Below are 143,335 nucleotides of genomic sequence, written 5' to 3' on the forward strand. Positions count from 1 at the left end.
AATAAATGAGTTCACCGATGAACTGATGTATCCAGGGGGCCTGGGGCCTTTCTGTGTGGAGTTTCTCCCCGTGTCTCTGCATACTCCAGCTTTCTCCTAAAGACATGTAAAGTGTCTTTAGGACACCGTAAGTGGTGATCCTAAATTGGCCGTAGGTGTGAATGCGAGTGGTTGTCCAGCTCTCTGTATCAGCCCTGCGACAGATTAGTGACCTGACGAGTGGAAGAAAATGCGTGGATGCTAATCAGTGAATGTCTCCCTGTGTCTGTTGGTACAAGGTTAAAGAAATTTAGCATTTTGAGAAATGTTTTGTTTTCATTTTTTTTCTTGGTGAGATTAATAGTACTCTCAAGCTAAGTAGTCTGAACCAACAGTTTGAAACAGCAAGTAACTGCTGACGCTGACCTCTGCTAGGGGCTCCTGGTAACAGCAGGACTGAAGGTTATGACTGGTCTGATTTAGAAACTATAATGTGCCATTGTAACACTTTGATGTGGATCAGAGAAATACTGCAAGCAGGTGTTGGTTCCACCTGCTGCTTCCAAAGTTTATCCTAAACTCTGCAGTAAGCTCGTTTAATGCCATATTTGGCTATCTGAATTCTTTTCTTTTTTTATGTATATATATATATATATATATATATATATATATAGTATGTGGCTTCTTTTTATATCTGAAATCTGAGTATGAACACAACAACACATAAAGTGTATACCACTATGCAAACACAAAACACTACGCTGGAATAAATATCCCACAATGCAATGCAAAAAATGACGCAAATGAAAGACTATGACAAAGGCAGCTCAGCTTTAACCAGTGACTCTTAGGTTTGAATGTAAGAAAAGTTTTTAAAAGCAGTGTATCTGAGAAGATAGTATACTTTATTTGCACAAACGTATGCTGGGATTTAGTGCATATATTGAGCATATAGTACATAATATGGGATTTAGGACACATTGTGTGTCTATAGTATAGCATGTGAGAAAGAGAGCACTTTACCTTTAAAGTTATTTTGTATTCACTGACAGTTACTTGCTGTTGTGACATTGTTTGTTAAATTAAAGCTTTTTCCACTTAATTCTTGACTGACTTGCATTTAAGACTGCACAAATAGTATAGGACCTTTACAGAAGATTTCTATTGATCTGTGATAGCTTTTTGCTAAAAGTCACTAAAATAAAAGTTTTACATGAATTACTGTTGGCACTGGCCTTGCCACTTGGTATGATAAACCATACGATAGCAAAGGGAGGCAGAATGGATTAGTAGAAAAAGTGATGAGAGTGTTGATGGAGCAAAAAAAAGACAAAGAGATTTGGAGATTTGTAGAAAAGAGGATGAATTTATTGCTCTTTAGAGAAGCGTATTTAGAGGAGACGCGAGGAGGAGGAAGGTGGTTGGGGTGGAGGAGAGGGAAATCAGACAGGTTGGACTATGAGAGCACACACAGACGCACTCTGTTTAATGTCTCGCTGACATTTCTGCTCTCCATCTCCTCCCCACCGACCCTCTCTCACTGGAAACGAATGGGCAGAGAGGAAAAGCCAGGGGAAAGAGAGAGGAAAAAGAGGACAGATGAGAGTCTGGGAGGAGATTCAACACTCTGCCTGCACTTCACTCAAGGTCACAAGCCCCAGACAAAGTCAAGGGTCAGGGTTCATGGGAGGGCCAGCCAATCAGGAGGTGGGCAAATCTGAGTGAGATCAGGTTTCTCTGCCCAGGAGTCCCCCTGATGGTTCTGCCCAGACCCGGGGTGACTCGTTGGATCATCTTGTGCTTCTCAGTCTTTTCCATTCATTGCCTTTTTGTCTTTTTGATAACGCTGTTTGTCTTTGGACTTGATTCTTGTTAAGACATATGACAAAGACAATGCATTGTAATGTGAAAAAAATAATGTATACAGGGGAGTGTAGGGGCTACCTTATGGTTGACTCCCCGAGTCCTTGAGTAAATTCCTTCTGGATTGCATCACTCCATTAACCCAAGCAGTCAGCGCTTCATGTATACGCATGTGTGTGTGTGTGTATGTGCATCACTGAGGCTTTCATTCACTGTCACTGCTCTGTGTCTGGTGCTCATTTCATTGCTTTAAACCAAACCATCTGTGTATTCAGTGGGTGGAATATTCTCCACACATATTGCTGCCTAAACACCTCCCATCCACCGACCCGGTGCTAAATGGCGGTGTCCATATCAACAGATGAAAGATGTTAGCTACCAGCTTCCATGCTGACCTCATATTTATATATTAACTGTCAGCTGCTTTGCTTTTGTGCACCGCTCAAATTTAAAACCTGCTTTTCAGCTGGGCCTGATATATCAAAAATGCACCAGAACTAACAAAAATCATCCTCTCTGTCCTTTATTGCCCCTTTACCAGTTGATAGTGCATGTCCCCACTCTTAGCGTACTGCTGTTTAGACAGTCCCTCAGAGATCTGACGGAGGCAGCTGGCTAGAGTCGTGGAGTGCGGTGCAGTGAGCAGCAGGGACAACAGGCAGCAGTATGCGGACTCCTGGCCAGGCCTGAAAACACTTCACTAACCTGATCAGCACCAAGACAAATAGAGAGGTGATTGCTTCCCCGTGGCCCATCTGGCTTCTCTTAAGGGAACTGGATGGGGGTGAGGGGGGGAATGGTGGCAGGCATGTGTGCACGCGTTCTCTTAAGACTGCCACTTTACATAGGGTATTTCAAACACACCACTGACTTGCCGACCAATTACAGCCGATCGGTGCTGTCGGTCTAACTGCTTTCAGCCGTCAATAAAAACATTTTGCTTGGGACAGCTCGAGCCTCTCTGGACTGCAGCCCGGCCCAAACAAACAGCTCACACGGAGTTCTGACTTTCCAAAACGGAAGCAGCAGAATTCTAGCACCGAGGAATAAAGTTCTGTGTAATTTAACAACGGAAATTAAGGGTAAGTTTAGTCCTGGAGAAGGAGGGGGGAGCAAGCTCACCAAGTAGGTGTGGGTGGCTCAGTATTAAAGAAGGGGATGTTTGAAGCCTCTGTAGGCAAGTGGATTCCTTCAGTCCTCATAGCAGAGAGAAGTGCAAGGGGACCTCCTCGGTTTTCAGGGCACAGACTGAAACTGAACTGATGAAGTGAAATGCTTCAACCTTAAAGCTATCGCTGGGTCAAAGTTGGAGCAAGACGCTCAGCTCCACGACTGCCTGCTGTCCATATCCCCACCTCCTGGCCACCCAGAGAACAACAGGCAGATAAACTCTGAGGTCCTCGATAGTTCCACGACATCAACTAAAACACATGTTTATTCTAATAAAAGTCACTTTTTGTATCCGCTCAGCCATGCATCTGCCTCTCACTTTCACTGTCTCTGTTCTCCGTCTTCTCCTTTCTGTTTCTTTCTTTCAAAGCTAATAGTAAACAGAGATGCTGGGGGCTTGGAGCTGTCCAAACAGCAGGACAATAATAACTGTTTGTTGTCACCACGGATACATACTTTCATTACTGCCAACACACACTAGAGCATCTGGCTTCTGTTAACTGTAACCCAGCTTCTCACAAACATTTGATGTGTGTGTGTGTGTGTGTGTGTGTGTGTGTGTGTGTGTGTGTGTGTGTGTGTGTGTGTGTGTGTGTGTGTGTGTGTGTGTGTGTGTGTGCGCACAGTGGACACAGTTATCTCCAATTTAAATAGATTGCCAGACTCTCAAATCGTCATCCCCTTCAATACACCCACACACACCCACACCCACACACACACTCAGGTTTCTAGATGATAATGAATGGACATATATCCTATATGAGAGAGGGGAACCCTCGAGTTGTTGCCACCTGCAAATTACAACGCAGCACTCAGTGAGTTAATATTGTGTTCTCTCAGCTCAGTTTGTGTGCCTGTGCAGGCACATGCATTTGCGCATGCGTGTGAGTGAGTTTGTGTATGCACACGCGTGTACAAGGGCTGAGGAATGCCCTTCCCGGTTAGAGAGTGGGGGCCCAAGCTGGGGGCTTTAGAGAGGAGCCCAGAGTGTGTGTGTGCATGTGTGTGTGTGTGTGTGTGTGTGTGTGTGTGTTTGAGTTCAGTGGGAGCTTAGCAAGGGGCCCTGTGTTTTGTTCTGTTCCACATCAATGGGACGTCAAGCCGGGTTTGGGCCTGACAGCACCCGGATTAAAGGTTTTCTACCAGACACTCTCTACCCCTCCCCCGACACACACACATACATGCACGCGCGCGCGCACACAAACACACAATGGGCTGAAAAGAACACAGTCTTAACTCTTGGAGTACTAAATTGTAATTTGCAGGCGGCTACAGCCAGCAGGACAAGCCCTCCCATTAATGAGGAAAGGGGTTAAGAAATGCGTGTGCCTGTGTGTGTGTGTGTGTGTGTGTGTGTGTGTGTGTGTGTGTGTGTGTGTGTGTGTGTGTGTGTGTGTGTGTGTGTGTGTGTGTGTGTTCTGCAACAAATGGGCATAAGGAAAACTAAAAACATCACTACACTAAAAAAATAAAATAAAATCTCCAGATTTACCTTAAACTGTTAATAACTTCGTAGTTTACTTTGATCCAGAACCTGCTCGGCTATTCACAATTTTCTCTAGGATGCCAAACAACTAAATTTGTCATCATTTAATTACAGCCATTAAGTCCTATCAAGAATATTTCATCATTTCTTTTTTTATTCATACAGAAACTGATGTTGGGGGAGGCAGATGATGCCTTCACAGACCTTCAAATCAGTTAAAATATAGAAAAACTGCATAGAAGGAAACAGAAGGCAGGTGTACAAGAAAAAAAAATGTAAGAATGATGCATGTAAGTACACACAGAGGCCAGGCCAACACAAGGACAAATTACAAAACTGGCACTGAAAAGAAAAGCAAATACAGCCCAACACTTTAAAGCCAGTGTTCCTGTTCTAGGTCTGGTCACCTTCATCAGTGGCTCTGCAAACAAACAATCACCGAAGATACAATTTCAAAGACGCGGTGAGTAAATACACATGCACGCACACACACACAGACACACGGATAAACTGCACACACACACATACACAAATGCGCGCACTCAATTTTGCACAAGATGAATCTATTCAGTGTCTGCCGAGGTCGTAGAGCAAACAATGATGCTTCAGCTATTCAGAGCTGTGATCATGAAGAATGCAACATCTCCACTTAAACATAGTAATATCCATTCTATTGAAATTAAATTTGAAAACTGAATGTAACATGCTGACACTGACCTGAAAGACAAGTTCATAAATTCATAATTTGTCAGATTTTTAAAGAAATATTAGTCTAAAGGTTCTTTTTTTTCCTGCCTGAAAACCAATTAAATGCTGTTTAGTTTTAGAAATAAAAAATCAGAGGTTAAATCAAAGGGTTTTTGCTTCATTATGCTAATATCTATTTACATGTTAGATAGACACTGGCTGTACACATTTGGACACAAAATGGTATTTGGTGCAACTTTCTCAGCTCTAATGGGGGCGGTGAGATGGAGAGTCGAAAAAGAGGAGTAAAGACAAGCAAGGGTAAGAAGCTGTAGCTAGTGCTTTTTCTTTTTGGCCCCTCTGGCTTTGAACATCCAGCGGTTCATGCCTCCACCGGACATTCAGCTGACAATAAACACCTTTGATGCTGACTGCTGTTGGGCTGTAAAGTTCCTACTAAACCCCTACGGTCTGGGTGTTGGGGAACACATCCAAGCCGACCGCCTCAGATCCCCCATGACTTAATTAGTGCTCTCTGATTCTCCGCATTAGTTTACTGTATAGGAACAACTTTTATCCTTAACTGTAATCAGCTTGCCCAGAAGAATAGAACACAATAAGAAGCCTGTTTGAAGTTTTCTTTGTGTTATCTCTAGCACTTCAACAAAAGCCCAGTGCAGCTTGCCGAGAGTATAATCTTGGGCCAGTAGGCAGCCCAGTTGTTGAAAACCTGCACTGTTGCACATGCCACCTGCAGTTCCTTTTCCCCAGACTAAGCTTGGAAAAGCAATTGTTTTTATTATGCCTTAATCATAAAACGAGTGTTCTCAAGCTCAGGGGCTGATTAGTTCCTAAAGGATGTGTTTTTTTGTGGATAGGTAATCATAGCCCATTACACACACACACACACACAGACAAAAATCGATTTTCTTAAATTATTTAAGAACTCAAGCAGCCTGCCTACCAGTCTCATGAAAGTTTCCTCCCCTGATTAAAGGAATTATTCCTAAAGTGAATAAATTCAGCCATTTATTACCATTTGCCCTCCTCGTCCACTGAAGAAAGATTTTTTTTTTTTGTGATGAATTCTTGAGGTGTCATTAATATGCATAATCAAGCAAAGCTGGACATTAGTCTAGCCTTTTAGGTCTATTATCAAGAGATGACCATGACAGACTGCAGTGCTATAATATAATATTATAAAATATTCTGCTCCCACTGATGATCAAGGTGACCGCTAATTTGATGGCAGTCCTCTTCATCTGTCCTAGCCAGTACAATTATGACATTTGCTTGGAGTGTCTGAATGTAAAATTATTTATTCCATGTGAAAAGGGCAATAACTCAGTCTTTTTACACTGACGACCTTTCTGAAAAATAAGCTGGTGGTTTTTGCGCAGAGAGAAATCTCTCTTCTTCTTTTTTTTATTACAGATTGCACAACCTGTTAATGAGAAATCAGATTCTGTTTTGTTTTGGGGGTTTTAAATTAAGAATCTATGAGATTTATCCTTTAGGTTGTTTTTTCCCTGCATCCTCCAAATACAATAACTCCAGCACCAGTGTGGCAAGTCAGCCAAAGTTAGTGATGGTGTCTTTATTCTAAAATGGTTCTTTTATCGGGCTGTCCCTCTACCCATGTGGGCTAATGATAGCCTCGATTTATGGTACAACTGCGCCATCTAGTGTCAAAAAACGAATTTTTATACTTTCCTTTTTTATTAGACCTACAACAATGATGAGCAACTGCTTTATGGCTTGTTTGGAGATGACAGCCTTTCTTAATTTTCTACAGTAAACACTGTCAATCAATGGAAGGAAGCAATTAGTTGTTGTTTTTTGTACAGGAACCAGCAACAATCAAACAGTCTGTGGAAAACATGCAAAAATGTTTATACACCGATCAGGCGTAATATTAAGACCACCTGCCTAACACTGGGCTGGTCCCCCTATTGCTGTCAAAACAGCTCTGACCCATCAAGGCATGGACTCTGCTAGACCGCTGAAGGTGTCCTGTGGTGTCTGGCACAAAGATGTTAGCAGCAGATCCTTTAATTCCTGTAAGTTGCTGTTCCTGTAAGTGGAGCCTCCATGGATCGGATTTGTTTGTCCAGCTCATCCCACAGATGCTCGATTGGATCGAGATGTGGGGAAACTGGAGGCTGAGTCAACACCTCAAACTAATTGTTGTGTAGGCTACATACAATATAGCATTAAAGAAATATAAAACACAAAGAAATAAAGCAAAATGAAAACAAATGAGAACAACAACAAAAAAAAAAACAATCAGATGGCCCCTGTGAGCCAACATTTGACAACAGTGGGATGGAAAAACTAAACTTCCATTTAACAGAAAGAGTTCTTTGAGCTCAGATTGTCCCCAGTCTATGGGCAGCACACAGTACATCTGGAAATTAATTGTTCCACATTTTCTTATGTTATAGTCCTATTCAAAAAGGGAGTAAATTTATTTTTTCACCTCCAAAGCAGCTGAAGCACTTTTGGCAGCAATTACAACATCAAGTCTTTTTGAGTATGATGCTAAAGGCTTGGCACACTAGTTTTGGGCAGTTTCTCACAATCTTCTTTGCAGAATCTCTTGAGCTCCATCACGAATGATGAGGAACGTCTGTGCACATCCATTTTCAGATATGTCCACCACTCACGGATCTTCACAGAGTGGGCCTGAAGCTGCTCCTTTGTTATTTTGGCTTAGGGTCCTGCTGGAAGATGAACCGTCACCTCAGTCTGAGGTCCAGAGAGATCTGAAGCAGGATATCTTCATGGATGTCTCTTTATGTTGCTGCATTCATTGTTGCCTCAATCCTGACTAGTCTCAGTCCCAGTTCCTGCTGCTAAAAAAGATCCCCACATCATGATGTTGTCACCACCATGCTTAACTGTAGGGATGATATTAGGAAGGTTATGAACAGTGCCGCAGTGCAGTAGAAACTTTTCTGTACCCTTCCCTAGATCTGTGCCTTGATATAATTCCTTGGACTTCACAGCTTGGTTTGTACTGTGACATGATCGGTCAGCTTATATAAACAGGTGTATGCTTTTCCAAATCATGTTCAATCAACTGAATTTACCACAGGTGGACTCGAGTCAAGTTTTAGAAAAGTCTAGCAGATGATCAGTGGAAACAGATCAACTGAACACACCTGAACTAGCCTTTCAGTGTCCTGGCAACAGCAATGCTTTATTTCTGTGAAATATAACATGTACCCTGACTGGTCTGTGTCCATGCAGCCCCATACGTAACAAACTGAGACACAGTTTGAGGTTTTTTTTTTAATGCATTTACAAGAATTTCAAGCAAACTCTTTTGATTTAGTCACTACAGGGTTGTGTGTAGAATTTTGAGGTAAAAATTAATTTAATCCATCTTGAATCAGGCTGCAACATGACAAAATGTGGAACAAATGAAGCACTGTGGATACTTTCTGTTTAACAGCAGCAATTTTAACCCTCACAGGTGTAATATGGTGGAGAAAACCCCGAGGATGTTAGTGTTAAAATGATGGAGCCGGTCGTCCACAGACTTTGCTGTTATATTGGATATCATAGCAATGGCCTCCATAAATATAGTACTAGTGTGTTCATTGAAATGCGTCTTTTTGATAGTTTTCCATCTGGCTTGGGTGACTGAGGTGATCAGTTCATCAAAGAAAACACAAAAATGATTAGACAGGGCTTCATCCACCACAACATTAATAAAAATAATACTAAGGTCATCACCATGAAATTATCATAACTGAATCAAAAGTACGTTTTTACAAAAACCTGTCTACCAACAAAACCAAACAAAGTTTTCCCTGAAGGACACCTCCAACAGTCCAGGTTTAATTTACAGTCGTTGTCTTAAAGATCAAAGAGATGACACCACATTGTATTTTTTTCTCAGATTACCAAAAAGATGACAGGAACTAATGCAGGAACAAAAATCTTATTGGTTCTCCCACTAATTAATCTAATACTCTCAGATTTTAATACTTAAAATAGGTGATGTTTTAAAAAAAGAAAAAAGAAAAGAATAACAAACAATAAAAGTGTAGTTTTAGTGTATTGTAAAAGAGGCCAGTCTGTACTCAAATAGAAATCATATGATGCCATTTATATTTACTGCCTGAAATGTCCAGCATTGACAGCAGATCGTTTCTGTTGAAGTTTCTGTGGGTGTTATTACACCTTACATCTAACAGAGGGAGCCACTGTGCTCTGTTTGAGAATTTTCCACCGAATCACCAGGTATGTGCTATCATATGCTTGGACAACTAAATGCTGAGGGTGTGTGATTGTAACGAAGTAGCTGCAGACGACTGCGCTGCAGTCAGATTTACTCTATTTTATTTATTGGTACAGGCAGTAAATAAAAACACATCTTTATCTTTCTTATACGAATACTTAAACTATACCTATGGTAGGTTTACTAAATTAAGTTCTGGAGCTATCTAAAAAACAATCCTGATTTTACCATTAAAAGAAAAAAACAGATTTTGAACTGCATTAATTATGAATGCTTTGTGGATTTGATTGAGCAACATACTCTCTTTGTTCACCAGAGGCACTGAATATTTGAATGGAAGAAATTTTTTCTCAAGTCATAGCAGGAAGAACGGGACTAATTATGAAGATTAATTATGGCTTCACTTCCAAACTTTCTCCGAACTGTGGCTTACAGAGCATGAAAGTGATCGTTGCGCACAGACATATTCAGCCTTGAAAACATGGCAGCTAACACACGTTGTAAGTGGCAAACCCATAGTTGGATACCACGGGGTTGCATATGTCAGTTTTTTGCCACCACAAAACTCTCATTAAAGAAAGTGATTTGGTATGAATGCGTTTGTTTTATCATCTGAAAGTTGTTCATGTTGGATGAAAATTTTAGAATTAGGGCTATCTGGTGTTTCCAGAAGTGTTTTCAATATTGAACTTTAACTTTCCTAAATTGATATTAGGAAGATCTTTTGCACATTAATGAAAAATCACAACAAATAAAGATCAACACAGTGTCAACAGCAGTAAACCAAACCAAGACTGTTAGACTTGCACTAGCCCGTTTTCCTGTAAACCTGGTTCTGCCTGATTAACCAGCTCAGCTGACACTTAGGCAAAGACAGAACATTGGATTTAATTTATCCACTATTTTTCTAAGAAATGAGACTATGCACTATTCATTTGCCATGCATTACCCTGCTACATATTCATTCAGTGTCTTACAGATACCTGGAAGCTCTCCTGGAAAACCGGTCTCCTTTTGACTACTTTGTACTTTAAAAGTACAACAATGGTTTAGCAAATGGAGTCAAATTTAGATGCAACCTAACATTTGGACCTGTGGTGACGTCTATGGTGGAGTTGTTTAAATTGCAGATAAGAATCGACAGCTTGAAACATTTTGCGAAGCCATGCAAGATAAACTCAAAGAAAGGGCAGACGCTGTGTGGGCATGGGCTGCAATGTATGCAGTTGCTACAAAAACATGTGAAAACAGGGCACAAGAATCAGATATTTATATCTTCTTCTTTTTTTTTTTTTTTTGCACTACCTGAATTGCCCAGTACGTGTCCCAACAGCAGCAAAGAATGCTTCATATGAAGGCATGCAAAAACAAATTCCAAAACTTTAGGCAGACCGTTCCAGAAAAGAAGTGAGTCCCTCTGTGCTCTTGTGGAAGTTTACAGTTGCACACCCTGTACTACTAAAAACTGCAGACGAAAGGAGTTTTCCTTATCCCAGATATGCTCTCTTACTTGTTCCAAGGCGAACACTCTTTCTCTTTGTAGTTAAGATGTCCACTGGCATGCTTCTCCATCTTCTGGCGTAATATCCCCATCACTGAAAAGAGCTCTCCTAAAACCGTAAACTTTTCAAACAAAGGCTTTCTCCTTGACCTGTCTGTGGAGGAGATTTCACAGACTTCAGAGGTAATAATAGGTGAAAAAATTATTCTTTGGTGTCATGTTAGTTGTGAATTTTATACCTTTGCATTGTGGTATAACATAAAACACAACATTCAGATTTCGTATTGTACTTGTTAAATAAAATAATTCACAGTCAAAACATAATTTGCTTTCCTCGTGATAAAATATGCCATCGGTACAAGCGTGCTGACACCATCAAATGTATTCTAAGAATTAAGACTAAATCAACAAAGCAAATTATTAATTACAATAATTAGTTTTTAATCGCTTTTTGTTACAAAATGATCAAATTTAGTTACAGGTGATATTTCTCTTTTCATTTTTTATGCAGTATTCAAGGTGTCGTGCCAGGTTGCATCCATATCTCCAAAGTGAACAGCCTGTAGCATGTTAACCCTCCTGCTGTCTTGAAGATATTCTCATTTAATAATTTAATATTTAATAATAATTTGGGATGACACCAACTTATCTAGCTCTTCGCTTTTTTTTCTGTCATTCACTTTAAAGATGGGGGAGCGCTCTGTTCTGCACACATGGTGATGAACTTTGTGATTTGTGCCCATAGTTAAATATTCATTAGACAACTTCATTATCATAATCATGATAATCATTTAAGCTGTGTGGATTGGAGAGACTTGGGGGATAGTGTTTTGATGATTATGATGATGAACATAGAAGAACAAGTACAATATTCCAGTTTATAAAATTAATTATATTACGCATTTTTTTTTCACTATTGCAAAAGTCTTTTTCTCTGGTTTTAATGTGCACCAGTGTTTTGAAGGGTAATTTAAGATGGGCTCGTACTAAATGATTTGTGAGTTTGTCAAAACATTCTGTAATAGAGCTCAAGTGCACAGGCCATGAAATACCTTTTTTATGATAAATTTATGAGATAAGAAGCGGGATTAAAAATTCTGGCTGAAGCAGCTGGGATAGCGTTGGGGTCTGTTGTCAGCAAATCAAAAATATGTGAAGAACTTGCAAGTCTTCCCTATAATTAAATGATACTCCAGGGATGTGGAGGATTTACGGAATATAAAACAGAGCAGAACGCTTTTTCTGGATCCTAACTGGGGTGTTCAGAGACATGGGATGGATTCCTGGCTCAATAAGATGAAAATGTGAAATGATAAAGGCTGTGGAGTCATCTGCTTAATTTGACAAAACAAATAAATAAGTAAAAGATGGGGTAAATAACACAGTTGTTGCTGATTTGTCGGCTGCCCATCCATTATGTGACTCTCCCTTTCCACCACATCCCAAAGGTGCTCAGTTGTATTGAAATCTGGACACTGTGGAGGCTGTTTGTGCAAAATGAATGCATTGTCATATTAAGAATCTAGTCTGAAATGATATGAGCTGTGTGACATTGCATGTTATCCTACAGAAAGAAGCCACCAGAAGATGGGTACGAAAACAAAAGACATCATCAGCAATAATGCTCAGTTGGTGCCATGTAGTCCAAAATACTCCAAAAACATATCCCCCACAGTGACTCTACCATCTGAATTTTGCAGCAGAAATCAAGACTCATTAGACCAGAGAATGTTTCGCCAGTCTTCTATTGTCCTATTCTGGTGAGTGGGTGTGATTTTTAGCCCGTTTCCTGTTCTTAGCTGATGGAAGTGGCACCTGATGTGGTCTTCTGCTGCTGTAGCTATATCCTCTTCTGCATACCTCGGTTGTAACAACAGATTATTTGAGTTACTGTTGTCTAATACTCAGACAAGATCCCCGGCCCAACAACAGTCACTCCATATACAAAGTCACTTATATCACCTTTCTTCACTGATGCTCAGTTTGAACTTGGTGCATTGAGTTGCTGTCATGTGATTGGCTAAACAGCTACTTGCATTTGCAGTTGAGCAGTGTCTCTAATAAAGTGTCCACTTGTTATATCAACCCCCCAAAAAAAAAACAGACAACAAAAAAAGTTTGGGGCAACTGAGAAACTTTGAAAAAAAAAAAACTTTATTAATTTAACAAGCATACAAAACAACAAATCATTTTCTTCAAACTACCAATGCAGTTTCAGTGCAATTCCAAAATATACATTTTCAGCAGGGCATGTTAATCAAAGTTATTCACATCCAGACACAGCCATTTAAATAATTCTGTTGATTATCATTTAACAATTGTCCTAGCCAGAGGAAGCTCACGAGTAATACCTTCTTGAGGTAAAACTGCACACATTCAGTCTTTAAATGTACAAAACAAAGCACTACACAATTAAATATTAAATACATGAACAGAAACATAAGTACTACAGCACAATACAAAACAAGCAGTTGTAAACAAATTTTGTAAACAAAAAAACCAAAGTAAGTATGTGGTGATAGATATTTGGTTTGTGGATATAATAAATACCTAGCTGATGCACTGTATGGTATCCACACAGACAGTATTTGGTGTGAAAGTGTGACAGACTGTCAGTTATAATTTTTAAAAGGTGATAAATGTGGAAAACACGGAAAAAGTTTCCTCGTTTATGGGTGTATTTCCACAACTAAAGGCTATAGCATAGACAAACAGAGGCCAGTTAAACATTTAAAAAAGCTGCTTCCTTTCTTCTCCTCTTCCTTCACCTAAGAAGTGGGACATTCAACATTTGCGGGTTTTTTCCTTTTTTTTAAAAAAAATAAATAATGTTCACCGGCAACACAGGAAGTTGTCAATCATCCACAGAAACATTGTTACTTTAAGACAGGATCATAGTAATAGCAGGGCACAGCAGTGAAACAATAACAAGAGCTTAAGGATGGCACTGCGAAAATGATAGAGAAAAAGAGGCTTTGAGTTGAGTCTGTTGTGAATGGAGGATTTTGTAGCTTGCTGAGTAAATGGCCTGGTCACTCAGTGATGACAGGTTAATATACAGCAACAGCGCAGAGGTTACAGTTTAACAGAGGTTCGCTTCAGTAAGGCTAAAATATTCAATTTTGGGAGCTTTGTAGCACTGGTTTAAGCATCATTTCAAACAGCTCACGAAAAAAAGTCAAAGGCTTTTTTATAAACAGGCCCCACATGAAGTAATTATCTTTCTAGAGTAGGAGGTAACCTGTAAGTTAAACACTGATATGTCCCATGATTCTTTGGAGTTGACTTTTTCCATCTTCTCAGTTGCTACAGGTATGCTGCTACATAAAAAGTGAACAGTTGTGCAACAGAAACAGAGCTAGGACGCTCGCACCCATTTGAGCTCATGTTTTCACGATCTTGCTTAATGATCGGCATCTTTTTTTCTTTTTTTTTTAAATTGTCACAAACATAAGCGTTTGTTTATTTTGAGCTATTTATTCTTTGAGCTCTGGGCGAATACTCAACTCAGCGGCTCCACAGGCTTGTGTGAAAGCACAACCCATTCATAGGTTAGTAAGTTAGTATGGAACACTGCTACAGTCAGACTCAGCTGGGAGTTACACACTTAAATGCTGCTATCACAAGTGTAGCAAACACTATTTCAGCATCTCAAAATCCACCAATGACAGAAGAGCAGGTTGTAAGGTAACCTAAATTAAATATGCCCTTTACCAAGGAACATAAATAGATACATCACTCTGTAATTGTGCTATTTCTTCAATATGAGGGATTCAAAAAGAACTCAAAGTTTCAGTTAGCGCCTTTTCATTAATTTGACAGCATCTGAGCATTTTAGCTTTGTGCCTGAATGAGCACCCCGATAAGTTTTAAGCAAAAGTCGTGACAGCAATTTTTCCGGGTAGGAAAAAGTTTGTGTCACATTCGACATAGCGAAAATCTGAATGCATGCCTCTGCTGCAACTGTGACTTCAGTATCTCACAAGTTGATCCCAATAAGACAGAAATATTCTTGTATGATGCTTTTTTTGCCATTCTTAATTCATAAGAAAGCTCTTTTTTCTTTACGCATCAATAGCTGCTGCCAATAATTCGACATATCTCTCAAAATATTACAAACACACCTTGTCTCTTTGTCAGTCCCCTTAGTATATCTTAATAAAACCGTGAGGAACACGAACGTAAAAGTCACCCATGTCTGAAGAACAGAATGCTGTCACTTTAACGTTTTAATGTCCCATATCTGAAAAGGCCTCCAGAGATTAAAAGATTACCGTTAATAGAAGTTTTACTTATTACAGCACATTCAACGTAAAGATAAGTGCTATAAAAAAAGGATATAGGTAAATTCCAGACCTCCTACCCAGAAAAATCAGATTTTACATAAATGGTGTGAAAAAGCACAGCATTCACTGGTATGTACCATTAATTAATCACACCACACCCAACTTTTCATAAGGCTGATCAAAACAATGAGCTCTGAAAAGCAGAACACACTAGATTATGGAGTCTAGCTGTCTGTTATTTTCAATTTACTTCAGCTGCATGGTTTTTTTTTTGTTAAAATAATAGCACACAAATTTACAAAAATGAGAGAAATGAGAGAAATCTGTGAATGTGCGTGTCTGTGCTTTTAACAGTGAAAAGTGATCAGGAAAGGCATGGTCACAGGTTAAAGGGTAATTAAAACACTCAATTACGAGCACCAAAAGCTTCCCCTGTACCGCTCTCTTTGGGTTTAAACCTTCCAGTATTTACAGCCACACACCAAATCACTAATGTCAAGGCAGGTGTTCTCTGCCAGCTTTCAGTGGGAAAACACCTGCTGTGACACCACTACTTTTTTTTCCAGGTGGGGTCATAAGTGAACAATGGTTTAATCTTTCAGCCCACACAGAGTAGTACAGCAGGATTGCTGGTCCCATGTAACTGGGTGTTCATTTACCCTTTTGGTTCCTCTTCTTTTGTCTCATCCCAGCATGGATTATACACTTTTTTTTCTTTTTTTAAATCTCCACCTCTCAAAAGCTGGCACTCCAGGTCTCTCACATTGTCCATGTCCCACTCTACCTAATACACTCCTCCTCTGATGGGCTTTCTGATTCTTCATTCTCGCTGTCATCTAGCTCGGGAAGATCTCCCCAAAGGAGCAGATTAAGGCCTGCGGACACATGTGAAGGCGACTTATGAAGTCTTATGTACACATCTCGTGGACTATGCAATTGCATAGCATTTCTGTTTTATCAAAGGTGAGTTTATACTGACCCGTTGAATCCAGTCTGTTGAGAGTAGAAACTGCATCGCTATTGAACATCCAGAAGTGGCCGTTGTTACAGGAGAGCAGGCAGGGTTTGCAGGGGGCTACAACGTGATAGCCCACAACATTTCCACTAAAAGAGGGAGGGAGCGAGGATAAAGAAGAAACGTGAGTCAGCTATTTGCTGGGTGCATTTCTGAAAAGTGCCAACACTACTAGTGAGTTTCCATTATCTAACACATGTTTGTGTTTGCCCTGTGTACAATAACAAAAGCCCATGAACACAAATGAGACTCTATAAAGGTTCATTGTTTACTGTACTGTGCTGTGCTTTAAATATGATTTAAAATTAATATGTGCAGTCATAACTGGCAATGGCTTTAATATTTATTTAACTGACATTTTTAAGTAAAGAATATTTTCCAGTATTATTTGATCACTTGTGCTAAAGGAAATTGTAATGTCTCTTTTCAAGCACTACCTAATGTTTAGTGTAGCAACAGGCTCAAAAATAAGATAATCAGCATATAAACTTAAGGTTTCCAGGCGCGACAATGTGTACAGATATAGGTACATAAGAACCTACCTTTTTACTGTCCTTTTTATGAATATCAACAGATGATCTTTCCAAAGTAAACACTGGAAGGATAAAAGGGACTTATATAATATAATACATACCATTTGAGACATGCGATGTCTCTCAGTTTGCATTTACAGCTTTCAGTAGAGTAGCAGCTGGCCACAAAGTCAACAGTTCTGCGGGGAGGGTTCGTGCAAGGAGACACAAACATACCCATTAAAGGACAGACAACAGTCATTTTATATTGTCATACAACAAACCCTATTAATTATAACGGCAGCTTGGCCTGGGCATTGTGTATCTCCTCCCATCGGTTAAGCAGACATACATCACTTTGCCACAGGTTTGTGTAAAGTGCAACTTGCCTTGGAAACAGACATAAACAAAAACTAGCTGCACTGCTAAGAAAATTAGCGCTTACCTATTGGGAGGTATGTCAGTGGAAAACAGCTCGACCTCGGTGTCTGCAAGTAGCACTGCCTTCATACCTCTCGTGCAGAGCAGGCTGTCACAAAATATGCAGTTCACCTGGGTCACACACTTGTTTTTAAAATTAGCGTTTGAAGTAGACATTGTTGTTTTGCTAAATGCGGACTTCGTCTCTTTTCACGTTCTTTCTGCCTCCGGATAGCAAACGCAGAAAGGGGAAAAAGAACCAGACACTGATGATTCTCACTAACCGTTCACTTCGGTTTAATAAAGCTGTAAATTAACTTTGCAAGCGTCAGCTCTAGCTCCAATGTCCTTGTGCAAACGTTAGCCTTTCCCTAACGATAAAACGGAAGGCAGCTAACGTTAGCTTGTGAAACGAACATACGGAGGGATATATATTCTCGCGAAACCCGCTCTATGTGAATAAAACAAGCTGTACTGTTAATTAATCCACGGTATTGATGAACAACTGGCCTGTTTTCACGGCTTACTGGGCATCCATTCATGTACTTAACAGCTAACTAAATAGCTGTCAGCTTTGTTTACAACTTCCTGGTATTTAACGGGACTTCCTTAAACTATCTTTAAAAGACCCCATACGCTATTTTGATTGGATGTACACTTTATAGTAACCAACGCTATTGGTCAGATTCATTACGGATTCTGAATGCGATTGGGTAGAAATTCAAGTTGACGAACCCTGATTCAAAATTCTGAAAAAAGCTGATTGGTGGACTTGAATGTCGTTCACGTGTGACCGTTTGACCAATCGTGGTGGAGTGGTAGGTATGAGGCGGGGTAGTAGTTTAGTCAGTGTAAAAGAAAAAAAAAAGTTGACGTAGTAATAGGCTGGAGATGGAATGCATTTTATTATATTTATACAGTTATTCTGTTCTTATAAAGGCTGAATTTATGAATGAATGTATGTATGTATTCACAACTAGCGTGTTACCGTTTAAGGGTTAGAATTTATATCCATTTACGCTAATGTTCATAGTTAAATAAAGCACGAGGCTCTCTTACTTCAGTCCCATTTTCAGTGGTCTTCTCCTAAATAATGAGGTGTTCCTCTGCCAACACATTTAAACTAAGCTCACCTAGGCAAATAAATACCCGTCGGTCCTGTAGCATGCAAGCTAAAGGCTTGCTGTAGCAGATGTAGTTTTATCTACCCAAACGTGAATGTGTGCATCCATGCCTGTCCTGCGCACTGGGGGCTGACCAGCAGCCAGCCCCTCCATCTCTCCACTTGGTTTCCTCTTTCTCACTTCAGGAGGTGGGTGGTGGAAGAGAGGGCAGCACTTTAGTTTAGACAAGCACACGGGCAGCAGTGAGATCGAGATTCGCTCGGGGCGAGTAACAAAAGAAAAAACTTTCCGAAGTGCTGAGTAAGAAGTCAATCGGGTTTTGTTTTTCGTAAAGGGAATGATTCTCCTTTCTCATGAAGCTGTTGGCACCATTACCGGTCTTGAGGAGGCGGTGAGGCGCGGCGTCGGGAAGGAGCACACAGCAGCAGCAGCGCCAAACTCACAATGCGCCCTGAGTGAGCAGAGGCAGGGAGACAATACTGATCCACGGGAGCACTGAAGAGCTGTAAATATATCATTTTGGCTGTTTTGTTTCTTTTTTCCTTTTTTATAAAACCGGCTCCAGATTGACAATCCTTCCATCTACGGCTGATTTGTTGAATTATTAAGAGAAATTTGACTTCACTGCGAGGACAAGTGGTTGATCTCCAAACTCAGCCATGACGTCTCCAGCGAAATTCCGAAAGGACAAGGAGATCGTGGCCGAATATGAGACTCAAGTTAAAGGTAAAACTTTTCAAAGCCCCTCAGATGTTTTCATGCAGCACAACCCGGAAAGATTTAGCGTTAAATCTGTGCTTACTTTACTGCGTGCTGTGTTTTATCTGACTTGGCGTAATGCATCCCATTTTTTTCTGTTACCCTCACCTCTCCTATCCTACCCTATCCTATCAGGCGTAAAGGACAGACTTGCCTTTGCATTTCACCAACCATTCGAGAAGGTTGTCATTGTGCAGACGTGGCGGATCACTTTTTGTGTGTGTAAATAATAGCAATCATAAATGGTACATGATGATCAGCGTGCCCCCAAGCGTGTGATCGCTCTCCTTTAAGGCAACGCGCCGATGGCCAACAAAAGGCGAAAAGAAACGCTCACAAATCAGAGGTGTCGTCCAGATGTGGTCTCACCGCGGCCTCCTATCAAAGCATGCGTTAAGGTGATGTGTGTATGTTTGCGTAGAGGACCCACAGGGCTGAGGTTTCGACACTGCACAAGGCAGGGCGTTTTCTTTCCCCTTCTGTGTCTCCTGCGTGTCTGTGCTGCTGCTGTGCACCGGCACTGCTCGCTCATGCGTTAAACGCAGACTGCAATTAAATGATCGATTTGTGCCCTGGCTTGTTCATCGATCGCAGTTCATCGGTGCAGCTTCTGCTGGTGATCAAGGACACGAGAGGGGAAGCAGGGCTGTGAGAGCAGATTGTAGCTGTTAGGAAGGATCGTTTGAGTTGTTAACTAGTCGCTAGCTGATTGTTGTGTTTGTTGAGTTTTTTTCCTGTCATCAGGCAGTCACACTGGATCCAGATGTCACTCAGAGTGACAGTGTGTGCTTATCAGATCTTGGGGGGTGAGGGGTTGTGTGGTATATACTCGAGGCTGGAGAGGGAAGGAACAGGCTCAGAGGTACCAGGAAGGGAAGGAGAGTGGGTGTTACAGCATGTTTGCACTGTTGCTGCAGTGCCAGATGACTAGATAAGATGGGCCACTGCTTGGCTTATCCCCCAACACCACCACGACTGCTTGATTCTTATTTCCATTTCGAAAGAAGACACCAGCCTACTTCACGCCCTCGCCTCTTTACTGGCACCTCTCAGCACTCCTGTTCTCCAGAAGAAATTCCCCGTGGCATTCTTTGACAGAGCTTGCAAGTCAGTAAGAACCAAAATACTTTTGAAGCGTTATCGGAAATCACAAGGTTGTTAAACTGGAATTACTGGTGTCAATGCACATATGAGTGGCAAACACAAGGAAGAGCGCTCGTCAAGTGTCTCAGTGAGGTGTGGAGCAACGGAAAGCAGACAAAACGCAGCTTTGATGTCCCCGTTGGCATAGATTTAACAAGTTTATGGAACCTCAGGTTATTGAAGCTAGTCATCCATAAGCTGATGTTTATTTGAGGGGGAAACAAATGACTGACCAGTTGAACTGAGGTTTATTTTAGACCTCTCAAACCTTTCCTTTCAATATTCTTTATTTTATCTTTCTGACATTAAATCTGCAACAAATCCTGGCAGAAGTTTGGTTTGGCGATGCACTAAAACAGGTATTTCTGACAGTTAACCGCCTCTTCCTTCCTTACTTCATTTGAAAACTCTGGCTGGCACCACAGTGGCATTAGCGCCGTTGTCTCTGTGGCCTTTTAGACTGCTGTTTATGCCCAGCGGCACGTGTAAAGACTTTCTGTCTGTGCTGTTTTGTGGGCACTGTCTGCTGGGTTTGTCAGACTGTGGACTTAATGTTTGTCCATCGACCCTCTGCATTGATTCCTCCTGTCACTTACTTCACTGCTCCCCATCCCATCTAAATGAACTGATTTTAGGGCAAACCTGTACATCCTCATATTTATTTGAGGTGTGTAGAGATGCATCGAGATGCTGTCTCTGCTGTGACATTCCCAACAGCATGCCTTCACTACAGCCTGTCATTACCCTGTGTGCTGCTGCTAAAGACTCTCTTGTAGAAAGCGTCAAGCAGCTCTCACTCTTTTTCTCTCTGTGTTTGCTAACGCGTGTCTGTCTTGTTTCCCAAATCTTCGCTAGATCCGCTCTACAAATTTCAGTACTGCTAGCCAAGAAGGGCTCATGCGTACCTGCATGACTCTGCTATTATTAGGCAGAAGGGATAGACTTTACACGTCGCAGCCATGCACTGCAGCATCATGGGGAAAATGAATTTAAATCCTCCCCAGATGACATTCATGAAGCTCTGCAGCAAGAGAGGGAGAGGCATGAATGCTCACGCTCTCACTGATGAGTGTGCTTGACAGTGTTTGTCAAGCACACGGTGAATGGATTTCTGCTGATTATTCTGGCTTATTAGCTACTGTGAATTTGTGTTTGTGGTTTATTGTGTCTACAGACTGGTCTCACTTCTGCAGTATTGTCATACGTACATACAATGATCATCTGTACCATCATACTGTGTTCTAGCACAGTTGTTACTTGGTGGGAATAGTGACGGTATCCACGTGTTATGTAGTTTTAGTATTCCATGCAACATTAGGCAGTATTAGGCAGAAAAAGATGAAAAATCATCAAAAGCTCCGGTGAGATTTTGAGATTATTAGTCCCTTTTATATGGCTCAGTGTTTTAAAGCTTAAAATACACACAGTAACTGGTGACTGTTTGACTTTTACAGATGGAAAATACTTTTATTTGACATTATGATTCATAATGCTCTGTATTCTTTTGATCACCAAAAAATGATGCTGTGACTCGACAGGTACGGCGATGTCAGTGGACGTGGTCACCTCATCTGTTGACAGGGTACCTGAATAAGGTTTTAAATGCACACCAGCGCTCGAATGCTGTCATCTCTTTGTCTTTGTTATTTCACACAGACAGAGTCCTGATATTCTAATATTGGATTCTGGCTGATGAAAGGAATTTTCCTACTTGGTTTGGAAGAGGGTGTGTGTGTGTATATAAGTGCCTGAAGAGAGGCACACACACACACACACACACACACACACAGATGTGCTGAGAAGTAAAAGACAGACAGAAAGAGAATATTTGCAGAGGGATAGAGAGGTTATGACTTCAGAGTATTGAGTTTTTTGGGAACCAAATAAAAAAAGCTGTGACTATTCACCAGCACTTTAAGTAGATCTTTCTATTGTAATTTAAAAAATCCACACGTGTTTGCAGGCAGGTAAACGAGGGTTAGGGTGAAAGCCTGTAAATGTGTGTCGAACAAACACTACAGAGCAACTTCCTATATTCCAGTGGCAGCCTTTAATATCGGGAGCAAGAAATATTTTAGTGGAAAATTAAGGTGTGCCGAGTCTTTTAACAGATGTTTCATTTTTCAAATGCATTTTGGCTCAGCCCTTAAGCAGCTGCCGGTGTTTTACACATCTGGGAATGTTAATAACTATCTGCCTTTGTTGCCACTGATCAATTTTGATTGGCCGTGGTGTTTTTGTGGTCTGCTGAAAAAAATACAAAAAGGGTACGACGAGTGGCCATTCAATTTGACGTCGAACTGAATAACTGTTGTTGAGTTTTCGAGTAAATTCTGAGAGACCCATTTAAAGAAACAGTATCCTTACTTTACTTACTTACTTTTCCTAGCAGGCTAATAAGCTCAGTCATCTCTGCAAGTGTGATGTGTGTCTGTCTACGTGTACATATAAACTGCGTGTTTACGGCTGCCAGAGAAACGTATGATTTAGGATAAATGGCTGCTTTCACTAGCACACAATAGGAAAGGTGGTGACACAGCAAGAGGTTTTGTCTGCATGACTGTGGCTCTCTGTCTTTGTTTTATGTGAGGTTCTGTGCTTGGCCTGTATTTCTGTTTGCGACTCCATTGTTGTTGAGTGATGTTTATTTGAAGAGAAGGTGCAGGGACAGTGTGGAGATCTCTGTTTTGTCTTTATCCACGTTAAGGGGCAGAAGGAAAAGTGAAACGACACTTGAAACACTGACCCACTTTTGCAATGGCTTTCATATCAAGTGGTTTGTACTATGAACCAGGAATCAGGGTTAAGCTCTTAACTACTTCTTACTGACCAGTCAAGTTACTCGAAGGTCTTGCAAACCATAGTAAGACACTGTAGGCCTTTGAGCGAATGTCTCCACCGTTTGGCTGTACTGCAGGAACATCAGGTCTAGATTCTTAAATTGTATGAACTTGCTGGGAAGCCAACATTTCAAGCATTTAATTGTTCTATATGTGACATTTATTTTGTGGCATGGCAAGTGGAAAATGGAGAGTTCCAAGTTCTTTAGGCTACTGGACTTTTTAAAAGATAGTTAAAGCCTACTTATGGTTTTAAATAATGTTTTTTTTTCCTCAAATCTGTTATTTCAGTTGATAAACTGAGTCTGAAATGATCTTATGTGTCACAAGAACATGTCTGAGTATCACATCAGTTTAACAGTAAACAAAATTATAACCTGTTGCTTAATGACAGGAAGTGATAGCAATAATCTATTAATTCAGTCTGTGGTTTTTGTTGCTGTCTTCCTCATATTTGTTTAGGATTATAGTTTGCTCTTCTTTTGGCTCCTCATTCTGAATAGATTCTGAAAACCTGGGTTTACTCACTGACCTTATGACCAGTGTCATTTGACCACTTGGCGTGACTGTGGTTAAGTTTAGTTAAGTCAGATGGTGAAAAGATATCCTGGTTGTGTTGAACTTGTTTGTAGCACAGGGCCTGTTTGTGCGTGTGTGGTTGTGAGGACGAGGAAAAGCTTCATGTGTGTGATCTTTTTAACAACCTCTGGCTAATTAGAGCTTGACTGCATTGACTTAGTGGTGCAATTATCAACCGTGAGTCAATCGCACAAGTCTCTGCCATTATTTGGCGTATCCTGTGTCAGTGTTTGTGTGTGTGTGTTTATCTATCAGTGTGTGTTGGGGCAGAGGAGGGGGGTCTTGGATTTGAATGTTGTATTGTAAGCTGACTAAAAATGCTGACAGAGCTTAAAATAATCACTCAGGAAGGATGTTTGTGTGCAACTTAGGTTTCGGAGGCTGGGACACACAGGGATCATACAGGAGTGTGTGAAGCTTCCTGTTTGGACCCATAGCTTTGTGTTTGGACAAAGGAAACGAATGTCTTTTATGCACACACACACGCTGTGACCGTGATTCATGCTTGAGGGTCGTTTTCCCTGCAGTTACTGTATTTGCCTTTCATGATATAAAAGAACGGAGAGAAAGATTTTTTGAAACAAGTTTTTATATATATAAAAATCCTCAGTTCTCTTTGCAAAGTCACGATAGAACAATGTGTTCCAAACCAGGTGTCCCACTGTCCTTTCAGTTCTGTGTGTGTGTGGGACAGTGCGCAGTAGCAGTGGTCTTGTGCCATGTCAGCGGCAGACATAACGTGGCTGAAAAATCGCATTGATTTTCTGTTCCCGTTTGCTTGTCTGCTTCCCCATTCTTCACTATTCAGTATGACAATTTACTGTGAGGCTCCTGCGGCACCTGAGAGAAAACACACAGCATTAAATTGACTAACTCTGTAAGTGCTGATCTGGCCTCCTTCAGTGCAGATGCACACAAATGTAAACACAGCGCACTAGTAAGTGAGTGTGTTATTGAGATGTGGACAGAGATGTCTCACCGACGACACGGTCGATTGCTGAGAGATAAAAGAGGAATGTCTGTTTCTTAACTGGTGCAGGCGTACAACATACACCTAGTGTATCAGATCTAAGATGTGACAGCTCATTAATGTCTGTGACAGAGAGATGATGACATGTACGGTGCTGGAAAGTGAATGATAAACACAAGAAATAAAAGAACTGTTAGAGGGGCCAAGTGGGTAAGGACAGAGGTCATCTAGTTATCTAGATGACTGCTGTTCGCTAGTGCCAGATGTTCCAGATGCAAGGATTGGGCAACAGATGTTGTGTTTGCCCTGGTTGGCTACTCCCGACAGTTTGGCTGATACCCCGATACAAGGCCAACAGTGCTGAGGCATGCTGTGATTGGCTGAAATCTTCCCTCCCTCTTTTCAGGTGCCTCTGCTTTTTTTTTTTTTTTTGGAAGAGCTGCTTGTGTGTGTGAGTGTGTGTGTGTGTGTGTGTGTGTGTGTGTGTGTGTGTGTGTGTGTGTGTGTGTGTCCACGTGTGTGTGCATGTGTGTGTTTGGGTGCACCTGAACTTAATTTGTTTGCCTGGTCAATATGTTGCCTCGTTTGTGACATTTTGAAACATGTGGAAGCTATTTGTTCATGCAAAACACGTACACACACACACACACACACACACACACTCACTCACAGATGAAGCCTTGCAGACTTTGTTGTTACCTGCTGTAGATTTTTTTTTTGCATAATTTCAACTGTAGCATTCCACCCAGACAGTTGGTTTTTGTAAGCTGATGAAGCTGAACAGTGTTGTGGTGGAGAAGTTACTACTTGCCTATGTTTGTGCATGTGCAGGCAATATGTTTCAAATCTTTTTTGATATTGATCTGCTTTGTTTTTTTTTATTGCTGTATCATATATTTCCAAGAAACTCAACAGATAAACTTTCTGTAGATAAAATAAGCAGATGGAAGCGCTTGATTTTGGCTGATACTGAAATTACTAGATACGCAATCGGTGTCGAATCAACGTGCTTCATTACAAACCAGTAATGACACAAATCTGTCTTTTTTAACCAGAGATATGGAGGAGATGGTTACCTTAGAATAAAACAGCTGGCATATATCAGTTACAATAAAAGATTTCCGCAAATATCTGCTTCCTCTTTTCTACAGATGTGCTGCTGGTAGTGGTGCCTAAGCTGGAATAAGTTCCTAACATTTCTTTAAAAACAAAAAAAAAAACACAGTCATAAAAAGACATTATTTAAATAACTATTTCGCGATGAGCTTATTTGTACAGACCTGAAAAGGTGCAACGTCGCATAATCATTCCTCTGTAAACAATCTAACCCCTGAGGTATGTTAGCAATGATAAAGCTACAGGTACAATTCCACTTCGCAAAGCAAGAAAAGTTATATATCTTATCATTTGTCTTTTTTGTTTAATTTTATAAAAGAAAAAGAAAAAACAAGCTTCAGATAAGCAAGCTTTTCGTAACTAGAATGCCCAGGAAGGACTTTGATGAAGGAGATTCAGTAAACAGGAGCCAGAACAACATTTCATTTTGTAATTATTTTTCAACCAGGATGCAACATCTTGACATTCAAACAATGATTACTGTGGGTCAGAATGTTTGCTTGTATACACGCTCTGAAGCAAAAGGCTCTTTTCAGTATTTATCAGTTTGCTAAAGTTTTTTTTTATTATTTGGTCTCCATCCACCCATCTATCCATTTTCTTTCACTCAACCAATTCAAGGTCATGTAGAGGCTGATGCCTATAGGGTTATGCAGGGTATACCCTGGCCTTTTTGCAGGGTTTTTTGTCTCTAAATAATCAAAATCTAGAGGAAAAAGGCCAGAAATGTTCCCCAGAGCCCAAGTTACAATGAAATTGTTCATTTTTGCATAAAAGAACAAAATCGAGTCAAACCAATTTCTCGATTACAGATGTTTGTAGAATCACATCAGCCAGTGTGAATGTGCATGTTACCCAAGCACCGTTGAGGTATTGATCTCTGCTTGGGTGCCTCTTTGCAGGTTTACTTTCTTTATCTGCCACACATGGCACCAGCAGAGCAGTCAATAACAGCCCCCCCAACACACACACCTTTTTTTCCAAATCGTACTTCAATTGTACTTCCAGTTTTCACAAGTTTCACAAGACCACTGTGAAAACTACCAGTCCCAACTACCACGGCAAGGCTGGGATGGTCCATTTGGTAAAGTAAATCCGTTGGGCATCTAAAGTGTCACAAGACCACTGAGAAAACTACCAGTCCCAAAGGCAAATGTTTAGCCCCCCCTTTTTTTTATTATTTTGCTCTCTTTGCTCTTTCTCATGATGTTTGTCAGCAGTGATGAAATGTGATGCGCACACATTTTCAACACACCTCCTATGGCAGCTTAAACCTATAATCATCACTTTATGATTACAGCACACGGACTGTGCGTGCATGCATGAGCCTCACTACCGGACACTGACTCACAACCAGCTGAGAGAGCGAGAGAAAGAGAGAGAGGATGTGTGTGTGTGTGTGTGTGTGTGAGAGAACATCTTTAAGAACAGAGGGATCTATATAAAGCTGAGCACGCAAAAGACAAAGCCCGCTCATATCCTCTATAAAACAATCGATGGAGGGGGAAAGACATCCAGCCGTAAATAAATAGGAGGGAGGCAGAAAGAAAGGAGAGAAAACACAACAGTAGAAGGTTGGATAACACTCCCAAGGGATGCTAGAGGAAACAGGTTGTGTTTGAACAGCTCTCATACTGACCAGAGAGCAGGAGAAGAAAAAAGCAAGGGTTATAACCGTGGAGGGGGAAAAAAAAGGAGAATTAGGTGAAAGAAGAGGAGGAGGGATCTGCATGAGGAGGGCTGAATAGCAAAGGATTGTGAAGAAAAAAATGTGGGGGGAAAAAAAGTGAAGAAACCCCACTAGACTGTAAGATCCATCTGCTTACCTCAATAAGCGTGTGTGTCTAGTATGCACACTTATTAGCCTTTTCACTCCCCATCTCCGTATCTCTTCCCTCTCCTTCCCCCTCCATCAGCAGCTTTTCTCAGCACGTAGGCAGAGTTGGTTGCTAGGGTTACTGAATTGCCCCCATTTTTCTAGGTTTGTGAGGAGCTGAGGGAAAATGTGAAAGAATAATGTAGATTTGCCTAGCCTGTAGGGTCTGGTTAATCAGGTTACTCCTATACACATACACATACACACACCCTGGTTCCATTTTGAACCTTCAGACCTCAGTCCTTTCAGGGGTTTTTTTTTTCTCTTGCTTTGCATCCTTGTGCTTTGTGTCTTCTCTCTTCTGCTGCCTTTATTCCCTCTTTTCATTGCTCTCTTTCTCCATGGTGTTACTGCTGTTTCCTCATCTCCCTCTGGCTCCCTCTTCCCATCAGTTTTTTTTAAGCGGGGAAATTATTAAAGCCTGAGGTTGTGTTTTAAACCTGCATTAACATCAAACACTGTAAATCGGTAGTAGTAGTAATAGGGGGTGGATGAGTTTTGCAGGTACCAAGGAGAGAATTTCAGTATTGTGACAAGTGTCTGTGTGTTGGAACAGAGCAATCGCGGCACTTTGGCACTCGCCATTCGGGTTCACACCTCTCCTAATGCTGTTTTAATGAAGCCATTCATCACCTCTTCCCTCTGAAACTCCACACGCACACACGGACACGCTGATGCCCACACAAACATACACACACAGCCTCTTCCTCCCTCGTTTCTTCGGTATAACCGAGTGTGAGAACACAGAGTTCTTCCCCCTGCTATGTGAACCTGTTCTATTTTAGTTTTTCCCAGCGTCAGAGCTCCTCCGATGGAGATTAGTCCCCTCTTGTAGGCTTGTTTAAAGTGCTGATTCCTAGCTTTGGTTTAAATCTACTGTTGTGTGGGAATACTGCCGTTTTCTTTCCCACAGTCAATACATGCTTTTTTGCTGGCATCATGATAAAAAAAATGTTTAGGGGGTAGCTTGCTGCTCTGAAGAGGGAGCATCCCCTGCTCTCTGATCCTTAGAACACAAAAAGCCGTCCCTTTTTTCCCCTCATATTTAGGCCCTTTACCCCACACTCATACCATATGTACCACCTCTACAGGCAAACACTCACTTTACTTAAACAGTGTTTTGGCTGAATGGCTCGCATTTTGACCTTATCCAGAGGTTACATTGAGGTTAGCTGGTTTTTTAGGAGCAGGAAATAGATGTGTTGATTAAACTCTGCCTTAAACTTTTATAGCATCAATGCGCGGTAACTCATTACAGAGGGCTCTGCTTTGCAGCCAAGAAAACATGGCTGCATGTGAGTAGAAAGCAACCACAAAAGCTAAAGGCCCATTTGCTTTTTCTGCATGACACAGCGGGGGGTCGATCTCTCCCACAGTCATCCGACCAATCTGGGAATGTAGCTCTGGTGCCCTCCGGGTTTGGTTAACATGTGTGTCTAAAAATCACGTTCATATATTCTGATGTTTCTATAGCAAAACACTGTATGGGCAAAAAATACTGGACTCTTAATCTTTGGATTCAGGTGTTTTCAGTCCCGTTGACACAGGTGCATAAAAGCGCCCAGATATGCTGTCTGACTTTACACACAATTGTGAAAGAATGGGTTGTTGTAAAGAGTTCGTTGAATTGGAGCGTTGTTCTGTAATAGGATGCCACTATTGCAACAAGTCACTTCATGAAATTTCCTCCCTCCAGCTGTAAGTGGTGTTACTGCGAAGTGGAAGAGTTCAGGAACCCGTGTATGCCAGACAAACAAATGTAAACCTTTGACCAGTCAAGTTTTTGAATGTGGTCCAGCGTGGTTCAAACACACCTTCTAGGATGTGCATTGTTTATTCACTCTCCAGCCTTATATCAGATACACTTCTGGGGGTGTGGTTGTAGTAACACCTCTGATTGCTTACCTTGCAGAATGCATCTATATATTTGTGTTAGTAAGACGTGTCGGTGCTGGTGCCAGGCCTGGAGTGGATGATCCACCCTAAAATGTGGTTTACCTTGAGTACACGTTGTCTTACAGCTGTCAGAGGCAAGAGGCAGAAGCACATATACCATACCTAAGGTCTGATATTTATCTGAATGCAGGAGCTGTAGCTGACTGTTACTGAGCATGGCCAGAGGGCAATACTCTGTGTGTACCTGTAAGAAGAGCTTGCTTATATGTGCTCTTCACGTGTTTAAGTGTGGCTGGCTGTAGGCTGTGGAGTACAGTTGATACAGAAGATAATCGCATACACTGATTTGCCATTTGTATTGTTGACTTATGCAACCAGATGCTATTTAACACAAATGCCCTGCAATCATTTGACTGTGTAGCCACAGTCAGTTTTTTATTGATTCTGTGGTAGACGTGCGTTTGTTCAGGCTGGAGTTAGATGCTTTGCATGACGGGGCTTGGGGGAAATGCAGCGTGTTTTGATGTATGGCTGTGGGATTTGTTGAAAAACAATTTATGAACCATTATTTTTCCAAAACTGATTGTAGTTCATTTCCCACTCTTGTCAGACTAGATGTTATTCATATTTTAGTGCTGCTTTTTTCACTTTGTAAGTGGTTTAAACAGGGTGGTTTGAAGAATCCTGCATCATAGTACAGTCAGGCGTGTTTTGAAGCTGCAGTGATGCAACTGCAAATTATTGGCCAGAGGAAAAATATCTGGGCCTGGGTCTAATTTAAAGAAAAATCCCCCAAAAACATGCACATGAGTTAAAGCTAGTGGCTTTGCCCTATTTTTGTTTATTAAAGGAGAGGTATCCCCTCATGAAGAAAGTTGGAAGCAGCAGAATACTAAGTTAAAGTTTAAAGTGTAGGCGAGAACGTGACTTGGATATTTTTAGAGGAAGCGATGACTGTCATATTGTCATTGTACAAGCATCGTAGGTGGTTGAAGTATGATGTGGTGACCCCTTCAGTATGCGTTGCTGTATTCCTCTATTTAGCCCTGTGATTGATAGTGAAGTCTTCTTTGTTGGTGTAGCTCTCCTTGTGCACCAGGCTCATAGTAGTGTGTAAAGACCATGTGCTGGCCTATCACCGTGGGATACCCCTCTCAGATTACCGCCTTCACCCATCCCCTGACCCTCCCACTGCTGCTTCCTCCCTCTTCACATTCCGACTCAGCCCATGTGCTTCAAACAGAGTGGAAACGGGAACATCCCACCCCTCATACGTGTGCACACACACTCATTCCTATTGTGCAGTGGCGCATGCAGGACAGGGGTTGGAGTGGGTCTTCATATAACTTTCCATACAGATAATACACTGTGTGCACTATAATGGAAGTTGTTTTTCACATGTATTACAGCCCTGAACTTGTCTAGACAGCACCTGGTGAAGCTGTACGTAGGAATGCAAACATCAGAATCAATCAGGCTGGACGTTATTGGTCTGCACTGACAGCTCTCTAGTACAAAGAGTGCATCATGTCCGATTGAGCCCACGTGGGAGTAGAGCAGGTAACTGTCCTGAGAATTCACATGGTGTCATGTGTCCTGGCTCCTGTATCCTCTGCTTAGGTGTCACTCCTGACTAAATCCAAATGGAAGCAGTGAGGATCCAGAATACATGTAGAAGCTCTTGTGTTCTCCATCTGAGAGAGGGAGACTTCAGATAATGCCTGGACCTGGTTCTCCCGAGGTCTGTGATAATGGTTTATGTCTAAGAGACAGAAGTAGGAAGTCAGCTTCTGCTTGGATCTGTGCAAAACTGAAAATTGAGACCAGGAGGTTAAAAAACAACAACCCAAAAACCCAAACAAAACTCAGTAATGAAAAGCCCTGAAATTCTGGATGACAGAGATTTTGCCAAAGAAAACCTAAAGGCGAAGGGAAGATGAAGGATGTCCTTCAGCACAGAGAACCTTCCCATCAATCACTTCAGCACATTTGTGGCATAGCTGTTTGACACAAGCATGTTCTTGTGACCTCTATCCCTTTTCTCTTCTTTTTTTCCCTCAGTAACTTGCTTCACCCACATCTCTTTGTTTTCTTTCTGTCTGAGGGCAGTGTTGCGTGGTAAAGGTTGCTGTCCATAACACATATCTACACAGGCATTCTCTGTAATGTAAAGGCTGAAGTGGGAGGCAGGCAAGTGACTCAGTGTGAGTGGGGCTCTTGTCATGTGTCGCTGGTATTCCCTCCAAGGAATGTAGAGGAGAGTTTCCCAGCCTGGAATGGTGGATTCCTTCTTGCTGAGTCTGAGTATGAATGTGAACCAAGAGGAGTCACTGTGGTCGCGTCACTTTGCACATTTATTGTACCGTTAGCTTTATCATTTTTTTTAAAGATCCTGTCGATAAATTGTGGCATCCCAGAAAGTTTTATGCAGACGGATGTGCATTAAGACTTAAGCATGGTTAATTTGGCAATAACTTTTATTAACCTAGGTTCAAGAGTTCACTTGAAAATGTGCCACCTAGATTGGCTATTTTGAGTATCCAAACCAACAGCAAGTCACAACTATCACAAGTATTGTATTATACAACCCCAATTGCAAAAAAAAGTTGGTATGCAATGTAAAATGTAATTAAAAACACAATCCACTGATTGCAAATCTCTTAAACCTGTATTTTATTCATAAGAGAACAAATAAAACATATCTGAAGTCTAAACTGAGACATTTTACTATGCAATGAGAAATGCAAAGACTTTGAATGTGTCATTATCTACAGTACATACTCTCATCAAAAGATTCATAGAACATGAAGAAATCTCTGTGCAAATGGCAAAACTAAAAATCAAAATCAGACGAATGTGATCTTCGAGCTCTCAGGCCGCGCTGCATTAAAAACAGGCGTGAGTGATTGTAGCATAGAAATCACTGGAGGACCTCTAGATAAATCTAGTTCATGCAAAGAAGAAGCCCTGTGTGGTTGCTTTCCTATCTGGAAAGGCATCGTCAATGCTGAAAGACTTCTACAGGTTTTAGAGCAACGTGTGCTTCAATCCAGGGAAGAGCTTGCATATTTCAGCAAGACAATGCTAAACAGCAACTCAAGTGCTGAACTGAGCGGCCTGCAGTCAAACATTTCACTGAATGAAAACATTCAACACATCATGAAATGGAATCGACTACAAAGAAGACCAAGGACTTATTGAGCAGCTAGAATCGTATCATAGGATTCATTTTTATTTGTATTTTACTCAGTGTCCCACTCTATTTGAACTGGGGTTGAATTTGCGCTATATTTTTATGGGATTCATTGGTTTCTTTGTTTAATTCTAAAATAATATTGATACTAAAAACAAAAAGTAAAATAAAATCTGGACGTTAATGAGAAATGAACATGGCTGTATGGATAAACTCGACAGTGTTTCTCACCGTCTGTTCCTGATGCTGTACTTTTTAAAGACAGCTGAGAGTTATGTTAAATATACAAAAACTGTAGTTAATGAGCTATGACAGGCAACAGTATGTGGAAATCCAGTAAAACCAAGGAATAACAGGCGGGTACTAATTTTTTTGTGTGGTAAAGCCGCTATTGTATCACCACACAGCACGTTGACACTTACCACCCATTGTTCAGTGCCTTTGTTACCGAAAGCAGCCAGGAAGCCTTACAGTATGTGTGAGTCAGGTCCCTGGCTGTATCCCTCTCCATTGTGTCCTGCTTTGCTGGTGATGACAATGATAGCCACTGTCCTCTGATTGAAATACATCGTCGACATAGCTTACATAGCTACATGGTCCATATGCACGCAGTGCAGCTGGCCTCAGCGCAGCTTCTACAGCAGCGAGGCCATTTTGAATTCATGAATTATTTAGTTGTTTCTTGTGCAAGAGGGAGAATGTGTCTGATTTCTAAAAAGGAGGGGGGGGTAGAGGGCCTGTGATTCTCTCTCTCTTTTTTTCCTTTTTTGTGAAGGAGTAAGAAAAAGGGAGCTCTCCTCTGTAGTGAGGGAGGGAGGAGTGTGTGCCTGGTATCTGGGAGCTGAAGAGCCAGAACAGCAGGACTCCGTTAGATCAAACAGGCTTCCACTGCGGATAAGAAAGAGGACCTGGCAGGGAGACAGAAAAAACATGAGCAGGGAAGGGATAAAGCAAAGTAAGAAGACTGCTCTTTGTAGTATTTCAAGCTAATGAGAACTGCCAAATAATAAACGGTCCTAATGAGCATCTTATTTGCTTTGTGTGCCTTGTGGCTTACTCCTAATACTCTGTCTGAGTCCGCTATTGCAAGTTTAGAACAGGTGTTGACCACATTCCTGCCTCCGTTCTGCTGCAACCCTTGACCTTTTTGTTTTCCTGCCAGCCACAGACTGTCCCTGGGGATCTGCTCCCATCTCTGGAGCCCATCCGGTTGTCAAGCGTTAATGTCATGGTATCTTTTCCAGGTGACTCTATGTATATGAGCAGGCATGTTTATGGTACACTGGGAGATTACACTGTGAGAAAGTGCTCCTTCTTCTCATCCTTTAACTCATAGTCATCATCAATAATTTAGCTACACTTGCAGGACACAGCTCAGTGTTTTTGGTCTTAACCTTCCCTGTAGGTTCCCCTGTATTTATCTATGGCTTTTTAGACTATTGATGTACACCCATTTTGTTTCTTTCCAACCGCTCTCCCTACTCGATTTTGTCTTCAGAGTCTTGCTGTCAAGTTTCCACTAAAGCTCATAAGCTCATAAGTTTTCTTTTGCTCTTGTTGCTTTGTTTTAAAAAAAAAATATGTCAGAGATTTTATTCCATTCCCTCCCTTCTTTTCCCACCTCTGTGCTTTTCTTTTCTTTTTTTTAAATCTTGTCAAGGCAGTTTTTTTGGGGGGCCGGAGAAAAGTCTGTTAAGGGGAGCTAAGAGGAAAGGGTGTGGCCACCCACACTGCGGTACTCTATTGTGTTGCAGTGATTCCACCATGTCCTCTCTCTGATAAACACACATGACATCACGCACAAAATTGGACACACACTCAGTGCAGAGTCACTGACCTCGTGTTCCACTCTCCACTCACTCAAGAGGTATATTCTCTCTTGGTATCAGGGCTGTCCATTCCTGAGTACAGATAGCTTTGTTTTCTGTCATGTGTTTGAAACTCACTAGATAGCAGACTTCCAAAGTGTCAGAGGGCAGAAAGCATGAGAAAGTTGACCAGTAGCATTTAACCACAGGGCCGAAAACAACTGGCAGTTTAATCAAAAAATCTGACGCTTCCAGAAGTTTATCTCGTCACTGTCTCTCCTCCTCGGGTGAAGTCACCGCTCGGGGTCCGCTACCGAGAGGCAATCCTCTGCTCAGCGTCTTGCTCATGCACATTTCAGTGGACGTTTACTTGCTTTTATTGAGGATTCAGCACAGACATGAAGTTTAATCATTAAGGCTGTCTTCACACTAATAGCAAGTGTGTGGGTTGGGACATGTTATTGAAGGTACTGAGGGAAAATAGAACTTGGAAGTCCAGTTTTAATAATGCATCCATGAATCTGAAGCCTCATGAGAAGAGAAAACACTGCTCAGCAGGTTCTACTTATTTTGACCAGCAGTCCTTGATATGTATCAAGGTAGATATAATTTTCTCCTTTGTCTTTTTGGACCTGTAAGTTAGAATAGTCCATGATAATGTATGTAACTTTAAAAGAGTTTTCAATCCACAGCCTGTCCAGATAGGTAGGAGAAGACTAGCAGACCAGCAACACAACTGGCTCAAGACCTAGCATAGCAAATTAAGGAAATACAGCTAACACAAAGGCTACAGAGACTCATGTTTATACAGTCCCAGAATATTGCGTTTGATCCTAGTTATAGGTCAAATGGTTATTGGTTAAAAGGATCAAAAGCATGAACAGCAGTCTCCATCACACAGAAATCTACAGAAATCTGCCACTGTGACAGCAAACTACAAGTACACATGAAGACTGAAGTTGGATTGGACGATAAATGGTTTTTAACCTGCTGGCTCCCTGGTATCAAGTCTGTGTGATTGATTACTATTAGCATTGAGTGGATGTCATTACTATATGGGAGTACCAGTGTGTTGGTTTATTTAGGTATCTGACTACAAAGAGTGAAGGATTATGGGTACACAACCTGACGTACCAGATGTGCTTTGTGCAGACCGAGTACCAAATAGCCTGATGGGGGTGATGCTATGTGTGGGTTAAAAACTGGTCGGTTGAAATGTGGGCCAGAAAGCTAGCGACTGCAGAGTTCACCAGCTGTGGGGACAAATGCAAAAATACATCAAGGAACAAAGCAAAAGCTTGAAAAGGGCAGACGGTGGCTTTAATGAATACTTTTAATTGATTCTTTTTTCAACATAGTCAATTTTTTAAAAAAAAGTGAAGTGAAGTTCATCCAGCACGCCTGAGTCTTTCTTTAGCTGACTGTGCTGATGTTCTGACATTGAATTAGAGGGTGATATTTGAGATTCTGATTCGAGGTGCTATGTCATGTTTGCTAATCAAATAAGTATGCGTGAGAAAGTAAAAATAAGAGTGTGTTTTTGTGTGTTTGAGGAGCACAGAGGTTGTGACATGTATTAGCATATCCTCAGGCTTACCCTGCAGTGGTGTATAAACACATCCTCCAGGTATCATTTCTGTCAGACTTTATCTGAGAGAAGTGGTGAGTTATTTCTGAACCGTGTTTTCTTCAGAGGTACAGTGAAGATTTGCTTAAGGCTTACCTGAGTGTACAGTGAAAACATGCAGCCTGTAACACTAGCCTATACAATGTCTTTAGTCCTGAGAGTGAGACGGTATCGGAAGAATCAGGTCTGGAAATTGCCTGAAGTTGGACTTTCTTACTTTATTCACTCAGCAACAGAAAACATTAATTTGCTCGGCTGCAAGGAGGTTCCTTTTTTTTTTAGATCTTTATTTGGTATACACCCAATCAGGGATCTGCCATGTGCAAGAACGTCCTACTAGGTGTGCAAAAGTCTGCTTTGGTTTGATGCATTTGTGTATGAAAGGATGCCGTATCTTCATTATGAAGAAGTTCGAATGACAACCTGTCCTCTGCTTTTAATGACATTTGGCCAGCTGCAGACTGCCACAGAATATCAAATTTAGAAAGGTGTGAAAATAAACTATTTTTATACTGCTGGCCAGGTCAGGAAGTTCTTGCATGGTCGCTTGGTTTTTTTCTAGTTTTCCATCAGCATATTGTATTAGCATCTCTGCACCTCAAATCCTAAAAATAAAGTATGTACAGAGCTTGTAGAGTTCTAACAAGCTTGAAAAGTATTTGGTATGATCACCTTTATTCTTCAACACAGCTTGAACTCTCTTAGGCAGCTTTCTTTTCGTTTCTTTAAGTATTTTAAGTAGTGTTCAGGAATAATTATCCAGACTTGTTGAAGGACATTCAAAGCTCGTGTTTGGATGTTGGCTGCCTTTTGTTCTGTTCTCTGTGGAGATGATCCCACACTGCGGGGAGGCCAGTCCATAACTGATAGTGTTGCATTGGGTCTTTCTTTTACTAGGTATGTTTTTACTGTGTGTTTTTTCGATCACTGGTATGCTGAAAAATGAAGCTGTTGCCAATCAGATGCTTTCCAGATGTGTTGCATGCTGGATCAGAATTTGACCATACTTCTGTGTTTATAATTATGACTTTTAATTTTAACAATTCATTTTAAGAGCCCCAGCACTGCTGGCTGAAATTGACCCCCAACAGTGACGGGAGCTTTCAGATACTGTTCATCTGCTGTAGATTGTGTTTTAAGGTCAGTTGCTTTTTCAGTTTCTTCTTTGGTTTTGTGTTGTTTTGTTTCTCAGGGCAAACTGCACAGCATGCTAAAATGCTAAAAGCTCATACTATTTTATGCCTCTCAGACATATTTCAGCTCAAAAGTGTGAACTAATGATGTACATTTGTGGCAGCCTGCTAGTAGCAAATGGCTAAAGATACAATTTAAAATTGGTTCTGCGCTGCGTTGTCTGTTATGTGTAGGTACAACACTGGTTTATCGCTTAATTTAGATGATTCTTTTTTATGCTTAATGGTTCACAGGTCAATGTTGAGTTGATGAACTCACGAAAGAGAAACCTTCCTTTAAAAAAGGTGAGGACTGGACTGAACTATTGTGCAAGACCGCTTTTAAAAAGTTACAAGAAAATCTGGCTCCATGGACACAAAATATAAAGAAATGAGACTTTTTTATTGTCACTGTGCAGTTTCTCGCATAGCTAAATTGAGGGGTGGCTCAGGACTTTTGCACAGTACTGCTTGCAGTCTATGATTATTGTAATCTTGTTTCACTCTCATAGCACTCTCCTGAGCCTGCTGAAATGAATAACCTGACTTATGTGTTTTCTGTAATCTCATTTGCTGCTTTCCTTGGTAGGTCAAGAAGTCCAGGGAAAAATGAACAGACAGAGTGTGGACAACTGAACAATGACCTAGGCCTTTCTTTATTCCCCCTTTTTAAAAAGTATCTGTTTTCATGACATGGTTACTTGGATACATCAAATCTGATAACCCATGATCCGTGTCTCATGGGTCACTACGTGTACTTGTGGCTTTTCCTGCCCTGTTTCAGTCACTGCCTCAAATAGTTGATTTTGTCTTCAGGACACTGTGATTCCATCGCACTTGTAGTAGTAACGTTCAGTTAAAAAATAAACTGTACTGTAAAAAAGTGCATTTATTGGCCGTCTGTGAGAAGTCTCTTTTGTAAGCCTTCGTTGATGATTCGATAATCCAAACCAGTTGATGCTGCAAGCATCTCATTATGTCTGCACATGAAATAATTATGTTTAAAAAAAAAGGGGTGTAAATGTGATAGATGGAAGCCAAGTGTCTAAAATGAAAGCTGGTTAATTGCTTTCCCCCAAGTTACCCATCCTAATCGCAGACGTAGGACTGTTGTTGCACATTGATTGCTCGGGGTGTAAGAAAAACTTGTCCTCACTGTCTACTCTCTCGGTCCGCCCCAAGGGAGAAGAGTAACTGTTTTTTTTATCATGAAAATCAGTGGAAAGCCAGTTAAAGACCGAACAGTGCTGCAGGGAAAAAGAAGAAGAGGAGAAACAACAAAAAAATCCCCTGTGAAGTTTTTGTGCCGTTCCACAGAACTGCGTGTGGTGGTTTGTTGTGCTGAGGTGTGGAGTTGTTGTCTTTGCTGGTAGCCTCCTCTTGGAGCATGGCCCAGTTTCTATCGCTCTCTCTCTCTACTCCCAGTCCCTCTGCAGCAGTTAGACTCATGTCTGATTTCCATAATGTGTAAAAAGTGCATGCATGCACACTTGCACACAGCAGAGAAATACCATTGCACTAGTGGGTTGGAGAGATGCGTAGAGGTAGAGGCAAAAAGGCAGGTGACCGCATTAGCTGCACTGCAGTCTAATTGTGACATACGCTGTTTCCATCCTGTTGAACTTTAGCTTTCACAGCTTAATGTAAAACACACACAGAGGATGTTTTAATAATACACGCGTACATATGTGTTCTAAATACTTCTATCCCTCCAACCAGTGATTACTTTCCTTATCCGTTATTGTTTTAATCGGTAAAATGTGAAGAAAATAGTAGTAAGAACATCACTACATTTTTCCTAGAGTGTCATTTACCATCATTTTAGCAAAATATAAAAAACTAAAAAAAAAAAGAAGAAGAAGAAGCAGATTTTAAAAGCCGGAACAAATTGCATTTCCTTTCTCCATAAATAACACAGACAGTCAAAATATGCTGTTGTTTTTCTGTTGATAATCGAATTCATTATTAAACCGCTCTTCACAGCCGAGCGGTTGTTCTTCAGTGATTTTTTTTTTTTTTTTTATAATGGAAGAATAAAGATTCTTCCAGGAAAAAAATAGAATGCTGCAGAGATTTTTAAGTACATTTTCGCTCCCTTTTCAGCACCATGAGGCATGTGGCATCTTGTTTCATTATATTTAAGAGAAAGCAGACATCTCGGGAGCTGTTGTCTCCTTGACTGATATGTATGTATAAACAGCCTCCTGCTATCATAAGTTGGATATGCCGTTTAAAACACGGATAGATGGATAAGATTAAAAATATTTGAAAAAACGTCTATTTGATTTTCGGGGTGAGCTGTCTTTTTATATAAGGATTCATGTAGTTCTGCATTCCTTCATCTTGTGTATGTGCCCCTCCTGTTTCGGAGAGAGATGCAGCTGAAGGCTGTGGCGATTTGACCTAGAGTCGGATGCGCTGATAGCATCTCATGTTATCATCTGCTGCTCTGGGTTTCATCCTTTGTGTGATGGTCCCCTTTGCTCTTTTTCTCCTGGCCTCTGTGCCTTCCACTGGCGCTTGGATAAAGATCAGCAGCCATCAGCAGATACGGCCTTTAACTCATGTGTTGCTGCCCAGCCTCTGCTCTCAGCTCTCACTCCGTCCTATCTTGATCTCTATCATTTTTCCTTCAGCCATTTTCAACATGCCACTGATTTCTCGCGCAGTGTCGCGATAACACTTTGCTGCATAAGGACATCCATACGAGTCACTCACACGTGTTTAGTATCATGCAGCATTTCCTCGCTGAGAATATGCATGTGTGTTTTCCCTCTCCTGTGCGGCAAATGCTGTCATAGCTCTCTATTAAATGACAGAAAGGTTTCCATTACGCACTCTGTTGGGCTTCAAAGCCCTGATACTCCTCTCGGGGGGGCCTTTACGTGCACATGCCTACACAGCCCTCAAGGTCCCTGTGAATCATTAGTGATGACTGGGCTAATTCTTACTGAGGAGTGAAATAAAGATGAAGATGACTGCACGACTGATGACTGTTTAATCTAGAAGTAAGAAGTGATTACACGCTGCCACTCAATCACTGGGATTATGACGAGTTAACACGCTAATAAAGACGGGGAAGAACCTTTACCCGCCCAGCGATGCTTCCGCACATGAAAGACATCCTCTTCCCCATCCTTTGCTGTTTGAAACTAGCCTTGGATGATTGTGGTAATGCTTGTTGCTTTAAGAGAGTGTTGCCTGGAAATGTCGAGGCTGATTTAAGTTATTCCACGCACTGTCAGACAAGACCACTTGCACAGACAGACATACACTCAGTGGGCTTCTTCCCATGCTTGTGTTTTGGATTAGTCAAATCTCCTGACTGGCTGCTAAGCTGATTAACGTGGGGGGGCGCGTTATGCACTGGCCATTTTGAAACACTGGAAAGGGTGTGGACACACATGCACAGTGGGAGAGCTCAGCTTAATATTGCTGTTGGCTCGGGGTGATATGATATGCGTGCGTGTGTGGGTTTTTGTCTGATACCTGTCCATACCTCCTCAGACAGATGGCATAGAGCTCTATACTGTAATAGTTTGGATCCCTGTGGAGAGTGCATATATATATGTGTGTGTGTGTGTGTGTGTGTGTGTGTGTGTGTGTGCCTGCCAAAGCTGGAGAGTATATGAGATGGAAACAGAGGAAGAGAGAGAGAGACAGAGATGAGGCCTGTTGGAACAGACTGAGGCCCAGATGGCTGTGTCCAACAGAGACAGGAAATAGAGGTGACACCAGGTGGATGGTACCCTTCAGCATGAACAGCATCCACAAACACACATACACACAGAAAGGACACTGAAATTAGCCTTGAGGCCAAGAATTCAAGATGGTCAGTCTCAAATCTTGTGAGTTGCTAAATTATAGGATAACGTGTGATCTCATTTAGTGCCGCTCATCTTGGTTGGACCGAAAAGTTGATCACAGACTCTGGACATCTGATTGCTGATTAGGTTGTCTGTGAAGTCAGAGTCCAGTACCTACACTTCAATAGCATTTTAAGCTAAACTGGAAGATAATTGTTATTCACTTCTTTACCAGAAATGCTTCCCTCCAGTTCCCGCGTGTGGGGGACGTACCCCTCCCCCAGTGCCGTTCTCGACTGGGTTAGTGGAGCAGGTGGTGCCTGAAAGGGAGCGAAAGAAGCTAGTTAACTTTTGATAAGCAGCCTTTTTTATTATGCGTAGAAACCCCCAGCCCCCAGTCTTTAACCCCACATTCTGTCTGCCACCATACAAGCATACAAATGCTTGTGTGCTGTGCACGCGATGGCTGGAAAGAGATATGGGTGTCAGGAGAGATAAATGCTTTCTGATAAAGAAGTGGAACATACTCCTGGAAAGCATGGCTGCAAAAAGAAATAACGATCTGGTAAAAGAACAGACTCTGCAGGAACACTTAGAAACAAGCTGAGCGTTCTTCGGAGCTGAAACCGATAGTTGTAACCAGCTGGTTGACATGGGAGACTGACCCCCTCCAGTAACTTTGCGGACCCCTGACCCTTGACCTCTGCTCTTAGCTCACAGAGTGCAAGGAACCCTGACGGTAGCTCGCATGGCCACAAAAAATGTACTCGATCATAGAAATAACCTCTGTCTTTCCTACAGTTGGATATAAAGCATCCTACTGTCACGTAAAGGGTTAATGACTTCCTGATCTGACCACAGAGGTGTGGAGCAGTGCCGTGGAATTTACCCCTGCTGAGTACTAAACCCCCTGCAAAAACACCCCCCCCTTCCTCCTCGTCACCTCTTTTTCATGTTTCTCTCACACTGCCTCCCCCTCTCCCTGCTCCCTCGCAACCACCACCAAAGAGGGCATCATGGACAAAGAGTAACAGTTACCAAGCAAAACTCAGTGGGGATGACTAGTAGTTTCTTCAAAAGTGTTTTGTCTTATTTTAGCATTCGGTCACTTTGATACTTAAAAACTCCCATTTGATGTCTAATCTTCTGATGTAGTATATCTGGGTCATTGAGAGAAGCATGCTTTTCCCCTTTATTGCTGAGAGCTGAATGGGAAAGTTAATATAGGAAACCTAGAAGAAGTCACCGCATCAGCACACACATAATACATCATTTGCCCCCTTTGGGTCTTGTGTATAAATGAAGAGTAAGATTGCCTATTGATTAGTGAGTTTTAGGAGTGCTGATATACAAATCCTGTTAGCGCTCAGCCATGCCTTAGAGGCTGTTTCCTTGCTTTCAGGGTAGAGGCTTTATGAAAAGCGCCCTTAGATTTAATATAATGTTAAACTTTTTTTTTTTAATATTCTACTTTGCTACAGCGAGAGCAGAAGTAGAGTAGGTTGGTGGAGACGAAGAACGAAGAATGAAGAAATCCATTAAGTGTTTCTGGAGATCCAAAATACTTTCTTTACAATTGTGAAATAAATAAGGCCTCTCTGACTGCAGTGTTATAATTATCGCCTGGGTCGGAGTGACGTAAATTTGGTCATCAAAAGAGTCAGCAAGAGGCTCTGTGCAGATGTCACTCCGCTATAATGCGCCAACTATGCATATGTTCTCCAGACTTCAGATAAGCAATAAGCACAATATGAACAACTACTCCCCCACAGCTGTCCGGACGTGGGGCCAATCACTGCCTGAGTTTGTTGAAATGCAGACACACCTGCACTCGTGTTTTGGATATCTAAACGCTGACAAAGAAAATGATAACCCTGCCTGCCAAGCAATCAAGCTTTAATGCTGCTTTGCTATATGCAAGTGTGTGTGCGCGTGAGAAAGGTCAGGAGCTTGCATCCTCGCCTTCCCGAAAGTATCACTATATATTCACTAGCATTATGACGTTAGTTGAAAAGGGAAACTAATAAAGTACCATAGTGACACCAATAAACGTTGATGTTTTATGCCCTTTATTCGTTTATGCCCGACCATAGCCCAGCGCTTATTTCTCTCCGTGTTTCTCTGCCGTCTCACTCGCTGTCGGTCCCTCCTCTCCTCTGCTGAACAGTACATTTGCAGCGGTTTGGCTTCGGGATGGTTTTCCATGTCTACAAGTGGCTAAGCTTGTTAACTTGCCTTCTTAAGACGACACTACTTTTCCTAAAAGTTTTAGGGTCTGGGTGAGAGAGGAAATGCCTCTATAACTTTTAATGTATGCATGTGTGTGTGCGTGTGTGTGACAGAGAGTGAGACGCAGAGAGAAAGAGTGAGAGTGTGTGTGTTTGTTTTTGGAGTAAATGTCCAGACCCAAGAAAAAGGCATTGGCTGGAATCTTTCCATTCCTGCAATAGCTTTCCCTCCAACACTTACTGTACTGTAACTCTATCCTTTCCTCCCCTCTCCACAAGTGCGTGTGCATGTGTGTGTGTACGTACGTGTGTGTGTGCATGTGTATGTGTGTATATATACACTAAAGCAGTATTAGTTTGACATGTCTGGAACTAATAGAGTCCACCCTGCTGAAGAATCTTATTAGGAAATACTACCTGCAACTTGAAGCTTTAGTCTACCTACTCATTCAACGGCCTAAACATCATGTCTCTCTCTCACTCTCACTCACACACTTTTGACTGCCTTCAACCTGCAAGCCCCTGACCCATCGTCTCTCCCTCAGCCCATCTTCTCTCTTTGGTTCAGGGTTGGTGGGTTATACTGGTGAACTCCACAGCTGCCTGTTTTTCTTCGGGGCCTTTTAGTCTGAGAAAAACACACCAACTCACTGGCTTACATACACACACACACACACCTCAGTCCAACCCCTACACTCCCTCTTACACACACGTACACACACATATGCTTCCTGTAGTTGTTTTAGTATAACCCTCCCCTCTCGTGTTGCTCCCTGCTGGTAATGAACTGGTCCAGCTGACTTCCTGTCAACTCTGTCCTGTCTTCCTGTGTGTACGGGATGAATGGACATATTATTCACACTGACGCAGTGCCCGCCCTCTTACTCACCCTTTACACTACTTTGTGCTTTTTCGCCCCCCTCTCTCTTCTTTTCTCTCTGCTTCTTTCATTCTTGTGAGGACAATGGTATGAGCTCACAGTGGTACAACTCAAAACCACTACCACCCCCCTTCTGCTTCCCCTCCTCTTTTATAAGCTTCTCTGTAGCCTGTGCTGCAGTATCAGTCCCCAGAGCAACAAAGACCAGGCCTTACTGCATAAACACAGAGTGCATGCGTGCTTACGCGCACACACACAAACACAAACATAGCAAGAAGAATGGGTAATATTGTACTTTGCTGGGAGCTACATCTCCTAATGTTTGACTTGGATTTCTTAGTCCTAGTTAACTGTAATGTGTGAGTTTGTTCTTGTGTTCCTGCTGTGATTACTGATTACCTGGCCCACAGTTTGTAGGCCCAGAGCTTGCAGAGAGATAATCCTGATGTACACAGCCAGGTTTTCTACTCTATATTAACATATTTCTCACCTTGCATTATTTTGCTCCGACAAAATAATGTCACATAAATAATGTCTGCAGAGAAGGGAAATGGGAATTTCCATACTTGAGCACACATAGAACATGCTTACCAAAAGTAATAGGAGCCGTAAACCAGAACTTTACTGCACCCTGTAAATCAACACAACTGTGTGCACTGTCGTAGTTTGTCATTCCTCTGTTGTCTGTACTCTCTGTCACACTCCTTCTCCAGCCACTTCAAGCCTTGTCTCAAACACTCATCACATACTTGTAAACAGTTGTCATGCGCGTGTGTGTGTGTGTGTGTGTGTGTGTGTGTGTGTGTCTAGAATAATAATATAGTAACGGAGGGGGACAGAACTAGGGCGGGGCTTCCAGGAGCAGGCTGGAAAGCTGCTGTCAAAACAGCTCAAAGTGACAACTTGGACTCAGAGTGTCACATTGCTGTGTGTGTGAGTGTGTGTGTGTGCCCATAGCCCAGGGTGTTTTCAGGTATAATGAGTCCTTGTAGCATTATGTGTAGCTTCTGTATCTAGGCCAGTACACAATAGCATCCAGGGCAACCATCACTTTTGTCAGTTACAAAACAAAACAAAACAAAACGGCGTTAAGCTGGTGGGAAATTTGCTGCAGAATTAACTCTAAGCAAAGGAAATGATGGGGGAAAGCTATGTTTAGCCTTCACGCTGTGGTTGTCTATGTACCGTGAACTTCAGGTCGATGGTTGTAATGCCTTTTGCAGAATATTTATGCCTTTTTTTTCTACTTTAATTTCCTCCTCAGTGTCTATCCACACATTAATATGCAGCGACACGTCTGTCTCAGGTTGGAGTTGAGGCAACACAGACAAGCTGCCTGCACCCTTAGTCCAATGAAGTGCCACTGTTGTCAGAGTATTCTGTCTTCATCCATCATCTATTTTTGCCGTCTTCCTTTTTCTATGATGATGTGTCATAAGCTATGATGTACCATAGGGAGACGTGGGTGTAGGTGGAATAATCGAAATGGGAAAAAGACATTGAACTTCTCAGATTTCACTGCTAGTTTGTGAGCTCACTATTCTTCCAGGCATATGATTTGCCCTGATATCATTTATACACAACCTTCTAACTTACCCAAACACACCAACAAGTGGCTGCTACGTCTGGAGAGAGTCAAAGTGATGAATGAATAATAAAGACTGATCCCGAAAAAAGAAAAATGCAGTAGTGTGACTATATTCTATTGGGAGACAAATACACTATGTATGTTAATAGAAACCAAAGAGAGGATTAGCTGCTTCAAAGTTAGCAGACATCTCTTCCTTTTCCAAATTGATCCTGATTGTGATCGTAGTGTGGCCGGACGGGCGAACAGACTGAAAAGCGTATGGACGAGGCTCGTGCAAACAGAGCCAGACAGCCTTCAGCACTACAGACAGAGGAGGCGGAGGGGAGAGAGGGAAGAAAAACGGGGAGAAGAGCATCAGTAAAGTAGAATCCCAGAGCCTGATTACAAGACCTGCTCTCATCTGCCTGGAAAATGTGACTGGACTGTCTGGAGGGGGTGGAGGCGTCACATTCCAGTTCACATCCCACTTCACATCCCATTTCTTACTTGCTGGGGGATGATAGTCATTGCAGAGGGATGAAACCGAAGGGAAGACCTGTGCTGAATTTGACTCGCCGCCTCTCCTTTTTGTTGTAGCAAACTCCCTTTCACTAAGCAAACGGCTTCTTTTGGTCGTAACGGTATTTATATGGTTAAAGACGGAAATGCATAGTGGTGGCAAATCGAATGAGAAGACAACCCGCACGTTTTATCCCCTATAATCAGACATGCTGACATGGTTTGGGACCACTTGACCCTTTGTATTGACATATCTGAGTGATTACTTTATCCACTCGGCATGAGAGGTCAGTGACTGGTTTGACTGGTATGAAAATGCTCTCACTTACACGTAATGTTGTGCCCTATGAAGCTGAACACTGATGGGATATTTTCTATAGGCATATTTTACAGTGCCCCGCTCCCCCGATACAGAATGGCTTTATAACCCTGCAGTAGAGTTTCAGGGGCTTGGAGAATGAATATCAAAGCTCAATGAAGCAGGTCTGCTCACATGTGATGACACTTTATGGTGGATTTTTCCTTTAATTTGTCACCCATCTGTGCTTTTTACATCCCCTTAAGGAAATTGTGTCGAGCAGCCAGTACCAATAGGGTTTAGTGGGGAGAGCTCATGTAACGCAGCCATATATTTTATAAATGAAGCATGCCGTCAAACTCGCTCTTCATCCTAATGTAAATGTGAGGGGCCTGAGAGGGGTTTCAGGGCTCAGGTCACGGCCTCCTTATTAAATTAATTTCCCCCCCATTAAATCTGCTTTCTAAACATTTGGATCACATGGGACTTAGCTGTCGCTTTCTTTTTTTTTTAATTCCCTCCTGCACATATCCTCCACCCCTCAAGCTTTTTCCACGCTGATAACCATATGCTTTCTGTCACCTTCTTACGTTCCTTATGGATGGACAGGTTTGTTTTCGTTGGAGGTGTTGTGTGTTGCCGTCGTGGATGGGCTAATTACAAGGCCGCTATCTCAAGGTTTTGTGTCACAGCCTTAAGGGGCGGGACATTGACTCACTGTGGATCATTGACAACGGAGTGTGACGAGAAAATTGCACACAAACACGCACGTATGCAGCCGGCGAGACAAAAACACATGTTGTGGAAGCAAATGTTCACAGCAGGTCATTAGCACTGATACAGGCTCGGTGTGTGTGCATTTCTTCCCCCCCCCATCCACCCAGAGTGTCTTAAAACTCCCTAACTCTGGTTTTTTAATCAGTAAAGAACGACAGTGGCCGCTGGCTGGTGGCACAGTGTTTAGGTATGTGTTTATGAGACAGAGCGAGAGAGAGAGAGAGAGAAGTGGGAGGAGTGGGGCGCTCACAGACACATTTAGAGATCCCACTTCTCTTTGTGGTAATGAGAAACTGCACTCTCAGCTGTTAAACACAAAGGCAGCATCAACAGTCGCTGCTGGCTGGACAGGCAGCTGACTGCATGACTGCGCGTGTGTGTCTGCATGTGTGTGTCTGAGTGTGTGAATACTGTTGAAGGGAATCCATACATCACTGAAGCCAGGATGGAGACCAAAACCATCCGCTTTCTGTACAGCCAGCGTTGTAGAGGTATGACAGCTGTGGTAGATTAGCCATGATGACAATTAGAGAAATGCGTGTGTTGTTTCCTAACTCTTTTAAGGGATGCAGACTGTTCAGCATTGGCAGGAAGCTATGGGAGCATAGCATTAATCTGTCAGCTGTCAGGACTGATCCAGCTTATCACCTCTGTGTATGCGTATATATATGTGTGTGTCCTTGGCTGTGCAGAAGTGCTGCTGTGCATGATTTGTGTGTCCTGTTCTGTAGCTGCAATGGGCAGGATTCTCCAGAGAACTTTTTTGCGGCCTGTGATTGAATACGGTTACTGAATGTGCCTGCACTGAGTGCACTCTATTAATTTGAGGGCCAGACTGGAGAGCAGCATGGAGGAGCGATGAGGGTGCGGGGGGAGGAGGGAGGAGGCAGGAGGAAAATGAAAAGTGATAAGCTGGGATAAATGACTGCCTCTGGAGATCTGTGTGTGTGGAAGATGATATCTGATCCCACACTCACAGATGCACACTTGTAAATATGATGATGCACACACACACACACACACACACACGCTTAGCCGTCTGTGCATTGCGGACGGGTGGGAGGCGAATGGAGTTCAGCCAAGCCAACACGGTGCCAGGTGTTTTACTGGAACATCCAGTCATTCAGTCAGCTGTAAAGGGGTTGTTTTAACATCTTACGCATCGTTGTGAAATGTGTCTTAATGGTAGTGGTGTATAGCCAACAGCAACATATGAAAAGGCTTGTGATTTTTAGCAAAGACCGATTGCACATTAAACATTGATTCGAGTGTTGATTTCACCTGGCTATGTTAACCAAAAAGCTAACGTCATCTCTGACTCTGTACTCCTTTTCCTTTTACCCTTTCAGAGGTCCGTGCTCAGCTGGTGGAGCAGCTCAAGTGTTTGGACCAGCAGTGCGAGCTGAGGGTGCAGCTGCTTCAGGACCTGCAGGACTTCTTTCGAAAGAAGGCAGAAATTGAGATGGACTACAGCCGCAACCTGGAGAAGCTGGGTGAAAGGTTCCTCACAAAGACGCGCAGCACCAAGGACCATCTACTCAAGTACGAGAAAATCACACAGACAGCACACATAGTTTTATTTTGACAGTAAGCCTCAGGTTATGGCTTTTGGTCGCATACGTGTATTTTTAAGTGCCTGGGGCAATTAATATCCTGCCCTTGTAAAAGTCTCAAGTGAGACAAAACTGACCCAGCTTCCATATTTAGCATTTAAAGAAAAAAAACCAGCATTGCTTCAGAGACTGGTGACTTCCTTCCTGATAAATGTGAAATAGCTGCTTGACTTGTAGCTGCGTGCACACTGCGTTTTAAGGGCTCCTTTCGATTATCTGTGTGGTCCTGTGAGTCAGTGTTCGTGTCTGAGGGAGGGAAATGACAACTTTTGCCAGAAATGGTCAGGTGGTGATTTTGTGCTCTGACTATTTTGTAGTGTCTTGCTGTGAGTGGATCATTGCCCAAACCAAGGATTTTCTCTCTCTTTCTCACTCTCTCTCTTTCTCTCACTCTTTTTTTTTTATATGAAACTACATAAGTTTCACACTGGAGCTCATCGGCATTAGCAGCCTTTGGTGCTCTTGTAAAATTGTCACTTTTTGAGTGGGGAATGATTTAGCAGTCTGCTTCCCTGTAGGGAAGGATTTACTGAACTGCTAGCTATTCATAAACTACACACACACACAACATATCCTATTGGATAATACTGCCTCGCTGCATCTCACTTCCATCTTTTACCTTGTGAACAGGAATTTGACCACCAACGCTGAGGATGGTTAAATACTCAGATATAATACACGGGTTTATGCTGGCAACAGCCTTTAGATGCAAAAGTGCATATAATGGATGATCCCTGCCGTTTAGCTGAACAAGCAAAAAGCTCCTGTTGTCGTTACTGCAGTATCATTAATACGTCATTAAACAACCCATAGGGACACAAATAGCTCCACTAAATGTCTGATGACTTGTGACACAGCTGTGTGTCATCTGTAACTGCTTACTCTTGATGAACAGAGACAGCCCTTTCTGCAGAAACAATATCGTCATCCTTCTGTGCGTTTGTCTCTTTCATGTTCCCCGCTAGGACTGAAGGCCCGATTAAAAGAGTCACATGAGAAAACAAAGAGACACACAGATTCTGTAAATTGAAATTTACCCTCATATGGTTTCAAACCAGCTTTCAGGTTTTTGTTTTTCTATGTTTGTCACGAAGGCTTTACATTAAGGGACAAAAACAAGCATTTGATTAGACAGAAAACATAATTTAGTACTTTGCATTGCCTTGATGTAATTAAGGCTATCATACAGATTAATATGTTTGTCTGTCATGCTCAGAAAATGGGAATTCATTCATGGAGCAGCAGCTTATGTTCAGATGCTAATTGATGCATTTTGTTAATAATAATGGATAGATGCAGTGTTTAACCCTGTGTTTGTCAAATTAACTGGTAATAACAATAATCAAAAAATCATTAGCAGGGGTGCTTTTAGCTACCAGCTTTTGGTTTTAGAAGTGTTAGAGGTAGAGCTCATTTCTACAGAAATGATCTTTTTAATTTTCCATACTCTGGATTTTCCAAGTTAACTGAAACTGTGACAAAGGACAGGGACTTTTTCCTGCTCCGCTTTTCTATATTTTCTTTGACTTCCTCTAAACTATTACCTCCTAAATACCAGCCTTCCTCTTTCTTCCATAGAGTGACTGTTCCCTTTTCTTAAGCATCATGCACCCTTCCAGAGATATTAATATCCCTGCTGGGGGCAAACCCATGTTTACGTGCTCTCTCGCAGACTGAAAAGGATCAATAGGTCCTCTAAACGAAACCCAATTCCGACCGTGAGGACATACCCCACATCACACACAAATTCACTCGGCCTCATACACACCCTCCAGCCCCGATCAATACTGAGACAGTTTCAGATTGTGCGATGCATATTGGTGGGGCGGGGGAGGGAAAGAAGATGATGAGGAAAAGGGAGAGCAATAAACAGAAGAGGAGATGTAGGTTACCTGATCGACTGGAGCTCCAGCAGCAGCAGGTGTGCTCCCATCATATCTACTACAGGGCTCGCAAAATCGCTAGCCCGACGTCCCGGGGCTAGCGATTTTTCCAGTCGGGCTACCAAAATCCATCTCAGCCCTGCCCGTCGGGCTATCATAGGAAGGAAAAATATGTGTCAATGCTTTTGCATTTTCTTTCGCAAATGTAGCTGAGTAAGTATGTTATTGGCATCGATGAGCCACTGTCAATATACGACATATTGAAATCGCGTTTGAATTTGCGCTTGTTTTTTGCTTTCACTTTCACTTTGCGATCGCGCGAACAGTGTGTAGAGAGCGGCAGCACTGATTGGTGAGTGACGATTAATTGCGCACCAATTCCTCTGGCATCATCTTATCACTCATTAGCTTACTATTCAAACGCGACAAGTGAAATCTCCCACAGCAAGCTCAAACATGTGAGAGGTTGATTGCGCAGAGAATCGCTGACCGTTATGTAAGTACCTGTGTAAAAGCAGCAGGATTTACGCCGGTATTTTAGTTCTGCTGAGCCAAATAAGACAGGTCAGGGTGAAGAAGGGGCAGCCAATGAAAAGCCGACCACAAAACGGAAAAGTTATGACAAATCAGACTATGAGGGGAAAAAGAAAGCTCAGATTTTTTGGTTTCATGGACAAAAGAATTTATGTGGCTGGAATATGACGAGCTAAATAACATCATGTTCTGCCGGGTGTGTCGTGAGTTTCATTTCATTTGAGTCGACAAGCGCCTTTGTAACTGGGACCAGTAATTTTAAGAAAGACCCCATCAGAACCCATGAGAAACACAAGAAATGCATTATTGCCCAGTCTGCAATATCTTTCCCAGAACAAACAGCAATTGCAAAAAACATGCTAAAAATAAACCAAGCACAAGCAGAAGTCCTGAAAAATCTTTCAGAAGCTACTATGTTGCAAAGAGTGAACTACCATTGGCCAAATTTAGCAGTTTTTGCAAACTTCAAAAAGCAAATGGCCTCGATCTTGGTTCCACTCACCTCTTACCCTTGACTTCAGTGGAAATTTCAGATTCAGGATCTGACACAGACTGATTCATGTTCTACACAGTTCTTGCAAGTTCATAGAAATTCCTGCTCAATTAGAAACAAGTATTTGAGTTGATGATTGTAATTTTTATACAGTTGTTGTGATTTGTATTTTAACAATTTTCTGATTAATTTTTGTTTCCGTTACAATATTATACTTTAATGTATAATATTGTAACGGAAACAAAACATTAAAAAATTGCTCTCTTTTTTATTCGGGCTACTTAAATTTATTTTGGGCTACCAAAAACTGAAGAGGGCCTGCCCGAAGGGCTACTAGAGATTTTGAAATTTTGCGAGCCCTGCACTAAGTCATCGTAAGCCACCAAAAGTATGATGAAAACTGTTCAGTTTGTAGTTTTCATTCATTTCTGTGCTCTTCTCCCACCCCGTTTGCTTTTCTTTTCTCCCAACATCTGTGTATTTAACAGTCTTGCTGCATCTGCTGCTGCTCAGTCCGGGTGCCATGCTGGAATTTCAGTTATTTTCCGGCTATGTGTGCTTATTTGTGTGTGTGCGTGTGCGTGTGTGTGTGTGTGTGTGTGTGTATGTATGTAGGTGTGTGTAGAAGGGTGCTGTGGTTGTTTCTCTGCACAGCCAGGCGTTGATGGTGCTCTAAGCAATGTGGGGTGTGAGGGTTGTCAGTGTGTTGATCCCGTGGAGACCCCTGGTATTCGAGTTATTTGGCAGACTGCATACAGCAGCGGTTGGGGGGTGACTGCACGGTTTAGCCGTATTGTGTATGTCCGTGTGTGTGTGTGTGTGTGTGTGTGTGTGTGTGTGTGTGTGTGTGTGTGTGTGCGTGCCCTTAAGCTGACAGGCTGATTGGTCACATGGAGAAGCCCTCACAAGTTGTGCACTCATTCAAAGCCTGCCCTTATGTTAAATATTAGGACAGTTTGACTGTTAATAAGATGCAGCTCCTTGCACAGTCCAGTACTTCAATGAGGTTTTTTGAGATCTGATCACATGATTGCATGGCCACCCATGGGATGAAAAAAATACAAATCCGTTTTACATGTGCTGTTACTTTTTAAATTTAAGTCCAGGGCTTTATCTATTTTCTCCTTTAAAATACCACAAAATAATAAATCATGCACCAGGAATTAAAATCAGTTTTCACACAGATTCATGAAAGCACATTTTAGTTCTCCCAGATTTCACATGTTGCCCAGTTTTTCTTTTTTTGTAATTTGTATTGTCTAGTGTCACTGTCTAAATCAGGCGCTCAAGTAATCCTCACGCACAGATGCATTGCTGCAAAAGCTGTAATGCCTGCGAGGAGGTAATAAAAATAACTTCATGCGGGGATGAAGCCTGTGTAACAGTATGGAACAGCATCTGCACCATGTGACCTGAGGGGGGCCAATTATGTTTCAGTGTTTACCTTGCGGTAGCTGAAGGTCAGAGAGGGATTTGGATGATATTTCACCCAGTGCCATTGCCATGGTTATCGCTGGTGGATTCAGGGTGACGAGTCACATGGTGGCGTTGAGGCTGTCTTCTCGAGCTTACAGAGGAACTGGAGTCATGTTTTGAGTCTGTTGTGCAACCAGTAAAAACAGACGCACCGGACATGAATCAGACAGAAGAGAGAAGTTTGAAAAGAAAGTGAGGTGCAGCCACATAACAAGTGCGAGATGGGTTTCAGTATTGAAGTGGTGCGGGTGGATTGTCTGTTAGGCTCATGTAGTTAGTCATATGACATTGAGACCAGTGTCACCCAGTACCAGTTTATCACATCGCTCCCATTGAGTCATCTCATTGGAACCACCCTTACGCACCCCCAGAAAACCTCCTTTACTCACACACATGCACACAGTCCCCTCACCGCCCCCGCTGTATAACCCCACTTAGTCAAATCAAAGACTCTCTCTGTCTGTCTGGCATTGTCTGTGCTGGGGTCACTGTTCTACTTTCCCTGACCCCTGTGTTGTGTGTGTGTGTGATATAAATGCCTTGCAGCTCTTTGCTGTCTCTATCCAGTTAAAGCTCCTCTTAACAACACAAAGGCCTTCTTTCATCCACTTACACTCACTCATAATCCATTTTACCCACTAGATCATCCATAACTCATACTATAGTCCACACACACACACACACATACACTTTTACAGTGTGCACACCCCATAAAAGCAGTTGTATTGTCATGTAAGCAGGGCATTAACAGCTTTGCATTTGTGTAATGGCTTTGAAACAAAGAGCGCAACACCACTGAACCATTATATCGTTAGTGAAATGATTACAGTCTTCAGATTGCCCGCTTTTTTCCATCTTTTTCTGCTCTCGCTTATTTCCCTCGACAGCAGCTGTGCTTGCAGGGGAGCCTTACCTCTTCCTGCTGGGTTTTGTACCCTGGCTGAATCCTGCGTCGGGGCTGGCTTACCAACCCTTTGTGTATGTATGTGTGTAAGAGAGTCTGTCTACAAACTCTCTGTCTATCCCTGTTATCCCAGTGCCCTGTCTCATGTTTCTAAAAGCCGTATTATGGGTGTACCGTTTGCTTGTTTTTGCATTTAACAGAAAATAGACCTGTGTACAAGTTTGCAGTGAACGTTAGATGAATTTAGATTACAGTTTCCCTTGAATAAAGACTTGTCATTTCTCTCTGCGCGTACAGGAAGGAGCAGAGCATTTTATCTCCGGTGAATTGCTGGAACCTGTTGCTGCAACAGGTGAAGAGGGAGAGCCGCGACCACGCCACTCTGTCTGACCTCTACCTCAACAACATCATTCCCCGCTTTGCACAGATCAGTGAGGACTCAGGGCGCCTCTTCAAGAAGGTAAGCACCCACTCACACACGCAGGAATCTCAGAGCCTCGCTCTGATTGTTTTTCCTCACTGTAATTTTGTTTAATTGTCCATCGCGGTTAGCTTGATTTATGTGGGGAACCTAACGGCGTAAGGATTGCAGTTATTTCAGAGCCGTTCTCATGTGTGAATACATTTTAAATCCATCCTGCTGCTAGGTAGATGCTCCTTCCCCACTTCAGACAGTAAAGAAGAGAAAGAATTCAGCCCGATGTGCTACATCCATGTCATATTTTGCCATGTCCAACCCCAACCCCCCCCAGCATCTGTTTTCTGTCTTGGCTGATTTATTGACTGACAGCGAGGCAGCAGAACCTCAGGCCAGGAGAGTTTATACTGTCTGTTTCATACTGAAACCTCCTCCTTGTCCGCTCTGATCTTTGCCTTTATAGTCTGAGAGATGAAAGAGTAAAAATGTGGAGGAAGAACAAAAAAAAAAGAATAAAACGAAAGAACTGGAACAGAGCGAGTGGGCTTTACATGACAACAAATGGCAAGGAAGTATTCTCCCCTGGGAGTTTGCTGCTCATCTCCAGGATATGAGACCAAATAAACAAGCCCTTAGTGCCAAAAATGCAAATAAAATTTCTAATCTGTTTAATACAACCACTTACTTTTCTCCAGCGCTTCCTTTTTTCTCTGTGTGAGCTTCAGATTGTGAACATTTCTGCAGGGTTCTGGCATTTTTTTAGCAGCGTATTGGAGCTTTGAGCGATGGACACAAAAAGCTGAATTTAAATTTAAGTGTTAGTTTGGATATTAAGAGTTGACTTTAAGGTAAAGGTCACGGTGAAGAAGGCTAGGGATGGGCGCAGGGAAAAAATTTGATCAGAGGAAAGCCGCACCAAGTATAGAGAGATAAGTGTCTGCTCCGACGGCAAAGTGAGGCCATCTGTGAGTGGAATGTCATGGCAGAGGCTGCTGATTTCCAACCCGATAGGCTGTCTTTGAACTACATTTACAATCAGATCCCAAGCGACAGGAGCGCACACAAACCTCTACTTTCATTTCTCTGCCTGTCCGACACGCAGCACTCATTCCTGCCCTCTAGCCTCTTGGACATTGATTTAAATTTTTCATGGTTTTTTTGTAATACTGGGTGCATGTGGGTTGTTTCCATCGTGTCTAGGTCATAAGCAGGCTGCACAGAGAATGCTCTGATGGCTAATTAAGTGGATAATCGGTTCATTTATAACATTTCCAGTCAGTGGCATGAATACCAGTAGTGCCAGGGGCTATTATACACAAACACAACTCATGGAGATGCAAAGCACAACCCGTATTAGAGAAGCTAACACATTCATCTCAGGCTCTTGAAATAGAGTGGGAGTGTGTGAGATTTTAGTCACTGGCCAACAGGAAGCAATAATGAATCAAGCTGCATTATTAACACGCACACAATCTCCACCTAAGCCACAAACATCAGGACTAATGAAGCCGTTGCTAGTTTCTGCTTTGTAGTCCCCGTAGAGTGTAGAGTAGACGACCACAGGCAAAACAGGAAGTTCAAAGGTCGACCTCCACGGTAGGAGAGCTCAGCCATGACTATTGCTTTTTGATTGGCTGTGGTCTGGGCTTTGTCACCTAATGTGAACCTCTTTAGAGGGCAGGAAAACTACAGTTATCCTGTTACCTCTTTTGTCTGCTGTGCTATCCTAAATCTCCTTCCGTATCACCTTATCCCCTCTGTTCCTGACCTTTTTGTTCCTTGTAATGCTGTCAAATAGGTTCGACATTATGATATCTGATCCCCTACACGCCTCGCCTTGTCTTTTTCATATACCACCTTTAAACTTCCCACCCTTAACCCTTTTTTGTTTTTTTTGACCTGTAAGCCTTCGATCCTTCTCTGCTCCCTTTTGCGCCCTCATCCAGGAGAAGACAGATGTTCAACATGCTCTGCTTTTGCTTTCTGTCTGCATTCCTCTACTTTTTTTGTTACTTTCACTGTCCTATTTCTCTCCTCCTTTCATTTTCTCTTCCCTTTCTGCTGCTGTCTCTCACCTTTTAACCCAGTTTGATTTGTGTACACAGATTTGCATTATGTGTAAATCTGTGCACACATATCGTAACCTCTTCAAACACTTCCAATAATGAAAGGGATATTGTTCAGTTAATGTGTCAGATAACGGTTTCCTTATTTCTATGAGTTCCAGTGGCAATCAATCTGACCTTTTACTCCCACAGCTAGATTATCACTGAGGTACATGCCATGTTTTACAGAAGGCACACATGCTCTGATGCATGTCTGCAAGAGGCTGCAATGCAAATGAAGTATATCGAAAGAGGAAGCTCATGTGTGAGTTTGTGTTGAGTGTGTTCTTCAATCACCAGTCCAAGCTACAGTGACTATGTCACAATGCAACGGTCTTTTTGGCCTTTTCAGTTTCTTTTTTTTTTCTGCAGAAACAATTATGAATTTAGAAAAAAAAGAAAATCACAAAAGAAAGAGAAAACAACAACATGATTTGCATATTTTCAGCTACCGTTGCAATCATCCATCCATCAATCATCCTTTTCTTATCTAAATCAGATCCACTGGAGCCTACTCCAAACTGAGTGAAAGGCTGGGATACTACCTTGGACAGGTCACCCCTCTGTCACAGGGAGAGACAAACAGTTACTCTTGCTCACAATTACAGCTCCTTCATTGTCAGTTTAGAATTACTGATTAACCTTAGACGCATGCCTCTGGATTGTGGGAGGGAGCCTTAGTACCCGGAGACAATCCACACAGGCACAGGAAGAACATCTAAACTCCCCACAGAAAGGCCCCAGCCGGCCAGTGCTAGCAATGCTAACAGCTACACCGCCATGCTGCCCACATTTGCTACCAGACGTTTAATATGTTGCATAAAAGATGGGAAATTTTGGGACTCTCTTGATCTTTTCTGCTTCCGAATTCTGATAAAACTAAAATGATCAAGAGCAAGAACTGACAGAAAGACTTTTGTTGCCAGTTATTGTACTCTTTCTTCGGATCAGCTTATCAAAGATATCACAAAGACTTGAAAATGTCTTTTCTGGTGTTGGCTGTCTCAGACAATAATTCATGCCTTTGAATCTATTATTCTATTTTTGTTTTTGTCTTCTAAGCAAGAATTTTAACTAAAACTGTTTGATTTGATCCCATCTCAACACTTTGGAACTTGACTTGAATTAATTCTAAACTGAACAGATCTGAAGGTGGTTTTGATGATGTACAAAATTCAAAATGGGGAAAAAGTGGCCCTTCATCATTCTGAAACAGTCTGACTACGCCCATTACTCTTAATACAGTGAGAAGAAGCATGAGCCTTTTCCTTTTCATATTTAGACTTGAAAATAAAAAAGGCAAATTCCAGGGCAGTTTCCTGTCATGGCACCACAGACATCTGCCTCCATGGCTCTGTTTAGGCCTTAAAATCTAACCCAGGGATGTCAAATACATTTTACGTCTTGAGCCACATACAGCCCACTTTGATCTTAAGTGGGTCGGACGAGTGATTTTCCTCTTTCTGTCAGTATAAAGATGTTTGACTACACATTGCATCCCAGAGATATCTTAATACAGGAAAAGGAAGTGCAATTTCAGCAGCATGTTTCAGATTTTCTACATGATAAATGTGTAAAATTACAGCAAAGCTTTTGGTAGCTGCCCAGATTGTCCTGTGAATATAGAGTTTTTGTTAATTCACAGGAAATGTTCTTCTTTTTTTTTTTTAATCAAAATTTGATAAAGAAAAATGTGATGACAAATGGGAACATTTCTATCATTTAATTCTCTATTGCTTAATGAATGAATGGCCTTTGGGAAGGTCCTTCTCAATAGGAAATACAGTTAAAAGCCCCAAAATGTATGCCCTCCTTTTCCAGCCTTCCAGTGGCCTGGATTGTAGTCTTTGTCGGGCTGATTTTGGCCCGTGGGCCCTATGTTTGGCACCCCTGATCTAAACCTGATAATAATATTTTCTCTTTATTGTTCAACCGGTTGCTCTTCTTTTACCTGTCACCATTTATCCTTTTGGTATCTTCCTACCTTGTATGTTCACACTGTACATTTTCCATATGGATCCATTCTGAACACACATGCATGGGTTGCCTGTCCGTCTGAACAGAGGTATCCTTTGTCTGTTACTCTTCCTGTTTTTTGGGACAGGCGCTGTCCTGAGGCAAATCTGTGATACTGAGTGATTTTAAAATTTTATGTCTCGGTTTGTCATAATATTAAACCCAAGTCTGGATGGTGCCCTTTTAGCAGATTAGCAAAGTCCTAACATAGAAATGTTGAGAAGGGCTCTGAATGGATGTGTGTGTGTGTTTATTCATGTGTGTGCTCTAATGTGTGTGGAGTCTACTCATCTGTGGGCTGCTGTGAAGTCATCAGTCAGTAGTGGCTCCTGGCAGTTATGTCTGGAGAATGGTAGCGCCTGTATTACTCTCTGTCCTCCCTCTCTTGTTTCTTTTTCTGTCTTTTGCCACTTCGTCATCCCACCCCGTCTCAGCTCTTTTGTCCTCTCGCCATCTCGGCCATCATGTAGAGTTCGGTATCTGTAGCTCCACATCCATCGGGACCATTACCGCCTCGCTCATTTGTCTGGATTAGACACTTCTCCACTGCTGTTTGGCCAGATAATCTACTCTTGATTTATTGATTGACCACATGGCTGAGTGGGTATAGAGAGATGACCCCATCAGTGGACAGCCCTTAGAAGCTGCAAGTTATAACACTGAGTCAATGGTTGGGAGTGTTTTATCACATGTGTTCTCTGTTTTTCTCTCTCTCTGTCTCATCAGAGCAAAGAGGTTGGCTTACAGCTGCAAGAAGACCTGTTGAAAGTTCTTAATGAGCTTTACTCGGTAAGGAAAACCCTTTTTATTACAGTCACAAGCAAGATTCTAATTTTGTCTCACGATCGCCTGCATTTCATACAGAACAATGAGAAAGAGCCCTGCCCTTGTTGAGCTATGGGTTGGTGTTAGCAGACACTAAAACTGCTTTCTTTTACCTTTTTTCACAGGTCCTTAAAATTTTTAGTTAGCAGTATCGTCACATTCATATTTAATTTTTTGCTCGGTCTACTCCTTTGGTTCACCACCAAAATGCCTGCAAAACTAATGACATCAGATTCAACTGTACCCTGTTTTTAAAGCTAATTAGCGGATGTGCCGAAGCTAAATGGTGATCGTGTTAAACATTATAAATGCCAAACCTCACTGTCTTCTTTCACTATCACGGGCATCTTGGAGTCTGGCTCCACATTTTCGTGCTACTGCCAAAAGCACTAAAGCAGTCTGAGTGTGTGTCACTGTCTGCGTGTGTGGGTTTTCTACTACAGCTTAAAGCTTCAGCTAAAGCTCAGCCAGGCCCATAAAAGCAACTCTTGCACAGTAATTATAGTCTATAGTAAGAGATAGGAATAGATCTGGTTTGAGTGACGCTCACATGCTTGCTCATAGACAAACCAGTGTGTCTGTCTGCAGTGTTGCTGGAGGGTTTGAGCAGAACAGCATAATGATGGCTCTAGTGGTGGTCGCTTGAATAAGGCTGACGCTGCACACGTGTTTAACTCTTCACGGTAAACTCGTGCCACACCCCTCTGCCGTCCAGCACGGTGCTGTGACGCGTTCTCTTCAATATTTTAAAGCCAACCATTGCTCGAGGTTTATCCAAAAAAGAAAGCCACTTTTTTGAGCTGTGTGTATACTGAGCTTTGGTGCTTCGCTTGCTCACTGGCAAAAGGCCCGCTTTTGATACGGAGCCAGAAGTGAGCGAAGAGACACACATCCGTGTTTGTCTACAAATCTCGACCCTTGTTTCCAGGTGATGAAGACATACCACATGTACAACACTGACAGCATCAATGCTGAGTCCAAGCTCAAGGAGGCAGAGAAGCAGGAGGAGAAGCAGATGGGGCGCTCTGGTCGACAGGATGACCGCCAAACGCCGCGCTCCCCCGACACCCTGGCCAGCATAAAGATGGACGAGAAACCCGTCCGGCGTTCCAGCGTCAAAAAAATCGAGAAGATGAAGGAGAAGGTGAGCAAGCCTGCGTGGGATTAAGGAGGGAGGGTGAATCGAGGGGAGCGAGCAGATAGATGACGGCTGTTTCTGGGCTCCCCACCTGTTGTCAGACAGATCTATGTTTGTGTCTCATGAATGATTTATAAGTGCGCGCTTGGCTTATTGCTAACCCTGTTTATTATTACTGGAGCCTGTCACACCAGCACGGTTCCCCTCTTCTTATTACCGGCAATCAATACTGAGACATTACACTGAAACACATATTAACGCTCTCTCTTCCTTCCCTCATCCTGTCCCTATTCTTCTTTTCTCTCTTATCAGAGGCAAGCTAAGTACACAGAGAACAGACTGAAGGCCATCAAAGCCAGAAATGAGTACCTGCTCGCCCTGGAGGCCACCAACAGCTGCGTCTTCAAATATTACATCCATGACCTCTCTGACATCATTGATGTGAGTATAACCGTGTTATTGCTGTGTCTGTATTCCAGCGTCCCTGCGTTTGAGCCAGCAGTGGCTCCTCGGTCAGTCTCTTCACATTAGCCTCAGTACAGTCCCTCTTCTTAAGTCCTTATGCTTCCCAAGTGCATAACACAGGGTTTATTGTGCCCCCCTCCCTGCCTCTCCAGTGACAGCCAGTGGCAAAAAGAAAAAAATCTAGATTGCACGGAAGCTGTTAATTCTCTGCTTGATTATAACGCGTCATGGCCTGTTGAAATAACGGCGCAGTCATCAGCACGTTTCATTTCTGAAGAAACTGACACGTGTCTGAACAAGCAACACTTAACTAGGTAGGAGGTGGCATGTAGCAATACATCAGTTCTAATTGTTTGTTTGTTTTTTACTGTTTTTTTTGTTTTGTTCTAGTTTAAAAATTGTGTATAATTTTGCTTGGAATCAGCGAGCAGGTGCCAGCTGGAGACAGTGTTCCTATCAGGCTTGTGAAGCGAATTAAGGAAGCAGTAATCATGCAGTTATTCATGTGTATGCATAAACAGTTTATGCAAGGGTGACCTGAAAGGGTAGCGAAACAGGCTCATGACCTGAATGTCACGGGCTGCTCCAGCAGCTGTGGTGGCACTGGACAGCTTCCTGTTGCTGGAAAAGAGAATACTTATCTCAGCATGTATTCAGCCTTTTTTCTGTGTTTATTCATCCCATCAGTAGGCTACAACACCTTTGGGTATTAGATTATATCCACTTTTATTTTTTAAAAATGACACAGCTTTATGGTACTTCATGATAAATAACCAATACAGCAGAACCAATGTTATTATCAGCACTTCTTTTTTCTCCTCTCTAACATCACAATGTTCATTCATTGTTTAAGACTTCGAGGGTCAGGTTTAAACCAGTTCTTTGTAATAGCTTTTTTTGTTGTTGTTGATATTTTGAATAAATACCATTAAGGAGGAGATGGGTTATGCTACGATCATTATAGTAAGACGATATTGATCGTACAGCACTTTTCACATGTATTTGATAAATGGCACTGACATAAAAATACAGGTCAGCAGTGTGTGGGAGAAGTCTGGTGACACTGTCGTTTACCACATTAATTCAGTGTTTCTGGTCTGTTTCTGGCTTTCTCTCACTACATTTCCCATGTGCCTCTGAATGAATGAATGAATGTAGTGCAGAACAAGGGGGCAAAACTATAAAAATTACAAAGTTAAAGAGAGTGGGGTTTTTTTTAACCAATAATGTTTATTTCATACCATATGTCTGCATGTGTGATAGTGCTGTGACCTGGGCTACCATGCCAGCCTCCACCGAGCGCTGAGGACCTACTTGTCTGCTGAACAGAATGTGGAAACATCCAAACAAACAGGGCTTGGTGCTCTAGAGGGAGCCACAGAGAGTCTTGAAGCCAACGGGGACAAACAGAAACTGATGGAGACCTACAACAATGTCTTCTGCCCACCAGCTCGCTTTGACTTTCAGTCCCACATGGGAGACACGGTAGAGTCCCGTTGCTCGTTTGTGTGTTAGAGTAAGTGCGTTTCTAAATGTGATTGTTCTAATATGTTTATTTTTTAAATTTATAGATGGGAGTGATGTGTGCACAGTCGCCGCTTGAAAGCGAACTGATCCAGAGGTGTCAGCAGCTGCAGTCCCGCCTCTCCACGCTTAAGATTGAGAATGAAGAGGTCGGGCATGTTTCTGTTCTTCTTTGCGTTTTATTTATAAGTTTAGCCTCCCACACTTTCCACCTGCGCTGCGTGTTAATCCCAGCCTGTTTTATATCGTTCTGCCTCGCTGCCATTCAGGTGAAGAAAACCATGGAAGCTACTCTGTCCACCATTCAAGACATGGTGACTGTGGAGGACTATGATGTCTCCGAGTGCTTCCAGCACAGCAACAGCATGGAGTCAGTCAAATCCACTTGTGAATCCTATCTCAGCAAACCCAGCCTGGCTAAGAGACGGGCCAATCAGCAGGAGACGGAGCAGTTTTACTTCACAGTCAGTTCCAATTAATGCTATCATTTATCTAGCAATGACTCTGATCATTAATGTTCATTTGTGTTGGCTGGAAAGGATAATCTGCACAAACTGTAACTTCATCATGTGTGTCTTTGTATGTATTGTAGAAGCTGAAGGAGTTTCTGGAAGGCAGGAACCTGATCACCAAGCTGGAGGCCAAGCATGACCTCATCAAGAAGACCCTAGGAGAGGGTGAGTATGGCTGCCAGAATGTCCTTCATATCTTTTAGAAGTTGATCTTTTTTCCTTCCCATCTGGGTGAGTGTTTATGTGCTGGGAGTCCCCCAATGGGACTGAGCAGGATTCAGGATTCATGAACAGTCTGGTGCCCAGAGGCTAAACGGGGAACAAATCTGAGAGATGAGTGGTGCAGCGGGGCGCATCAGTGAGCAACGCAGGGAAGCAGAATCACTTTAATATATCTAATATCCACAAGTTCAGTGTGTGTGACAGAGGGCAGGGGTAGGTCAAAGTGACAGTGACCATATGTGGATGCAGCTGTTTGCTTAACTTAGTTTGTGTGTGGGGAAGGTGTAACAGTGGGCTGAAAGTGTCATCCAGTCCACAGCGTTATGGGAGAACCCCTCCTGAGTTGTGTGTGTGTGTGTGTGTGTGTACAGCTAAAAGTGGGAAGTGTGTTTCTCTTTTTTTTCTGTTCCATCTGACAAATTTCCTCATGTGTCCTGTTTCTGCTATAACTGCCTATCTCTCTCTTCTCTGTCATAACTCCCTTTACCCCACTCCACCCCCCCCCATCCCCTTTTTCCTTCCTGTTTCTCCCTACTTTAGGTCAGAAGACTGACTGTTGCCTTGCCAGGTAGGTGTGGCGTAGGAAGGAAATATGCTAATATACACATATACGGACCCACACACACAGATATGCACACACATATTTACCAAAGCAGTGTTAAAGCTTGATTTCTTGGCAGGCAGGGTTATTATTTTCCTTGTCAGTGTTTATAGATATCCTCAACACATGTCTATGTGTGTCTGTGTATACAAATAGAGTATTACCAGAGTTGGGAGTATAAATAGACTTTCTCTGGAGACATAATGACAGAGTGCCGTTCTTTTTTTTTTCCCTTTTCTCTCTCTGCTGCGTAGCGGACGGAGAAACTCGACAGTACGGAAGCAGGTAATTATTTTTTGAGCATTGTGTGGGTGGGTGTGTGTGCATGTGTGTGTGTGGCTGGGTAGCTTCTCAGTCAGAGCCACTGCAGCTTTGTTTTTAACTCAAGTCACATGATTTCTCACAACATCCTCCTCCCATAGGGTGAATTTGTACCTATTATTTGTATCGTATTACTCATTTTAATGTAACCCAATATAACAATGCACAAATGTGCATGTCTGCTTCTACAGTTGCATCTGTAGTATCTGATCAGCAGGCAACCTTTTCATTAGAGAAGCTGATGTTTGTAGCTCCCTCTTGTGGTTGTGTTTGTTTTAAGCGCTGGCTTAAAATGTAATCCCAGTAATTGTTAATTTCAAATTACATCAAAAAATACAAAAAAAACCAAACATATAACTGTGATGTGATATCTTTATATTCTAAGCAGTAATGTGCTGTCAAATATGGATTCCTTGGTCTCACTGCCAGAGATTTTTTTGGAATCCCCAAACAAACAAAGGGAAAAGGAAAAGGTGCCGTCTCCTAGCAACAGCTGGGAACCCAGTGCCCACCATCCTTCCCCCATGTCTGATACCCGTTCCTTCTAAATGTGTGCACCCATGCATGTGCGTTTGCAGACATGTCAGAAGAAAGAAATGTGCCGTTTTCTTCTTCTGACAGGAGTAACTCTTTTCCCTCTTATTGCAGGAGTTGGGCGAAACCATTCCCCTGATGGTTGAGAGCTGCATCCGCTTCATCAGTCGCCATGGTGAGGAAATTCTGCGGTGAAGTGATAGGTTTAGGATCAGCTTTTTTCTGTCTGCTGATTGGTTAAACTGCTACAAATGCAATTGGTTCTGGATCTCTTTGAACTGGGAAAAAAATGTATCAGAATTCTTCCCTCTAATTTCAGATTTGTGAATCTCTGAAATTGAACAAGGGGATTGATATTGACTTGTGTGTGTGGTTGTGTATGTGTGTAGGTCTGCAGCATGAGGGAATCTTCAGAGTGTCAGGCTCACAAGTGGAAGTCAATGACATCAAGAATGCCTTTGAGAGAGGTAACACTGTCCTGCAGGAAAAACAAGCATTTCCCCTCTGTTGTGTTTATCTAGCGCGTTATTATCCGTTGTGTCCCACGGTCCCTCCTCTTCTCATCCGGTGTAGGTGAGGACCCGCTCGCAGGGGACCAAAATGACCATGACATGGACTCAATTGCTGGCGTGCTCAAGCTTTACTTTAGAGGCCTGGATCACGCCCTCTTCCCTAAAGAAGTCTTCCATGACCTCATATCCTGTGTCTGTAAGTGTTACTTCCTTTTGCCTGTTTGTGTGTTTATGAATTTGAGAGTGTGAGTAATCTCATGGGGGTTCATTTTAATTTTCAGCAATGGAGAGCCTCACAGAGCGGGCAGTCCATATTAAGAAGGTTCTGCAGTCCCTGCCAAGTAAAACCCTCATCATCATGAGATACCTTTTTGCCTTCCTCAACCAGTGAGTACCAGAGCGCTCAGAGGCCAGATGTTTGGGATTAAGCTATAGATGTATCACTAACTGCAACTTTCGTAACATAGATGATGTGTATTAATGTGGTAGCACAGTCTAGTGTAACGCTTTGTTGGGAAACATACTGGGCCACACCTTTTTAATCTTTGAATTCAGGTGTTTTCACTTCCTGTGTCGCACATTACCCGCTCCTGCTCCCTGACACAGTGGGAACAGTGGATACACTAATCTTAAAACAAACAGCAAAAAACTAAGGCATGCAAACCTATCACAGATTTGCTGCTAATACTTAAATGTCATCAAACTGTTGATTTGGACAACAGAGTTCAAAATGTATGTATAATGTATAAAAATCTAAGTAATTCACTGAATCTTCATTCATGAAGAAATATACTTTCAGTATCAGTCAATGCAGAAAGAGTCCATAGAGCAAAAGTCTAAAGGAAGTATAGTTAAAAACAATATCTACTCCATCTAAAACTTGCTTAACCATGTGTAAAAGCAACATAGTCACTATAAGCAGCCCTGTTCTGATCCACTTGACCTATAGTCACTTGATTATTTGGTAAACATCCGATTTTATATGGCCGTCTCAAAACATCCTTCAACTTTCATGGAAAGTCAAGTTCGGGGTCATAAAAGTCCATAAAAGAAACTATAATAAGCCCTTTATTACTCAAGACACTGTAAGCTTTCCTCTCTGTGAAATTAATTAATTTCCTCCATTGAGTTTATTTTAGTAGTCCAATATTCTGAAATGGGCTCAGTTTCATCACACTACCCAAAAATCCAATCTCTTTAAAAAAAAAAGTGAAGGGCAAACAGAAAAGCTTTTTTTAACAAAGGTACTAATCGTGTATCAGTTCAAAGAAATATTAAACTAAGAGCGAGTGCATGTACGGCACGCAGAGACGCAATCCATTCTGTCCACTCCGTCCTTAAAAGCCGTGACAAAACCCTTCAGTTAAAAGGAGAAAGGGTAAAAAGCAATATGGTGTGGGAGACCTGACATTTGAGACTCATGGGTAAACCAAGTGGTCCCAGACAGCTCATGTGGAGAAGGGGAGTTTCTTTTACGTGAGTGATTTACAGTCACCCCCTAAACTCCTGCTTCTTCTCACTCACTGAAACGCGCACACACATCATCGGAGTCTCTCCATCACCAGGTTATAAATGACTTGTCATGGTTGTTTGGGTTTATATGTTGAGACTCTGCTTTCTCTTCTGCCCAGCCTGTCTCAGTACAGCGAGGACAACATGATGGACCCCTACAACCTGGCCATCTGTTTTGGCCCCACCCTGATGTCTGTCCCAGAGGGTCATGACCAGGTTTCTTGCCAGGCCCATGTCAACGAACTCATTAAAACTATCATCATCCACCATGACACCATCTTTCCTGGACCGCAAGACCTGCAAGGCCCCATCTACACTATTCCTGGAGCTGGGGATGACTTCTGGTGAGGCTTGGGGAAGAAACCCCACAAATCACAATGGGATGAAACTTAAATTGCTAAAGCTTCTTGAAGCTAACTGGATATATTTTCCAATTGTTTTTTCATACTGCTGTAGAAGGGACTTAGAGATGATGAGTAGGCCAGAAATGGGGAGTGGGGGTTGATTTAGAGGCTGTCGGGGAGTGATGGAGGCTCAGCTTGTCTGCCCTACTCTGGGTAAGGGGCCACGAGGATCAGCTTACCCTCTGTCACACTAAAGATGAAAGCACCGCCTAACCACAGAGCACAGCGTGTACACACTCACACACCACAATGCACACAATGGTTACTTTCAGTTTTACTATAATGACAAGCCCGGGCACCAGTTATTATGATTGCTGGCAGTCATTCCGGTTGTACAGACTGTATGTCATGGCGCAGCAGCTTTTGTTCTATGTCACACAAAGTATGGAGACTACATTCATGCTAGCATATGCTAACTTTGTTTGAATCGACCAGAATGATTCTGTGAGTTTGTGTCATATCGCTTCAGAAAATATATCCACAGGGTAGTCGATTGTTTGATTTCAGTATTTTAAACATCTTATAACAATCCCTGCAAATGACAAAGAAATTCCAGCAGTCAGTGTTTTTCTGTTACATTCAATTCACCAACCTTCCAAAACCCTAATTTGTTTTTTATGGCAGGCAGCTCAGAATGGGTGAACACCGCGTTAAGCACTATGTAGAACCTGTCTAACCTTAAAAGGCTCTATATAACTGCAGACCACAACTTGGTCTGCAGTTATAACTCTGTGGAGGATCGTGAGCTCAGATTGTGAGTTATCAGACAAGTATGGCATCCTCTGACTCCTGCTGCCCTCTCCATTTACTGTAGTGACATTCCACACTGTGAGCCCCCTCTTGTGGAAGAGCCAGCACCTGACACTGTCTCTGTCAGCCACAACAGCGAAGATGGTAAGTAACATACAAAACTAACTACATGCACTGTATGTACTTTATGTACTGGCTTGTTTTTCATTAGTTTTAGAGATCTCATGCTTTCCTAACCACTTACTGTGGCTTAAATCTGTTTGTGCAAGCTCACGTCTTGCTCTCATTAATCTGTTTTGTTATTGCTCAGCAATTTTTAACGTGATTGCAGTCACTGAATAAACAGCACTAACCTGCCATGCGCTAATCAGGCTTCCTCTCTCCTACACCTCTCTATTCCCTCAATTTTTGCGGCTCCTCTGCTCCTCCGCTCCTCTGCCACGTCCCGTGTCTCTCCGCCGTTCTCTGAATCTCAGGCTCCTTGGCTGTTTCAGAGTCTGATCCAATCGAAGCCATCGCTAGGTTTGATTATACAGGCCGGACCGGTCGGGAGCTGTCATTCAAGAAAGGTGCCTCTCTGCTTCTGTACCACCGAGCCTCTGATGACTGGTGGGAGGGACGACACAACGGAGTGGATGGACTGGTGCCGCACCAGTATATTGTGGTCCAAGACACGTAAGATCTGTTCTAGTAATTAATCTTAATATAAGCATCATACATTTTAAGAGGCTGACTTTTGTATTTATTAAATTAGATGTTACTTTTAAATTTTTGTCTGATATGAATGTTGGTTACAATAATAATATTTTACCCAGAGAACAAAGAGGCCTCTGTCAAAAGCATAAACTGGAATGATGTCAGACACTGACCATGAGTAAATACAGAAACTAGTCCAGTGGAAATCCCCATTGTTAAGGAAGTGCAGTCATACAGACTGCATATCATAGCAGATCAATTTCCTCTTCAGCTTAGCCTGTTGTATATACAAGCATGCAGAGTGGCTTGTTGCGTTAGTGTAAGGATTTTCCCTCCCTGCTACCCAAGCACAAAAATCTGAACCTCATGTTCACTTTGCTGTTGCTAACTGTTCTGCAACTGCATTGCAAATTACTACAATGAGATCTGGGATTTATATAGAGAAATAATTTATTTCTTTTATACAGGTATAAATGTAAGAGTAGGTCAAGGCAGATTTCTATTATTTATTTAATGCAGCTAAGACTGTTTTTTTTTTTACTGCTAGTGGTTCCCGTGGAAGTAAAGAGCAGCTGCTATATAGATAGAAAGTGATTCTAAAATAAGCTTTTTCTTGCAGATGTGTCAGTGTGCATTTTATTCCCTCCTTTGTAGGTTTGTTGCAAGACAGAGGCAGAGCAGAAGTAACACGATTTTGCTGCGTTTTTTTTTTTTTTCTTCTCCTTTTTTTCTCCAGGTCTGATGTAGGGCGAGGAAGTCCAAAGCCAGACGTGGACAGCAGGGATCTGCTGGAGGATAGAGTACCCACTCGAGTCAGTGCTGCCTCTCCTACAGGAGCTCACGTAGCTGACATCTATCTGGCTAACCTGAACAAGTGTGTATCGTGTGCAGATACGTCTCATAATATATATGTTTCAGTCAGATGTCAGTTCGTGACATTAGTCATGTGTGGTTTTATTCTTTTCAGATTGTTTTTCCATTAGCTCCCACAACATTTCCTAATGAAGTATAGAAAAGAAATGAGTAAAACATTTGTGTCATTTAGGCTGAGGAAACGGCCGGAGCCCGGGAACATCAGAAGAACGTTCCGCTCAGAGACCGACAGCACAAGTCCAGGAACCAGTGGAGGCGGAGGAGGAGTGAGGACCGCTTCTCTTCCTGTTGGCGGTGCTCTGGTAAAAGAAACCGGGGACAAGCGACCCGTGAGCGCTCATAGCATCCTCAACTCAGTTACTCGCCACTCCTCACTCAAGACCAAGGTACTGTAACTGGATCTCCTTTGGTCTTTTGTATGCAGTCATGGAGTGACTGGACTATTGCTGTCTGGGAAAACATTTAATTGAGGCCATTGTGCCGCTTTTAGGTGGAGAGTCCACAGTTGCGGAAGACGACCACAGCAGGGCGCTCCAAGAGCTTCAGCAACCACAGACCACTGGACCCTGAAGTCATAGCCCAGGTGGATCCCCTCTCACAGGTACTGCTTTCATTTCAGCTTCAAGTTTAAACATCTGGAACATTTCAGCTTTCTGTCTGTGTGTGTGTTTACTTTATGTCTGATTCCTGTGTTACAGGACACTGAAACAACCATAAATGAGTTCAGTAAGTTGGAAAGACAGAGCACCCCGAAACATACACACACCCCTGACGTGGTGCTGGACACCCTGGAGCAGCTGAAAAGCGGAGGAGGAGCTTCAGAGCCCTCTAGTCCACTCCACTCCCGTCTGTTGCGGGACAATGAGGGAGGCTCACACGCCCATCCACTCCAGCGCAGCGCCTCCTCAGCTAGCGACGTGCCCTCCTCCTTCCGCCCTGCTAAGAGCCAGCCACGGAGCCCCCTGCCCTCTGCCACGTCCCCCTCTTTGTCCACCTCTCACTCCTCATCCCTATCTTCCTTCAGAGAGTCGCGCCCGCCAGCAACAAGGCCCAAGCCGGTGGTATTCCCAAAGGGTGGAGGAGGGAGCGGCAGTCCAGCAATGGGCTCCCCAACTTCCACTGTTCCCCCTACGCCTCCTCCTCCACCTGCAGGCCACACACACTCGCTCCCCCACACGCCTCCACCTCCCCCTCCACCCCAGTCTAATGATAAATCTTGCCCTGCTTAAGCCCAAAATGGAAATCCTGATTCTTGCAAACTCTTAAGATTCTTACAGCTCTTCTGTCAGGTGCCAAAAGCACTTCACTTGTTACACATAGGACCCCTAACCCAATTCTCACATGTAGCATTCACTACTTGGAGTCCAGATGAGTTCCTTATGATGCCATGTTCAATTTAGTGTCAAGTTTTTAATCTGCCCTCTCCTGGCAGCTCTGCTTTACTACAGCTCAACTATCGTTGATAAAGCAAAAGACACTTCTCTCTCTCTTTTTTTCTTCTTCTTGCCACCACAGAGATTCCAGACTTTGCTGGATTTTCAAATCTTGTACAGGGGAGCAGGACTCAGGGTGGACTCGTACAGGCCCTGGAGCTTGCATACACTAGTTTGCGTTGTATGAAATTCCATTTGAGTGGGCGTGCAAGAGCGTTACTTGCCTTTTATACACAGATCTATGTGAGGAATAAAAAGCACTGTTTTTTTTTATTTGTTTGTTTTTTGTATAGTAGACAGCGTTTTTATCTTTTTAATGACCCCGTGACTAGCAGACCAGATTTCAGAGAACAGACTGTGAAATGCTAACCTCTAACTCACACACTGACCTGCTCCTTCAGAAGTGGAAAGCTGGAGTTAAAGGCAGACTTTTGGGATGATAACAAAAAAGAAAAAAAAAAAAGAAAACTGGTCCAAATACCTGTGCAAGTCATGTGATCGAGAGCTTTACTTTGTCTTTTTCCTTCAGTGTTCGATATGATTTGGAAATATTCTTATTTTTTAATATTTTTTTTGTATTCGCACCACAACAGGAGCATAAAATAACATGGCCAACAATAATTTTAAGTCTACGTAAAGCAATACAAATGCTAAACCCTGGTAGTTTGTGGCATTATGTGCTGCTCGTCTCCTGCAGCTCGGTTTTGTGTGTAGGGGACCACTGAAAACCCAGCATTTTCCTATGTAATGTTGGACTGTACATGCAAACCTACGTTTTCTTCAAACGTATGTGCGTGGCAGTGCTTTGTTTTGTGGCAGCTAAACCCCTTTCAGGTTTTCCTTGCATGCTGGGGGGCCGCTGACAGCAGCCACTGCAGCACTAGCTGTCCGAGTCCAACTCCAAACAAAGCTACATTTTGCTCCTTTTGACGACATCCTTCAAACATAGCCGTAAAAAAAAGGGTTTTGATTATTCTAACAGTGTGTATGTATATTTAATAATCACAATGATAACTGGAAGCATGGAGCTGAGAATCCTCCTGAGTGTGTTTATATAAAAGCACAACCAACCACCTCATCGAATACGTTCTTAAGCAAAGTTTGTTTATATTCTCGTTTGGGTCTTTTTTTTTTTTTTGTTGGGTTTTTTATGCTCAGAATTTGTAAATTGTGGAGTTTTGTAGCCACCTGGGTAAATGCACATGCGTGTTCCTGTGCGAGGCACGCATTGGCAGAGTATGTATGCACCTCACCCAGCCCTTGCCTAAGCAAAAATGGATGCCAACCAACAGCGACTGCCTGGAGACACACAGAAACTTCTCCGGTGTTTTGGAGTGCTGGCCGCCTAAGTGCTGAACAAATATGCACTGTATAAATGTCACCAGATAAAAAGCGTACAGGGATACTTAAAATGTCTTCGTTTGCCAGTTGTCTTCACCCAGATCCAAGAAAGAAAGCCTTTTCTTTGTAACTGTGTTGAACAAATGCTAAACTCACATTACCCAGCACATAGTGCACTCCTGGATGCTCTCTCTCTCCCAGGTAATGACTTGTTAGTGTTAAGGTTTATTTTTAATCACTGTATACTGATTGTGTGTTACCTGGTGTATTTGTGTTGCTCTTACCTCATCATGAGAACTGGAGGGATTGTGCGCTTGTGCATGTGTGTTTGTGTGTGTGGTTGTGGTGCAGAAAACATTAAATCACATTGTCGGCACAAACACTCTCGCACATACACACCATGCATGTGGGTGGTTGGTGTGTTTTGTCCCAGTTGTGCTGTCCAAAGGGAACTGGGAGCCTCTTTTGATCTCAAATCAATCATCGTGCACTTGAACAACTTGGCTTGCATGTGGACTAACTGTGTGGGGATGATAATGTAGGCGTTGAATATTGTTACATATGCATTTTTGTGTCAGTTTGAAAATGGCAGAACTTAAAAACAAAACACACAAAAAAAAAAAAGACTGTAATGTCAAATCTATTTATAGTTGTCTCTGTATTACTGGAGAATCCTGTGTTCAGATTTACTTTGTAAATACAATGTTGTACATTACAGAGGTACACTCTTTTTTTGGTACAATATTGTACAGTAATAGCAATAGTAGTTTAATCAAATAGGCCTTATATAATATTCCACGTGTAGTTCTTGTTGTAGATCTGTTTTTTTGTTTTTTGTTTTTTTTTTAATAAACATTGCTTGCTATAAAGATTCTTGATTTGTTTGTAACAATAAATTGACAACATGAAACTTCCAGGAAGTTGTTCTTTAAAACGTTAATTCCAATTTTATGTCTGTCCACTGTTATTTGTTTATTACGTCTTACTATTGTGCATTAATGTGCGAAAGAACAAATATCCACGGCACAAAGATACAGCTGTAAGTCCAAAGGGGAGTTTCATCGATTTAATGTTAAGAAAGTTGGAAAATCCCTTCAAAAACCCTCAAAGAACTCTGCAAAGTGCCACACAGAAAGATGGATGAATGCATTATTATATCCTCAACATTAGAAAAGACGAAGAGTTGGTCAAATATGAACATTAAATGAAGATGATTTTTGTGGTCATTAAGAAAATAAAATGAACAATAAAGTTGTGTGTTGGATTTAAATATTTCAGACTAAAGTGAGAGCTGCACAGTGAGGTGGAATATAAATCTCTTTTAAATATGGCAGAAAAGAGGATACTGTCAGATAGGGATGGGGGCGGGGGGTCAATGTAGCATTGTGTGGTGATATTATGTTTATACAGGGACACCAATTATCAATATTTTATTAAAGTATTGAAAAATATCATATTGCCATCAGTCTAAAAAGGTCCGAGAAGGACTGGATGGATTGCAATGTAGTTACAATAACACAGTAATAAAGACGATTGCAAAATAAGTAGTTTCTTTATACCCCTTCAGTAAATCCTGTTGACTACAGCATATTTTCCATTAGCAAATGCTTGACTCATCATTTATATCTCATTACTCCTCCTTAGTATGCCATTTATAAATCCAGATCTGATACTATTATGATTGTGATTAATGCTAGCAGTGATGTAGTAGGAGTGACAGCTGTACATAGTTACAACATGTACAGCAGTGTAACAGTAACAGGTGGATAAACATAACACAAATGGCATGCTAAGGAGGAGTAATGAAAAACTTGTTAATAAAGTGCTAAAAACACGCAAACAGCAAAATTAAGCGGCCAGTTTTCATTTTAATCTAATTCTTTGGGAAAGTCAGTGGTGAAAGGAGCAAAATTGCACAAATAAATGCATAGAGATAAAAAAAAGAGAGTTCATTGCCAAATACTCTTAAAACTATTGTATGGTTATGTAAGAGAGTAGCAATTTTTTTATTTTTTTATTTATTTTTTGCTACAACTTCCCTCTAACACAAACATATTCCCTACATATTGGCTCCAGGGTTTTCCAGCCCCAGTTTCTCTGATCTGATCTGCGTACTCTCACGGCAGTCACACTCACACAGGCGCAGAGGGAAACTACATTTCCGCCTTCATCTAAAGTCCGTCCCACAACGTGAAGTCCGCACTTCCTAAATCATAACACCGCAGAGCAATGCGGCCAGCTGCTGGCTCTGAACGAACCCTCCTGGATCCCCGTTACAAAAAGTGACCCCCGGCACACTGAGCCCGTCTCCAGCAGCAGCTCCTCTCCGCGTCTCACCTGTTCGGAAAGGAGCCCTTCCAGGTATGAAAGCTGCTTCTAACTGCGGAAGAAGTTTCACACGTAGGCGTATTTTGTTTTCAGACGAGCTGGATTTACCGTAACCCACAGGGCAGTTGGAGTCAGTAACCAACATCACCAGCAGTTATTTGTGGCGGCACGGCTGGGAAAAGCTGTTTTCTTGCTCCTGTCACGTTACCGTCAGGGCTAAATTAAAGCACGCCTGACGAGCAGCAGCACCGGGTCCAGGTGAGCTACGGCTACAGCTCTTACATCGGTTAGTAACGCGAGCCCTGCTAGACTAATTAAACACCTAGTTTCAAGTAGCTAACCGCGTATTAACGTCGTTTTAATAGAGCCTTTGATGTAGAAGTTTAGTAAAAGGTAAATAACCGTGTTAGTGGTGATTGTCTACTGACAGAGCTTTAATTCATATAACACCTGCTTTTAATGGGAAAAATGGCTGCTGTGATCACATGAACTCAACTAGCCTTTTTATAGCTAATAAAAAATTATAAATAAATGAATAAATGCAAATACTAGAGGTGGGCGGATCGAGTCAAAAATTGAAAGTATCGACGCCAATGCCGGTATTGGTGTCAGATCGATACAGGATCGATACTTTTTTTCTATTCTCAGTTTGACATGTAGCCCACTGCATTGTGTTAAATGATTTATTTATTTTAGAAATATGAAAAACCCCTACCTCAAACATCAATCTAGCCAACATTTTTCTTCCATTTAACCTTATTAGTGTCTCGGGTGTGGGTTGGAGCCTGTCATGCAGTAGGAAAGATGTCTGAACCTTGTTGTGTTGACTGTCACATTGATTTTATTTATAGCCTACAGCACATTTTAATTAATAAAAGACGACCAAAAGTGCTTTACAGACAGGCACATTTACATTTCAGGCCTCCAAAAAAAAAAACAACCCAGTTTCACAATAAATGAAAAGCCGAAAGGTTTTGTTTTATCAACTAATTATTGTAGAAAGTAAAAACCACCGTGATTTAGTGACACACTGCTGTACCCCAGGTAAAGTACCTTTACAAGTCAAAAGTATCTATACTGGTAATGCTGGCCCTGCATTACTTGGTATCAGATCAACACCAGAATTTGCAGTATGGCAATGCACTGACAAATACTACAACAGCTGGCCGTACGGTTATCCGATACTAACCTTATTATTTCAGCATTTGTTTGTTTTATGATTGAATAACCTTGTTTCTGTCTCCCAAGGCTTTTCTAATAATAGTAACCCTCCCTTCTCATTTCTTCCAGTATGTCGGGTATGACAGCCAGTACAATAAGCTACCTGTGGTCTTTAGACGATGTCCTCGGGCAGGGGGCTACTGCCAGCGTCTACAAAGCACGCCATAAGGTAACCACCGGATGGTTTTATCATCTCATCGTACTCACAGGAAAAGTCATTCACATCAGTGCTGCCGTCATTATTGAAATTTCAGCCTGCTTTTTTTCTTCTTCTTCTTTTGCTCAGAGCAATACCAGGATGTACGATAAGAAAAGCTGTGGTTTCAGAGATGCTGTTGATTGCTGACACATTTACGCAATGCTGTGATGTATCTGTGATGCAAATGTGCATGCGTGTTTGCAGAGGTCGGGTGAACTGGTGGCCGTCAAGGTGTTTAACATAATGAGCTACAACCGCCCCCACGAGGTCCAGATGAGGGAGTTCGAGATGCTCCGGAAGCTCAACCACAGCAATATTATCAAGCTATTCACCGTGGAAGAGGTAAGAATACAAAAAGATATCTATATTTTTAAAAAAAAAGAAAAATATTAGCAACATGTAAAAGAAGCACACCTCACAGTTAATCCCTCACCTTTCAGCTGCCCTCTAAACAAAAGGTGCTGGTGATGGAGTATTGTTCAGGAGGGAGTCTCCTAAGCCTGCTCGAGGAGCCGGAAAACGCCTTTGGTCTCGCTGAAACAGAGTTCCTCACAGTATTGCAGTGTATAGGTGGGTGTGTATATGTGGTATCGGTCTGTAATTTTATGCACCTGTTTCTGAAACTTTCCAAACCCTGTTCTCTTCAGTGCAAGGTATGAATCACCTGCGGGAAAATGGAGTGGTGCACCGGGACATTAAGCCAGGGAACATCATGCGGCAAGTTGGGGAGGACGGCAGGTCTGTTTACAAGCTGACAGACTTTGGAGCAGCAAGAGAGCTCGAAGATGACGAGAAGTTTGTCTCCATTTATGGAACCGAAGAGTATCTGGTAAGATAGCGGACTCACTGAGCATACCTCTGCCAGGTTTCCTGAATACTTTGGGGATCTTCGAATAAGTGAAGACTGATTACAGTTTATTGTTTTTAGTGCTGATTTGCTTGTGATAGGAGTATTAGCAGGGCTCTAGAGTGCGACCAATTAGGTCACACATGCGACCTAATTTCTCAATGGTGCGACTAAAAAAAATCCTAGGTCGCACCGATGCTGTGTCTTTAATAAAACCTCTGTAACTTCGCTCTGCTTCACTTCAGCAGCATTAGGTAATGTTTACATGCTGATTCATGGTTTTCTTCCGTTTTTGATCTACTGCAGAATATTTTTAAGGTTATCTGCTATAAAAAGCCAGGCCAGGAAAATCTCCTTCATGTTTTTCTGTGTTTTATCCTCAGTTACTTTGACAGAAAGGCATCTGCTGTGATGCTTACACCTCTGATGAAGTCTCACAAGTGTCAGTACTGATAAATGATCAGAAGTATAATATTTCTGACTGTCTGAGTCAAAATTGAATCTTGTGAATTGTGAATCGGAATTGATTATTGAAATCAGTGACGATACCCAGCCCTAGTGAGTAACCTAGGCCCGACAGAGGTGGATGTAGCTGTGGGTAATGAGAAAAGATGAAAAGAACGATTGATAACTTTTTCATTAAGTTCAGGCCTGATCCGCCTGAAATTCATAGCCAGTGCTCTGACACGGAGCCATCGACCTCTCAGTTTATGTCAAACACTGGTCCGGAGACAGCATCAGATACGATCGACTCCGAGCCAGAGCCCATTGAAAGTAAAAGGGGGAAAGTGTATACAATAGAAGAGAGTGGCTTGACCAGTTTCCCTGGCTAAGATACAGTAAAGCTGATAGCATGATGCACTGCATTTACTGTCGTGAGTGTGGAAGGACCATGGCCGGCAATACTGCAATTGTGACTGGTGCTAATATGTTTCGAACTGAAATGCTGAGAAAGCACAGTGTACCCAGAAACACATTATATGCTGCGATAAATGCACTGCCCAAGTGTCCCCTCTCCCCACTGCCTTTCAGCGGCAGGCAGCAGGAAACAGGTCGTCAGAGGAGGCCGAGGGCATGATTAAGTTTAACATTGCCTACAATATTGCCAAAGAGTGGCAAAGTGCCAAAGCACTTTAAGCACAAGGACTTTTTCAGTAACTTATCTTTCTTGTAGAACTGTGCTCCAAATAAAGAACTTTGTGCTGACAAGATTGTTAGTTAATCTTTTACAAGTCAATATTGTCTGTATGGGCAGCAATTTAAAAAAAAAAAAGCGAACATGTAAAACTGCAGACTTAAGCAATGCGGTTGAAAGATTTGGGTGAAAGATTTGGGCGCACCTAACTTTTGTGCTGGTGCACCTAAGGAAAAAAGTTAGGCACACCAGTGCAACCGTGGCAAAAAGTTAGTCTAGAGCCCTGATTAGCTAACTGCTTGGCTAATGCTAACTGAATGCTCAGACAACATGATTGGTCAGTTGCGGTGGTGGTTGCTGACCGACACTGTTATGATGATGTAGGAACAACACCAACGCTGGGATATCAGCAGATGTACATTTGGACAGCAAACAGAGGAGTTTTTAGCCACTGCACACGTGCTGCCGTGCAGTCCTTCAAAATCCTACTGGACTTAGATCTCCTAGGAGTCAATCGAATGCTGATTCACTGATGAGTGGACCAGAATAGAAAAGGTATAATGTGGAAAAAAAAAAAAATCAAAGATTAAAAAAAAATACAGCAGGAAAAGCATAGACAATAGCTGTAGTGGATACTTTCCATTGTTTTTGTCTGAGGGACGAACAACAGGACAGGGAAGAGTAGCCCACAGACTGACTGGAATACATGTTTTTTACACTGATTCTATCGATAGCAAGCGCTCTCTGCAGGTCCACTATCCTGGCTAAAGAATAAAACAAGCATTAGATGCAAAACATCCCCAGTTTGAGACCAGGAGGAGACACAAACCCAGCCTCAAGGGGTCAAAAATAAGTGATCGAGCCTGGACAAAGAGCGACAAAAAGTTTCTTAGAGAAAACGTTGTGTTGCAGTATCTTTATATAAAAACCTTGTATGCATCAGATTTAATAAAACAGGACATTAAAGAAGTCTCTGTATCTTCTCACCATATTTCACTTAAATCTTTGAAGTAATTTAAATATCAAGATATAAAAATAGATCAGGTGAAATGATAGAAGACATCTGGACATTCCTGCTGTGTTACTGAATTTTGTCTCTAGCAAAAAGGTGGACATGCAGTTGCCTTATATCATTTTTTTCAGGTTCGGGTTAGCCTGCAGGTGGCCTTGACATGGTCCGTTGCATTTATGCTCCATTTGCACTACAGTAAAAAACATTTATCATGATGAGTTTTTCCAACAGAAAATCTTTTTACTGGCTTACTGTAGGGACAGTGGTGAAAGAGTGCATTCATTCCCATCTAAAGACTGGGGTCATTAAAAAGTATATAACATAACATGTTCGCAAGGAGTGTTGATTTTAAAGTAAAAGCTTTAAATCGATACACTTTCATATTGCAATAATTAAAATGCTTCCTTCAGCACTCGGGACTGGGCATGCAGCCTTGTCCCCACTAAACTATTTTGCTTTTCCCAATTTCCCCAATGGAACATCTTACCTTGTAAACTCTGATTTGAATCTCTGTGTTTTGTTAGATTAGGTTGAGACCAACACGTCTGCGAGTGATTTAACCTGAGGTTGATGTGAAAATGTTTTGTTACCAGGGTCTGGTTTCACAGCAAAGTGGACAGTATCCAAGTGACATTTGAATGACAATCTTCAGGAGCCCAAATTTGAATATTTAAAGGCAGCCTACATGATCAGGACTAGGTAGCCATCTAGTGGTCAAATTTATTAGTTATAACAACCATTCCTAAAATCAAAAGTGCTGCAGCCCACTTAAAAAGCAGAAAATTTCATGGGGCTCATCCAGTCTTAAATCTTCACTTACTAATCAAAATACAAGTGATATATTTTCTTGAATATTTTATCAGAAAAACATAAAAACACAGGCTGTTGGCTATAAATTTCAAATGCTACCCAGTCATACGCAGTGTATTAAGGCCAATGTGTGACCCACCTGCCACTGGCGCACAAACGTCAATACAAGAGCAGTGACTTTAGGCCATAGTCATGAGTAATATCACAAACTCACAAGCTTTTATCACCAGTTTTAATTCACTTTTTATATAAATAAATATATTTATATAAATATGTAACAGTACATGCATCTGAGGAATTTCAAACTGACCTTCTGTCGCTACTGCGGCCCATCTGTGGTACCTTTGCACCCCACCAGGGGGCCCCAGCCGATACTTTGGAAATCGCTGAGTTATCAGAACAAAAGGTGAACTATGTAGACTTGACTGATACACAGCGCTGGATAGAGATGGCGCACTGTGGCTCACTATGAAGGTGCTTTGACTGTGTTTTCTCTTCTTCATGTGTGTGTCTGTTTGTGTGCGTGTAGCACCCAGACATGTATGAGCGTGCGGTGCTACGTAAGCCTCATCATAAATCTTACGGGGTGAGTGTCGACCTGTGGAGTATTGGTGTGACCTTATACCACGCTGCCACTGGGAGTCTTCCCTTCACACCATATGAAGGACCACGAAGGAACAAGCCCATTATGTAAGTTAATACATTAGAGGTCTTAAAGCCCCTGACTGAAACCACAGCTAACATCCGTACATGTGCCAGCCTTGATCTATATCAGTAACTGTGCCTTAGGACATATATGTATGTATTTCCTCTGACCCATTTGGGGGTTTTTGTTTTGTAGGTTCAAAATAACCACAGAGAAACCTATGGGGGCGATAGCTGGAATACAACGGGCAGAGGGCGGACCTATAGAGTGGAGCTATCACCTACCTCACAGCTGCCAGCTGTCACAGTATGCCACCTAATAAAAACAACTGAATCCTATTTATACACACGGTTCCTTGTCACCATCAAACCCTCATGTTTTTTTTGTCTCTCTTTGTTCCCTTTCCTTGCTCTCTCTGTCTCTGTGGCTGTAGGGGTCTAAGGGTGCAGCTGGTTCCAGTACTAGCAGGTATAATGGAGGCTGACCAGGAAAAGTGTTGGTGCTTTGACCAGTTCTTCACAGCCACCACAGATATATTGCAGCGGCAAGCAGTTCACCTCTTTTCTCTGCAGCAGGCCATGGCACATTGTATCTACATACACCACTACAACACGTATGTCTGCAGAGGCCTTTATGGGTGGCCCTTTTTTTTCTTTGGCTGTTTTTGTTTATTAAAAAATGTAGTGCAAGCTCAGTATCTCGATGAGAGGTTGCATTTGTTACTGACAATGACGTGAAACCATTTTGTTTTCTGGAATTTATACAAGAAATATGCAGCAGCAGAACTTGCAGAATAATGAGGTGTAATATGTGTAATAGTTTTAAAGTGGTAATGCCAGTAAAGTCTGTGCTGAGCTGTGGATTATATCTGTAATCTCAAATTGCTTTTTTAAAGCCTTTCACTCTCAGTTAATTGAATCTGCGCAGTAGAACTCAGAGCGTTTAAGGACAGAGCAGATTTGTATGTTACGTTTGTAATTTGAGGATGGTGATTTTTATGCAAACAAAACTGTAAGGCATTGTTGCTGCTATTTCCTCATCTTTTTTGACCCAACGTTTCCTGTTTTTTGTCTCTGCCGGCACTGAAAAAAAGACAAAAAGCTAAAAAAAATACTGTTAACAATTATTTTACATTAATTTTTGTATAAAACTATGTCTGCAACTCAGCTTTATGGTAATCTGACCATTATTATTTTGTCATTGTTTATGAAGCGAACTAAAGGTTTAAAAGACTTACTGACACATGTAATCACTTAGATTTAATACACTTTATTTGTGGGGATTTGTACATTAATAAGAAAAACACCAATGACAAGAACAAATCAAAAAGGTATTCAAACCCTCCAAAACCAGAAGAAAACTGTGTGACAAAAAAAAAAAGAAGTTAACTAAATAAGCTTCACTCCAAGCAGCAGCGACCAGGCAAACTTGCTCCCTAAATTTAAAAATGTGTCTGACAAAATAAAAATAAAATCTGTCCCTCTTCTCAACCAGAGTATCAATCTTCTTCGAAGAGGTGGCGTCTCAGACAGGTATAGGGGTACAGCAACAACATCTCATGTACCTCGGACATGACCTGCTCTTGGAGGGCAGCATGAAGGTGGTCAATCTTCCACGAACTTCACCTTCTCAGCCCCTCCTTCTGCTCACCTATGCACCTGATGCAAACACCAGCCTGCCATTCAGAGAACGTAAGACCGAGACTTGCATAACTGAAATATGTATGTGTTAAGTTTTGAGGAAAAGAAGGTGTCGGTTTCTGTCTCAACAGAAATATTTTAGCTGGTTTAATAACATAGCAATCACACTAGAAATATGTGAGCATGCAGTTGTTGTCACACAGTTGCACAGACATGATTACACATTTTCATGAATTATATATTTTTTGCGATGTATTTCTTTTGTCCTCTGCAGCAGAGAGTCCCGTCATCCCGGCCAGGTTTGACGTCATGGCAGATTACAATTTCTCCAAGGTAAATGCTCCCTGTTATTAGTTTAAAATATTATTTAATATATTATTTATATACTAAACACTTTTCATATCCGCCTTCTTTTTCCCTCTGATCCCCTTTTATTTTTAGATTGTAGTAGGTGTAGTCCACCAGTATCTGAGGATAGTGAAGCTGCTCCACAGGCACCGGGAGCTGCTGCTGCAGGGATATTACAGCTACATGTGAGACACAAACACAGATAAAAATTATTTGTTAGTCTTCTTGGAATTCTGTGCCTCCGGGGTGTTTTTTCCCTTCGGTTTATGTTCTGTGTTTTCCTATTTTTCTTGTTTCTTAGAATGAAATTGCGCAACGAGTGCAGAGAAGCCTTGCACAGTATTGCCATGGTCACCATTAGACTGCAGTCCTGCCTCAATGCAGAACACAGGATTCGCACGCTGTAAGTTTGTCTGCACACTTTTTAACCCTAAGCTGTAAAAGGCTGAAGAGATATTATTGTTGTAGCAAGTTTTCTGGAAATCTTGTGAATGTGATAACTCACGAAGGAAGTCACCTGGGATTTTCAAATGAATACATTCAGTGTATCTACTAGAAGGTTGAAGGGTAGCACTGGCACCCATAAGTGTTTTTAGAATAAATACAGAAAATTAATTCTGTAAAAGTGCACTCGAGATGGTAAAGTGCACTTTTACACCAATTTGTTTGCAATAATTCAGGCATACTTGTTACCTGAGGTAGATGGGGTTTTTTTTTTTTTTTTTATCTTGACAAATGAGTCTAGATCTTGTGTAAACATAGACACAAAACATTTCTGATGTTCCTGATACTGTAATAATGCCATCTCGAACCTATAACCTTCCTTTCTCCTCTAATATCTGCTACATTTCTTAGAGGCCCTTACACTTCAGAAAATCAAGGCTCAGCTGCTAATGGTCAAAGGTTGCGGCAGGTGAGTACCAAGAGCAAAAAACAGAGACGAGCTCGACTGATGCAGTTATACAGGTCCCAATTAAAACTTGAATTACGTCTTGTCTTTGTGAAGGTTTAATATTTTTTGCTGGCACTGTAGTAGTGGTACTGGATGCTGCAGTTTGTGGTGCACCTGATTTTACATGCTGTTATTCTAAAAACATCATAGAGGGAAAGCAGATATAATCATCCTGCTTTTTATGCTACCTATTGGTAAATATTAACACTGATTGTGTGTCTTTGAGAGGGATATTTAGTTGCTACTAGAATTATAAGGTACTAAATTTTAGAGGATGCTAAATTTAGGTTTATTATGAATTTATACATAAACGGGCACATTGCCTTAGTGTTATAGTAAGATTTAAACCTGGTATGCAAACAAGTTAGAGTTCCCTCACAGTTGACTGAAATTCAATATCACGAGAGACAGGCAGACAGCATAGCTTATATTTGATGCGTCTCATATTGAATCCCCTAAATGCGAGAGCTTGAATCTCAACTGATTGCACAGATTTGTGCTTTGTTGATGTATTGGGTGTAAGAATCTGAGATGCTTGTCTCCTCAGGTTCATCATCACCTACCTGTGTACAGCGCTGGTATCCAAGAGTTTCAGAACCGACTAGATCAACTACAGATAGAACAGGCCAAGTTGGCAGAGACTCTGGCCAATGATAAGAGGTACTATCGGGGGCAGGGATTCAAAACTGCAGGATGGACAATTGGTTTTATTATAAGTGTTTATTAGAACTAATTTCTTTTCTTATAGCTGCCAGAAGATAGAAATGCTGCTACAGAAGATAACTGCAATTCATCAGCATTATCGTAAAGACAGGCTGACCGGCAGTATGCATAACTTCTCTATAGATACTATAAATTTCTTGTTTGTGTTTCATATTATTCATCTGACAGATTTCTTCTTTTTCCCACAGAGCTAGCATACAATGATGAGCAAATCCACAAGTTTGAGAAGTGAGTGCGTGTGTGTCATTATGGATTTGTGTTCGCACAGCTGTGCCCCAGCCTGTAAAGTACCTGCGCTGTCATGTAATCTGTTTGTCATTCTTCCTTGACAGAATCCACCTGTCGAGCCACATTAAGCGAGTGAAATCTCTGTTCAGAGAAGACTGCGTGCAGAAATACAAAGAGGTTTTAGCCTCAGCAAAAACATGGAACAGGTCAGAGCAAGCTACTCTTTCATTAAAATAACCTTTACAGTCATTCAAACAGTTGATCAGAGCTGATATTGTATGTTATTGATTAACCCTGGTCATCATCACTGTATGTTTGTGTAACATGGAATACAGGTTATGTACTTTATGCACTTTGATTCTCTGTCTTTCAAATGTGTTTAAGTAGAGTAGAAACATTTTAATTTAAAATACAGGTTAAAAACATATATGGTATAAAAGATGGGTGGAGCCACGCAGCTTGTGAAGCCTCAAACTTAGAGTTTTTGCCACCTTGAGCAGACAAACGATTGTGATTGACAAGTCATTATCCAGTGAATACATGGTGGCTTATCCTTCTTTTTGGCTCAAGTAATGACCATAATAAGGCTGGGTGGTTCGCTCCCTACTCCAAATCGTCCTCCTTTGGACGATAGCATCACCAGCAGCAAGCAAAGATGTTATCCACCCTCTATAATACACAATATGTGTTCCAAACACACACAAAGAAAAAAAAATTCTTACTTCCACCATGAAGAAAGACATCTGCAATTTGTTGCTGGATTTCAGCTGAATCCAGTGAAATTTTCTTCAGGTTTATTTATATGGCTCCAAATCACAACAAGAGTTGCCTCAAGGCACTTAATATTTTAAGGTTAAAAAACTACAATAACACAGAGAAAACACCAACAAACCGAAAACTCCCAATGAGAAAGTATTTGGCGACAGTGGGATGGAAGAACTACTTTTTAACAGGAAAAAGCCTCCTGAAGTACCAGGCTCTGGGAAGGGTAGCCATCTGCCAGCTGGGGGTGAGGGAAGGAAATCTGTGGAAGAGAGCCACAGATTAATAATAATTAATGATTACATCAGAGTGCTGTTTAAACACATGGACAGGGAAAAAGGTGAGTTTTTCATAGGAGGCTCCGAGCAGCCTAGGCATATTGCAGCGTGACTAAGGGAGAATTCAGGGTCCTACCTATAATTTTTATCAAAAAGGAAGGTTTTAAGACTAATCTTAAGGTTTGACTTCTCTGAGGTCTTCCTCTTTTTCCCGTGCCTGGCAGTTCCATATTCTACATCCCTTATCCAATATATCCACTGTTCCTCCTCTGCACATGTACAAACCATCTCAGCCTTTCCTCTCTGACTTTGACTCCACGCTGCTCAACTTGAGATGCCCCTCTTATTTACTCATTTCTGCACACACAGACACATGAACAAACAATTGGCAAGAATGGAAGGTAAAAACTCTCTTTTAACAGGAAGAAACCAACAGTAGAACCCAGCTCAGGAAGGGGTGGGCTACCCCAATAAACTCCCTGTTAAAGCATTAAAAACAGGCATTTAAAATAAGCATTTGACATTCCCATATCAAACATTTATAATTTTGTCAGTAATGCTTTTTTAAAATTATCTTTCATCATCGTTATAAAGTGATTGGACAATAAAAATGCAAAAAAACACCACCACGATTGTTTATCTATAAGCATTTCTGTCATTTGGCAGCACTGTCTGTCAGTGGGTATCCAATCTCCGTGGAAAATTACTTGATGCTGGAGCAACTAAAACAGGAACAGGATAGCATTTTTGTTTACTCGTGTGGCCAGCGATAGCTTTCCCATGGCAGGTAGTGGAATAACTGGAGCAACAGGAAACTCTGGCTTAGGAAAAGAAGGTGAAGGAGTGCGAGGCCCAAAGGACACAAGGGTGAACAACATTTTTGGCATTCACTCGATGGTTAAAAATTTGAAGGAAAAGTTATTTCCATGAGGTCGTTGAGCCTTTAACCCTGCCTAGTTACCAGCCTAATGATGGTGTTTAATAACTGAAAGCAGGGTGGTCTTTCCAAGAATGGTGCAGGATGGTGGGTGTGGGTCTGAAAACCTGTCTGTTACCACTTCAGTTTACTCAAGTGTGCTTCTACATTTGTTTGCAGCCTTATGCTGGAGATGCAGACCCGACTGCAGGACTTCAGTTCTTTCTCTGCAGGCTTAATGGCAGACTTAGAGATGAGTGAGCAGTGCCAGAATAAGGTCAGTATCCCTCTTTTCATGCCTAGGAGACACAGTCTTGACTATTCCTGTCATGACTGTGCTTGCATACCTTATGCATAAACATGGAGTCTGACATGCATTTTTCCTCTGCTGCCTTTTTGTTTGTGCTCACTAGTTATTGTATTAGTGATGTCACGCATGTCAGTGACTATGTCATGTGTCATTTGTCGTCCTCAGGTTATGGACAGAATCCTTTACACTCTGCAGTCCAAAAGACCAGAACAACAGCCAGCAGTCATACCCAAAGACAATGACCAGATGGTCTCCAGGTGTGTGTGTGTGTCTGTAAAATTAAGACATTTCCCGACTGCCATTGCAGTATTTCTTTCTTTTTTGTAGGATGCACCATTTGAAGGAGGAAATGGAGATTCTGGTGAGGGAGCTACAGTGTAACAACGGTATTATAGAGAGGTCAGTGGTGTGACCACCTTACTGGTAATAAATCTCATCTGTCAAAGCACATGCAGCATGATGCTGATGGTATTTCTGTGGTCCTATAGCCTGGGAGCCGTGAACTCTCCTGCAGCTCTGGAGCCGACTTTGGACAGACCTTCTACACTGTGACACAAGAGCACTGTCTCTGGACCTTGCCTCTGAAAGGCGCACACACTCTCTCTCTGAAAATCACCTCATTTTAAGTACCATTAATGAATGTACTGGCCTTTCAAGGACCATCTACAGTGTTTGTTTTTATCTGCTTCCTCTTCCTTTAACAATCAATGAAATGTCTTTATCAATTTAGAAATAAGATAAGCATAAAGAGAAAGGAGGATAGGCTTCAGATCTGTGTGTGTGTGTGTGTGTGTGTGTGTGTGCTGCTGAGTATAGCAGTAATAAAATCAATAAAATCTTCATTAATGCCTTAAGTGTTATTGTATTTGTAATAGGCTGCCATTGAGATAGACAGCCAGGAGAGAATGAATGCAAAGTCAGCTCTTACTGTTTTTTGTGGTCCTTTGTTTCACAGAAGAGGAAGAGTAGGCTCTGGAGAACCTTGAATAGTGTATTTATTCAGACAGAGTGTGTACTAGTATGCAGGTTTTGATTATATTTGGGATATAAAAACATTATAACATTATAAAAAACAGTATAGGATGTTTCTGTACAAATCTGCTCATAAACAGGATAACGGTTGTGCATGTAGACTCTGTATTTCTTTGTGTCTGTGATCATTGATCATTCCGCTTGATGATGAATTTGCTGCATTTCATCTTTTTAACCCACATTTGTTTCTGTTCCTGTTGGTTTTTAAGTGGAATGATAAAATAATTCTGTGTGTTTCATCATGGGAATCCCTGTAAAAGAGAAGCACGACCATGGGGAACTCAGGACTCACCACAGTGTCTTCTTTTTCTTTACAGAAGGGCATTAAAGCTAACACTTCGATAACAGCTGACCAAAATGACATTATAAAGTGACATTAGCCACTGTGGTGCATGCTGGGGAAATCCCAGCTTTGTTATTTGTTGATCATGAAAGGTGGTATTTAGGGGGAAATACTTGCTCTTTTTTCAACCTATTTATTTATTTGACTGTTTTGTAGTCTTTAAAAATAATTCAGTCAGAGCCAGATTTCAGACAGAAAAGTGGATGAAACCCTTTCCTGGCCCATAATGTCAGGTTATGGCGGGTGTGAACGAATATCGTTGCTCTTAAACACCAAAAAACCCTGAAGTGAATACATAAAACAAGTGTGAGAAATTGAAAATGAAAGAAAGTGTGTGGGCAGGGCGTGGGCGTCCTCGTGGACTTTCTCAGATCAGTTGGGGGCGATGAGCTCAGCTGCCTCTGTGGTTATTTTTTCAGCTCATATGACGTGTTCCTGGCAAATTGGAAAACTTTACTGTTTTGAGCCCACACAAACAAGTGTGATAGACAGACTTTGTGATATTTTACATTGAGACAAAATTCACCATACTGTCAGTCCAGACTGAGGCCTACAAATCAGATTCATCAAATGTGTGTTTTTTACGCCTCCCAGTCAGTAATAGTTGTAACCTGAGCCATTCTGGGTTTGTTTTTTGTTATGTGAAATAAAAACTATGCTTCTAAAATAAATATATACATATATTGGACAAGATTTGATCTTTTGTCAGTTTGCTCAGTTTTGGTTTCACACCCTTCCTGATGAGGCTTTGGTACTAAGGTCTGTTGAGACTTGTCTTGTTGGTTAGAGACTTGTTAGTCTGCTGCTCAAAAAATGCTGTTTGTCTTGCAGTACTGAGTCAGAACCTTTCATTTTGCCCCTGACAAATCCCCTCCATGCAAAATAATAGTAAAAATAATAGTGAAACTGAAAAGAGTCAAACAGAAACAAAACGGACTCGACAACGAAAAAACTCAAAACAGAAATCAAATCATTTGAAAATACTTAGAATCGAAAGCCCCCATTAGAAATAAACTGACTTCACAAAAAGTGTTTTTTGTCCATAATTTAAGAATTTAAACCATAAATATAAAAGGGATTTGACACAAGATGAAAATATTTACCTGAGGGGTCAAAGGTGAACTAAATTGGTGGTAATAATCTTTGGTGTAAATTCAAAGTCCTACATATCTAGTCCTCTTCCGTAACATATATCTGGACTCGCAGCATAAACAGAACTTGACTGGATGGCGGAAGCATACAATCTCAAGGTGGTAATTCCACTTTTTAAAAAAAATTAAGGTAAACATGTGGCATGTCAAATATCTTGGCCTTTAATTTGCTGTCCCATTAAAAACAAAAAACACCAAAACAAAACAAAAAACCCCACTTGAAACAACACGGACTATTTAAATAAGAGACCTAAATTATCATTTTTAAGCTATTCGCTTCATTATACATCCAGTCTGTGGTATTTCTCTGCATATCCCTGAACTGTGATTGTGGTTTCTTCTTTAAGAATGCATTCTCTGGTTTCAGGAGATTTTTCCTTTCCCTTCATTTACAGTAAGTGGCCGGCTGGAATAAAACAAATTTCACTGACTCATCATCAAGTTCAATATCACCCAGTGAAGCGGGTTGGTTAGCTTGCTAAAACGTTAAACAAAAATTCATGCGCGCTACTATCCCTCGTGTCTTTGGGGAAGCGCGCTCGCGGCATTTAAAAGTGTCGTATCCCTTGCGTCACTACTACAGGCGTGACACGGCGGGGAGAGCTGAGTTTACAGTCAGGGCACGGAGTGAAAACACGCACACTGACACCCCTCAAACAGACGAACACACACGCGCTTACAGGAGGGGGTTTGACAGGATAATGGCGTCTGTGAGTGTGGTGGGGCAGCAGCCGGGTCCGCAGTTCTTCGGGCAGCTCGGCGGCAGGAAGAAAACCATCCTGCCGAGGAAAAAGTCCTGGGAGATGTTCAGGAGAAGCTCAGGGAGCGGGGAGGAGGATGTGTCTGTCACTGCTGGAGGAGACACGGGGACGGTGGTGAGAGGAGGAATGATGCCCGGTGAAGGATGCGGGGCTCCGTCCGCCCATTCTGCGCCACGTAGCCCGGAGAAGCAGCGGGACAGCGGCGCGGGCACCGCCGCCGGGGCACGGCAAAGTCACAGCGGGCACATCACCGGCGACTGCAGCAGCAACAGCTACATGGACTGTCACGCCAAGCACACCGCCCGCGGGGGCCGGAGGAGCTCCTCGCTGAAGGGACCGGGCACTAATGTCATGCCGAGCGAATCGAGTGGACATAAAAGAGTTCACCGGCATCGGAGCGCGACGCAGGCAGACTCTGTGAACGGAGACGGCGGACGTCAGTGCATCTCCTTGCGGCATTCAGCGCCAGGGAAAAGCGGCGGTCTTCCACTGGAGCGGGTTACGCAGGGCAGAACCGGAGTGGTGAAGCTGGCACGTCCCGAACCTCACCGCATGGAGGCCTGGTCCATCTTCTCTCAGGGGACGGACCCCCGGGTGAAGACGGAAAGGGGTGAAGGACACCGTTTCGAGGCCAAGCCCGTTAAGCAGGACTGGTGTGACGCGTGTAGCCGGCAGGTCACTGTGGAGGCACTCAAATGTCAAAGTAAGTAGTTAAAGCAGGCTACTGCAAGTGAGTTACTTTTTTTTCTTTCCCCGTGGAAATGAGTGATTATAGGCTTATGTGGTGTCACGCCACACACTCGCTGTATACCTGCTTCATTCACTTGTGTGATTACTGTTTCATTTCCCCACACGAGACATCGTGGAATAGACTGCGCACGTGAATGCAGAGTGTTTTGAATTAGAGATCCGCGTCTTGTTCCTGCAGCGCAGTTTTTATGAAGGGCACGTTGTAGCTGGGTGCCAAGCCATAGCTGTGGCTGCGTGTTTGTACACACACAGAGAAAAACACACAAAAATTGTGCATGTGCCTTTGTGAGTGACTCGGAGTGACAGGGAAGGACATTTCCAAAGATTTTTTCACCACAGGCAGCCAAAATCCTTCCACGGAAAGAGCATTATCTCGTTCTGCAGCTGTGCCTCCCAGAGTTCCCACTTTGCTACCAGAATTAGAGAAAGAGGGCGAGATGGAATCCACAGTAGTGTACTGGTGAAAACCTGAGCAGTGGAAATGTCAGACACATTTAATGGGGACAATATATTAAATACATCAGTCTGATGCTGTGGGACGTGAGAATGTGTTCAGAGACAGAAAGCAGCATCTGACGATGCCACTCCTAACATCTCTGCACGGCTCTGTCACAGACAGTTTGGACTAGAACTCAACCTGAGGTACTTTTGTGCTTCTCTGCACACCTACTGCACATGCGTTCATCCTCTATGTGTGTGTGTGTTTGAGTGTATGCGTCTGCTGAGCAGGCATTGTGTCAGCAGTAGTTTGTCATGGGGAGGTTAGGGCTGCAGAGTAGTGTGAGATAAGGCAGGATAAAGGATGATTGGAAAGGGAGGGATAATGAATGAAGCAGGTTAAAAAACAAACAAACAGTGAAACAAAACCAGGAGGAAATGAAAGAGAAAAATAAAGGATGGCATGTGGTTGCAAACAGTGGGTGACGGCAAGTGGCGGGAATCAGGAGAGACAAAGAGCTAAGAGCAGAGAGTGCACGAGAGAGAGGGATGGAGGAAAAAGAGCGCAAGTTTGCCCGGCACTGCGGAGCTGTCTGATTTAGTGTGCTATCAGCAAGAGCTCACTGAGGCAAGAGCAGAGAGATTACTGGAGCACATATACCCACAGAAGCATGCACACACACAAAACACACAGTTTCTTTACATCTCAAAAATTTCACTAACTTTTTCACTCCCCTTCACAATTACTCTCGTCATGGATAAAACCAATTAGCTGTACATCTGCTCTCTTTTATCAGAAGACATCAGAGGTGAATGCGGCGAACAGCCGTGAAGGTCAGCAGGCAATATAAATGTAGGCATTTTAAGGTATTTTTGCGGTGGAAGAAATGCAGCCGTGACTGCCAAAATAGAAACGGCACGCACGCACCCCGCTCCCTGCAAATGACAGGGAGTGAGAGACAAGAGGCCCTGCAACCATAAACAACCATCATTCTCCATCTTTGTCTTGTTGCCTCACTCGCTCGGCCTTCCTTTAATTTATCACCCTCACTCTTGTCTGTGTTTGCTTTGTTGCATACGAAGCCCAAACAGCTGTGCAGCGTGCACCCCTGGGACAGTTGTGGCCTTGCTCTGCACTGGAATCTGTCAATCTCCCAAGAGTTCCCAGTCTTCTCGTCTGCTGCTCTGTTGGTGTACAGGCCTTTAACTTTCCTCTGCTGCCTTTCTTCTGTGTTTGTGTTTTCTTTATCTTTATTGCTCCTCTCGGGTGACGGATGAGAATGTGATTTGTGGTAAAGCTTAAAGACTTTACGCACATATATGAGCCATATGTGACATCAGGCTTCAGTGGAGCACGACATATGAAAGCATAAAGACCAGCACAGATTCTGATGACTGTGACAGTCAGGACATTTATGAGCTGCTTTACTGGCGCTAGTCTGTCCCATTAGGAGACCCCCTCCCACATCCCCCCCTCCCCACCGTTGAGCCCCTGTTCTTCCATTTGGTATCTTAAAATTTCAAAGCTCATTGTCATATAGGCAGAAAACATGCACACAGTTTATGTTGTGGGCCACATACGGCCCACTTTGATCTTAAGTGGGCTGGATGTGTGAAACGCTCCCTTCTGTTAGTGTAAAGATGTTTAACTAAACATTAAACCCTTAAAATATCTTACGATAAGAAAAAGAAGTACAATTTTAACAGCATGTCTCAGTTTTTTATCTGATAAATGTTGAAAACTTTACTGATATTTCCATAGATGGTGATTAAAAAGGAGCATTTCTGTCATTTAATTGTTTAATTATTATTTAATTCCTTTGGTTTAGCATGACTGGCTGTGGAGGAGTTCTTTATCATTGGGAAAACCTGTAAAACAGTCAAAAGTCCAAAAATGTATGCACTCCTTCTTTTGCTTTGTCTGATTCTGGTCCCTAGGCCTTTTGTTTGACACCCCTGCAGTACACATACTATTACGACTTGTTATAAAATGCTAATTTAAACACACAAAAAAGAAATGAGTGTGTAGCAGATACATACATCTGTAAATCTATACACTATACTAGGGAGAAGGAGGGGTAGGGCACTCCCACTAATCTCAGCTCTGAGTGTCTCCAGCCCTGGGATTATCTCTCCAGAGTGGAATCACTGGGATTACAAACAGACAGGATCAGACGTCAGATTAATATTTAATTAAAGCTTTCAGGGAAGCGTGCTGTTGTGGCACTCGTACACTGATATGCTGGATCTGGTCATCTATAAGACATGTGGCACTGACTGTATTTACACTGTTCCTTCCTAAATGCTATTTTAGCCTCTTTGGACTTAATCCCTGAGCGTAACATCCAGGCAGCAGATGAACAATTTGCAATTTAATGTAGATGTAAGCTGATTTATAAGTGACAAATGCAGCATAGCATGCTTTAGGAATTGTTAATGTGTTATCTGGGGTCATTATATGCTGTATAAGAGGGCTATGAGAGCCTCAGAGGAGGAGACATGACTATTGACAATTGCAGGAATGCCCTTAAATGTCCTTATATTTCTCTGTACATTCAGTTAAATAAACAGTTTGAAGGGATAGAAATGAAACACTTCAAAGAGAAATCAGAAGGAAGTGAAAAGAAAACTGTCAGAGTTAGCATTTTTCTTGATTGGTTATGTTGTCCGAGCACAGTATAATGTGCAATAATATAGGAAAAGAACAAACGCCCCAAAGTTTTGAAGCAACAACCAGAGAATCTGAATCCTCATTTTGCTTAACTGCTAGTTTAGTCCAGTAATTCAACTATTTTAGATAATTATGTTTTTCAGAGATCGTTCACGGTGGCCATGTTTGCATGAACTTCGACCACCGTTTGTGAGCTTTGCTATTGGTTATTCTGCATGTCTCCCCTTCTCGTGTCAGAGGTCTGTTTGACAAGGTGAGCACCTGAGAGGTCAGTGATCCTCAAATTTACGACAACAGCAAAAGCATTCATGACGAGTGTGTGAGCCCACACACGTCTCTGAATTTGTCTTACAGGAAGCCCGTGTAAGTGTGCGCACACACACACACTTTTCACCTCGGGGCATGCCCGCTGTCTGTCCAGGGACTGTATTATTTCCCTGAACTCCATCCTTATCCTACCTCTTCCTGTGGTCCACACAGTACAGGCCTTGTCTCAGGAACTTCTTTCCTTTGGCCCTTTTCGCCACTGAAGAAGAAAACATGGAGGAGGGTTGTGTTAAATGGTTCATAACCTTCTTGTCCCTGCATACCGCTGCTGCCGCTCTGCCAGCGCTGAGCTGAGCTGAATATAGTTTGAATAAGACTTCATCCAAAGCATTCCTTTGGAGCTCATGTGTCTAAAGTTGAAATCAAGTTGAGTCTGAGTACAAAGCTGCTTTGAGTATTGAACAGAGCTTGATTGAACGCCTGTATTATAATCTGTTTATTTTGAATGTCATTTCAGTGAGGCTTTGGACATCAGGGTGATGAATATGTTTAGCTGTAATAGAAGCAGAAATGTAGGACATGAAGGGTTTTGTTGTATTTTTGCAGAAAGACCCGTGTGGTGTTTTGTGTTTGCCTCACTTTGCATTGCCACTCTGCTGTATGTATATGGGGGGTTCAAGCAGGCTATATTTAGGTTGCCCTTGGTGGATATTGATAGCAGGACTGTGTAGGAAGAGGTGGTTAGAGCAGTAAGAACCAATGAAAACATTCTCAAGAACCTGTTAGGTGAGGTCGAATCGGGGGATTTTAGACTTTAGCAACACACATTACATCACAGGTAAAAAAAACAACAAAAAAACAGACACCTCAGTGGGAAAAAGCAGTGAGAATTGATGAAAAACCTTGTAACGTAATGCATTTGTGTGAGAATGGTGAGCATCTCTTTCCTTTGTACTGCTCAGTTCTGTAAGTGGGGCAGGACGAGAACTCTCAGGAGCTCTCACTCTTTCTCTTTCACACCGCATATTAATAAGCTACGGACTGCGCGTCACAGCGACCCACACAAACTCACACGCACACAAGGTGAAGCATATCCTTCACACTGACAAGATTCAGTATGTCACTGTTGAGGGGTTAGACAGCATGGCTGACTCACTTCCTCGTCGCCAGGATGTGGATTTCAAACTGAGGAGACAGAAAAGTGGGGAACGGCGTTTGGAGCGTCTGCAGTGATCCCTGTGACGTCTGAAGATGTCTTCAGATACTGAATGAAGTGAGGAAAGTCAGCCACTGAGGGGACAGAAAGACTCCTGTTGCTATAAAGAGAGAAGAGAGGAGAGAGAGAGGCTCAGAGAAGCTAGGTCAGTGGATGCATTTGGGGGTCTCTGTCTCTTTAAGCTGGCCGTTCTTCACTGCGGAGTGTGTGGGTGCTGCAGCAGAGACAGACAGAGGCAGAGAGGATGAGGGAGCAGCGGTGAGAGAAGCAGGAGGACGACAGAGGAACAAGTTGTACCTCAGAGATTTGGGGCTCATGTCCTCACACTGAGGCTTGAAGACGACCGTTTTCAGGGGTAGACCCGAGGAGGACAGTGTAGGGCGAGTAGAGGGGGTTGAGCACTGGGGAGGGTGTGAGAAGTACAGGTGGAGGGGTGGCAGAGCGTGTGGAGAGGGGGCTGTTTATTCGGAGCGTGGCACCGGTGGCAGAGTGGCTGCGCTGGGATGGCAGAGGGGGGCAGTGGGGGGGCTGGCGCTGGTGCAGTCCTCAGAGGGAGAGGGGCGACCGGCGGCAGGACAGGAGGTCCTCCAGCGAGGGTTACGCACACAGGACGGTGCCTGCCGGATGGTGCCACCATGTTCCATCAATGGCACAGATAGCACCTCCCGTCCCAGGGCAGGAGGAGGCGAAGGGGGAGGCGGCGGCTGGAGTTGGGGCTGGGGGAGCCGAGCGTGTTAGGGTGGGCAGGACGTTTCTCGGCCAGGTTTCACTGTGTCTTGAGGAGGTAACGGGTGAATCGGAAGGGGAGGTCGGCAGCGCCTGCTTCGGTCAGGTGTCACGGCGGCTGGGGCGGCTGCTGAAGAGGCTGCCAAAGTCTCGCTCCTGGAGCGACAGCTTGCGAATCCTCCGACGATCATCCTCCAACGGATCTCTGCTTAACACCTCAGGTATGGAGATGATCAAGATGACCGCAGAGTGTGTACAAGTAGTGAAACCTGGAAACGTGGGCATAGGACATTGATTAGTTAGCGTCAGTGCTCTGGACAAGGGGAAATATGATGAGTAGACAGGTTGAGCTGGGTTGGCCTCAGAGGTCGGCCGTAGGCCAAAATATTTGTGTATTGTGCGCACCGATCCATCTGTCTTTGAACTGAGCCGGTAAGCTGTGTTAGTCTTTGTCAGTACCCCTAACGGGTGATCCACCCGCTGTCTGCTTTTGTGTACAGCACACAGTATCTAGAGTTTATTCTTAACCTGCACATTTTCAGTCTGCCTGGAAAAACCTCTGTAAGTCAATTATCATATTGACTTTCATATTTGTAGCAGAAATTTGAGATTAAAGTGAGCCTGCCTGAGGCTGCATGCCATTGATTTTTCCCATGTTTTCTCCAAATAGAGGACTAATGTAGCATCAGCACAAAGTGTGAATGGGTTAAAAAAAAGAGGCAGGGAGTGAAATGGCTGGGTGCTGCAGAATCATCGATTCAGCCAGAGAGTGACAGCAGCTGCTTAAACCCCCACCACCACTAAAAAACAAAGAAAACTTCAGCTTATTTATGTGTGAATGTCTGTGCACATGTTTTGGGGGAAGGTGTAGGAGCGCCCTCCTGTGTGAGCCTGATAAGAGCCTAACTAAACATGACTCAAGGAGGAGGTCATCATTGCACCACCTGAGTAACGTCATGCTGCGGCCTCAAAAGCTTTAGAAACACCATCAGTAGTACAAGCTGCCGCAGACAGATAGCAGCTATTTTTGGATGGTGTTCCCTCTAAGGAAACCCAATTCATCCTTTTAAGAATGAACTTGTCCAATATGGATTCTGTCTTCTACTGCATCTTTAGTCTATATTTATCTGCCAAAGAGTGTTATAAATGGTGGAGGATGCCCTGGGAGTCTTCTTAGATGCTGTAACCAGCTGAGAATATAATAACTGACCTGAAACAAAAGACACAGTTACATAATTATATCAGGGGAGGCTTTTGACAGTTCTTCCTGCCAACACGGGGCTATAATTTAGCGCTACTGCATATTTACAGAAATAACTAGAAAAAGGGCACTCTGTCAGTTTAAAACCACGTCGTCAGCGCTCAGTCTGTGTATCTGTAGCCCCGGTGATTTCAACAGAGGTTGCGCTCAGAAGCCAAATGGAGTCCATTCCATTAACCATAAAGTGTTTTTTAAGCATTAGCACACAGTGCATGAAGAAACAAAAAGAAACTGCACAACATATAAAACACAGTATAGCTACGAAAATGTGTCACATTTATTGCGCTGCTATAAAATCTTCCTGTTCTCACAGTCTAAGTACAAGTAGTGTCAAATCTCCAGAGCACGCCATTGAGTCAAGCTATTATTGGCTTATTAAGGCTTCTGTCGTGCACACTTTAAAAGTTTTGCCTCACTGGAACGCAGTTTAGTGCGGTTTACTACGCTGGACGTTCTTCTATTGAGGTTTGAGAGTCATTTGTGAATTTTGAATTAGAAACTGGGAAATATTAGCGCTATAGAATGATGGGGAAACTCTCAAGGTCTGCTTGCTTGTTCAGTTGTCAGCACATAACCTCAGAATGAAGCTTTACATTCATGACAACAGATGGGGACATGTGTTAACCAGCCTCAAATAAACGCTGTATGGACATACTGTACAGTCAGTCTGCTTTACCGTAACTGTATTTCATTTAGCATGTAGTATTGATCCATCCATCCATCCATTTATGACCGCACTTCAGATGGACTCATTTAGTTAATAGTAGGGTGATGGTTAGGTTAGGTTGGGATCCATAACCTTTTATGGAAATTTTGCTTATTTGACATTTATGGGGCCAACATACATGTATGGACTTCATATTTTTTAAAAATGTGCTTCTTTTTTTTATCGTGCAACCTAACTGTCGTCATTCCAAAACATTCACTAATGATGCAATCATTATCCACAAAAATATTCAGCTGTATTTATTTACAGCTCACAGCACATACTAAAAAAAACCAAACAAAAATAAAGCCCACTTCCCGTCTTGTTTGTTTCGCTAATTCTCAGAGCATCTGTAACCTCGCAGATGGGAGTTTTGCGAGAGGAGAAGACAGACTCTGCCGCGATGAAGATTAAAAATGTAGGAACGAAATATGAAATGACTGTTTACACAAATAAAAACAGATGTCAAGGGGGTAAGAGGGTCAGATTAAATTCAGATTCGGGATTAGATTAGATCTGTTCATGTCCGATGTGGCAGCATATGGAGGGGTCGTTTGAGTTATGAATAAGGCAGAGATGGAGGCAAGTATAAAAACGGAACGGTAATATTTTTATTCACTAATGTGCCGAGAGATGGAGAACAGCTACGCAGTAGGAGAACATGGATAACTGCTTCAAATCAGCTATGATGGGATCAGACTAGCTAAAGGCCCCCCAAAGACCTCCAAAGCTACTCTAAATCCTACAGAGCTCCCTTCAGGTTCATTAGTGTGTTAATATCCTCGCCCCTTTTTTATCGCTACCTAACCCCTGTGTAACCTCTTCATCCTCAGCCAGACAAGGAGTAAATACAATATGCCCCCCCCCCCACTCGTCTCTATCTGGAACCATACAGACATACTCCATAACCAAAGACGCACTGATAATCTGTGTTTTTACCCACGCCTGTCTCTCCCACACCCACCATGTCACAGAAAAAACAACCACAACCGCCCACATGTCCTATCTGCCGATTCTTGGCATAGTCACATTTTTTTGATTGCATACAGGAACGTCTCAAATTACTTCAACTGAAACTAAAAGGGGAAGAAAAAATCCCCAGAAAGAATGAAAACAAACAAAACAGCCTCATCCTCCTCTGAGATCAGAATTTACTTCACAAATCAAAGCTCGTCCTCCTTCTTCTGCTCACAGCGGCGGAAGAAGGAGCACAACTGGTCTATCCATGGTGACACTTAACACCAGAGCCCTTCTTCACGTTGAAACGGCACACACAGAAATAGCGCAGAAGGAAGCTATGCTGATGACAGTTTACTTTGCTACATTCTCAGGAAAGTTTCTGAGTATCGTGTACCTGCTCTGCATTCTCTGCCAGCAAAGTGTCTCCACCTCATCCCCATTTAATCAGAAGTATTTTACAGGGGAAAAATTCAAATCCTGAACCCTGTAATGATGGGAGAGAAAGCACCAAAAAAAGCCCCACAGCTTTAAAAGAGTCCAATGTGGACAGTGGTTGAAGTTTTTTTTTTTTTTTTTCTTGTGAAAGGTAGTTTCCAGCCTAATTTCACATAAAGATATGGAAGTAAAATGGCATTTCCTGTAAATATCTCCCACTGCAAAAATCTAAAACTCCAGCAGGGTGGAATCTATTTAAGATTGAGGAACTTCGCCGCTGAGTGGACGGTGTAAGAGTGTACTTTCCAGAATAGAAAGTGGAAAGCCCCTTTTGCAAGTCCCAGCGAGGAGCTCGGGGCTGATGGGGTCAATTTGCATTCAACTGCCATTACATAGAAAACTCACACACGAAAAGTGCTTACTCTTCTCCTACTTACTCTTTCTGTTCTGCCTGTGCGTACGTCAGCACGCCTGCATGACCTTCAGAAACCCTCTGGTTCACTGGATCTGCTGCTGCTCTTTTTTCCACCTGCTCATTAGCACTCATCTGAAGGAGTCACATGTAATACCAGGCCTGCATGCACCAGCATGCCAGCAGACGCTCAAACATTTACCCTGAACATACAAGAAAAACCTGAGCTCAAGCAATTCAAAAGAATGGGATAAGGAAGGTGCTGAAACCTGTACAGGAACACTTCTGTGAATTTTCAAAATACTCCAAAACGCTGAAATGCCATTTCCATTCTTTCTTTGTTTATGTGCGAAGCAGAGGTATGCTATCAGCGTGGGAATAACGTGGAGTTTAGGTGAACAACGTCTTGCTGACAGCGGTGTATCATGTAGGTGTGGAGCAGGGAAAAACGTTCCACCCTTACAGTGTGGCTCTGTTTTCCTTTCAGCATGTCCCAACTTTTGCAGTTACTTATCAGAGAAAAGGGTGGGGTCCGTCTTTAAGTTGTCACCCAACCAAACACCAGCAGTGGTTTTTCTGTGTAAGCATAGCCAAATGCAGAAGGAAAAAGGCACAGCATGCCAGCCAGAGTGTGGATGGAGGGAGTGAATGAAGAAAAGCAGGGCAGGAAAGGAGTTTCTCCTTTTCCTTCCCCTGCGTGCTTCCTTTCTATCTCTCTTTCTCTGCAGTGACCTCTAAAGTGTCACGAGCAGAGCATCCCCTATCTGAACTCTCCTCTCGCTTCAACACATCCCTCCTGCCGGTGAGGCGCTGACGTCCTCCTCTCTCTGCTGAAGCTACAGACACACACCAGCAGTTTAGAGGTCACTGCAGAGAGGCATCTCAATCTGAAGTGACTTCTAAACTGTCACGGGAAAACTTTTTTTCCCCACGTAGCCCGGCTTTAAAAAGCAAGCCCACCATTATCCAGTGTCTTTAATGCCCACATAGACCTTTCTTTTCTTTTAATCAGTAGTGAATAATAATGTGAAACTGCTAGCTAATTTTCCAATAAGAAAAGCTCCACACACAGCTTTGTAATTAAAGCCCTTCTCTTTAACAGTGGTCATTAAGAAGCTTGTTACTATGGTTACTGATGCTGAGTGTGAGAGACGCAGTGATACCCCCCTCCTCTCTCCTCCCTCCCTCCTCTAAGAACAGCAGACAGAAAAACAACACGCAGGGCTCAGCCTGGCTTACTCATTCAGCCCTAGCTGCAGCAAAGAGGTGTAACAGAAAACAACACATGCTGATTTGAGGTTTGATCTCGCCGAGTGCATGCAGTATAGCCCACTGTGTGTCCTTTATGAAGCTTTAAGCTCAAAAACCATGAAAGGCGTCTGACTCAGAGCTTCCACAAAATACACTTCTCTCTTTGTCTGTGCAGCTCTATAATAGTAATCTTTTTCCTTTTTCTATCCTCGTGCATGGATTATCTCACCGGCCGAGGGGAAGTGAGATCTGAGGCTGGGCCTTGCAATGGGGAAAGTCTCTGACCACAATAAAATCAGCAGGGCATAAAAAAGCAGACGCTGACATACGCGGAACCACCTAGAAATTAAAGAACAACGACGGACTATTTTGGGACATTTTAAGGGGGGGAAGTAGTTGAATCTATTCTTTTCTAGCTGGGCGGTCGATGGGAGTTGACCAATGGCAGCATTGCACCATTTGTTGCCTTTAAATGGAGTAAGCCCATCAGTTGTTGCGATGCATTAAAACTGTGTTACATTATGGATTTGATTTTTAATGGATGTGACATGTTCATTATTGACTGACTAATGTAGTTCCACTGGAGGGGAATTTGCTTCTCTGATCCCTTCTCTGAGCAATAATATTATGACAGCCAATCGATTCGATTTCAGCGGGCCTTAAATTTGTCAGCATCAGGTAAAGTTGCTTGATTAGAGCACATGTTCAGGTATCAATGCCTCCAGTTTTCCCGAATCACTACACACATGCATATAGTCTCCTAGCAGTTTTACACCTTATAAGCTGTGAGTCTGCCCTTAGCCACTAGATGGAGCCAGATTTCTGTGCAAATGGATCTTTTGCATGACTTCACCTTTGATTAAGTCAGAACTGGGTCTCATTTATAACTTACATGCGACTAATCACCATTTCACACTTTCACAGGGGCCACATTATTAAATCACCACCTGATTTAATTCGCTGCTGTTCCCCCTCGGTTCTGTGCCTCTGTTCTTGTCTCTGACTGGAGTGTTTTGTTTTTGTGTGTGTGTGATCAACAGACTGCAGCTACACATGTCACCTGGAGTGTAAAAGTAAAGTACAGATTGACTGCAACAAGAGGGACAGAGAGCCTGAGGAAGCTCCTTCTCCCAGACGGCACAGCTCCTCCACAGCCTCTCAGTGCAGGGTGAGTATTTTAAAAGACATGACAGGAAATGGGTGCCATTTTTGGGGGGGGGGGGCACAGAGGAAGAGTAAGCACTTTGACGTGTGCAGCAGAGGTGTACATGAGTCAGGGCTGGGTAATGGAAGAGTTCTTTCCTTCCGTGCCCACACTTTTACATAACCATCCTCCACTTTGACTGCATGCGGTCTCTCCTCCTTGGCTCTGTACTTATGAATGTATTTATGCACTCATTTGCTTTTTTTGGTCAGAGAGTGTTCCCAGGACAAAATATGCTACGTCACATTAGCGTCTGCTCTCCCACTTTCATGACTTCTCTTGCCGCCCTCTCTCTCCCAGCTTTGGCTCTCCACCACCTCTCTCCAGCAGTGTAGAGGTTTGCTTCAGGATGTCCTAACTTTTGGATTGCTTAATGAGTTTATTAAGTGCTTTTTAGTTGCGTTGACCACTCAAATGGCTTTATTCACACACCCATAAAGCACTTTATCTATCTCACACACTGATGATACATCATGAATAATTTGGAGTTCAGCATGTTGCACAAGAGCAGTTCGGCATACAGACAGGAGGAGCCGGAGAACCACTCACACTGCAATTAGTGGACATTCCTTGTCCACAGCACTAACTCTGTGTACAGGAACCTTATTTGTTGCTTGCTCTATATCAGAGTTTTTAGATGCTAAAGGAATATGTAATTTTTAGTATCCATGGATGATGGTAAGTCAGTAACCTATATAAAGAAGAAATCAACAGTTTTAAACTTTAAATTCAAAGTTTCAGCTTTTAGCCTTGTTTCCTATTCTCCTACTGTACAAGTCTGGAGGCATCCAAGTGATACAGTAGTTATGTAAAATCCATCCTCAAAATAGTGCCTCACTCACTCTTTGTGTAAGCACATGGTTGTGTTTAGGGACCTATAACATCGTGAGTGTGTGTGCTGCTCTTGGCATGCCATCCACAGTCACCCACGCAATGCGGTCCATCCACACACACACGGACACACAGCTATCAGGCACAAGGGTGCTCTGGCTAACCAAGCAGGCCTGCAGCAGCAAAATGTTGGCAGCTCCTCTTATGTCCCGAGGTCATCTAGAGAGTGTGAGCGAATGCATAGAGAGTAATACGGTCAAAACAGCGTGCACAGAATTGGAGCAAAGTGTGTTTGTCATTTGAGCCAATAGCACCACTTGTTCTTTATTCGTTTCAATCAAAATCTCTAGTGGGACATAAATGCCACAGTCCCAGTTGTTTCCTTCAGTTTTTAGTTGTTTCTGGTGTCATTTTGTTTCCGTGCATCATGTTTGGCATCAGTTTCCTTGTTTCAGCATGTTTGTTATTTATTTGTCTTTCAGTTATTTCCTGTTTTACTTTGAAGGTTTATTTTCTCATGTGTCATGTTGTTTTATGTACTTCCTGTTTTTGTTGTTTTCCTTTCTTTGTGATTGTCTGCTCGCCTTTCATTAGTTTTATATGTGCTTTGTTTACTTCACCCACTCCTTGTCTCTACCAGTGTCTCATTTTGCAGTTAACCCCAGAGGACAAAATCATTAAACCCCTCTGAAATCTTTTGCTTCCTACTGCCAGGCTCGTTCTGTACTGTGTGGCTCTCTTCAGTTCGTATATCTCTCTCTTGTTATATGAGCATCAACAATTCTTTTTCTCAAGTCTAAACTGATGTCTTTTGCTTTTGGCAAATAGAAATAATTTATAATTTCTAAAGAAAACTAGTGTTTGTATAAATAGGAGCTGGTGTGATGAAAATCCCTTGCTCTATTAAAAATAGCACTTGGGAAAATTTTGACCAAAAAAAAATTTCATAAAGACTCTGGAAAGAAAACTAGTGAAAGATGTGTTTAAAGACCCCAGAACAAAATCAAAACTGAAAAAATTCTCATTGGAGGGTTAATAACTGTGTCTTCATCTGTCCATATAGACTTTGTGTTTCCCTTTGTTTGTGCTCAGTGCTTTCCCCCTGCATTCCTTGTGCTTCTTGTGCTTTTATTTTGGATTCTTGGTTTGCTGCTGTTTGGACTTTGTGTTTCTGTGTTTTTGTAATCACCATTACCGGTTCATGTCGTGTTTACTTCATCTGCCTTGGTGTCCTACATTCAGGTCCTCTGTCCAGCTACACATGAACAAAAAAATAACGACAAAATTGCTTTTATGTATTATACATTGAGGCCATTAGTCAGCATGTCAGCATTTAAAGATGATGTCAGTTTTAGTGGCATATAAACTTAGTGACTGGTGTGCTTCAAACACAGCCTCTTGAATTGGAGACTAGAGGAGAGATGACACTTTGTTTCCTGCAGCCCCCTTTTTTCCTTTGCTCTGTTTTATAACTGTAACCGTGTGTGCGTGGTTGGTATGAGTCCTTTTTATGTGTACATCAGCAGAAATTGATCGCCTTTTGCCCCATATGGACGGAGACTGCTGCAGCCACACAAAGGATCATCACACTGACCAGGTTTCATCGACTTGAGACCAGCAGTGTGTGTGTGTGTGTGTGTGTGTGTGTGTGTGTGTGTGTGTGTGTGTGTGTGTGTGTGTGTGTGTGTGTGTGTGTGTGTGTGTGTGTGAGAGAGTTTGTGTGCAGCACCCCCTGCTAGCACTCTTCTCCTATACTGATTACGCTGATGGAAGCGAGGAGGAGAGCTGCAGGTTATCAGTCATCAGCTGACTTAAACCTGATGAAAAACACCCCAGTGAAAGGCTGACACGCTGTCAGTGCGTGCCACAGTTCTTCCAAAGTGTAAGCTTATTGTGTGATTTTAAAATCTTGCTACATGCACTGAAGCAGCAGACAGACAGATGGGCACATCAATCTCAGCAGCAGCAAGCGTCGGCTGATTTTTGGCAAGGGGGTCACTGCCAGAGTTAGAGGGCAGGTTGTAGGGTCGCTCTGAGGTTAGGGGTCACGGTAATCTCTATGCTAACGGCCATCATTCTTCATTTTCTGTCTCTCTCCTTGGGCACCATAAGCCTATCCCCTCAGCAACAAAACAGCAGTGATTGTGCACCTTTTTGTTGTAATACTGTGTCTGTCCCTGCCTGCGTTTCGGTGCTGACAAATTAAGAGTCGGGATGGTTCTACATAAAAGTGACATTTACGGCGGTTACGATGGTTTCCAGTCAACCGTTGCACGCTGCACCCGAATATCAGTTGCAGAACAGCCATCTTGCCCGGCTTCTGTGCTGCTTCCTGTTTGTGCTTGTCTTTTGTATGTCATACAGAAGCTACGGGCCTTCATATCTCTCACTCATCAGCATTTCTCTTTCTATTTACACATACATCTCTCTTTCCCCTCTGAGAGAGGAAGTGGCCATGCTTTGCAGGGTGCAGTCGCTTACAGGAAGAGAGAGAGAGAGAGAGAGTGGAGGGAGAAGGGGGAGGGCGCTTGCGGACTGATAACACGCTCAACCACAGATGGTTGAGCAAGGTTGCAAGAGAGTGAGGCGGTGAAGCTGGTGCAAAGACAGGCTGAGAGAAGAGGGAGAGGATAAGAAAGAGAGGAGCTGAGTGTGAGGATTCTGTCCTTTTTTTTTGGTAACATTGTCAAAACGATGGAAAGGAGAGCAGAGAGGAGGTAGCAGGGGATCTGTGAGCATCTCGTTTCTGCAGTCGAGGAGATCTGCTGCTGCTATTTACCCAAGACCCTGGGGACGGTTGGATGCTTACACAAATAAATGCCAGCATAATTGACTTGGTTGTGCATGAGGGACTTTAGTTGGACTGTTATTCGCTCCTTCTCAGTGGGTCTTCACAGAGACACAGAGCAGGATCAAAGCAGGATGTGGTGTTGCTTGCATGCATGCCTTAACGAGTGTGTGTTTGTGGGCATAACAGGTGCTCTCAGGTGAGCGAGCTTAACTTGAAACCAGCCTGTAAGCTGACTCCATCACTCTGCCGTGTGCCTACGTTTATGCGTGCGTGCGTGTGAGGTAGTTACAAGCTTTGCGTAAATGTGTCTGTATGTCTAGCTGAGAATACTCAGGTGCACATACAGAATGGCCTGTTTGTGACTCTCACACACACTCACACGCATGACAGGAGGAAGTGACACGTCTGTTGCTCGCTCTTGCATTTCCTGGTCGTCTCTCCGGTAGCACCCACAGTGCCGAATCGAAGCCGAGTTCACCTGTTTCGCCCTCGCAGGTGGGATCTAAAGCCTCTGGATGCATCAGCACAGGAGTGCAGACTATTTCTGGATGAGTAAAGAGCAGTTGTACGCGTGTAGACTCTGACTGTGGCCAAGTGTCACTTCGAGACAACCCATCGCTTCCTCGAGCTGCCAACGTGCTACTCGGGTGCTTTTCTGGTGCCAGAGGCTGTCCTTGGACCTCTCCATGACCGTCAACACAGTGCTGACCCCCTCCATGACCAGCAGTAACAGCATGAGCAGTGGGTACTGCAGCCTGGATGACGAGAGCGAGGACTTCACTTTCTTCACAGCCAAGACCTCGTTCTTCCGCAAGCCTAGGCAAACAACTAAGGTACAGAATCAGGACTACACTCAACCTGATAATTGAAATTTAATATCAGAGCAAGCTCAGTTGGTGCGCCGATCGTGCCGGCAAACAAACTCTACTGCACTTTTTCTATATTTAAAAAAACGAAACTTTTATCCAAAAAGGAGAAGTTAGGAGAGGAAGCGATGGCGTTTGTGCATGGTTAAGTAGGCCTCTAGGTGTGAGTGTGTGTGTGTGTGAGAAAGTAGGAAGGGGTTACTGTAATACATATGTATTGTTCAACGTTGATCTGTTGGCTTGTCAGGTTTGCTTGTTTTTAACCGACTGATTTCATGGAGCCTTCTTCTCTACAGTGTGTGGGAGTGGAGAGGTTTCCATAGAGGCAAAGCTGATACTTTTGCACGAGAGCAAGTCTGCGTGTGTGTGTGTGGGTAGATGTGTGTGTGTATACTATTTAACTGCACTTTTCTAGTTACCATAGCAACCCATTGCTGGTTTTACTGGCAGTCTTCACACTTCCTGAGATTTAGTTTAGCTCTACTGTACATTCGGTGACCTGATTGTGTAACAAACGATAACCAAAGTATTTAAAGAAGTACTTGAAAGAAAAGCAGCGCTGTCAATACTATAAATGAAAAGAGAAAAGAGACCCAGGAAGTGGGAGACGGCCTGACGAACCAACACAGACAGTTGGGTTCATGTAAAACCTGCTCAGCCCCCTTCTTTGCTGTCCTTGCCTTGTGCTGCCTTTGGTGTCTGACTTGGAGAAGGTATAATCTCTGAATAATTGACCAGCTGTGCTGTCAGGTTTAGGAGTTAGGGTTGCAGCCAGGCTTACACAGAAGGGTACCAAGGCTGACTTGCCTGATCTGAGAGAACAGAAGCTGCCAGCTGATTGAGACTGATAACCCCGACACCCTGTAACCAAGAAATATTATATGAATTATAATGTAGTAGCACTGTTAGCTAGACAACATAGTAGCTAGTCCACATACCCAATAGAAACTGAATTGTGTGCTTGCAGCCCTGTGGGGCAGTGCGTCTTTAAAGAGCAAAGTGCTCTGTTTATCCCCGTGTTTGAATATGGAAAAGGAGTATGCAAAGATCTGAGCTGCATCTTGTAAATAGAGACATTATCATAAGTTTCGTGCATAAGGAACTGAACTGAAGTGTCACTGTGCGGGCAAAGCTTACTCTATGATTGTGTGTGCATTTAAGTACACACACAAACACACACATATTCATCCAAACAGTTGAATGGAGTTCATGTACTCTTTTTTTTCTATGAATTATTTCCAGAGCTGAGCCTTTTGCTCCAGATTAGCCAGCCATCTTGAGTATGTGCAGTTCTCTGGTATAGTTCAAATAAATGAGTTATATCAGTGTAGGCCATATCTAACACTGATATTCACCTGGAAACCTGTAACATTTTATTCAGAAACAGACCGTGTTATGCTAATAAAACAAGAATATTGTGTCTATTACTTCCTCCTACATTATCTTAGCCAATAGAAACTGATATGACCCAAACACGTCAACCTGTCATGAAATCTCTCACTTCCTTCAGTGTACAACCAAGTGTTACTGCCGCCACGTAGCTTGCTTTATTAGCCACCTAGCTACCTGTGGGGCCCAGTCCAGAACATCAAGTGATGCTAAATCCAAACCAGCTGAATCAACTGTAGCTCTCGTGTTAGTTAGTCATTACACAGATGATTGTTACTGCTTGCACTCAAACATATTAAAAACTGAGCTACTATCCTGCTCTAAATTAGCATCCCAGTGAGACCACGAACAACAGCTGTAGATATCTGCAGTTTCAGTCATCATAAAAAATGCAATAAGTTGTGGTAGTAAATCTATTTTGACGCTGGTGCTTAGGTTTGTGTGTGTTTGTTGTGTGAGTGCACACTCGTGCACAGACCTGCGCTGCTGGCAGTGATGGCACACACACAGCGCTCTCTGGGCTGTGAAATAGAATCAGCTGTACTTCTCCTTGACACTTGACCCAGTAAAGACAGTGCTCTGAAACAAACTGCTGAAAGTTTGGTGCGCATAGGTCCATGTGTGTATTTTATGTATCTGATTGCATGTGACCATCGCACACTGTTCAAAATGTTTGCATTTTTGTGAAAACGCTCATCACTCGTCATGTTGTCGGTCTTACAAGTTCGAGTTAAAAAGGTGGTCAGGTGATACACACAGACAGGTGTGATACATGATTTCATATCGACTACACTCTCGTGATATTTCAAGCAGTCGTAAAACCTCTTGTCCAGTTTCACAAGAGTGAGAGCATCAACACTTATCTGCGTCACCTTGGAGGGACTGTCTCTGTGTGTCTGTGTATGTGAGAGACTCTTATGTCACAGTCAGAGATATTTTATCTGTATTTTTCATGCTTTTTAGATACACAGTACCTTTAGATGCATTCAGCAACAAGAACAAATTTGAGTCGCTTCAGGTTTGCCTCAAGCGCCCTCCCCAACACTGTGAAGCTCAATTAAGTATCATAATAAAAGCTGTGTATGTAGTAAAAGCGTGGTATCTAAATTATGAAAACAGGACAGCAAGAGCTGATTGTTTCATATGAGACTGAGACAGCATAATCAGATAACTTATTACATGTATGCATTAGATGATGGAAGTGTGCTTGCACACTGGCTAAGAGACTTTCAAGCACTTACAGTCTAAAGATATCTAACTATCTAATGTAGTGAAACACTTAGCTCTGGAGCCAATAATCTACTGTGCAAGTCCATCAAATGTGTTTTCCTGGAATGTCTCTGCAGACTCCGTGCGCCTCTGTGACCTGGTCACAGTCAGGGCTTTTGCCGACCTCACAGGAGCGAAAACTGTACTATTGTCCGGCTCTATTGTCCTCTGATCACTCTCGCTGGTATGCAGACAGGCAGGGCAGGGCACTGCTTCTGATACATTTATAAACTCGCATACAAACGCAGGAATTCCTGCGAGGTTCTTTGCATTTTGTTGCTTTCCACTGCACGGAATTCTCGATACGAGTCAGCTCCTCTGTATCCCTCAGATTCCTTTCCTAACCTTGGATTGCACAACGTGCTCTTTATTTTATTTATGTTTTTATGAATGCAGCTGGGTCAGTAAACTCAGTGGCTTTTTATGGGTCTTGAGAGATGCAGAACAGAAGGCTGTAAATTCCCTCATGACAGAGATGCTTACATTCACATTCAGATATGAGGCAAAAACACTCGTATTTGGGTCCTAATTAGTAAAGCATTTTATTCTCAAAGGCGCCACCTTTATTCTCTGCTGCACTGTTGCAACTTTGGCATTTTTACATAATTGTGGGACTATAATTGGGCAGAGAGTCTGGTAGCGCAATAAAAAGGGCAACAAAAAGAATGAGCAGTGCAGCGTTTCCCCTGCCAGAATGCCCAGTTTTAGCCAGAATGGGTCCTTTTATTTGTATTGTTTGTTACCATAAGGGTGCACTTATTGCATTTCCATTGAAAAAAAGAAACAGTGACTTCATCTTCAACCTGAGGACTTCCCTCCAGAAACCATAGCTGCATCACATTTTCTCACACACAAAGACACATAACCTCTCTCTCCCACCTCCCCGGAAAATGCAAACGAACAGTAGAAGGGAGGAAATTTACAAAAAAAAAAAGAAAGAAGCTATTGTGAGATAGAGAGGATGCATCCCACTGTACTATAAATAACCTAGTCAAACTCTGTGTTGCTAAGGCTGGCTCAGCAGCCGCTTTTTCATCACTCCTTACCCCTTCTTTCGCTGCCTCCCACTCTTTGACTCCCCCTCGTCTCCTTTCATTGAATCCTTCCTTTCTCTCTCTCTCGTTCTCATCCTTATTCACAAAGGGAAATGAGTAAGAGGGAGGCAAAGCTGTCAATATTCTTGCGCTGAGATGCTGAATGCACGATTAGCTCCATTCACAACATTTCCTGTCCCCGTGCAGAGCTGCGGGATAGTGTAACTACGCTTTAGCGCGTATTCAAAGCCCATCAGCTGCAGTCAGAGAGTCAGCTTTTTCTGTGTGAGGATGGCAAAGATGGAGGACAGGGTAGTGTCAAGAGAGACCACCCTGCAGGAACTGGCCTAGATTCTCTTTAGTCTTATTTGTGAGCCAAGCATGACACCCACTAGGTCTGCAAGTCTGTGTGGAAGGTGAAAGGGTTTTTCCTGATTGTGGTTCATCTTTCTTCAGAAACTTGAGCAAAGACTGTTAGACCGTTTGTTTTTCTGGACAGATTGAAGCGGCACCATCTGCTGGTTAAAGATAAAACATTCCTGCTGCTTGCGACAGTGGTGCAGTGCTGATAATAATTTTTTGCTTTGCCTCACAGCAGAATGCAGCAAAGGAAGAAGAGAAGGGAGCGACAAAAGACCTATCAGAGGAAGAAGTGCGGGCCAGGATTGACGAGTATAACGCTCAAGTCACAGAAAATGGAATGAAATTGGTGAGGGTTTTGTTTTTTAAACAATGTTGTAGGTGGTGAATAGCACTATTCAGTCTCAAAGCCACAATGAAACCTTATTATTTTAGCTTCCCTTTTTTCATAAATGCACACATAATAAAAACAACCAAACAAACCTGGATGTAGTGTGGAAAGTAAAATATTAAATTGGGAATAGTATTTAGGAATACTTAGTTTGATTAAATAAAGTAGCACACTTTTATATATGTAGCTTTTAACTGTTAAAAACAAAACAGAAAGCAGTGGGAATGATTTGAAAAAGACAAAAGAGATGATAAAAATTGCTTCCCTCTCAGGAGCCTTGATTTAGCTTAGCTTACAGGTGCAAACACCTAACACCTGGGACTATCCAAAGTTCATTTTGCTGGTCTGCAACATCACAAGAATAGCAACGCGCCAGGAAGTGGCTGCCGCCGGTCGAGAAACATTTTTCTCATGAACTATGCAAACAAGATTGAACATGTTAGAGTGCTATCCGGGTGGTTGGTGGTGGTTTTGTTTTTTGTCAGGCGTGTTATTTTTCATGCTGAACTACAGTAGGCCTTTCATAAGTAACTGCTCAGTCATGTTTTTCCACTTATATTAGAAAAAAAATTCATAACTGTAACTAAAGATTTTTTAAACCTGTAACTTTTTTTAAGTTCAGAATAAAACAAGTCTTTCACATTTTCCTAATTTCCATGTTTCACTGCATTAACCTGTCTATAAATTGAAAGATCTTAAACCACCACAAGTTTGGTGGACATTAGATCCGAAACAGGATCGTTAGGCTGCATTTTGTTACTTTGCATACATTAATGCACGACCTTTCCCTCTGATGCTGTAGGCTTCAGACGGCTCATACACAGGCTTCATTAAAGTCCACCTGAGGCTCAATCGACCAGTCACCGTCCATGGCGTGGACCCGTCAGCCTCAGAGGGTGCATCCAAGCAGGCCGGCGACCGCCTCCAAGCTCCGTCGAAGGAGCAGGAAGCTACAGACTCTGAGCATTCAGAGAAGAGAACGTCCTTCTATCTACCAAGCGACAGTGTGAAGCAGCTCCACATCAGCTCTCAAACCACCACAGGAGAGGTCATCAAGGGCTTGCTGAAGAAGTTCATGGTGTTGGACGATCCGCGCAAGTTTGCATTGTACAGGCAGACACACCGCGACGGACAGGGTGAGGACAACACCTGTGCAGCCGCTGGCTCGCGTGGTTTCCAGAAAAGTAACTGGTGACATCAACATCAACGCTATGTTTTTCTTTTTGCAGACCTCTTCCAGAAGCTTCCTCTCTCCGACCACCCTCTTCTTCTAAGGTTGATTGCGGGACCAGATCCAGAGCAGCTCAGCTTTGTGCTTAAGGAAAACGAGACCGGAGAAGTAGAGGTGAGAAGGCACAGAAACATGCATGAGTTTATTACTAAGCTGCAAATGTTAAGTAAGAGGGTAAGTGCCTCCAGAAGTGTTATAAATCTGCTCCTTCTCTTTTCCCTCTTAATCCCACAGTGGCATGCATTCTCTGTCCCCGAGCTTCAAAACTTCCTGGTCATCCTTCAGAAAGAGGAGGCGGAGCGCATCCGAGCAGTGGAGCAAAAATACACTGTTTACCGAAAGAAACTACAGCAGGCCCTTCAACAACATGCCCCCTGACCCCCGTCACACATAACGTCATGGCTTTAACCCAGGGAGAGACTGACCCTTTGAACTCCGACACCTTCGAGATCTATTCACAGAGCGGAGCCCGAACTAAACTTTTCTTGGAGCTCCAGATATACTCGCGGACGTGCACACTTGTTCACACGTGGTTGCATAGCCTTTCTCAGGACGCATATGAGCCCCTCTCACCGCCACCACACCTCCCCTTACGTCGCCTCCTTGTGAAGGGGATCGGGAGTCGAAAGCGCTGTAAAAAGCTACAGAGTGTGTGTTGTCTTCTAGCTGATGGGACAAATAGTGCCAAGGACGCGTGCACACACACACATACACACAGAAAGATCTGTACTGTAACTCACCTCGAGTTGAGACTGATAGATTTGAATAAGTGGTGTTTGTAAAGATTCCCTCTTCTTCTGCTACTGCTGCTGCTGCTACTGCAAGTGTTACTTATGCATGAGTCTGAGCTCATCTTCCCTGCACATAGACTTAGGATTAAAACAGAAGGCATGATTACTTTTTTTTCTGCATCATGCAGGGATGGAAGGACAATCATACTGTGTTGTTCCTGGAAATGATGTATCAGTTATCAGCAGATGTGCTATTTTATCTCTCTGGAGTTCTAAGGGAGATATTTAGGGTGGGAGTTGAAGTACTGGCAACCCGTGCTTCTCCTTAGAAAATGTTTTCTTAAGGAGTTTCGAAATCTCATAACAGGTATAAGAAAGCGAGATCCATTCTGGGCTTTTTCTCAGGGAGCATGAATTGGGAACAGAGAAAAGCTAAAGGAGGAAAAAGATAGCCCTGTTCCACGTAGAACAAGCTCGTTTTAGCCCCTGCTTATCTGTTCTTATTTGCTAAATTCAGTCAGTGCTTCTTCAGCCACACCCAGTTAGCACCCTTCTCCATGCTCCTGCAAAACATACACATAATCCAGACGTGTTCCAAGATGATAACTGTCATATAATTTCCATTTCCCCTCTCACTTTAATCGCAATCAAACTTGCATGAATTCCACTTGCAAACTGCATGAACCCCACCTGCGGAGAAAGCCTGCCGAAGGAGGTGAACCACAAACCTTTATGGACACACTTTATGTACGCTGATGGGGTTGTATATTAAATGTTACAGGACTTTGACGCCAAAGCTTAGAGGGGGCACATCTGCCAAGAGGGATTAAAGGGATTACAGACAAAAGTTTGTTGAATTAAAGGTGGTGTATGTGAGGATAAACTGATTCTGTTTTGCACATTTACAGTAGACGCAGGTTAATGATGGTCCACACATCTGGGGCTGGGCATGCATTTAGGTTTTCTTGAATCGACCTGCCTTCCAACTTAAAAAAAATAGGAAATAATAATATATAAAATTCATGAACATGGCTATGATGTACCAATGATATGTTTGCAATGCATATGTATTATGTAGACACTGGAAAAAGAGTGACAAGGTTTAACTTAACTGTTAAAATGAACATTTTTAAGTATCATTCCTACTGGTTGGTTTGTGTGTGTGTGCGTCTGCGTGCGCGTGTGTGTCTGCACTCTCATTTAGGGCAGTGAGGCTAATGTGAATAGTGTTTTAAAATGAGTGTGTCTGTCATCAGCGCTCCATCATTGGGCCTCACTTACAAAGATGTGCATTGAGTGCGCGTATAATGTAACGGATCCTAACTGCACATTAGCTGGCTGCTAAAACATCTGGAGTGCATGCATCACAGAAAACATTCAACAAAAACCTTGAGAAGTTTGAAAGCTTCATTTAGTGCATAAAAGTACTGATACACGAGGCCTGTTGTCCATGAGCACATGCGTCCCTCTGTACTGTTTTTGTGTTTGTTTGTATTTTTTCTTCTTTTTAACGCCACCACCCAAAGCCTGAGCTGTTCCTGCTGGCAGTGCCTTTTTTTTCTTGTGCCCCTGTGTATTTATGTAAGGTGTGTTTCAGCACACAGGCGCCCGAGTTAAATGTATCGGTGCTTTCGCATGTGTGCAAACCTGTGTCCCCCGGGTGGTGCTGTTTCTCTCAGTTTTCTTTCTGTCCTGTAACACTCATGTCTTTCCACCAAACCCTCTGTGGGAATGTGTGTGTGTGTGGGTTTGCGTGTGCGTGTGTTATTTATTTCACGGTTCACACCATCCACATTGTTGTTATGTAAGGGATGTGTAGACCTGATGCTTTTATTGCGATTTTATTTTGTTTTATTTGAAGAAGTGTGTGTATATCAGTAGAATTGTACAAAATATGAAAATGAAATAAAAAAGGAAATTCCTTTATTGAAACTTTCTCCTTTGTTTGTGTTTTTCTTTACAGCAGTATAAAACATTTCAGTGAACAATCTTATACTGTTAAATCAATACTTATTGTTAAATGCTTTACAGCGATACAAGAAAGGTCTGTGTACAAAAGATATATAGAGAGCTTAACGAATTTATTATACCACCGCTCAATGTAAAGTCACAGCTGCCCTAAATTAACAGTACTCACCAGTATGTGCAAGCTCCTTAATCAAAATTATACTTTGGCAACACTTTATAATGTGTCCCACAACTAAGGTCATAATTCCCCTGGAATTAAATTTTTATATTTACCTAATAGTAGGTATGCTAGAATAAGGGGGTAATAAGTAAGGGTTTTTTGTTGTTGTTGTTGTTGTTGTTTGTTGTTGTTTTTTAACCCAAAACACATAACTATACTGTAAGTAAGTATAAGTAGTGCATAGATAATTTTAGGTTCTGCCTAAATTCTGGGTGTTTTACAAAAAAGGAGACAGAAATTATACTGATGCTCAAGTAATTTTAAGTACTGTATAATAATTTATACAGTACTTGGTAATTTTGTGTAATTTCTTGGTAATTTTGTGGGAAAACAAACAACATTTCCCCGGCTTACATTGTAAACACACTGTACTTTTTGGAGTGGGGGTTTTAGGGAGTGGTTTAACCTTGCCTAACTTCCAGGTATTTTACAGGGAAAGAGACACTCCTTTCCTGTGAAATCCTTTTGATGGCTTGAACAGTGATGTGAAAGGGGAAAAAAAGTACATTAGCCTTAGCTCCATCAATGTAAGGTCACATAGCCCTGCAAAATTTTATAGTATTTATTTTTTCTTGTAGGTTAATAAGGGAGAAATAAAAGGACAAGTGAACAGCAAAACATCCATCATGCACATCAACATAACGAACATTAAGTACAGACTTCAAAAGGCACGTATGCCCTTAGTTGCAGGCCTTATTATAAAGTGTTATCGATGTTTTTAATGCTAAAATATGATTGTTTTTATCCATTGGCTTTTGAAATTTACTGTTTTACATAAAAGCAGAAAACAAACTGTAAAGCGCATTCATGCTCATCAGTTACAAATAGCATGTGCACGAGTAATTCCAGTTACATAAATATAACCTTATAAAGTGTTAAATTAAATTAGACACATTGTCTTTTATCAAATTTGAGGGAGCAATTATACATTTAATTGCTACGAAGCCCAGCTGATGTTGGAAAGTCCTGTGACCTGCACTCTAAGCACTGTATTCAAATTTAAGCAAAGCGCAGAGGTTACCCGGCCACGGTTGGATGAAAACCTTGTAAATGAACACCATCCAGTGCTGCTCTCTAAGGAGGAATATCCTACATTCTCATACAAGATGTAATGATAAATAAAAAATCGCAAAGCACTCTGATATTCTGATATGAATAAAGAGGCTCTGTGGATGGTGGATGACCAAGTAAAATATATACGAAGCACAGACACATGTGTAGGTTGTACAATGATCTTACACCCTGTGAATGAGAGTTGTGGCACATGCTGAAGCAGGCAGGTGTTACGCCACCGCACTATGATTCACTCATTATGCAACTGTTTAAGTAAAAATGAACAATAATCAAAGATGATGTTTGAGGATACAGCTGCATTATTAAATGTTAATGAAAATATAACGGCCCACACAAGCTGTGCTTTATTTACACTGAGTAAATGAACAAACTGATGCAAAATTCATTTTGACACCATCATAGTGGACTTTACTTTGGGTGAGAAGATGGACATGAACATAAAGTGGTCCTGAGTACGAATAAAATATTTGCGTGGCCCTAAAATCACATAAAAGTGTGTAAAAAATAGATCTTTTGGTGCCCCCTACTGGCACATTTATGTACATGCAGCGTGAAGCTTGTTTCCTGTGTACAAACCAACGACAAAATAACAACAGAGAGGTAGAAGCTGATAAGGTTGACCCAGTTACTGTCTGACTCGGCAGTGTAGTTTCTCTCAAGAAGAGCAAAAGAAAGATGATGTTAATACAGACCCGGAGAAACTCCTTGTTTGTTGTTGGGCAAAAGAGAGCCGGGTTTGTATGCAGCTCATCAGAGGCAGCATTAAGGAAATAAACCTTTGTGGTAACATTCAGTCCCTTTGCTTCCGTTTTCCCATGAACTGGGTGATGCACGGTGGTTCATTTAAAGGAAGTGCTTAACCGCTTAAGATTTGCTCTGTGAACTCTTATATGGGCCACTCCTCCCATCAGATGGTACTATAAGTTTTAAAGATCTTAAAGGGTGAAAAAAATGAAATGGAAATAAAATTTGACATCATTTTTTATGATCAATATTTGAATAATGAGTTTCTGGTTTTTACATTTGATATGTGTACTGCCGTTACACATATAAGCATAAAAATAACCTTACTATTACCAATATTAAAAAATGTAATTGTTCTTCTTGTCTTGCTGTTTCTAAAATGACGAGATTCTCCGCCAGAACCAGCTTGCATTGCTGCGAAATCACCAGCAGGTGGCGGGTTCTTATAACAACAGCAATCACTAGTAATCACTGTGTAACAGGTAGTGTGAGTTCATGCACAGCTCCATTATTTTGTTGTTATATGTTCTGGTAAGAAAGTATTCACATTTTGACACGTATCCTCGCAGATGAGTTTGTTTTCAAGAGCATTTAAAATGTGGTGTCAGGTGAATAAACCCACAAGTGTCAGTGTCTGTCACAGCCTCAGACTAAATACAGCCAGACCCCCCCAGACCCCCACCTCAAGGACCTATAGGTAGCTTTGCACCTGGTCCCACTGGGCCGCAGTTTTAAATTCACTTCACTGCGATTAAAAGTGGCACATGGTCCACAGGCTTACACCTTGAAACCTCTTGAGAGGCAAGTGCAATAAGCAGATCAGTTTATAGGCATTGTCACCCTACTCACTCTATACACCACCATCTAAGAATAAGCAACAGGTTTTAAGGGTTGGTTGCTGCCCGGGGGGTCTAAATGAAAGTGTGTCAGTGTATGTATTTGTGGCAGCAAATATAGAGAGACCCCCTCTTCTCACCTCTGAGAAAGAGCTAAGATTAGAATCACCCTCTGCCCAGCATGTATCACTATCTGAATATAGCCTGCTACCCTTCTCATGCCTGCTGGGTCTCACTCCGTCTGTCCTCTGCCCTGCCCCTAACTATATCCAGCCTTGTATAGATCTCCAAACACTCTCCGGTTTCAATCCACAGCTTTCCCTCATAGGGTATGCAGAGGGAGAGGAGAAGCCATGCTTAATTCTTGGGCTGCAGATCACAGGTAATCATATTCTTAAAACATTAACAAACAAGCATGAAAAGTGGCACAGTATATTATGCCATATATGTGCATCTGACTTTATTAGCCCATCAGTGGACCTATTGCACTGTAGAAATGTCTGAAAACAGTAAAAAACAAACAAACAAACAAATAAACAACAAAACAAACCCACATTTAGCATGTATCCACAGTTCAAATACAGGAATCAGCAAATTATTGACCCTTTTGCACCACTTTCTAATAAAACCACCTTTATAATAGCTTTATAATATATAATAATTACTTTGAGATAATAGCATTGCTAATAATTTATTAGAAGAGTGTTGCTTATAGGCCTTTTACAGGACTCTTGCCGCAGGAATAGCCCGGGTGTTTCTGAAACTTATGGCTCTCTTCTACACAAGTGCACCACTTGCTAATTCTTTACATCAGTCTTTTGTTTGTTTGTTTGTTTGTTTGTTTTTCCTTGCTTTTTCGTGCAGTGATGTGAGAAAAAGCGACCTGTGCTGTTCTTATGCATGTACAAGCTCGACCACTTTCCCGTTGGCTCCTCTGCAGAGCCCCATGTGGACGCTACAGGGCGCCCTTCTGCCGGCTGTCTGGATGCCCGGTAAGCGCCGCCCTGCTCCCTCCCTCCGTCCGCCTGCTGACTCTGAACTCAGTGAAGACGCCCTTAGCAACAACACACAGCTGCACCGTCGAATAAGATACTCGCAGCGCACAGAAGAAGGATTTAACAGTGCAGCTTTACTGCACTGACCTCAGGTGAAGCTTTTACGCGACGGGGATTCTCCTCCGGTTATTAATGCAGTATAAACATGAGGCGTGAATACAGTTAGCCTGCTCTGGGCTAGCCATCCCCGAAGACGAGCGAAGCACCCCCCCCAAGCTGTCCCGAAGGAGGACAAATCCTGGGGGCTCTTGTTTGCTAACTACCAAGCCAGCTTACCAGGAATAGGCACGGGAATGGTGCTCTGGATCGACTCATTGTACTGTCAGAGAAAGGCGAGGGGCACATGGGTCAGACCATCGAGCTGTGATATTTGGACTCAAACTAACGGAGGAAGCGGCTCTCCGGCGGACGAGTGTTTCGTGGCTCTGCGAGCTAGCTGGCTAGTTAGCTGAGGGAAACGACCCCCACCGCCTGTTCATTTTTTTTTTAATTGTAGCTTGGCCCATGTTAGCCAAGACGACTGTGAGAGCAACACATGAAAACACAATAAAACTAAGAAGAAACTACTGCTTACACTGGGAAGAAAGCTTGCTGATACAGAAAGGAAAATAACTTGAGTTCAGTCGAAAAGACAACTAACGGGTACTCGGACTGCTAGCAAAACACTACAACAGCAGACTTTTTAATACTAGTAGCTCAGTTTGCTAGTTTGAACTTTTATTCTCCTTTTTTTTAATCGGATTTTTTTCCCCACTTTGGATGCTGGCATCTAATATTAATTGCAATCATGATGATCATAAGCCGGAAACCAGAGGGCCCAATAGCAACAGGTAACCAAAACAAAGTAAAGCGTTGTTTATCTGTACCTTCGCTTCCTCGTGGTCGTGTGAATAGGATTTATTTTGGGATAATTTAGAGGTGAGTATGATTGGGATTTAAAAAAAATGCTCTCCAAGTAGCTGCAGAACTGGTTAGTTTCACAAGTATCTTTGTGGTCACGTCGTGTCTGTGGGGATAGAGCACGTATACATGAAGCTACTGTAACAGTGCCGTGGGCTTCTCACAAGACCCGACATGTAAACAAGTTTTCTTTTCCTTTTGCTTACCCTGATCAATTACAAGACTTTTATCTAAGAAGGTTTTGAATGTCACACCAGGAAGCTTATTTTATTTTCTTATTGTCATCTTTCTCGTAAACTTTTATTGTTCTATCAAAGGGTTGATAAGCAGTAATATCCCAGTTGGCATCCTTTTAAGACGCTGTTTTGGAATTTGTACTATGACCATTGTTATTATTGTTTTATGATACTGTAACTGATCTGTTTTTTGTTTGCTTATGTGCTGATTTTTTTTCTTTTTAAGCTGGTAACATGATTACTAAATGGCAAAGCCAAGAAAGAAAGAATGAAATAGTGACAGGGCTCTCGTCGTTATGTCATGTCATATGAACCCTGTGGTTTACCTTGCCTCTGTAAAACACACTTTGTCCAGAATGCCAGGAAGAGGACAAAAAGCTGAGCCTTTCCCCCACCACCACCACAGCCACGCTCACACGTTTTATGACACATGAGCTGCTGCGTTTGTTTGCCTGAACCCTGTTCTCTATCCTTTACAGTGCCGAGGAGGGTTTTCATAGTGGGGAGAGCTGAACGCCAGCTGGACATAGCGGGCTGGATGTTTGGGGTTACACAGACGTTTGCTCTCTGTTTCTTCTTTTTTTTTTTCCTTTCAAGATTTGCTTGGACAACAAATTTAGATTCTGTACAAAAAGTGCTGAGCACCCACTGAGCGATTAGGAGTTTGCTAAGGGCTAATGGAGTCTGTGCTTGGCTAATATTGTGTGTGTAGTCCTAATGCCACTGTTTGCAGTGCTGTGCAGGTTTAATGCGTGCGTATCCAGGCAGCAGGTCTAATCTGTCCAGAAGCAAGCCTGTGCTGGGAACATAGCCTCTGACGCACCTACACATGGTTACAGCACTCTCTGAGACTCATGAGGGAGAACGCCAAACTCGCCACAATTTCGGCTAACGAGCTACTCACCCTGATTTCAAGCTGCACTTTACACAGTTAGTTTTAATCAGTTGGTGTATCCGCTAGCACGTAAGCTCGATGACTGTTGTGGTAAACAGTTGGCCAATGGGAGCGATTGCCATTTTTGTAATTGGCTTCCACCCACAGTCCCAAATGCCGTGCTCGTCCATCTACTGTGGCCGTATCATCTCGTATTAGGTGTTTGGCTCAATGCCAAAGAGGTGAGCATGAAACACAGCACTATTGAATGACAGGCACAAGCATCCCTCTATATTAGCTCTAATTCCATACACACCTGGTGTGTGCACCACATGATTTGGGCTGAATGGACAGATGGGCAGACGGAAAGATGCTGTCGTCACAGAGGCATCTGTTACCCCCATTAGGCCAATAATACCACTTGCAGCGCTAGCGATCTGGGACCCTAAGCCGTGTGTAAGCTGGTCAGGTTGGAGCGCTGGCCTTAGACACAATGTATTGGGTACAATAGCTACAGTGATGTATCTGATAATGGTGGTCTTTTCACAGCAACTGTGAGCTAGCCTGTTGTGGGAGACCGTATTCATCCCCACTGGCATACAGAGATCGGTGTAATGCAAGATGTCTTGCTGTGGTGGCTCAAGGGATTTGTCCAGTTGTACAATGCAATTTGTTTTAGCATCAGGGTAACTGGAACTGCTGGTGTGATTGATGAGATGATTAATAGGACATTGCCTGATTTGGTCAAACAAGGATAGTGCGTCTCTGTGGAGAAAATTAAATTGCATTCTGTTGACGTTACCTTCGAAGATCGTTCTGTGCTTTTACCACCGAGCGCACGTTTGCTGCAGATTTAATAGGATCACATCATCACACTGATTGACTTTGTTCATCATTGTCCCTGCAGCTCGCCATGGTGACGGTCTGTACGACTCGTACATGAGGACCGACCACATCCTGAAAGACGAAGCAGACACAAACAGTCCATCGGGGCTACCCCCAATGCCCAAACACACAGTAAGTAAACACACACAAACACGCACGCATACGCGCATAGCCAGTTAAGCCCTATTTCCTGTGCTGGAGCACACTCTGTCTCCAGACTTCCTGCTCCTCTGAGAGATATTCCCTTGCCAGTCCCGTGTCCCCCCCTCCTTCGTTCCACTGTGTTCTGGCTGCGTAGGATGGGCAGCTTATCTGTTTCCTTATCTCCAACATGTGACTTTCAGTAAATTTTTATACCCTTCATTTAACAGCATTGTGTGAGTAAGACTCATTTACTGTCCTAGGGCATCAAAGTTTGGTGCCCCGGCAGTTCTCGGTGCTTGCGTCAGAGAAACTACCGTGAATTGGCCATTTTGATTCTTCGGCTAAAGTGACTACAGAATGCGCTTATCTTGCATGCATGCATGCTTACGGTAACTTTCATTGATGATATGAGCTCATTAATCTCAATAAATTGGCCCATATACCATAATTACTTTTTGCAGTTCTGTTAATCCATTCCGAAAGATAATGAGGGATTTGCTTTGAGCTTTTTAGCCAGTTTTACATTAAAGGAGGGTTATTAACAAAAATAAATGATCTGTTGAATATATATATATGATCTTATAAATGCCCCCTATGGCAAAATAAAATGCACATACACACAAACAACAATAGTCCACAGACCTACATGTCAGTAGATGAAAAAGCCTGGTTTGATATATTGTAAAGATTTATTGGGCTTGAAAATGTGACCCACAAACAAACTCGCCAATCAGCATTCTCTCCCTCTCCTCCCCTTCCCCTAGCTCGTGTAATCCTCCATCACTGGGCTTGCACAGAGTTTAGCCCTAGTTTTCTATTCTAGTCCCATCCTTCTTCCTTTGTATTTTGTGTCACGCTCACAGAGGTACTGTCCTCCGGTGAATGTGACTGACAGTAACTCGCCCCAGTTCAGCGTGTTCAGTCCTCAGACACTAGCCTCATGCTCTATTAAAGTAATAAACTGATGCCAGGCCTGTTCTGTGTTAGATGAGGGCTTGATCTGCTTTAATAACTTGTACTCATAGTAAGTTTAATTCATGAGCCCCCACCTTTTATAGCCGTGTTCTGACTGTCACCCAAATTACAGCAGCGTAATAATACCAACATTTGCTTTGTTTGTGACAGAGGTTTGTGTGGTTGCTGCAACCTTGTGTGAGCTTCAGAGAGAGGAGAAAAGGATACCGAGGTGTTTCTGTAGCAGCAAAGAGATTAGCTCTCCTCCATCTGTTGCACCATGCAGATTTGCACACAGGGGACTCCACCCTCTGTAATACCTGAGTGAGAGAAGTGCCGCACGCTCTGATTTCTCTCCCCGTTTCGAGCCCTTTTACGTTTGAATTTTTATTGTATTTTTCAGCCGGGTCAGTCAGTAATCCATCACAGACGCTGTTCCCCGTGTGGAGAGCTTTGATATGTATGTCAATATTTGTGTGTGTGTCTGGGTGAAGGGGCTCGATCAATGACATTCACTGTGTACTTTGGAACAACAGCTGCATGAGACCCTGGGTCAGCAGCAGAGCTGTTGTAATAAGTTAAGACTATGTAGTTACATGTATGGAAACCCATCCCGCATTCCCACTCTATTTTTAGAGAGCCCAAAAACACACTCTCAGCTGAGTCCTTTCTCCGTGGATGATCAACACCCACTTTTCCTAAAAAAACAAAACAATCGTCCCAAAACCGGTCTGCCCTTAGAGTAAAAAGTGTTCATGTGTAAGGGAGACAGACAAAAAGCGTGAGCATATATCCCTCTCCAGTCTAACTGCTTGTACGAAGGCTTTGGTGAGTTCATGTCTTAACAGCCACACATCTTCTATAGTTTAACAGTATAATTCAACTTTAATGACCGTCATTTCCCTTGCGCTCCATAATCTTGCGGAGCGTTCTTTCCGCTAGAGAGAGAGAGAGCGAGGAGGAATGAATTCCTGGGGTTGCTGAAACGAAGCTGCTCTCCGGCGAGACTCGAGACCGTTCTTTAAACTCCTTTAACCTTCACCCCCAAGCAAAGGTGAAACTGTCACTTTTAAAGGTTGTGGACAGTTATGGTGGGGAAAAAAATGGCCTAGTGATTGTGCGATCACTTTCTTTTATTTGGAACTCGATTTTGTATGTATTTGCCATTTGTAGTAATTAAGGAGTAATTTAGAAGTTAAATGTTTATAGCAAGATTATGACAGCACTAACAAGATTAGTGGTATCTTACATCTAAGCAAGTATACAAACAAGTACGTGGGGTTGTGGGTCGTTTTGCATGTGTTTTGGAAGTGGAGGAGGGGACGTCGCGCATTAGCATTTGCTGCCAGACAGGATCTGGATCCCGTCGTGCTGGTTAACCAACTGCAAAGTGGATGTGTGCTCATTTCTCTCCACCTGAGACTCTGCAGTTGGGTGTTGATATTTTGATCTGCATCAAATACAACCTTTTTTTCTTATAAATAATCAGGATTTAAAAATGTTGCAGACTCTGTCTTATATGTGGAGCTGGAATGATGCAAGATAATATTGAGTTTTGAGTCATTTTTAGAAGACCCTCAGTTAGGAAACTTTTTTCTCTTTGTACAGCAAAATAAACTGCATTTGCTCTGATATTCACCAACTGCGTTCTCTAAAGTCTTGTTTTGCCTCTGTGTCAATAGGTTGTCAGTAACAAGGCTGTAATGAGGGATCAGGTGACCATCCGAGGTGGCCCGTCAAAGGTGAAGTACCTGTATGATGACTCAACTAGCAACCGCAAGGTCAATGCCATAACCACAGCAACCACACTGAACAGTGGGACCACCCATGAGACACCCACTAAGCCTGCCCCAGCCCCCAGCCTGTCCAAAGAGCACAGTGTGGACAGGTGAGAAAGATGGACATGCTAACTAAGAGCATGCTAATTAATTAAAATGTAACAGGCGAGATGATGACCAGTCAAGCTGTCCATTAACACATTTCTGCCATCCTCATTTGCAACAGCACTGAATCCAGTAAGGGCTCTGTCGAATCCTCTGGCCCGCATGTAGCCGGGAATGGCGTTAACAGCAGCAAAGTGTGCGGCCCACTCACTCCTGATCAGGCTCTGAGACTGTACCGAACTCAGCTCACCACCCTGGAACAGGCGGAGATCCACTCCTACCCAGACATTTACTTTGTGGGACCCAATGCAAAGAAGAGGCCCGCAATTGCCGGAGGTAGCAACAACTGCGGCTACGATGACGAGCAAGGAGGTTATATTCACGTCGCCCATGACCACCTGGCTTACCGCTACGAGTTCCTCAAGGTCAGATGTGTTCTGATGTTTGTGGCTTTAAATTTGTTCTTTCATTTTCAGCTAAACAAATGCTTGTCCTTTGTCTTACTCTCTACAGATCATTGGTAAAGGTAGCTTTGGCCAGGTTGCGAAGGTATATGACCACAAACTGCAGCAACACCTGGCTCTGAAAATGGTGCGCAACGAGAAGCGTTTCCACCGGCAGGCGCAGGAGGAAATCCGCATCCTGGAGCACTTGCGGAAGCAGGATCGTAACGGCACCATGAATGTTGTGCACATGCTCGAAAACTTCACCTTCCGCAACCACATCTGCATGACCTTTGAGTTGCTCAGCATGAACCTGTATGAGCTTATCAAACGCAACAAGTTCCAGGGCTTCAGTCTGGCACTGGTCAGGAAGTTTGCACACTCCATCCTGCAGTGCCTGGAGGCTTTAAGCAGGCACAGAATCATCCACTGTGACCTCAAGCCAGAGAACATCTTGCTCAAACAGCAGGGTCGCAGCGGCATCAAGGTAAAGGCGGCGCCTTCTCATCCCGGTCTGTGCTGTAATGGGTCTGTGCGTTTGGTTTTCATTTTCATTTATATCATTTCTTATTCTCTTGCCCCTACCAGGTGATTGACTTTGGTTCCAGCTGTTTTGAACACCAGCGGGTCTACACCTACATTCAGTCTCGTTTTTATCGAGCTCCGGAGGTGATCCTCGGTTCACGTTACGGCCTTCCTATTGACATGTGGAGCTTTGGTTGCATTCTGGCCGAGCTGCTGACTGGCTACCCCTTGTTCCCCGGCGAAGATGAGGGCGACCAGCTGGCCTGTGTCATGGAGCTGCTGGGGATGCCGCCGCAGAAGGTCCTGGAGCAGGCCAAAAGAGCAAAAAACTTCATCAACTCCAAGGGCCACCCTCGGTACTGCGGTGCAAACACTTTGCCCACCGGAGCCACTGTGCTGACGGGGTCCCGCTCGCGCCGTGGCAAGATGAGAGGCCCTCCAGGTAGCAAGGATTGGAGTGCTGCACTCAAGGGCTGCGAGGACCCCGCCTTTACTGACTTCATAAAGAAGTGTTTGGACTGGGACCCGTCTTCTCGCCTCACCCCCAGCCAGGCCCTCAGACACCCTTGGCTGTATCGCAGGCTTCCCAAACCAATACCCGGGACAGAGAAGAGCCAAGGAGCTTCTGTGAAACGACTCCCCGAGCACCACAGCACCTCCTTTCCCTCTATTCTGGCCAAGGGGGGGCCTGGCTTAAGCTCTACAACTGCCAGTAACAACAAACTTAGAAGCAACATGATGGGAGATTCAGGGGAGGGCATACCTCTTCGCACGGTCCTACCTAAACTTGTCTCTTAGAGAGAAAGCAAGAGCTAGAATCCTCTAATCTCCTCCCTCGCCACGTTTTTCCACTCCTCAGGAGGAGTCCGAGTACAGGAGAAAGTGGTTTTAAAACAGCTTTGTTTGTTCTTTTATTTGTTTTCTACTGCGAGGTGTCGACACCCCAGTCTTTGGTTTTTAATAATAGTTGAAAAGAGAAAGAGAGGAATAATAAAAGAAACACTCAAAAGTTTTTATACAGCGGCTGTGGATTTTCCGTTTACAGCCACAGGACGTGGTTTGATATTAGATAATGCTTTTTAAAAACAAAAGAAAACTTCCTTGTGTGAGTGGACAGCTTGTTCAATGAGGAAATGTTTCTAACCTGTGTGCGATCTCACGTAAGTGTTGTGTTTTGGTAAAACGCACTGAAGCACACCTGCACTGTCACTTGCCTCACTTCACACTCTTAAACTTGAAAAGGGCTACAGAGATTACTCTTATCAAGTTAGACTTAGCGAGATTTGTTCAGCCAACGTAATTTAACTAGAAGACAAATTGTTAGTGTTTGGGTTCTGCGAACACTTAACTCAGTTATCCCTCATATATACAACATAAATGCCTTCAGACTGGTAATACAGGATTGGCTTTATGTAGCGACAGATTCTGAAAACAGCAGTAAGAAGTTTGGTTTTTTTTCCTCTTTCCTTTTTCTCCCCCCAAACACACAAACACACACACATACACCACTTTTCCTCATCTCTTGCGCTTGTGTGTCAGCTCAGTGTGTGATGTTAATATTAGCATCGTGGCACTACTGTGGAAAACGCTGAGAGGGCATAGGACAGCCTATTTATAGCCCACCGTCGTCCTCCTATTTTCACCGTACACGAGTGGGGAAAAAATGGGGAATCGGAAGGACAGTAGAGCTCGGACTCGGTCACAAAGGTGTCGCGCTCGGTACCTCACAACTGGTTTGCAAGACAGAGAGAGAGAGTGAGAGGGAGAGAGCCGTAAGTCAAAGCACCTAAACACCTTTGGGTTGATTGGCTGGAAAGTTTTGTATGAATGTCACCTGCCCGTGCCTGTAATTGGCTGCCGAGATTGTTAGCGGTAGTGGTCCTAATGGGTGGGTAGTGCAAGGAAAGATAGATCACGGGATAAAATGAAGGGCAGTATGTTTAATATGAGCCAGGATCTTTTATTCTCTGGAGGAGAGATGTGTGGAAGACAAGCCACTGACAAAACGAACGATTTTAATGGTACTGTTGAAAGAAACGTTTCTCAGGGAGACATACTTGATACATCCCTTAATCTTAAAATTTACTGTGTTCCACTTATAGTCATGTAGCCCGACTGTGGATGAAGATGGCATGCAAGCCCAGTCCGTTCAGAGCGAGAGTATTTACGAGAGTCTGCGAAGGGGGTCTGCATGCTCCACAATCTGACCTAGATTCTCTCTCCTCCCCCACATTCACTTTTATTGCTCCTTTTTTTTTTTTCTCACTCTGTCTCATGTAGGGCAGGGAACCTCTTAAACTCTCACATACACAGTAAATAATGGTGCTGTCCAGAATGCACACACACAGACACGCACACAGAAACATGTCAGGTGCATGTTGGTATGGACCACACCGTTCAAAGAGTTCTTTCTCTTGTCCCTCATTTTCTAAGTGAAACTGTCAGGGATTTCTACTCTGTCTCCATTTTTTTTTTTTTTTATAGAAGTGGTTTCTAATGCTTTTCACTCCTAAATATCAAAGGATGTCAAATGCAAAAAAAATGAAAAAAAGAAGAAGAAAAAAAAGAGAAAAGTCATATACTGTCATGTTGTACTAGTGGTGTGAGTTAGTAGGAGGGTGTTTGGTGTTCAGCATGAAATCACAACCTGTTATCAAAACTGAGTGACTATGAGAGAAACTGTACAGTAACCAAATGAAGTTGTGATAGTTTGTTTTTCTAAGAAAAAATAAAAATGACTTCAGTGAACTGTTAGGCTTTGGGGTGATTTCTGGATTGAAATGTGCTTTTTTTTATTTATTTAATTCCATGTGTGAAGCTCTCACCTCCAAAGAAACCGGGGGGGGTGTTTTGGGTTTTTTTTCTGTCTGACATCAGGAGCTTGTGTCAGGAAAAAAGCGGCTTACACTGCAGTCAGCACAATGAATCACTTTTAAGTGATCTGGATTTCAGTCAGCGATCAGGTTACAGTCGGTGATGGATGAGTCAATAGCCTTTTATACCGAGGCTGCCTTGTTATTATGCCACCTTTATTAAAGTCATAAAGATATAAGGAACAGATGTGAGAAAATACACAGCACACATACGGGAAGATGATTCAGTCTTCCAGGCTATTGGACTGCTTTTTAGTTCTAGGTAGTGAAACAAAGTAAGTGTACCTGCTACTAGTGTTTGTTGCCAGAGCAGAAACAGCTGCTCTGGCAACAAAATTACCAATGAGTACAGGTTATTTTAGTAAACTGATTAAGAATTGCTGACAGTAATTTTTTGTTGTTGTTGTTCATTTACAGCTTCTGTGACGTGAAACTTCATGTTGATTATGCTAAATTATGACCCTGCTGTCTGAATCCTGTTCCTAGCTGACAAAAGTGGCACCCGGTGTGGTCTTCTGCTTCAAGGATGTAAGTGTGGTGCTCTCAGAAATGCTCTTCTGCATACCAATAAGCGGTTATTTAAGTCACTGCTGCCCTCCTACCAGCTCGATGCAGTGTGACCTCTGATGTCAGCGGGGGACTTTTCATTTTTGGACAGTTCTCTATAGACTCTAGAGATGGTTATGCTGGAAAATTCCAGTAGATCAGCAGTTTCTGAAACACTTATCTAACATAAACAAAGATGCCATATTCTAAGTCACGTAAATCACCTTCCTTCCCTTTTCTGATCCTCAGTTTGAACTTCTGATCGTCTTGACCGTGTCTACATGCCTAAATGGCCTTATTTGCTGCCATGTGATTAGCTGATTAAATCTCATTATATATAGATTAAATAGCCCCTCCTCGTAATATTTCTCAACTTTTCTCTTGTCCTTTTATGTCCTTTGTGTCTCGTGTCCTGATGTGACACAGAACCAAAACACAAGACTGCTAAAAATAATCCTGTCAAGAAAAATCTGGAAGAAGACGCCTGCTTTCGTAAGAACGAAGGCAGCGTGATCACAGACACTGGTGATTCATGGCTGTTTACACTTTGCAGGCTGGTGTCCAGTGGGATGAAAAAGTCAGGTACACACGCAACAGGAGGAGGAGGAGAAACCTGTTGAGCAACATGACTGGATACAGAAACTAGAGAAGAGGTGTGTGATGACTAGGTAGCCGGGTATACGTAACAGAATTTGACACAGGTGTTTATTGCCAGCTGATCTTGAAAATATGAGGGTTGCCTTAGGGTAAAAATGATGTGCGCACCATTATTTTGCCTGAGCCTGGGTGTGGCACCTTCTTTCCATCAGCAGTAGGTCAGGCTGCCCTTATTAAAATCTTTATTCAAATATGAGGCAAGGCTGAACAAATAAGCAAGCAGGCAATGCATGTGAAAAGACAGACCATCTCATTTTATTGTTCAGGGAATTTAAGCCTATAAGAAAACTTCTTCTGGCTTTGTTTTGATGTGGTAATCCATCCTTGTAAAAATGTTCTCATCTCACATTGTTTGCGCTGTAGCAGAAGAACAGGTTTTATAGGGACGTATTTCTCCTGTATTCAGCTTTTCCTTTAAAATAATTCGTGCAATCAGCTAGAAGAACTTGACAGACTCTAAAGCTAAGTGATTGAATCTTTCTCTCTTCATCTCTTTTGATTAACGTAAAAGCAGATTAGACCAATCCCATTAGACATCAACCCAGTCACCTTCTGACCATATGGTGTAAAGCTCCTCTGTCCCTACATCCACTTTGACACACTGATTTCTATTTTTGTCAACCCCGCACATCTCTCTCCCACACGAGAATCTCCCAGTGACTCTAACCCTGCAGACCATATGGAGCCACAGCAGGATTTTTGGTGCTGAGTCTGAACGAGGAGGGGCAGAGTGGTGACAGGTTTCTGGTTACCTTGCAGGTTAGGAAATCTTGACCTCCTTCTTCCGAAAAATTTGGCTCTAAGTGTAAACATGTGTTTCTGTCTCTCTACAAGCTCCGCTATTAACCGTCGATTCGATCGGTTCACTTTATTTGCCTGTTATTATACATAATACGTTTCCCTGTAGTTTAGCGAAAACATATTAATTCCTTCAAGACTTTCAGGTTCTTTATTTGTGTGCAGAAGCTGTTGCAAACCTTTCCCAGAGCAATATAAATTAGTGTCATCTGCCAATGATTTGAACAATTTAGGCATGTTTCCTACAGTCATGTGAAAAAGATAAATCACCTCATGATTCAGTAGCCTGTGGAACCACCTCCAGCAGCAGTAACTTGAAGTAATGGTTGTGTATGTCACTTTGTCAGTCTCTCACATCGTGGAGGGATTTGGGCCTGGCTTCTTAAAATGTTTCTTCTTGTTTCTTAAGGTCCCACCACAGTATTTCAATCAGGTTGAGGTCTGGATTGCGATGGGAAATTGAAATATGTTGATCGTTTTCTTTTTCAGCCAATCTGTTGTAGATTTTCTGCCGTACTTGGCGTCATTGTCCCCGTTTCATCACCCAGTTTCAGCCAAGATTTACCTGTCAGACAGATGACCTCACATATATCTCTAGAATACCTTGGCATACAGGGAGTACAAGGTTGACTCAATGAATGCAAGGTTTCTGAGATCCTGTGGCTATAAAACAAGCCCAAATCCTCACCCCTCCACCACCGTGCTTGACAGTTGGTATGAGATGTTTGTGCTGTGTTTGAATTTCAACAAACACGACGCTGTGTGTTAAGGCCTTTACACACTGGACGTGTAAAAAGATTTGTGTGAATATTTCATGCGAAATTTTTCACATTTTTTAGGGATGTGAATAAGTAAATGTATTCGTAGCTCAAAATGTGCACCAGTATTGACTATATAATTATATAAAAAATTTAAATAATGCTATTTTACCTCAGACACACAGCTAAATGCTGCTCTGGGTCAGTTGGTTCTCTGAATTTATTCCTCTGCCTCCTCAGATGCAGTCCTGAACCAAGAAAAGCTTAACTGCCCAACTGAAATCATGACAGCAGTCATCATCCCGCTTCAACTCCTGGATCAAACCTAGAAATTCTCCCTGCTGATTCCTTCTTGTGAAAACTGGATAAACCTAGAATCTACATTTCCTCCTTTTCTTGTTTAGGAACATCCGGATCAACGTCATTTTTTTTCAAAGTGCATTTTTTAAAGACAGATTTTCCCCATCAGGACGCCACATTTGGTGTATATACATGTTACATAACCAAAAAATGTGGTATTTCACTGTGTAAAGGCCTTTATGGTCCGACATCTCCACTCTACAGTCCAGAGGACACTGAAGTCTTGTGGTTTGTTCAGATGCCACTTTGTAAAGCTAAGCCGTGCTGCTACGTTCTTTTGAGAGAGAAGAGCCTTTCTCCTGGCAAACCTTCCAAAGGAGCTGTACTTGTTTAGTCTTTTGCTAATTGTACTGTCATCAACTTTAACATTGCTGGCTGAGGGCTCTGATATGTAGCTTGTGGGTTTTCTGCAGATTATTAAACAGTCGTAGACTGAATTTTTTTTGACTTGTGGAAATGCTCCAGACAAGCAAACTGCAAACAACAAAATATCTGCTTTTATAGAAATGCTCACATTTGCTGATGATCAGGTGCCTAAATTTATTTGATTAGTAGCTCCTGGCTGCTACTTATACCCTCTTAAAACCTGTGGAAGCAGTATTTTAAAATACATAAAAAGTGAAGTTGTTTCTTGCCATGTAGCCAGTTTTCAGAAATTCAGTTCATTTGTCTCAGATTTCTGTCTTGCTCCAATAAAATAAAAGTTTTAGTTTGTGTGAAAAATGACATTTAATCAAATACTATGTTGCAGTTAGACTGGACAGAGAATGCTAACTTTGTTAGCTGGATCTAATGCCTACAAAAGAAATTATGTAATTTACCCCGTTTCAGTCGACGCAAGAATAAATTTAGGGCTTAATCTGCAATTTGTATCTGTACCAGGATTTGGTGCTGCTGGCAAGAGTTTCAGCAGCAGTTGTTAGGCCCTGGCTCCTCCTTCTTTCAAAATAAATGGTGTTTCTAAAGACACTCAGGGTAGCATAGGGACAAGAGGATATGCCAAAGCTGGATTTATTGATAGATTTTAAGAAACATAAATAAGAAAAACATGGTTTTAATAAAGAATGATGTCATTAGTAGTTCTAGTGATTTATTAAGTAGAATATCAAGTTTATCCAAAGAACTGGCCATAATCTTTTGTTTTTATTTTCTAGTACAGTCGCCTGCGACTGCAGACTTATCTAACCAGTGTTTAAGGATGAGACAGAGACTGATGTTTCTTGGCAAATTAAAAGGATGCCCTTAGGGGTCTGTCGTGCCTCTTTTTGATTTTGTTTGTTCACATATTTACATGTTACAAAACTTTGTTATGAAGCTCGTTTTATGTCATTTTGAGCTCTGTGATGATCCACCAGCGGCAGCCTATTAACGCTGCCTGAACTGAAGCGTCTACGGGAATGGCGATTCTCTGGTGAACTCCACAGCGCTCATTCTCTTATTCCTCAGTAGGCTCACTTCAGCTCTCCAGTTACACAAACCTTTCTTTTTTTGCACGATGTTGGAATGGACAATACTGTCACACACACACAGACACAGCCCCAGGTCACAGAGTGCAGACACACACCAGAGCTATGAGTGTCGTCTGGCTTCGGTCCACTGGAACAGCTGAGGTACGAACCAGGCGAGGGAAGCAGCAGGCGAATGCCACATTAGTCCCTGCTGTTGCACCAGTACACAAACTCACACACAAACACAACACATGCCTCCACATGCACAAAAGCAGACTGACTACAGCTCACTGTTCCTTACTCATGTGCACACAATGACACACTCACAGCTGAGCTCGCACTAGTCACACACACAAACACATGCACAGCTGAGCACATGTCTATACAGGCTGAACAGATGCAGATCGTTGCGAGAGGTGGGGTAGCACTTCAAGAACATTTGCCCACCCAACCCACCAATCTACATTCCACACAGACTCCATGATACACTGTGTGCACACTTTGTTCCCCCCCCATTATTTTTATTTTAAAAAGCATCCTATTGCAACCTTTAAATTAGTCTTTCTGGTTGAAACTGTATCTATTCCTCAATGTATTTGCTGCCTGTACATACAGCCCCCATATTTAGTTTGCCAGTTTGCTAGACTTGTTTACATGACCCCGGCTGGATCACAGTTGGGACTGGAATAGAGGATGACTCATCCCCCTGTCTGCAGAGGTGAATCTGACTGTGTCTTTTTCTCTATATGTGTATGTAAGTTAGTGTGTGCTTTCTTATAGCCTTAAGTAAGCGGTCTGCACAGCAACACTCTAGGAAGACGCTCCAAGGATGCATCAAAGCAATCCTATCTCAAAATCCGTCTGCCCACCTACTCAAATGCTTCGCGGTGGGGGAAATTTTCCACAGTCTGGTCTTGCTCAACATATTTATTATTAACCAGGCACTCGAGAGTGTTTTTCTTCTGACATTTTTGTTTTCATCCACCCAATAACGTGTTAGGCAAGGCACGTGTATTTGTGTAGTGTCTTTCAACAACAGGTGGTTTGCATAAAAAAACACAATATAAGATAAACTCGAGGTTATATAAAATTGTTTACTCAAATTGGATCTTAAAACTATATAAAATGATTAAGAAACACTGAAATTCAGTATCAGATAATGTAAATAAACAGATAATAAACAGGGAAGCTTTAGTCCCTGACTTACAGGATGGAAACCACCATTAAGGATATTTATCTTGTGTGATCGGGAATGTATGCTGATGTGGTTGACTCATTCAGGTTTTATGATAACTACACCTACAAAATTACTTCTAAAAGCCATAAAAGGCTCCTTGACCAAGTGGTGGCAAGCTCCTGTCCTTAAAAGTCTCTCTAAATGATATCATCCATCTATTCTCTTTTATTTTCTTTATCTTCTTTCCCTCCCCATCAAACATGCATGCACTCCCTTGCCGCCCGGTTTATTGTATGCTCCGATAAGCCTGGTGACCCAAGCCTGTCCACTTTGAACATGTCGCGGCAGCACAGCAAATCATTACAGTACGTTGTGCTGGATGTTTAGCTGTCGCTAAGAGAATGCAACCTGCAGGTTATCTGTAGTAAAACATCAGACTCCTGTTTTCTGGTAAGGCACCTGCAGCCTGGAAACTCTTGTCCCATCTTTTCTGTTGCTGGGTAAATGGTATATTTATGGTGGGTTTCGGGTTTCCTTTAAAAGACAGGACAACCTTTAGCAGGGAATTTTGGGAGTTTGGAAGACAGTCATGTTCTGGTGTGAACCTTTAGTAAACATCAGCACTGACAATCAGTTTACACCACCTTCACTGGCCTATAGTTTTGGAAGCGGTTTGGCATTTGTAAAATAAATAATAAAGCAATTTCGGGTGCTGCTTGTATATATTTAACACATTCGTGTGTGTTGTGACTGTCTTCGCATCAGTGGATGCACAGAGTAAACACCGACTCATCACTTTCTGTCACATGGTTTATCTTGTTTGTACTTCTACAGAGTCCGCTTTCCAAGTATGGGAATCTGTGTATTCAAGGGTTGTTGTGTTGGAACAAAGAATTCCGTGAAATTTCGATTTTGTATTTCTGTTGGACAACAAGATAATCAATTTAGTGTCCTTTAGTCGGGCCAGCTGTTCTCTGAATGCTTTCATAACTACCCATAATTCTTTATCTGTGGCTACTTGAGAAGTCAGCTCAATGCTGATTACACTGAATCTAGTTTGAAGAGAGCATACTGCATTACTTTGTAACAAGGGACAAAAGCTCCACTGAAATGACCCCTGAAGGTATTACACAGTACATTATATGCAGGCGTTTGCGGGACAGGGTGGCACCAGTGCTGTACAAAGATATTTGTGCATATGTTTGTAAGTTTGCGTCTTCAGGGGAAGCCCCACTGGCCTCATTCTTCTCTATGTCCTCTTTCTGATCTGTCTCTCTGTTGTTAGCAGCTGCTGAGTGGATTGTTGTCCTAAGAGTTTTTTCCATGGCAGAGTGTTAGGAGCTGCTGTTACTGTCTGCTTCTGACAGGAAACATGCTGACCTACTGACGAGAGGAGCGCAGCGTCTCCCACAGGAGCCAAAACAGTGAAGAGCACACTTTGAATTAGCCTCTTTTTTCTGTATTATCCTACCCCTTTGTCAATACACACCAATACACACACACACTGGAAGAGGCTAAAGCAATGTCTGAACACAATCCATCAGCTGAGCATTAATAATTCAAGTGCTCTGCAAAGTGTTAATGTTTATGTTTCACTGGCGGCTGAGTACAGACTTAGTGCTATATTAAGGCCTAAGGCACTGTGTTAAGAGGCAAACTGGCTGCTTAATGAAACATCGCAAAGCTTCTGAAAGCCTTGCAGGGTAAAAAATCATAATAAAGGGAGAGACAGAAAAAGAAATGAACAGAACAGAAAAGAAGTGGCAGTATCATTTAGCTCTAAAACCGCTTAATAGCAGATTGTGTTCTTTGATAAATCTATTTTCTTAACTAAAAAAAAAAAAAAGACAGTTCCTTGTTTACTGGTTCCTGGTTTTATGTGTCCTTTGACTTTTTTCCCTCAGTTTTCTTTTTTTGGTTTGGAGCAAGTAATTAAATGGAGTGTCTGCTGGTTTCCTGGAAAATACACAGAGCCAAGAAACAGTCTGGCACATAACCCACAACATTTTGCTTAGACAGGGCCAGGCTTGCTCTTTCCACTGTTCCCAGTCTTCAGACTAAGTGAAGCTAACTAGCAGTTGACTGTATCTTCTTCACTTTTAATGGGCAGATATGACAGTGGCACGCATCTCCTCGACTCACTCTTCACCACAGAACAAAAAAGCATGCATACAACAGTGTGTGAGGCCGGCTGCAGTTAACAGTGGTAGTGCACTGGTCGTGTTCCCTGACTGTTTTAAGTCCTGAGTTCAAGAGTTCAGGGCTTAATGTTACTAATCCTGTCAGTTGGTGAAAGATACACTGGAAACGTGAGGCAGGCAGGGAGGTATTATGTGTATACAGTATGGATATACAAAAAGTCCAAAATGGTCTATTTATGTCATCTATCCGTAAAGATGGCATGGGTTCACATCATATAGATAAGCAGGTGTGGCTGTTTTTGTTAGTGCTGCATGCCCATGATGGTTTACTGTATATGCATGTCATGGGTAGGCCAAATAGTAAGCAAGAGGCGTGACAGGACATAATATTGGCAATGAGGAATAAACAGTATGTTTTAGGAGTGGACTCCAGGAATGGAAAGCCGAACTAGCAGGGCATGCTGGTGTGTGGGTCACACAACCATACAAGGACATAGGAGAGGCAATGGTCATACCAGCCCTGCACAAGCACATACATCAGTGTGGGTGTGTGCATGTGCGGTGTGGAGGGGGGTGGTGCCAGCTGGGCAGCTTAAAAATAGTGCCGAGTGGAGGATTGCAACTGCACAGGACTCTAAGAACACATGACCGCGAGTCCAGTAGTAAATCACAGCAGATTTCTCTCAGCTTTGTGATGTCTGCTGAGACAAAGAGAGGATGATCATTAAACCGAGTTGTCTTCTAGGGTTCATCTCAGCTCTCTTTCTTCAATCATAAGACAGGTTAAGGTGATGCTGTAAGTCAGGTAGGGCTGCATTAACAGAGCAAGTACGACAGGAATATGGAATATTCTGCGGCGAATCTAGTCGATCAGACGTGTTAGGGCAGTGGGGCAGTAGGCTGAGTGTAGGAGGTGAAACGTGATGAGGATCAGACTGGCAGGATTAAAGAGCACTGGCTGGGCTGACCTCTGCTAATACGCAGAACACTGTGGAGGGAGGAAGAAGCAGCGCTAGGCTGCAGGAACAGCTGTTCATTAAAAAGAAGCACAGTGCAGCTCTTCTCCATAACAGATCAACACTCATGCACAGATGTTAATACATTTGATTATGTACAAAACATGCAGCAAATGTAATCTATATAAAATGCCAGGCTGATTTAAACTGGAGCATATTCTCATGGACAAAGTGGCTCTTTCACCTCATGTAATCTCAGTTTGGATTAAGATGGATTATTGGATTACGAGCCCCCCTCTGGGGGGCAGGGAGGCAAGGACACAGACTGACAGAAAAAAAGATGGACAGCTGAAACTTACACTTGCAGAATGAAGCTGATACCAGTAACCGCATAGCTTAGCTTAACTTATCTTATCTTAGCATAAAGACAGGAAGCTGGGGAAATAGCTAACCTGGCTCTGTTAAAAGGTAACAAATTCCAATAAGTGACTGAACTAAAATTCATACAGTGACTTGTTTAAATAATTTAGTACAGAACCTAAAATGGCATGTTTCTGTAACACAAAGTTATTAAGTTAAGCTAAGCAGACTCATATATAGCAGACAGACAGGACAATGCTAACCTGCTAGAAGATAAGATTTAATCAGAACATCATATAAGCTCTTAGTGAACAGTCAAGGAAAAGGTCAATAATATATATTAGGCTTACCTTGGAGAAAACACAGAACTTTGGTGTAGTAAAATAATACAGTTTTGGTCCACATTACATTTATAACTTCTAATATTTTTTTTCTAAATTTTCCAACACAAATCAGATTCTCCTGTTTTTAAGTTTAAAGTGTTTTTTCTTTAGTTGTGTCCCTGCCAAATGATCAAATAATTATAAAAGTTAATGGTGAACTGGACTTTACGCCGAAGCAGAGCATAAAGTGATTTACGAGCCAGCTTTGAATACCATGAAAAATTTTTATTTTCATGGCATTCATATCTGAGCGCTGAGACAGCTGCTCAAAGAGATTCCTGAACTCATTCCTGAAACTTACTGTGAATAAGAAATATGCTTGGAATCACTGTCTTGTTCAAAAGTCTTGTGATTGCCAATATTAAATTTCCGGAGGACGGAGGACATCACATTCATTTTCAAAATTACCTATAATATACACAAAAATTCAAGAGTCACATAATTAAATTCCCGCAATGGCAAGGGACTCCACCCACCTCCACCAATGCCTGATGGGATGGACTTGTAGCTGATCTGTTAGGACCAAACATTTAATCACTAAAACTGACTCAGATCTCTGTAACGTCATGATCGTCTGTCGCCGCCATGAGTTTTTATCTTACTGACAGCCATGTCTCTTAGATTTGACCATGTGTTGAAACAACTTGTCAGGTTGGTGAAATAGAATAATTTCTTTTATAGCTGGATCCTAAAGTATTGCACGTTTACATGGCTTCTGAAAGTGTAATTATGTTTTATTACAGCTGTAATGGAGGCCTGAACAAAGGAGAAACGGGCCAAGTTTGATATGTAAACATGCCATGTACTTGGCTCAGTGAGAGAACACTGATTTAAGGCATGGAAACTTGAACTGAACCGAATATGTAAACATAAACATACACTGTGACCTTCATGTTGTTATCTCAAGAACAAGCATAACTGCGGTTAGTGTACCATGCTGTTTGGATATTCTGCATATGTGTCTCCATCCGTGACAAAATAACAACCATCTGGGGTCAAAGCAGCCCTTTGAGTCATCTTAGGGTGCTGAGTGTGTCCTAGCGTCGTATCAGACAGATTTAACTACCAGCAATAACGGAGTGAGTGTGAGAGTGTATCTTCTTTCCAAGACTGGGTCAGTGGACAGGAGTGAATCATTGGGGGGAAAAAGCAGCATGGAATTGTTGTGTCTGGTTGGAAGTGGGCCTTATGCCAGTGGACCAATAAATGCAGAAACTCTCTGTGCAGAATAACTGGAGCATCCTGCAGCCACATGTCACTGGGTCAGCAGAATCAGACCTGCATATATGTGTGTGTGCTCAAAAGTGAGAAAGAAAGAAGAGATGGCCAAAGCTGTAAAATGAAAAGGAGAAGGGGGCGTGTGAGGCTGGTTGTTAGTAGGGTGGAACTGAAATTAGGGCATTCTTTACAGCTGAGTAGGGCAAAAGAGGAGCTGGCAGCAGAAGTAGGCTAAATAATCATGTCCTATCATCAAACAGTCTCTTGTTTATTGGTCGGGGGGAGAGGCAGAGGGGGGCAGGAATGTTCATGTGACTAAAACGTGAGAGCAACTGGTCACACATGAAACCCACAAGTTGTTGACCTTCTATCCATGAAAGTGAAAAGAAAGAAAGAAGGAAATCTTGTTCATCTGCTTATTTCTTTTACCAGCTTAAAAATATCCCTCCTCAACTCCACAGAGGGCCAGTTTGAAAAAGGCCAGACTATGTGACCCTGAGGGCTCTCATGCCTCTGCAGGGACTTCTGTGATATAGTCTCTGTTCTCTTATGAAAGGGGGATTCCAGTGACGGTCACATGCTTCCTGCAGCGCTATAGAAGAGGCCAACTACTGCATGGAAAATAAGCCATACATGGTTTTCCTTTGTGTCTGGACGCATGTGCATACAGCATTTCTATAGCGTTGTGCAGATCAATGACAGTCTACGCTTAACACATTCCTTTTTTGTCTTTAGTTCCATAGGTATGTACCGTAAGTGTGTGTTAGAGGGAGAGAGAGAAGTGAGTTTAATGTTTGGTCTTTGTCATGAGGGCTTTTATGTTTTATTCTTTCATCTGCTCCCTTTAGGGTTTGCCACAGTGGATCATCTGCCTCCATCTCACCATATGCTCCTCTGTCATGTCAACCCTCTGCATGTCCTCTTTCACTACATCCATGAATCTCTTCTAAGGTCTTCCTCTTTTCCCTCCTGCCTGGCAGCTCCATCTTTGGCATCATTAGTTCAGTGTATCCACTGTCCCTCTTCTGCACATGTCCAAACCATCTCAGTCTTGCCTCTCTAACTCACCAAGTCACTCCGAGTGAAAACCTTAACACCTTCAGTTCTGCCACCTCCAGCTCAGCTTCCTTTCTCTTTGTCAGTGCACCATCTCCAAACTGTACAGCAGAGCAGCTCTCACTACTGCCTTGTAAACCTTCACTTTCACTCTTGCTGCTATGCTTCTGTCACGAATCTCCCCTAACACTTATCTGCACCCACTCCACCCTGCCTGCACTCTCTTCTTCACCTCTCTTATGGACTGTCTGTTGCCTTAGATGGTTGGCCCCAGATATTTAATTTCATCCGCTTTCACTACCTCTTATCCTTGCAGCTTCAGTCTTATACCTCTCTTCCTCTCATCCACATACATGTATTCCGACCTACCTCTGCTGACTTTCATTCCTCTTTTCTCCAGAGCATACCTCCACCTCCCCAGGCTCTCTTCCACCTGCTGCCTACACTCACTACAGATCATAATGTTATCTGCAAATATCATAGTCCACTGAGACTCCTGCTTGACCTCATCTGCCAACTTGTCCATCACCACCGCTGCAAACAAGTCCCTGACGTAATCCCACCTCCACTTTGAACCCATATGTCACTCCTTCTGTACACCTCAACACTGTGTCCTCAAATATCACATACTTCTCTGTGACTCCTGACACCTTCACGCAGTACCACAGTTTATCTCTTGGCATCCTGCCATGGGCCTTTTCTAGATCCAGAAAGACACAGTGCGACTTCTTCTGATGTTCTCTGTATCTCCATCAACACTCTGAAAGCAAAAACCACATCTGGAGTGTCCTTTCAAAGCACGAAGCTCACTGATTGTCACTCTCACTGATAGCCTCTTCTTACCCTAGCTTCATCAACACTTTCCCATATCTTCAAAGTATGCCACATCAGCTTTATCAGCATATCACCTTTGTTCTTTCTTTCTACTTTCTTCATCTCTCTAACTATCCCACTGTTCTTTGCCACCCTCTTTTTTGAATATATATCAACTTACATCTGTTCCAATCACCACTCTCTTCCCCTGGGGACACTCTCTACCACTTCAACCATCTCTTCTTCCTTCCCTCTAGTTGCCTTCAAACATGCCTCCCCCATTCCTCTTCCTTTGTCTTCGGCCAAAACTAGAACAGTTTCCACCAGGACCTTGTTCATTCTTAACGCGGGCCCCACTGACCCAATAAGGACATCTCATTCTTGATGATTGGTATGTTTGATTTGGCAGATTTTTACACCGGATGCCCTTTCTGATGTAAACCCACCGATTTGTGTTTCCTCTTGGTTAAGTGAGTGTGTAAACCCTCTACACAAACGTGCTCCATGAGAATATTGTGAAAGAACTTGTACTACTTTATGAGTTGCATAGATGAATTACTTTCACTTCCGTTAGCACACTCGCACACCAACTCACAAATTAACTCACGCTTACACTATCATCTATAGACCATGACATATTCCAGAAATGTATGTTGTGAGACTGCACGTGTCTTTGCACACGCTGTATCACTCCACCACAAGCCACATGACTGGACTGTCTCAGAGCTGGTGACTATGACTTATCGTTGTGATATTTACAACCTTCTATGTTTGAGAACATGAGAAAGAGAGGGATACCGTGAGAAAGGAGGCTAGAGAAAGGGGAATTTTAGTAATGCACTGTCTTTAAAAGCTACTGTATATCTGTTTCTAGCAAAACTAGAACAGAGAAACCACCTCTCCTGAGGAGAGAGCATTTTATTATTGGCTTTCTCAAAAACCAGACCATAAGCATGGAAATAATTGAATTTCTAGTTGAAGATTCTACAGATTATGGTTAAATCAGACTGCATGCAAACAGATGCAGCTAAATCAGAGTAAAATGAGAAACATTAATTTATGGGTTCTTGTTGTTTCACATAGCAATTACAGAGACATGAGAGTCAAAGAGAAAGAGCCCAAGTTGGTGAGAGACAAAGATCATAAGAGGTCATTATAAGGGGTGTGTGTCTGATTGTGTGTGTTTGAGTGCATCAGTGGGGTGAGCAGGTTCAACGGGTCCCATGTTGGGCTGGAGGGTTGGAAGTGTTCGGGTGCTAGAATCCTATATCAGAGCCAGTGCTGACCATGGGTCTATATCAAGAGTCGGCTAGAGTTTCAGCCCTGCGCGGAGGATTATTCTGAGAAAGACGGGTTCTAGCCAGCCTGAAATAACTGATCCAAACTTGCTTTGACTTATGCACTCTAATGAAGAACAGAGAGGGGTGCAGGAAATACGAAAGGAGATGCACCTCCTGCCCCTGTCAGGAAGTTAAAAGAGGTGCTGTGAAACAGGAGAGAGTGTCTAGGGAGCATTCTGGGAAAGAGTGGAGAAAAGGAAAATGTCAACATGCCAAACTGTGCAGCCCTGTGCACCGGCCACGCATTCCTGATTCTTGTAGAACAGGATAAACTTTGGGACACTGCTGCATAACCCATGGATAGAAATCTTCTATGTATAGTTGGTGTCATATAGTCACTCAGGTTGCTTTGATAATGAAGAAAGGCTGGAGCCAGGACACTAAACCCTAGGTGAATATTGTTATAAACAGGTCAGACCAATGT

The 143,335-nt window shown here is 42.5% G+C and overlaps 5 protein-coding genes across 13 annotated transcripts; 4 read left to right on the forward strand and 1 right to left on the reverse strand.

Moving 5' to 3' along the window:
• Positions 1–13,068: 13,068 nt before the first annotated feature.
• Positions 13,069–17,800, reverse strand: fam72a (family with sequence similarity 72 member A). The gene is made up of 4 exons (XM_031747863.2): positions 17,194–17,800; positions 16,871–16,948; positions 16,201–16,325; positions 13,069–16,096 (listed from the first exon to the last, which is right to left on the reverse strand). The coding sequence occupies exons 1-4, from the start codon at positions 17,343–17,345 to the stop codon at positions 16,002–16,004; spliced, it is 450 nt and encodes a 149-aa protein (XP_031603723.1). The 5' UTR covers positions 17,346–17,800; the 3' UTR covers positions 13,069–16,001.
• A 301-nt stretch (positions 17,801–18,101) lies between these two features.
• srgap2 (SLIT-ROBO Rho GTPase activating protein 2) lies at positions 18,102–73,368 on the forward strand. Of its 4 annotated transcripts, none has more exons than XM_031747642.2 (23): positions 18,102–19,018; positions 48,699–48,891; positions 54,550–54,712; positions 59,518–59,580; positions 60,545–60,760; positions 61,067–61,195; positions 62,483–62,704; positions 62,791–62,892; positions 63,013–63,207; positions 63,336–63,420; positions 64,018–64,045; positions 64,333–64,363; positions 65,048–65,108; positions 65,323–65,400; positions 65,507–65,641; positions 65,727–65,832; positions 67,077–67,301; positions 68,176–68,255; positions 68,588–68,786; positions 69,544–69,681; positions 69,853–70,066; positions 70,171–70,281; positions 70,379–73,368. In XM_031747642.2, exons 1-23 carry the CDS (start codon positions 18,952–18,954, stop codon positions 70,907–70,909), a joined length of 3,372 nt encoding a protein of 1,123 aa, XP_031603502.1. In that variant the 5' UTR covers positions 18,102–18,951; the 3' UTR covers positions 70,910–73,368. The 4 variants fall into 4 exon arrangements, with proteins under 4 accessions (XP_031603502.1, XP_039467839.1, XP_039467837.1 ...); XM_039611905.1 differs by lacking the exon at positions 18,102–19,018 and adding an exon at positions 33,580–33,619; XM_039611903.1 differs by lacking the exon at positions 18,102–19,018 and adding an exon at positions 47,684–47,840.
• A 1,261-nt stretch (positions 73,369–74,629) lies between these two features.
• ikbke (inhibitor of nuclear factor kappa B kinase subunit epsilon) lies at positions 74,630–87,931 on the forward strand. 2 transcript variants are annotated; one of them, XM_031747759.2, is made up of 21 exons: positions 74,630–74,815; positions 76,073–76,172; positions 76,407–76,544; positions 76,643–76,772; positions 76,850–77,031; positions 80,536–80,696; positions 80,848–80,958; positions 81,086–81,265; positions 82,147–82,343; positions 82,567–82,625; positions 82,734–82,825; positions 82,942–83,043; positions 83,496–83,553; positions 84,140–84,252; positions 84,341–84,417; positions 84,504–84,543; positions 84,648–84,749; positions 86,680–86,776; positions 86,975–87,066; positions 87,137–87,208; positions 87,298–87,931. In XM_031747759.2, exons 2-21 carry the CDS (start codon positions 76,074–76,076, stop codon positions 87,359–87,361), a joined length of 2,166 nt encoding a protein of 721 aa, XP_031603619.1. In that variant the 5' UTR covers positions 74,630–74,815; position 76,073; the 3' UTR covers positions 87,362–87,931. The 2 variants fall into 2 exon arrangements, with proteins under 2 accessions (XP_031603619.1, XP_039468447.1); XM_039612513.1 differs by lacking the exon at positions 74,630–74,815 and adding an exon at positions 74,841–75,040.
• Positions 87,932–89,883: 1,952 nt separating this feature from the next.
• On the forward strand, positions 89,884–115,222 carry rassf5 (Ras association domain family member 5). Of its 4 annotated transcripts, none has more exons than XM_031747747.2 (6): positions 89,884–90,799; positions 102,230–102,357; positions 111,172–111,282; positions 112,127–112,460; positions 112,554–112,669; positions 112,790–115,222. In XM_031747747.2, exons 1-6 carry the CDS (start codon positions 90,037–90,039, stop codon positions 112,931–112,933), a joined length of 1,596 nt encoding a protein of 531 aa, XP_031603607.1. In that variant the 5' UTR covers positions 89,884–90,036; the 3' UTR covers positions 112,934–115,222. The 4 variants fall into 4 exon arrangements, with proteins under 4 accessions (XP_031603607.1, XP_031603606.1, XP_031603608.1 ...); XM_031747746.2 differs by having other exon boundaries at positions 89,885–90,799; positions 111,169–111,282; XM_031747748.2 differs by lacking the exons at positions 89,884–90,799; positions 102,230–102,357 and adding an exon at positions 105,793–106,848 and having other exon boundaries at positions 111,169–111,282.
• Positions 115,223–119,163: 3,941 nt separating this feature from the next.
• Positions 119,164–128,776, forward strand: dyrk3 (dual specificity tyrosine phosphorylation regulated kinase 3). 2 transcript variants are annotated; one of them, XM_031747743.2, is made up of 6 exons: positions 119,164–120,013; positions 122,101–122,210; positions 124,859–125,064; positions 125,181–125,484; positions 125,573–125,989; positions 126,091–128,776. In XM_031747743.2, exons 1-6 carry the CDS (start codon positions 119,971–119,973, stop codon positions 126,823–126,825), a joined length of 1,815 nt encoding a protein of 604 aa, XP_031603603.1. In that variant the 5' UTR covers positions 119,164–119,970; the 3' UTR covers positions 126,826–128,776. The 2 variants fall into 2 exon arrangements, with proteins under 2 accessions (XP_031603603.1, XP_031603604.1); XM_031747744.2 differs by lacking the exon at positions 119,164–120,013 and adding an exon at positions 120,032–120,101.
• Positions 128,777–143,335: the final 14,559 nt, after the last annotated feature.

This window comes from Oreochromis aureus, linkage group 5 (assembly GCF_013358895.1).
Source record: "Oreochromis aureus strain Israel breed Guangdong linkage group 5, ZZ_aureus, whole genome shotgun sequence".
Classification (NCBI taxonomy): Eukaryota; Metazoa; Chordata; class Actinopteri; order Cichliformes; family Cichlidae; genus Oreochromis; species Oreochromis aureus.

Coding starts and splice junctions, on each gene's coding strand:
- fam72a (XM_031747863.2), bottom strand. CDS start 17,345: ATGTCTACTTCAAACGCTAATTTTAAAAACAAGTGTGTGACCCAGGTG. Junction 16,949..17,193: donor ACTGACATACCTCCCAATAG/GTAAGCGCTAAT, acceptor CCCTCCCCGCAG/AACTGTTGACTTTGTGGCCA. Junction 16,326..16,870: donor GACATCGCATGTCTCAAATG/GTATGTATTATA, acceptor TCCCTCTTTTAG/TGGAAATGTTGTGGGCTATC.
- srgap2 (XM_039611903.1), top strand. CDS start 47,735: ATGTGTGTGTCTGAGTGTGTGAATACTGTTGAAGGGAATCCATACATC. Junction 68,787..69,543: donor TATATTGTGGTCCAAGACAC/GTAAGATCTGTT, acceptor TTTTTTCTCCAG/GTCTGATGTAGGGCGAGGAA. Junction 70,282..70,378: donor AGGTGGATCCCCTCTCACAG/GTACTGCTTTCA, acceptor CCTGTGTTACAG/GACACTGAAACAACCATAAA.
- ikbke (XM_031747759.2), top strand. CDS start 76,074: ATGTCGGGTATGACAGCCAGTACAATAAGCTACCTGTGGTCTTTAGAC. Junction 76,773..76,849: donor CACAGTATTGCAGTGTATAG/GTGGGTGTGTAT, acceptor TGTTCTCTTCAG/TGCAAGGTATGAATCACCTG. Junction 80,697..80,847: donor CGAAGGAACAAGCCCATTAT/GTAAGTTAATAC, acceptor TTTGTTTTGTAG/GTTCAAAATAACCACAGAGA.
- rassf5 (XM_031747746.2), top strand. CDS start 90,037: ATGGCGTCTGTGAGTGTGGTGGGGCAGCAGCCGGGTCCGCAGTTCTTC. Junction 90,800..102,229: donor GGAGGCACTCAAATGTCAAA/GTAAGTAGTTAA, acceptor TGTGATCAACAG/ACTGCAGCTACACATGTCAC. Junction 112,461..112,553: donor GACACACCGCGACGGACAGG/GTGAGGACAACA, acceptor TTCTTTTTGCAG/ACCTCTTCCAGAAGCTTCCT.
- dyrk3 (XM_031747743.2), top strand. CDS start 119,971: ATGATGATCATAAGCCGGAAACCAGAGGGCCCAATAGCAACAG. Junction 122,211..124,858: donor CCCCAATGCCCAAACACACA/GTAAGTAAACAC, acceptor CTGTGTCAATAG/GTTGTCAGTAACAAGGCTGT. Junction 125,065..125,180: donor AAAGAGCACAGTGTGGACAG/GTGAGAAAGATG, acceptor CATTTGCAACAG/CACTGAATCCAGTAAGGGCT.